The sequence below is a fragment of the Serinus canaria genome, chromosome 2 (genome assembly GCF_022539315.1).
Source record: "Serinus canaria isolate serCan28SL12 chromosome 2, serCan2020, whole genome shotgun sequence".
In the NCBI taxonomy this organism is placed as follows: domain Eukaryota; kingdom Metazoa; phylum Chordata; class Aves; order Passeriformes; family Fringillidae; genus Serinus; species Serinus canaria.
In genome coordinates, this window is record NC_066315.1 from 45668513 (window position 1) to 45790408 (window position 121896).

General features: G+C 38.1%; 1 protein-coding gene across 3 annotated transcripts; it reads left to right on the forward strand.

Moving 5' to 3' along the window:
- The first annotated feature begins 34513 nt into the window (after positions 1-34513).
- LARS2 (leucyl-tRNA synthetase 2, mitochondrial) lies at positions 34514-117984 on the forward strand. Of its 3 annotated transcripts, none has more exons than XM_050970811.1 (22): positions 34546-34630; positions 35757-35943; positions 37485-37735; positions 39561-39689; positions 49397-49488; positions 51313-51373; positions 58990-59079; positions 63142-63285; positions 74838-74945; positions 76477-76636; positions 79818-79922; positions 82601-82716; positions 83662-83945; positions 87061-87159; positions 89954-90091; positions 98216-98319; positions 99497-99679; positions 102327-102496; positions 103490-103567; positions 105615-105726; positions 112129-112256; positions 117613-117984. In XM_050970811.1, the coding sequence occupies exons 2-22, from the start codon at positions 35811-35813 to the stop codon at positions 117790-117792; spliced, it is 2865 nt and encodes a 954-aa protein (XP_050826768.1). In that variant the 5' UTR covers positions 34546-34630; positions 35757-35810; the 3' UTR covers positions 117793-117984. The 3 variants fall into 3 exon arrangements, with proteins under 3 accessions (XP_009084463.2, XP_050826768.1, XP_050826769.1); XM_050970812.1 differs by lacking the exon at positions 34546-34630 and adding an exon at positions 36601-36817 and having other exon boundaries at positions 35803-35943; XM_009086215.4 differs by lacking the exon at positions 35757-35943 and having other exon boundaries at positions 34514-34630.
- Positions 117985-121896: the final 3912 nt, after the last annotated feature.

Here is a 121896-nt window from a genome sequence, read left to right on the forward strand (position 1 = left end):
ATGCAGTACAGGGGATCACAAAGGTAGGGAAAGGCTGTGCAGCTCTGGAGATACCTGAGCCTTCAGCAGAGAAGGGGGAACACATTGCATGAGGACTGATTATTCTGGAGAAAAAAAATGAGATAGAAATAATGTTGTAAAGTGAAGATTGTCACAGATCTGTTTGCTTGAAAATTATTCTTACAGATGAGCTAAACAGAAATCTTTTTTGTTAGGTAACTCATCTGAAGTCTAGCTCCACTCACCTCACTTTTAGCTCCAGATTTACAGACAGCAGGGAACCTTTCTACTAATTGGAGTCTAGCATCAGTTGGGGCTAGCAGAATTTTTATACACAAGCTTTCAAGGGAAGAAAATCTTTTAAGGAAGGCCTGTGCCATTTTTACCAACCAGATTGTGTGTCACTCTAAAGTATATGAAAGGCAAACAGTGAGAGTAAACAGCAGGTATCATTTCTGATCAATTCACTTCCATTATTTAGACTTTGGCACTTGTAGAGCTGAAACTTCAAGTAAAGCTCATAAGGGGATGGAATCAAAGACATAAAAATGCCTGTAGGAATCTCAAGAAAGAAGTGCCTTTGTGAAGTGTATTTTTGGTCTTGGAATATGGGAAGAGTTTGTGAAACCTGACACAGTCTTTACTGAACTAATATTGATGTCCAGCCACCTAATGAATTCAGGCTCTCATTTCCATTCACTCACATATTTAGACTCTTTCCTAAACTTTACTCCCTTTCTTCAGAGAAGGAAACAAATTCCAATTCCTATCTACTGCTGGACACACCTGTTTATATCCCATCAGAACCAGACACAAAGAGATAATCTAATACTTTATTTAGATTTATGTAATCTAATGCCTGTATTTGTGCGTTTCTTGATGGACTTATCTAGATTTTCCTACATAGTGATTCTCCTGTGGTATATTTATATCAGATTATCCTGTTGTATATTTATATCACCCTGTAGAGTTTCCATTACAAACCAAACATTCAACCTTGAGCAGTTACAGTAACTGCACAGGACCTGGAAAGGAAGTCTCTCTATTTATAGTTTAGTCAATCAGAAACCTACATGGTAACACTTGTTGTAACTCAACAGTGGATTTTTCACAATGTAAACAGAAACCAGAGGAATCAAATTTAAAATAACATTGATTTTAGTTGAAGGGAAAATACATAAGGATGAGGAAATCAATGAAAACCTGTCTGTTCACTGTAGGTAGACTTTATTTTGAAAAAAAAAACCAAAACCCATATCAAAAATTGTATTACATTCTTTTTCTGAGTGGAGTATCATACTAATTATTATCCTTTTTTATTCAGTAGTAGTGATGTTAATGCAAGTTCTCTGGCTGTCTTCATAGTTCAGCAGCTTGCTTAGTAGATCACTAGAAATGTTCCAAGTTTTGCTCAGGGATGTTTTCCAAACAGGGTCATTACTCATGGGTATCAGGATGCTGTCAGCTGCACAGTGAGCTCCCAGTCTTCATCTTGTGCCCATATCTGCCCATGGCTCTGGGCAGTTGTTCTTTCTTGGTTCCAGCAGCGCTGCCTGAGGACAGCCTTGGTTCTGCTCATGGCTGTCTGGAGACTCAGAGCTGCCCAGCACTTGGAAATACCAGTTTGCCTGCCCCCTGCTCTTCTTTGTCAGCTCTCTTTAATCTGCCTGTGGCTGTTGGGTCATATTCATCCTTAAAAGCAAGCTGACCCCACCAGAAATTTTTTCTGAAGCAGGTGAAGGAACATTCACAAGCATTCCCTTACTCTGGCAGAGCTGAAGCAGTGGCAACCAATACAAATGGAGTGATAGGCAGCTGGAATGGTACAGCTGTTTGCAAAGTGAATTTCTGTGTGTATATATGTGCATATTAAGGTATGTACATTTTATGATCTGATCATTTCTCTGTCAGAAGAAGGATGGTTCACAGTCTGAAGGGAACGGACTCACCTCTGTTATCTACTAAAGGGGCTGTTTCACAGTCAGTAAAAAACAATGTCCCTTTCTTTAAAGAAGAGCTCTTTGAAGCCAGTCGACCACAACTTTGCAGAAGGTTAAGGAGCTTATTCTGTTTCTTTAACCCAAAACAAAGACTTCTCTGAATGAGTCACCCCACACCCTAATGTTATTCTTACGGGATATCTGAAGAATGAAAGAGGATTGAGTTTTTATTTTTAACATACCCATTTCCTTTGGCTGCTCTGTGAGTTGAGAAACCTTCATTTGTGATTTCAATGCTCTAGGGTAACCAGTTTCCTAAAATTCTCCAAAGGCAAGAGATTTGCAGTCATACCTTATTACATGTTTATAACTGTACTCCAGAAAACTGGCATGACCCAGAAATGTTTGCCAATATTTAGGGGATTTGCTGAACATCAAATGGATCTCTCTTACCATTTAATTGCTGGGGACTGGTTACATGACAAAGGTCATGTAGACATGCTCTGGATAGCTGAGAAGCAGAAAAGTACCAGACCCAGCTAATCTGAGGCCCCGTACCTGTGAAGACGCTGTGGCTTTGAGTATAGCTGTATTATCGTAACAAGATGCTGTAGCCGAGAGCAGAGCATGAGAAAAGAGAGATGTAACTTGTAAAGAATGAGGAAGAAAGAATAACCAATAGATTGCTTAACTTACAGAATATGCATGAGCTTATTATGTGTCGTGCTTAAATGTCTGATGCTCTAATCAATAAATGAAGCTTGCTGATTCTCATATTGAGATGACCCGAGTCTCCCTCACTGTGACATTTAATGATGATTTCTTTTCACTCCAGATACTGCTTTTTATCTTGCTTCTTGTAATAAGACATCTCTTCCCAAGTTCATCTCTTCTGTAGTATGCATAAACACAAACTTACTTACTTAGTATTACTGATTACTGAATGATTAAATTGCTAAGTTGGATGGATTCAGTAATAACCTGTTGTACCATCAGATAAAGTCCTGCTTTTCCTTTCATACTCCATTCTAAGAGTACATGGTATACTTATTTTTGGCAGTACACTGAAACCTAAGTCAGTGTTACTTAATTTATAGCCTATCCTTGATATATGCTGGTCTGTGAAACAAAGGAATGTGTTCATAACCTCTTCCAGAAGACAAATTATAGCACAATTTGAATGTCTGCATTTGAAAATTCCTTTGCTGTAGCCCACGTAGGACATTCAGTTCCTCTAATCACACTCCCATGAGAGATCTGGGTAGCTGTGCTGCAATGGTAAATCCTGTGCTTGCTTTATGGAATAAGCTCGATTTTTAACTTTGACAAATGAAAGGTGAAATTTTTTTTCCGGTGTTTACAATCCTTATCTTTGGCTTGCAAAAGGAGAAACAACCAAGAAATTATGAAAGCAGGAAAATCTACTGGATTCCAAAGGTATTACTGCCAAGAACCTAAATACATAAAACACAGACAATGAATAGCCAAGGATATCTTTTTGTAACTTACACAACTCCAAATTATTTCAAGTGTCTTTATTTTTCTATTATTAGGAGCTTGGCTTCTGTAAAATACTGTGAGATGAAAATATTGTTTCTACCAAATAACTATAGGACATATATAATTACCTAAAAAATCTTATTATTGTGATGAGAATGTGCAATAGCCATAACTACATATTGAGACGTGTAAGTTCTTATCATACATATAAAGAAACTTAACTTTTGCTAGGAGTTGGGGTATTTAATTCTATTTCCAATCCTTTCCCAACAAACAGACATTTTCTCATTCAGCGCAAGCATGTACAAACAGCATAATTTGGACTGATAGCTATTTGCATATTTGGTTAGAAAACCTGGGGGGGGGGGTGAGAAAAAAGAAAGCAGGGGTGAGGAAAAGCAGAGAACAAGAGCATAGAGTCCTGTCATTCCATAGAAAAGGGAAGTCAATTCTTTGAGGAGTGGAGAAAGCTGAAGAAGGAATAAGAAGAATCCCCAGACGTGGTAAAGAGAAGTTCTTACAAGACTAAAATCAAAATTTCAAATGTTAGCAATTACTTTCAGGGTGTTATCAGCCATCGCTGGTGTGTTGTCATGGGGAGAAAAAGGCGTTGCAGCATCAAAGGAAACAAGGAATCTAATGAAGAAAGAAATTAAAGGAGTAATTTGCATCTATTTGGTGGAACAATCTTCAGAGGCACTTTTGTTAATTAGAAGGTTTGAGCTGCACATATTAGAGTACTGAGAGGCTAGTGGAAGTCTCCAGACGTGTTTCAAAGCAGAAAGTTGTATGGTAACGGAACGTTTCTATAGCATCACAATTTATCAGTAAATTGAGTTATTTTTTCCTTCATCACTTGAAATTTGACAGCCAGAAGGGAAAATGACCAGCTGCTTACAGGAGCTTGTCTCTCTGAGCAAACATAACACTTAAAAGCTCATATTTTCTTCCAAAACATTTGTTACTCACTCTATCCACTGGGGTGTGACTATGAGTGTCCCTAGTCTTAATTGTGATCATTTGTTCTTCTTGTGTTGTGGGTTTTATTAATTTCTTATTATAGTTTTGTGGGGTTTTTAGAGGTCTACATGTCTGTTCTGAAAAAAGTAAATAAATAAAATATACATAAAGGGAGAAAGAGACTAAATCCCTGCTCCCCTAAAACTAATGAAGACAGAACAGCAATCAAATTTAGCATACTTTCTGGTAGAGTTCAAGGCTTCAGATGTTAATCAGGTGGGGGTTTTTTATCATTAACATCTAAAACTTAAAATTATGGAAGCTGAATTCTTAAATCCATATATATTTTAGGAATCTAGAAAAAGTCTTGATTTATCTAGACTTCTTTACATATAACAGATTTGAATAAAAACAAATTTGTTATTCTACAGACTTTTTTTAACCATAGACATAGAACTTTTCATCCTTTGTACAGGAACTCCCTCAGTCTGAATGCTTTTTCCTTCCTTTCTACCTCTTATTTCCTTCATCTGGGACTTTCTCTGGTCCCCACATTCTCTACTTCCTGTCTGTGTCTCCTGCTTCAGAATATACCATGTCCCTGCCCCTTTACTGTGCAGCCAGCTCTGTTCCTTTGGTAGATAATTGCCTGCAACCATTTCACCCAAAAACAATTGCTTCCCGCCCAGTCTCACATCCTCGCTGAAGTCAAATTGATTGAGAGCCTAAAATTATCCCTGAGGTCAACTCCACTGACATAAATACAGGGGATTTAACTCTATGTTTTCCTTTCCAACACAATTTTTTTAAATTCCAGTCTTATGTATGTTTTCAAAACATATTTTCATTGACAAGTATAAAAGCAAAAGCTCATTCATTCCCTTTGAGTAAATACCTATTCTTTGCATCCAGCAGCTGTTGCAAATATAAAAATCTTTTTCTGAAATCAAAACAAGCACACTGCTTTCACAGCTTACTTGCTTTTCCCCTCATTACCGATCTTTTGCTGTAACCATGGATCTATCTGTAATGACGTGTTTTGTGTGTACTAAACTTTGTATTGCTGAAAAAGCACTGACCAAACTTGCCTGGAAGTCTCAGATGAAGATTGCTTAAAGGATGTGGCTGAAACGAAAAGGTGTTTCTACCATTCCATGAATAAATCCTCCGAAGTGTAAACTGTGACCGCTCCTCTCTCCATCTGAACAATTCAGGTTTTTCAGAGAGATGCTTTTATGTAAGATTAGAGAGCTGTCTCCATGACATGATGCTCTGCTTCTCTTCACCATTAGTTGGGCGTTAGTTGTTCTGGCTGTAAATAGACAGGCACAGATGGTACCACGACTCTCCGAGCCTCCACACATCTTGCACTGCAAGGATTTTTGTTATTCTTGCTATGTCTCTAGCAGCTCCTACTCTTTCCTAACAGTTTGTTGAGAAGAAAAATGGAAGGCTAAAGAACAATCAGTCCCTTTTCTCTCTAGGATTGCTGATGTCTTTAGACAGGACAGCGACATTCATTTTTACTTTTTGTCTTTGCTAGGGGAACCGAGCCACGGGTTCATCAATGAGGCAAAATTTCTGCCATCTTCTTTAGGTGAAGTCAGTCATTCCCAAGACAGCTGAGATGCCTGAGACAGACTGGATGCCCCAAAAGCATTAAATTGTGAGACTCATGGGGTACATCCTCCCTCAGTTCCCTACAGCTCTGATCACCACAGTTAAAGCACCATGACAGATAAAAGAGAAGCTGGTATCTCGAAAGACTCCTTCAGTGTACAGGAATAGCTTTTGAAGGTAAACGAGCTGGAACAATTAGCAATGCTGAATCGGGAGAGAGCGTGGCTAAGAAGGATGTGACAGGTTCATATACCTCACTCCTCATGTCTACCATGGAGAAGGTAAAATGACCCTTTTTTAAAGGTCATAAAACAGAAGAACAAGATGTTAACTTAACAGAAGAACAAGATGTTAACCTAAAGGCAACAAATTTGAAATCTGATGAAAGGAAGTCAGTTTTATTGAAAGTACAGTTAACCTGATGCAAAAACTATTGAAACCAAGAACTTAGTGAAGCTATAATAAAGATTAAATGTTTCTATATATTAATAAAATATCAATTTAATATTTTCTCTGTCTCATCTCATGTAAGGTTTTAATCTTCTGTGTCTCTAGAGAACTCAATTTACTAACAAAAAGATAAGAAGTAGTCTTCCTTCCTATGAGCAGGCAAATCTACTATTTGTTTACTACTTGGTTTTTCATCATCTTCCTCTACAGTCTTGGGGAATGGAAGAGTCACTGATGTGGTAATGGGTGGACCTGCTCCTTAACAGCAGTTCCTGCATTTTCACCTATGAAGCTACTAACAAGAAGAAAACTGATAAAGGTTAGTCAGTGGGTTTGTGAATGGCTCATCTCACCCCTGAGTCTCATACTTTTTGTTTAAATCTGTGTAACATTTTTGGGTGGACTATGATTTTTCAGATGCACTAACGCCACTGGAGTAGACAGATGAATAACAGCTGTAGATGGAGAGCAAATTTCTCTTTTCCACCCCCCTTCCTCTAAAGACATTGAAATAGCAGCAATGCAGCTGTGAGCTTGGTATGGTGATATACAGGCCAAATCCACTGGGTTTCATGGCTAGGGGATGGTCTGCTCCCTCCTCATTCACCTCTTTGATATGACTGCAAACTCATCCATTCACCCACTCATCCACTCTTATCTTTAACCAGTCACTGTGGCAAGACAAAAAAGCCTTCCTTTCACAGGTAGGCACACCCATGTGCACTAGCCATGCTCTCTGGCTGGTCCCCAGAGACCTGTGGGCAAGCAGGAACAGTGTCAGAGCCTGGCCTGGACCACCACACACGGGGCTCCTCTTACCTGCTGCTCTGCCCTGTTCAGAGAAGTACATCTGTATTTATCACCCCATCAAAGCCCTATCTTAATCCAGATGACAATATCCTCCTACAGGCTTGCAGGAGAGGAGTGTGTGATGAAAATACTGAAAGAAGGAACATCATGGCTCACCTCTTTTTAATGATGGATTTTCTGAGAACAGTCCATCAAAAGGGCTAGACACCCAAGTGATAGATGAGTTTCCTAGAATTTCAGTGTTTCAACAAGAAAAGGAAAAAGCACCTTAATACTGAATAGAAACTGTGACTGTCATGTCGAAATAAATCTATGACAATCTGCAGAGGAAGCAGTTGAAGGCATGAAAAGCCTGATGAGATTATAAATAATATCATCTATTGCGTTACACCATGCTCACACAATTTGTGTTTCCTCAGCTACTCAGTATAGACTGCTATCAGTTCACCCCTAATCTGATGCAGACTTTTGCAATCTCTTGGCTCCCCCACAAATGAGACAATTTGGATACTGACATGTAGAAATAGGAGGTGTCTCGTAGCGGATGCCAATGTAAGTGGCAAATCTGGGTGAAATACTGACTGCGTGAATGGCTCAGGATATGCCAGCATGTGTTGGAAAAGGCAAGCAGAGTTGCAGTTCTTTGAAAATGTGAAGACAAATAAATATATAATTCACTTGATGGAGTCACCAAGTGATGATGACTTTGAAGTCTGTGGAACAGTTTTCCTGGTAGCTGGCTTGTTCAGGCTTTTCTGTGTTCTTTATCCTGGAGACAGTGCAGGCATTCCCAGGGAAGCTTGCAGACATCCTGCTGCAGAATGCAGGATATGGTCGATTCATCCGTGCTTGGTGCCTTCCTATTAAAACCATCTGCCTTCCTAGAACATGTGCACTAACTGGACATGTGCAATTAGGAACAATACAGAACTGCAAAGGGAAATTTATGGGAATCAGCATCAAGCGCCACCTTAAAGCAACGCTTGCAGATCTGTGAGACACTCGTGTGCTCTCTTGCTTGGCTGCCTGTCTCACCAGCATGCCCGAGCTTGCCGTTCAGAGTTGGACAAAAAGCCTGGCATCCACCAGGCAGCAGCACAACAGGGTGAGCCCCCAAGGAGGCTTGCTTTGGAAGGTGCTATGGGGGTCTTTAATAATATTCCCGATTTTTTTTCAGATTTCTGTCAACTGAACACTGTGTTCTGATGATGAATAGAGCAGTCAGAGCCAGGTCCACGTCTGCCACTTAAACCCTAATGCTTTGGCACTGAAGCGAGCTGCTTGCTGGAGTTGCTAGGTAACTGTAACCTGCTCACAGCTTATCTCAGCCAGTGAGATACTTCTGATGATGTCATGATTCCAATTTGTATTTCTTCTCTTAAAAGAGTTTTCTCTTTGTTTCTACAAGAACAGGTGAGTGGGGAAGCTCTTCAGTGAGGCACAACTACTCTGGCCCAGCATGCTTATGCAGCTTAATTTCATTCTTGCAAACACCATAATAAAGCAATATTGACCATGGCTTTTCAAAGTGTGATTTTAGGGGAGAACTTACAGCTTCAGACCTCTTGTATCTTCTAAACACCAATTCACTAGAAATACAGACATCTTCATCGGCTATTTCGCAGCCTGCATGTAAATAAAATGATGACTTGTTTTCTGCTATTAGTAATGTAGAACAGGAATTTCATGATTATGCTTTTCAAGATCAAAAAATCCAAGTATTACATGCCAGATATGGACTAAATCTGGGAGTTATGTGCCGCGGCTGCTGTGTCAAAAGCACTTCCCTCCCGTCCGAGCAGGGGGGGAAGGCGGCCGGGGCTAGCTCAGAGCACAGCAGCAGCTAGCAGCTAAGGGGGCACTACCCAGATCCGTCAGGGACCTCCGGGCTGCGCCTTCCTCGGCAGAACAGCAGCAACAGTATCGAAAAGAAGCGGCAAGGCGGAGAAGCCGAGAGAAAAGAGGGTCTTGACACGCCCGGTGTAGCCCAGTGGTTTTAACGTATCATTTCTCCACCGCGTCCAAGCGGGAAAAGACGCCACTGTGTCCAGGCGGGAAAAGAGGCCACTGTGTCCAGGCGGGAAAAGAGGCCACTGTGTCCAGGCGGGAAAAGACCAGACAAAAGCGGGAGAAGCAGTATATAAAGAGGTGTACAATAACCAATTGGGAGAAACTGAGGAGGGGAATTCAACATGACTGACAGGGGTGGCAACAAGTGGTACACGAACGAAGGAGGGGCTCAGGGCACCTGCCCAATCACCCCCTGTGGAAGGGAGAAGTTTCTGGAAGGATGGGGGGGTTTCAGGAGATGAACGGGGCTCTGGAGGAGGGGAAAGGGGCAGTTGCCAGGGGAACGGGGGTGGAGACAAGGGCTTGGCAGCGAGCCCAGACAGGGAGGACACCATTCAAGGGAAAGGGGGAACCAGGACTGAACCATCAAACTGGGTATAGGGGTGTAACTGGGGGAAAGCATCACAAAACAATACAAAACAGGGAAGATAACTCAATTGGGAACTGAACACACACCACAACAGTTATGGTCCTTCCAGTACTAACTACATGCCTTACTATAATGTTAATTACAAGGAGAGTCTAGTTATGGTAATAATGTCACATGACAAGTGTGTGTAGCACATCACTAACAAGGCAGATGGGAAAAGCTTCTACACCGTGATGCTTTGAACATGTTGTGGTGAGTATAGGATTGATGAACAGGAAACCCCAGAACCGTGGGAGATTTAACAAGCCAAGACTTGAGAGACTTCAGCCCTAAACCTAGGCTGAATAAAGACTACAAAGTGCATGTGCTTCCTCATTCCTAAACGAAGAGGGGATGCACTCCTACATCATAGGGAGTCTGAAAGCTTTTTAGTGGCTCTCTGCCCATATGGGAAGTCAGGATATGAAGACTGATCATGTGTGTGTGTGTTTGACACCCACTGGGGCTCTGCAGATGCATTTCTTATTTCTCCTGGTTTCTTCCCCCAGCCTATCAGTGAGAAACCTGTGTTTCTCCCTGAAATACATCCTCTGCTTAGAGATTCCCTTGGGTTGGAAAATGTTCTGTAATCTCTGAATAGGCCAGTTTGCCAGGAGAATCAAACTGAAGCAGTAGTTGGTGCAAACAAGGAGAAATCAAACCCTTTGTTTCCTGTTCTCCGCTTGTAACACTCATGCATCCTCTGTGAGCCACTCCCTTCATCCCTGACACTCCTAACTCTATTTATTGGCTTTTCTTTCCCTGTTTGCCTATCTGATTTGATCTTCTTTCTCTTTATTTCTGTCTCTTGATGTCATTCTCCCCATGTGTGCTGTGCTTCCCCATGTGTGTGAATCCCTAATCAGTGCAGAGCTCAGGTCCTAGGCATGTGCTGTGCCAGGCTGCTGCCACAATTAGCTAACATTTGGAGAGTGCTATGTCTCCAGAATGCTATTTTAAGATGTGCAGCCTTGATCACATTTACGGGCCTACCTGGCAGAAAAGGAACTGAGACAGAGCATACAGCTGACATTCCCTAGGCTCTGGATGTGTGCCAGTGTTAAATGTACTGTTTAGCAGAGGGAGGACCATTTTCTGCAGAGAGAGGTCTAGCAGGCACTCATTAGGACAGTCAGAGTCCAGTGGGAAGGACGATATATCTCACTGTCAGCAAGTGCCTTGGTATCTTCACCTACCCAGGGCGATCAGACAAGAACCCCCCCTCCCTCAGATGAACCACAGGAACCTATTCTTTGTGTCACTTCCACAGAAATCACTGGGATTATTTGCATAAATATGAGTCTTTCTCCACTGCCTCATGGTATGATACCTCTCCCAAAACATAACACATTTACTGTCATGGCAAAAGAGCAGAGCAGGAGGTGCCAGTCCTCCAGTAACCGTCTTGTTCTTCCACCTGCAATTTTTTAACTAGTTGAAAGCATTAAGTAAATGGGAACAACTAAAATTGCTGATCCCATTGGGAGACTTTTCATGTATATTTCACATACTGATACATTCTGCTAGATCTAATTTATGACCAAGAAGAATTAAGTGACTGAGATTCCTCATTCTTCGCATTTTCATTTTGTTTTCTGCTTGATGCCCTGTGTATTCTGATGTTCAAATTAACACACACTTCACAAAGCTTCCTGGTATTTTATAGAAAGTACCCAAGGTTTTTGTACAGCTGCCCAGCAATGGCAGAGCAGAGGACTCCAGGGCTTAACAGAAATGATCAAATATATAACTTGAGGCATGTCAGTTTGCATATCATTAAAACTTGGAACTAAAGATTTTATGATTTTCAGAAGTGAAGTAAATGAAGATGAATGTAAGAAGTGAGCCAAAGTGAGGATTAAAATACATCCTTCTCTTAATTACCCAACATAATCCTGTCATTAATAAATGGCTTAAGTACCAGGTTAAAAGATGTCAATTACCTAAAAAAGTGGTAATCATCTATTGAGTTGTCTAAAAAAACAGCACTTTCCAGTAACACAGGGTAATATTTATGAGTTATGACTAGTAGTGATACTTTCTCAAGGCAGATGGTCAGACTATGCATAAGATAAATTAGACAGCAGTACTTTTGGAAAATGTCATTAAAGACCACCTTTAAAATCTCACAACTTCCCAATACAATCATTTTAAGGAATGAAGTTTTTCAGTGCTTAGTTCCTTCCCAAAGATTATTCCTTTTAGATGTTCATAATCATTCTAGCTTCCTATCTACATTTGAAGAACACATTATATAAGCATACTGTTTTGAATGATTAACAGAGGTGTCTGCTGATGAAAAAGTATGGTGATACAGGATAAGGGGCAGATTTAAGGGGGTACGTATAACTCAACAAATGTTGTGGGCCAACAACAAATGCTTCACTGTATGAGTTGATGATGGCAACCTGAGACATCCACAGGGGGAAAACATTTTTTGCTGAAAACCATTTTTTATGCTATTTTGTTTTGAAGAATCTGATTTTTCTAAACAAAAGACATGTTAAGAAATGTTCACTAAAACACCACAGAAATTGTAAGCAGTGTTTGAGTACCCTTTCTTGGGATTAAGGTTTTGAAACATTTCTCCCACAGTTTGTATTCTGTTCTCATCTCATTGTTCAGAGACAGCTTGCAGAAACAGTTATAATTTATTATGCTCTAAAGAAAACAGCTTACCCAGATGAAGACATATTCGGATCAACTGGGCTTTAATAGTTCAATTTGTGTTTGCATTGTGAAAGTTAGTTACATTTTGGGTTTTTAGGAAAAACCATTGTTGCCATCAGGCATGATTTTCAGCATTTCTGTGGCAGTTGTCCCCCAGTGCTGAGGACTTGAGTGAGATCTCCTTAGGCATGGAGCAGTTCAGCCCTGTTCTGTTCACTTATAACCAGGAGACTGGAAGCATGATAAAAGGTGCTTCTGCCCAGCCTGCATGGATACTTAATACATCCAGAAAAATGATTCTGTGTGATTAAAACAAAAGTAGGTGCCCTTTATACCAGCTCCAAAGGTTGTTCATGGCTGTTCATTCAATAGCAAAGCTCTTCCAAGCAAAGCTTTTCCAAAGAGGTAGCTGTACCCCAACATAAATCCCTCCAGGGAGCTGAAAAGCAGTGGCAACTTGGAGACACCCCTGGAGATTCCTGCAGCCACTGCACAGGGCTGAGGCTTGCACTGCCAAGCACCCTCCATAAAGACAGGGTGGGCATGCCACGCTGCTGCCACTGCTCCTCCAGGCAAGTGCCGCTGCTGAAGTTGCCTACTGCCTCTGAGGAAACAATCATCAGTTGCATTTTATGCCCTTTACACTGATAAGGGAACAGCTGCCTCTAATCTCTCTTCTAAACCCTGAGCCTGGTATGGCAACCTCTTGGGCATCATGGATGCTATCTTGAAGTCGCTAGTGAGACACAAATGCCAGCTATTATCCTTATGGCAACTATGTGTGGCATCAGTTGTGGGTCTTTTTTTGCTGCCTGGCTGATTTTCTCAGTAGCAGTTGGGTCACAGGAGTCAGAGGAAAACTCTGCAGTCATTTCTCTTGCTAAAGGCAGAGATTCACTGACCTGCATGCAAAGAGTTGTTTGGAGCTGCTTTGGCATTAAAGGTTTCATTTCCAGAGATTGTCACACGATGATGCAAACTGCCAGGGAAATTTGAGTACAGATGATTACTAAGGTAACCCAAGGACTAGCTGAGCTGCTGTTCCTCCAGAAAGGCTGCCTTGCAATAAGACATTCAGATAAGAGCAGTGAGACACTCTGGTCTTGGAGGTGCCATGGTCTGAGTTCACCATGGCCATAAGAAATGTGAAGGGCGGCTTTCTCAGCAGGATAGGCAAAATGCAGTTTTCCCACTATGGGTGAGATTCAGCAAAGACAGCAGAGGTGAGGCTGTGAGAAGCTGTTCTGCTCTGTAGATCTGGTCCTGCAAAGAAAATAGTCTCCATACACATCACCCCCCCCTAGTATAGTCTCCCTTTTGGAAAGTAAAGAGGGGACCTGCATCTCAAGTGATTGTAAAAATGTAAAAACAGATTTATCATGTGGAAATTCTTCTTCTATATATTGGGGAAAAGCTAAACACAGGTAAAAGAAAAATTATTTCCATCTTCCCTGAGATTGGTAGGTAAGTATTAAAAGGCATTTTCTCTTCTTTGACTAATTTTTAGCAAAAGAGAGGAATTCAAAATCTTGCCCACCACATACTTTTTGTGTGGGTCAATGGAGACAATGGTGAGTAAACCTAAACTCTTTTGATTGAATCAATGCCTGGAAAAGCGATGGGGAAATGTATAGAGCAAGTGAGGTACAATAAACTGGGAAGAGATAATTTTCTCTTTTTGTCACAAAGAGGAATTTTATAAAGGGCTCTGCAGTTGGTGCTTGTAGCCAGATAAGATTTTATACATACTCTTTCTGATGGTGATGGATTGCATGGTCAGAAGAGATCCTTTTCCATATACACAATGCAGAAGTCTTGGAAGGAATATTTTGATTAAAATTCCTGGAGTAGTACTAAAGCTGCAAGCTGGCAGCATGTCTTCAGAGCTAGTGGTTTGTTGACTTAGTATTCCTTTTCCAGGAAAGCCTGCATGCTGAACAAAGACCAGGCATTCTTTGTATTCCTGGCTATGGACTGTGTTTGCTCAGATATGGAGGGGTCATTCTCATGAGTCCCTTTGCCCACCCTTCACCCCACAGAAGATACAGTAGGTTAAAATGTGAGATATCTAAGTGATAGCAAACATCAAGAAGAGAGATTCATGCTCAAAAAATAAATTCTTCTCCTGACGAAGATTCACCAGCCTTCTAGTCTGAGTCTACAGCCAGTTTACTGCTGGTGTTCAGCAGTTCATTTGAAGATGGTTCTTTTATATAAACAAATATGGGCACAGGTATATGCAGGGAGACATCTACAAACATGTGCAATTCACTGTAGTGACAGAGGATATAATTCAAATGGCATGAGGGATGTTGAAATTATTTTGCAGAGAAAAGTGCCATAACTTCAGCCTCATAAAATTCCAACATATTTCACATGGCCTCAGTTGTTGTTTAGCAACTCACAATATGAACCCTTTTAAGAAGTTGTAAAGAAGCTATTTATCTCCTTTATCAGAGTAGGTAACAGAAATTAAGGTAGCTTCCATCCCTGCATAAGCAGGGCACCAGTCCATTTCTGGCAGCATAACCCTGAGATTCCTAGTTTTCCTCAGGGCCATGCTCCAGTGATTCATCCACAGTGTTCAGTCCATCCTACCTCCCTTCTCTCCCAGAGTCATTAGCCATTCTGCTCTATTGTAGGCACAAAGGAGCTTTCCACCCACCTACACTAAACCTAAAAAAAGCTAACAGAGCCTTTGGGCCATGTATTTTCTGTGCTCAAGATACTGATTTGTATAAACATGTATTAGTTTTATCTCCTCTGCCAGCAGATTGTGCTGCTGAAAGTTTTCAATATTTATTGTGCTTGTACTGGGAGTGGTTCTGCTCACCTGTGGTATCCCAAACATATCTCCTCTGTATCCTTTCCCATTCTGGTCTTGCTTTCCAGAATGGGAAAGGATACAGAGGAGAGCAACTAAGGAATAAATTTCACAGGCACCTTCCACTAAATGAAGGTTGGATTAAAAGGGAAAATGCCCAACCTGCTGAAATGGAGACAGGAAAAGAAGTGAAGTTTTCCTTCCATCACCCTGTGCTTAGCTCTGTAAGGGAAAAGATCTCAGTGATTGCTGGCAGAATTCTGGGGCTTCTGTCTCATCTTGACCTTTCCTTTATTACAGTATGCAGATTGTTTTTCTTTAGAGTTAAACAGTGAGTAAAGGTGGGAAGGGTAAATGAAGAAGAAAAAAAGAAGAGGAGCAAAAAAAATTGAGTTTTATTATTCTTGCTCCTGGGCTTTGTCTAGTATTCTTGAATCACCTTGGAATTAAGTCTCTTTAGAGATATGAAGAATATCTTCCTCAGACATAATTTAATAATTTCCCCCTTTCTCTTATATTAGTAAATCCCCCCACATACCTTCCTCTGAAAAGCAGATCACTCTGAAATACATCACCTGGGCTAATACTTTATTTTTAACTCCACTGGTCATGGTCTTGGTTCCTACTCTTTACAAGTTTGTAGTTATTCAGGAATATTAGAACACAAATGCAAAAGCCTTTTAAATCAGCATTGTAGTCCTTATGTCTGAGGACAGTCAAAACCTCAGTTCTATTTACCTGCTTCTCTCTATTTTCCTCAACTTGTTTACACCATTCTTTTTCTACAATATACTTGCACAGCAAAGACTAATCTGAAATCAGACTTCTTCATCAAGTGTAGCCTTTCACTATAAGCATGTCCAGGTAGAGCTGTTCTGTCCTTCTGGCTGTTTGATTGCCCATCTCTAAAAGCTTGTAGCTACTTCACTCAGCTTCAAGAAGGGAAAAGTTGACAGGAGGCCCTTCAAGACCCTGTTCTGCTGGCTTGCAAGGTAGTTCTCAGCTGTTATTTCTTTAAGAAGCAAAAGCTTTTATTTTGTCTCATTATTACAGTCATTCAAGAAGGGAGAGAAACTGGAGGGCATCTATCTGTGCCAGCAAAGAAACATCTCTCTCATAAGTAAGCAACTCATTCATTAATTTCCATTTTGAAACAACGTTTTCATTTCCCAATTTTGCTTCTGCCAGCTACAACTAAGTAGAGAAAGACTGAGCTGTTTATATGCAACTTAAGATGGATGCCCAAGACATTGCTTTCTTAAACAATTTTTTCGTATTGCTGACTGATTTTCTACTGAACAGCCACAGTTATTCAAAGCTGTGATATTCACACTTTGTCTTCTTTTCTGTTCCAGGAAATTTGTCTCATGAGGGTTAGAGATGTTGCCATCTGCAATACAGACATTTCTATCAGAGGATATGGCCAGGAAAATGTACTGTTCATAAGTAATTTCTTTTAAAAATAAGTACCGTCTCTTAAAAGTAAAATGGGAGAGTGACATGTAGCTCTAAAACTAATCTTCTAGTTAGTAGCAGAAAATAACCCACATCAGTGACTGTCTGTAAGGCAAATAGCATGGGCATGAAGAGAGATGTTATTCCACTCCCAGCCCAAATGCAACTTTTGAACTTCTGTTCCACAACAGTGCTCAGACCACTGGCTGGGAGCATTGGCTGCCAATTCTCAAATACCCCCATGAGGGTCTCCAAAGGTTCCAGCTCCATTCACCTGTGGTGGAGGGTGAACCTCCCCTTTGTTCACATGGCAGAGAGAATGTGCAATTGCAAAGGGGCCAGGGAAGGGCACAGACAATCAATCTACTAAAATGGGAAGGGCAAGCCAGCATGGGTCAGATTAAACGTCAGGATCAGACAGTTTCCTTATCCCACAGAAACAGCCTGTGAGCAGGCACTGAAGCTTTCCTGTGTGACCCTGAATGAGGCACAGACCTTTTATGACTGCTAACCAAGGGCGTAAACCAGAGATTATAATCAGTAAAATAATGTATGACAGCTCTTCTTGCATCTCTCTTAGCACTAGTTTTTTTTTATGGCAGCAAGGGACAGAAAAACTGACATCAACTCCTTAATATACTTGCTCTAATGACAGGGCTTTTGTCACTCCTAGCTGCACCCTTGCTTTAGCTTCAGACAGAGTTGTTACCTTTGTAAATACTGCTTGGGCAGTATTGCATTAGGCACAAACAGGAACTACCAATTATCACCTTTTCCACAAACCCACAAAGGGAGGAGAATTTTGTCTCCTCTGTCAGAGACAGGACACAAAAAGAGAGGGCAAGAGCCCTGTGCCTAGGAGGCTGGGGGCAGAACTAGGGCAGCAACTTTTTATAAAGGCAATAAAAAGTTCAACTACTTATAGTTTGGGAAAATGGTAAGCCAATAGACCACTTAACCCCCTACTTCTACTGTTTTATTGAGTCATTAAGTCTCAGTGTGACAAATGAGTGAAAACCTTTATTTGCAGAAATGCCCAGTATCTGGCTGGTCTGAGGGAAACAACCAGAGAGGTCTTTTAAGGCTCGTGTTTGATTTTAAGGCAGGGGCAACCTTTTCACTAGAAATTATGGCTTTTTAATGGGGCACCACTTAACATTTGGCAATTTGTACTTCTAGATCAGAGAAATAATAAGTACTGGCACTGAAAACAGAGAAAACTTCTTCCCATGCCCATATGTCTCCCTGTCCCATTGGCAAAAGCTCAAGGACAGTCCATTGTCCACCCTCAGTCAGTGGTCAGAGTGACATTTCTGGAGTCCTGTGCTACACAAAGTCCATGTAAGAAAAACAATCCTCATGTCAATGCTAGTGGGAGAACACAATATAAAGCACTCCCCTTCTTTCTGAGAGCCGGACACACACGGGCTGGCTCAATTTCCATCTTCCAGATTGTCATTCTTACACATATACAGCTGCTAGAGCCAGTTTTCACACCAGGACTTGGAGCAAGCTCAGGGGAATCTGCTGAGCAGAGGCCACAGTGGAGCCATTCAAGGGGCACTGTCCTGCAGTGATATGAAATCAACAGGAACTTATCAGGAGAACATAATCTGGAGGGTACATGCATGATGCAGTACAGGAGAGAGTTAGGAGAAATTTGTGGGAAATTAGCAGAAGAAAACAATGATTGATTTTAAAAAATAATTTCTTTACAAAGAGATTATCTAATCAAAGAAAGTTGTTAGAAATACTGGTCTCTTGAACCCAGCAATCAGTCTGGGAGAGGAGAGAAACACTCTGCATTGGTTGAACCTGTTCTTCATCCGCCCAAAAAACAGAGCTCTGGGGCAGCTCTTTCATAAATATTTCACTGTACAGCTTGCTATGCAGTCTGCAGGTTCAGGCCAGTTGTGTGGCCATTCCTGTCCCTAATGGCCTGATTCACTACAGCCCATGTAAATAAGTAAGAAATATTCTCATGGAGAAAATGAGGTCTTGAAAAAGGCTCTGAATACAGAAGATAAATCAGCAGTAGTGTTGGCATTGCATAAAGGGCAGGGTGAATAATAATAGCAACAAAGAACTCCCAGCATCCTTAAAATATGGCAGGGGTCAGGCTTTGCCACCAAGACAGTTGTTCAGGAGAGATTTAAATATTTGGAAGGAAAGCTCAGTAGGGCAATCATGCAGGGAGCTACGAAAAGGCTCTGTTTCAACTGCAGCCTTGGGTGTTGGGCTCTGGGTGTTGGGCTCTGGCCCTGGGTGTTGGGCTCTGGAGATACAGGAGGATGGTGCCACAGAGCATGGCCTCTTCAGCACTTCATTCATCTCCAAGCATACAAATCCTATAGTCCAACATCCTATTGCATGTGGTTCAATCCATACTGGTGGATTGTGAAAATTGAAGCCTCCTCCTCAGCAGTTCGTAAAAGGCTGCCTCCAACAACCTGCACTCTGGCCAGCTCTTGCTCCCCTCTCTGACCAGCTCTTGCTCACCTTGGCTATTTTCAGCTCAGTGAGTGACTACTTTTCCTATGAAAATTCAAGCCTGGTACTGGAAGTTCCCACCATCCAACCTCACCCTCCGCACTCATGTTGCCAGAACTTCCTTTGCAGACCCACCCATGTTCCTACTGGACACTGTATTCCCAGAAAATTCTCCCTGTGTTCTCTCTGTATTCTCGCTGTGTCAGGGAAGCCAGAAGGGAATAGATTACCACAGCCATCTTCACTGTGCACTGGCCCTTTGGAGTCTGGACTGGTGGCAGTATTCTCAAACGTCCTTGAATTTTTTTAAAATTTCTTCAACAATTAATTCTTGGTCTGTATCCTGACTCCCTGAGTGCTGTACTTCTCTTAAGTCATCCATGCTAATGATCATCTCCTCTGGATTTTATAGCTAGTAGTGGTGAAAGATGAAAGCCCAATATTGCCTATAATACTGGGGCTACAGTCAGATATTGAAAGCAAAAAACCCCCTTCAAGATGACATCTGTTGTAGCCAAAGTTCATATATTCCTTCATGAAAATTCAACTACATAAAAAAAAAGACTTTGCAATAGATGAAGGATGATTCACACTTAAATATACAGCTGAAAGCCACTCAAAATTCTCTCTTTTCTCTACTTCCTGCTGTTTTGTGAGTCCAGTGAAAGAAGAACTATGTTCAGTGATAATAAATCTCCATTTTCTCACCTTGCCCTTCAGCATTTCATCAGAGATAACAGTAAAATCTGGTGCTCTTTTGACATCACACAAATAGCATTCTGTGGCTCTCTTCTCTCTCCAGCCTGCTTTATCTTTCACTGCTCAGCAAATCTTCACACAAAACTAATGTTTAGCTGCAAAAAAAGAAGGATATGGAGGATATGCATGAACCCAGAAAGCAGCAACACTGTTGCTGAATGGCCCTTTTTGGAGAAATTGGCCCCATTACAGTGGTTAGTGAACAGCTGCTTCCCAGCTGAGATTTATCAGCTAAAGACAAGGTGATAGAAAATTTAGCAAAATTTAGAGAGCTGTGAAAACTGGAGAGCTTCTTTCTGGCCGTACATTGGAAGTGCATGAAGCCTGAGCATTTACACCCCAGAAAAGGATGCCTTGGTGACTGTGAGTAGCAGTCCTGCTCCCTGCATCTCCCACTGGGAACAATCTCCGTGCCCTGAAGGGATGATGCTAGTGAGTGCCAACTAGAAGAAGAAAGCAAAGCAGAAGGCCTGAGGCAAGTGCCCAGATTGATGTCTAGCACAGTCTCCCGTATCACTGAGCTGCAGAAGTAGGTTAGAAACTTGAGAGAGAGAGACTGTAGCATTTCTATCTAAAATAGCAAGTGCTTCCTTGGACAATCCTTAACTAACAGCTGCTGTCTACCCATTTCTCTTGGTCACCTCTGTCCCATGGTTAGTTGGGCTAACATCCAAAGCCAATCTCTTTCTCCTGCTCCACCTATGCAAGGCCTCAGGCTGAGGTGGAAGCTGAAAAGATACTTGGATCACAGGACAGGGTTGGAGGTAGGACCATCCTTACATGGACTCATGTTTTCATTAGGTGTTTCTTGGAATTTGCTTTAATTCAGAATGAAGTAATTGCAGTTTTGTGGGGGAAGATTAGCCTTTTAAGACACCAACACACCTCCAAAGCAGCCATGACTGGACTGGGTGTGAGTGGGTGGCATATGACAGCAGGTTGTAGGAATGAGATGGGGAGTATCACATTCATGTAGCTATCCTATAGAAACCATGGAAAAGAAGAATTGGGGCTGGGACCCCACAGACAGAAGAGCCAATGGAGAGAAGAAGGAAGACATAAAAGACATTGCCCAGAATAATGTGGGACTAAGCTCTGTTTTGTGCAACACAAACGTTTTGCTTACATTGCCAGTTGAAATGGAAGGTTTTGTCTGCTGGCCAGAGGCACTACCAAATATATAGGGTTTTTTCTAATTATTATGCCATTCAGCTTTCATGTGCCCATGAGTTTAATATCAGAGTGTGATTCCCAGGGAGGATGTATGATGGGAGTCCTACAAGACTCCAGCCCAGAAATATGGTGGTGAGGGAAGCCATGCCAAATATATCAGACCAAGCTTGGGAAGCAGAATGCCAGCCAGGAACCAAGAAAACTACTTTGAAGTTAAGTCCAGGGGTTTTTTGTGCCTTTCTTTCATGTCACAGAATCTTCTGGCTTCTGAGGTTTTTCTGATTGTTCTGATAATGGAATGATTCTCGGTGGAAATAAAAATGTTATTTACAAAAATTCTTTCCAAAAAAGTGACAATTAACTGCCAGATTTTTTCTACATCATACACTGCTATCACAACTACCAGAGCACTGATTAAAACCAGAGGTCGCCCTTGCAGATACATGGGGAAAATCACTCCAGGTCACTCGCAAATTGCAATTTCACAAGCTGGCAACCCACCAAGCACCCCAGCTCAGGTCTGGCCAATGAAAGCACAGAAGCAGCTTTTTTATGTGTTTCTCTACTAAAGTTTGGTGTTAATGGAACAGAACATTCCAATAACCTTTTACAAAGTTGGAATAACTCAATTCTTTGGGTTGGAGAGAGTCAAGCTGCATTAATCTGGTTATTGGTCAATAATTATTAAGAGAAAGGAGTGACATAGAAGGGAGAGAGGTGGTGGTTTAAAGCGTTTTCATGTAGCAGTTGGTATAAAAAGACAGAAGAGCTGAAAGGTGGGAGGTTTAGCTTGCTGACAGGGGACAGACACCCACAAAGTTGTTGTCCCTCCCTTGCATGACCAGTCCCTGAGCCAGGCTGCACCTGCGCAGCTCCAGCACTATCATCCTGGGATGAGAGGGATATGTGGGGATGAATAATTCAGCTGCAAATCAGCTCTCCAACTGCACTGCATTTTTTCTCCTGGGTTGCTATTTTTAATTTAGATACTCCCACATGTGTGTTTGGTGGATTAGAGGCATATGAGAAATAGAAGGTGGCTGACGCAGGCAGGTAGCAGAGCCTGGGGGTGGCAGGGGTTGAACCCACACTGGCCTATAGCAGGTCCAATGTCACCTTCCTGCTGAGGGCAGGCTCCTCTGAGCCCTACTTTCTTTGGTGGGAGCTCAAAAAGCTCAGCACTGCTTGCTTGGATTTATATCCCTGCGTTGGCAGTCACAAAGAAACAATGCAGGTGCCTGTTCAGTTATACACACAGCTGTTTGTCAGGGTATCTGGGTTCAGGTTTGAGGTCTGCTACTTATCTCCTTTCCACAAACCTTGTAAATCCTCTCTATTCTAGTTCCAGATTTGTCACTGGAGAATTCTTACCACTGTTTTCTTTAGTCTGCCTCACTTTCGTCTGGAGGAGAAGCCATTGCTGCTTGTTTATAGCTACAGAAGATAACTCAGGTAGGAGCCTCTCCTGCTGTAAGGTGTCATCTTCCTATTGTATTTTTAATCACAAATATCAAAAGGAGAGAGTAATCAAAATGGTTTAAGAGGAAGTAGAAAGATTTTACCTGCAGCAGCTCAATGAGGAGATGAGGGACTGTAGGATACAATGGGGTAGAAATAGCTGCTTATTTGGGAAAAAAAAAACTATTGTTACATGCTCATCTTTGTAAGAATACAGATTTCTGGAAGAGATTGGCTGGAATTTTTGTTTGTTCATTAGTTCCTACAGATAATAAAAATGAAGAAAGATCCATAAAGAAAATCCTGTCATGTCCAAGAATCTTTCCTTTTCCCCTTTTTGTGCATACAGTGTCCAGTAGATTACTAATAATAACTGCTTTTACAAAATCTAGAATGCTTTGGCAAATCCCTGGCTGGTAAAGGCATTCATGTCTTCCTATGGACTCAGGGAAACTGATGTTTAGAATAGATCACTCCTTGCTATACAGGTTATACAGAGTCTCAACTCCTCAGCTGTAAATCACTGGATATGGGGAACTTCTTAAAAATGAGATAAGATGGAAGTATTTTAAAACCAAAAATTAATTAACTATTGTGAGATTATTCCAGAGATTACTGCCAGGGTTGTAGAAAGTACCCATCCTTTCAAGGCATGATGCACTGTGCTACCCCTTCTCAGTATCTAAATAAAGGTCTAATTTATAAAAAGCCCTTTACTTCTTAGTTGATTTTTGATCTCTGAGATCAAGAAAACCATAGACTATTGCTTAATTATTGAATTCTTTGTCAGTAAAATCAGATGCTGCACCCAGATTGTAGGGGGAGGAGGGGAGGATAGCAAAACAGAAAATGTAGTGATGCAGTAGTGATGAAGAATCTTTCACAACAGAAATTCCATGACTAATGGTTCACAAAGCCTGGTGGTCAGTTTTAACCATGTGATATCCAGGAGACTGGGACAAAAAGCATTCTCAGTTACACTCTGTTCAGAAAGTAGGTAATTAGCCAAACAGATGAATGTCTAATAAGTTCCATTTATCACGCACCTTTGGCCTCCTGACTTCTGGGAAAACAAGCACCAACAAGTACACACCACATGGTGGCTTCTCACACCACCATTTTACAAAGAGTATCTGCAATTTTAAAACACAAAACAGCATGCCAGACAAAGGTTTCTCTTTCTTTCCCAAAACATTAATTTAATCTCCAAAAACTACACTTGCCTGCAGCCTCCAAACAGCAAGTCTACATTGAAACAGAGCATTGAAACAGAATCTGGCTCGAGATTAAAACCCTTGGAGGCATTAAGGCAGGAATGAATTGCTTTATATCATTAGAAAGCCAAGACTATCTACTTTCCCAGGGAATATAAAGCATTCTATTTGCAATTGGTACTTCATAAGACACTGAGCCGAAGCACTACCCCAGTGAATTTTGCATATGCACTACAGACCATTTTAGACTTTATAAATTATTATCAAAAACTTGATTATTTTCTTTTCTCTAACGGCACATCTAAAGGCAGATTTTTACCTACCTAATTCCCCATCAAGATTTTTGGGAAATTGTTGGCATGTAAAATTTGCTTTCCAGTTGTTCTTCTCCAGTTTTGTTGAAGCCCAGATCAATAGAGAGACAGCCATTACCCAATTTCCAACCTGTGAATAAGCTGTAGTACAGTGCCTTGGTAGACTTCTATCAGGAGAGCATGTTGTCAGGCAGACCATGTCCTGCAGTGCTGAAACTGCTGCTGCGTGATTGTCCACAGCTCCTGTGGGAAGTGCCCTGTGTTGGATTAACACCTCAGCCTCCAACAGGCAAGTACAAGGTTGAGTTTAAACCCCTGGTTTAGGACAGAAATGAGAAGTACTTCAATAGAAGCCTGAAAGGAGTAATAAGTATTCCTCAATTCTTCTGTCACTCTTCATAAAAACTATGAACTGTTTTCAATCCAGATACAGCAAACCAGTCTTATAAGGAACAGGCACTAAATATCCTGGACAGGCCTTAAGAAATCTTAGCATGATGTTCATGTAAAAGCAGGGCTAATGTAGGCTCGTGATCCTAATTGTCAAGCTACCTTTAAATCTTAACTCCTTTTGTGGGCTTTTGCATGTTAAAGAGTAGAAAACAATAGTTAAATTAACATAAGGTTAACAGTGTAAGTATTTGGTTTGCAAAATATATGTAAAAACTGCAAACATTACACGCTCTGCTTAGACTTGGGAATGTTAAAAAGAAAAAAATACATCCAAAAAACCTTTAGAAATAAGAATCAAAAGTAGGAATCTGATTGTATGAGTAATAGACAGACTACCTAAATATTCTTTTGGTGTTTTGTTCGCTTCATGCAAAGTCTTTTTCACAAGTTCAAGCTGAACAAAAACAACAACAACAACAACAAAAAAGTGGAATGCAGCTACTGAAGCAACTCTGTACTTCTCATGAAGGACACAATGACAGGAAACACAAACAGGTGACCACAGCATCCCTCTGGGTCTGCATAACTAGAAGTGAAAATTTCCTTGCATTCCAGAATAAAACTTGGCACAGTTGAGTTTATTTATGGCAATGGAATCTTTAATGAGCCATACTCTCCAAAGACACACTCTCAACTGTTAAAAGAAAAGTTGCACTCATTTAAAAAGTCCTATATTGTTGAAATAGAACTGCTTAACATTTAAAATATATTTTCTAATTTTAGCCATATCATACAAATCTCAAACATCTTCTATTAAGAAGCAATATACTCTCCATTTTCTTATTCAGGTTTTGTGTCATCTTTTCTTATAATTTCAGCTACAAAGAGAAAATGAGTGACAGGTTTCATAATATCAAATCCTGAAAAGGAGGTGTTAATTGGCATTTAAGAATTGCAGTCCAGAGCATTCAAAAGTCCTATTTGTTATCTAATCATTTAGAAGCAAGAGGATTTCTATCTAGCACCAGTGGACTGGAATTGAATAGCATATGCATCATAGCTATCAACAAAGACCACTCTATATAATGGACATAATATCTGTGTAGTTTACATGGCATTAAATATATCTGTTGATAGTCACATACTAAATTAATAAAAAATATTTTAAAAAGAAAAAGGAGAAAGAAAAATGTTAAATCATAGTAGATGATGATTAGGAAAGATCACCAAACATCAAACAGCATCCACAATGCTTTACCAATCCTGTTTTATTTCCTTTCCCAAGGAAATTAAATTAAAAATTCCTTAAACTTCACTCCAAGATGCAAATAGTACTAATGAAGAACATAAGGTATCTGCAATTGCATTAGATAGCAGGGGACCATGATAACATCGTAACTCTCCCAGGTGTAATAATTGCAATATCCTAAAGCAGCAATACTCTGCTGGACTGTGAGCAAGCAGACCCCATGTGCATCATCCCTGACATAGTGGTTTGCTGGGTCCAGTATCTACTTACTCTTGTGCTGATCCTGCTTGGGTTCCTGCAGCTCAACAGCCTTCACCATTCCCAGATCAGCAGCCAGGTTGGGATAAAACATCACACTCAATGTTTCATGAAATTTCTCATGCTCACTTCTCATGCACTGTTGGCTTTTTTGCCTGACCATGCATCATGAGAAGCAGCAGATTGGTAAAGGAACATAAAACATAAAATTTTAAAGTGCCAGGATGTCCTGCAGCTTTCACATCTTCACAGCAGTCCATCATGGCCAGAGGGCACAAGTGAGTGAGGTTGACAAAAGCTACACTTGGGGGAGGCCAGCTCCCTTCTTGGTCTCTTTCTGTAGTCAATGGAAAGAGCAGGATCTGACTTAGCTACAGTGTTGCCACTGGATGAACTTTTTCCCTTTGTATAAAGCCCTCCTCAGCTAAAACAGGCTCTGATGAAAAATTCTCCAGCCTCATGCCCAGAGTGGGCTCCACAGGGCCCAGGGTGGGATTCCCACACATGGCTCCTCACTGGCTTGAGACAGAGACACACACAATTTGGCTACCTTAGGTATAAAAAGGACACAGTGTCCTAGCACAAGAAAACAGTTTATACCCTGAAGAACTACCTAGTTTATTAGCCTGACTGCAAAGAGATACCATGGCTTGATTGTAAAAAAGTGGTAATACAGAACAGCATTGAGTCACCACCCAAAACCATCATTCCCAGGCTTATCTCATTCTTGAGTAAACAAGTTATTTTCTTTCATCAATAAAGTATGAATCAAGGTATATCCTATGCTGAAATTGCATGTCCTTTGCTTGAATTTTCTTTTTGAACAGGAAGCATGGAACATCCCCTCCTGCATGTCTCTAGCAAGTAATTTCAATGGGAGTAAGAAACGCTGAGCGAGCTTATCCGGTACATCTGGTATGCCTGCAAGCCATGCTGGCAGTTTTGCTGAAAAATGTGCAGAAGAACCTTCCCCCTGTTGGAATGTAAATCTTCATTTTTATAAAAGCATAATGAGTTTTGAAGGGGTAGCAGAAAGTGATTTACAGAAATGTCAACTTTGTGTTACATATCTATGAGACATTCAGGATTCCCACTGTACTGCAGGATGGATAGCATGGCTGGACCTGCCTAACTTTGTGATTCCAAGCTAAATCCTAGCAAGCAAGGCTTCAGTTTAAATGTTATTTCCCAATGTAATTTACAATTTTTCCAGGGAAATAGGGACTTGGGTGACCAGTTATAGTATTTCCAGAGACAACCTGCATTACCAAATCTAGACCAGACCCTGGCTTTCCACAGAGATTGTGCTGTTAATGGGCTGAATTTTGTCCTAAAACTTGCTAGAGTTTTAGGACAAAACCTCAGCCTTTTAGGACAAAAACTTGAAGGGAAGAAGCTGTTTCCGGCTGTAGTCCTCTAGAAGGTTAGAGGACTTCTATGATCCAATAATGAGAACCTGCTCTTACTATCCAGCCTAATATGATTACTTGTGGGGTTTTTATTTTCTTTAAATAGGAAAAGGATGGTACTAGGCTAACCAATATATTCTTAGAAAGAATTCAGTATCTTATCATAACCTTTATTTTTTAAACTAAGTAGCACTTCATGCTATTTCTCATATGACATGCTTTATGGTACCTCTGCACTTGTTGCAGATTAATTAATCTTCTTCAGAGAAATGTGGCAGCAGCTGTGTTGCAGATGTGCATTCACCCATGCCTTCTACAATGGAGCTTTCACTTTCTGCTGGAAATATCTTGTCTGTTGTATGCTATGGCCACAAACACCCTCTTCATGGGTTCATCCCATCGTCAATTCACAGTCACAGTCACGCAATCCTCTCCACCTGAGTCATCTCTTGTCTCCCTTAGACAAATTCCTCATTAAGCCTGAAGTGCATACACTGAAATTCTGTTCTAATCAAACATCTCTTCCACTTATCTGTCACAGTCAGAAAGCTTTTAATAAATGATAAGTCTTACATGTTAGCTATGCCCCTTATCTTCAGATTTCAAGAGCCAGCCGACTTCACATGCTAATGCACTTCATGAAAATATTTCCAGCACTGGTCCTAAAATTGACCCTTGAGGAGCTCATTGTAACTTATTTCTTGACTCTCATTTCTTTCTCTTTCTCTGCCATTTCCCATTGGTCAGTTCTTTCCCACCTTTCATGTCATCTGTTAAATGCCATCTTTCTTTTGGTCAGTTAGTATTTTCCAATATAGAGGTGTTTCAACTACTTTGCTAAGGCACAAATGAGATTTGTCACATTTTTTATTTTGGAAAATTCATTATCTCGTTTAGGGGAAGCTATCAGGTTATTCTGGCACCACGTCCGCCTTATAAACCCAGCCTCCTTTCATTTTGTTTTACTCTTAACTAGAAAGAAATATTTAGTCATTCTTTCTCCATTGGTAATTTTACCATGTGTAGAAGTACAGAAAAAAGTTGAGAGAGATCACATACACTTCCATCTGGGGCATGTTGATAAGCTTATAGATAGAAAACACGAGTATATATATGTGTACGTGCTTATGAATGTTTGTGTTACATATACACATGGGCAACACATACACGTAAATATTTGTACACAACAACTTCCAAGCTGCACTGAATTTTTTAAGGAAATACTACCATTTTCCCTTCTCCATACAATAAGGATTAATTAATACTCATTAATTTTAAGAATTGCAGATATTTTCCTCCTTTTCCACTTCTCCTTCTGGAGCCAGCTGACAGCCACCAAGACAAGCCCAGTGTGCAGGATGGTTTTACCCAGCACTCAAACTGTTTCCTGCTGATATCATTACAAAGTTCAAGTGCAATCTAGTTGTTGGATAATTTCAATGATGAAGTTGGTCCATTAGTATAAAAAGCTGTTTTAACCGTCACAGTGAACAGAAAATGTCCGTTTGCCATCTATTTTAAATATGAGGGCCTGGTTCTTAATGAAAGAAAGGTGATGAATACATGACAAGTATTTAATTAATAAATGCCTGTCTTGTTATTCCTTCTTATCTGACAAGGTATCACACACTTATGTAATAGAAAAAAAGTTATTGTGAGAGGAGGTGGAGGAAGAGAGGTGCAGTGCCACTCTGTAAGGTGGCTGCCCAGATGGATGATCCTCTCCCCCACACGGAGGGGACGTACCAGCCTTCGCTAAGGGCTTTTAGCACCTGGAATCACCTGACTCTAGGCATACAACTGACTTACCATCTGACATGACACACTTCAAGAAAGACAGAAGAATGAAGAGCCAGGTTTCCAAAACTTGGATTCCTAGCTGTCATAAGGAGACATAATATTCCCAGATGCCCCTGAATTGTAGATAGTTTAATGACAATATGGTGTCACTGTGACCAGAGCCCATCAGCTCACAAGGATTGAGCTCTTACTCCCTGTAAATAACTGTAAATTCAAAGTTTAAAACAGTCTTACAAAAAATTCTTTTGAGATGAAAAGCAAGAAATGTGTGGCTTTGAAAGCTACACAGTAGCTTTTGCTTGCCACTGCACATAACTAGTTCCAACCGACAGCCAAACTGTGCATTAGGAGATGGCCAAGATGAAAATACAGTACCAATTACTTTGCTTGAAAACTGAGCTGTTGATGAAAGGCAAAAAAGGTGCATTGATTCTGATAACATGTCCCCAGCCACATGCACACACCTACTCACACACTTTCAGTCTGAAGCAGTAAGAAGGCGCTGACTGCCACTGGTCTAACGCCTTCAGGTGGAGCATGGAGGATGTGCATTTTGGGTTAAATGCACTCTTCTGTAAATAACACAATACACGTGCTGCATAAGACTCCCTCACAATAAGGCTCACCTAGGTCTAAAAAATTAGTCAGCCCCATGTCCCAGCTCCAGGCTCAGTGTACCAATATCAGCCTGCTAAAACAATGCTGGCAAATATGATTCCACTGAGTCTGGATCTTGCATGTTTTCAAAATTCTTCCATAACATTCAGTGTTTTTATGAGTGGCACTGGGACAGGCATAGATATTTTCCAAACAGACAGGAACATCCTGGTCACCAGGCACTGGATGGGACAGGCAGGTTTCTGACTTCTTACACAGCTGATCTCTTCTTCATTTGTGCTGGTTTGGATGACAAGAACCCACTCTGTCATCAAGGCCAGCCTTCAGCTAAAGTGGGCATCAAACAGTAATACCTATAATACAAGTAATACCTGCTATGAGTTACCAAAACTCACAATTTAAAGGTTAAGCTCCACCCCTCGTAATGTGACCAGTCTTGCCCAAATCCATTCATTTCTATCCCAAAAGTATAACTGCCTCTTCTACCTCTTTCAAGTGTTGATTCTTCTATTACCACAACACCAGAGTGCTTTTAAAATAAAATCCACTGCAAAAGTGAAGCTTCTCCTGATCTCTGATTCTTCTGGTCTCACTCAGAATTCTTTCCTTTGAGATATGGGCTCAGATACTAGATAGAGTTTGAAAGGATTTTTCTTAAATTTAGTGTATGAATTTCTTGCTTTTTCATATTCTCAAGTGATATTCTTCACACCCCTGCAATCCAATCACCTGCATTTTTTATCTGACATTGTGTTTTAAAGCAAAATGACTAAATATGCATATATGTAAACAACAGCAAAATGAAACTCAGTAGCAAAAGCCACATTCAAGGAGTTGGATGGAAAAAAATAACCAAACAAATTCTTTAAGTACATTAAATGGGACTGGGATTTGAAGTAGGTGATAAAAATCATTTTGTATTTGAAAGGCTGTGTTTTAATCCTCTTTTTGTAGGAGGCTGAAAGAAATACTAGTCATGTTGTTGAGGTAGGAGCAAGAAAACAATGCCAGGAAGCACAAACATCAATTCTGGTAACTATCAGCCAAAGCAAAATTATACTTGTACAGAAATCTGGGAACCATATCTATTTAAGTGACAGGCAACTGGGGCACTTCTGCACATTTCCCATACAGGAACTAATGAATTACCTATTTACCCAATCAGCTCCAGGCTTTATGTGGACTAACGAAAATGCTAATACATCAGTGCACAGTCTAAAAAAAGAAATCAGGGGACTGTCAGCCTAATGGAAAATACCTTATGATTATTAAAGTAAATACGAATATTTCTATATCAATTATTTCCCATAATGAAATGAGACTGAGAAAACAGACTAAGTTATGAAGCAAAACTCCAGGTGGGGAAGGTGGGGATCATGGGAGCGTGGGTTAGGTATCCTGTTTGGAAAAGTCTGAATCCTTTTAGGGCTTGCATCCCTGCTTGCTCCCCGCACTTGTATGGGTTTCAGCCCAAAAAAGAGAGACAAGTGAGCGGGTGGTGTCTCCAACCGTTGCCTGGGCTATCAAGGCATTGTTGGGTTTCACTTTCATTCACATGGTGTGCTGTGTAGCTCACAGCTCTGATTCATTATTGCTACATGATCCTGCTCAGGAACCTGAGAGGTTCCCACTTCCAAAGAGACAGGACCTGATGTGGAGCAGCTGGCCATCCTTGCTTGCAAATTTAAACCTCTTTACTTTGTGTATGTAGTACTCTTCCCCTCAACAGGGGAAAACACCACAGAGCTTGGAGTGAGAAAAATTAGCAAAATAAGGAGAGGATTATTTTGTGTTGTCTTGAAAAACTTTTTGAAATTCTAATTACTGCCTTGAATTTAGAATTACCATTTTTAAAATACATTTCAATCTCTGGATTGTTGAAGTAAACATTAAACACATTGACCTATATTTCCCACCCACTGCCATCAAGATTATAGTTGATTCAGTAGTTAGACCTTTGCCTTAGCTTTTTAATCCATTCATTTCACTAAAACATTGCTTTCTCATTCAGACAATCTACTTATGTATTTGATTTGCTTGAAGCTGAGGATCATCTGTTTAGATTATTACTAAATTAATCTTAAATGATTCCTAGAATGTTAGATGTATGCTGTACACCAAAGTAGACCTGCCATACCTGAGGAGCACTCACTTAGGTTTGGGCCCATGTGGAGCCTCTAGCTCTTCTCTGTTTACCATATTAACCAACAACCACTCAAATCTATCCTGGGATTCTGATGAAATGGCAAGTATTGTACCAAGTCTTGGCTACAGTGCCATTTTGCAAACACTATTTTAAAAAAAATTAACCCCGAGAAAAATAAAACCCCGAATCATATAATTTTTTTCTTCTGGAAGGACTTTACTGGTATTACTTTTATTGGCTGCTAACAAAAACAAGTCAAGCAGGTTTGCCACAGGTTTGAATTGGGTGTTACTTAGAACATGTAAAAGGTGACTTCTGTCAAGATACTACTGGAGACTTACTCTGAGAATATACTGAAATTTTAATTTGGGTCACTTTCTGTTGATTTTATTGGAGCTTATTGTGCAATCTGGATTCTAATAGTGAGAAAAGTGGCCAATATCAAACAAAGCTAGAAAAGGTGTAAGATTTTCTGTAAACAGAAACTGAAATTAGGTGAGAAAAACCAAGACCAACCAGAAACATTCTGAGAAGTAAAGAAATACAAAGGTATTCTTCAAGGTATGATAATCCATGAAGGCCAAAACCAATCCATACACTGTTATTTGGTATTTGGACTTTTTAATTGCCCTATTTATGGTAGGAGTTACTTATCTATTAAGCACTGACTCTTTGGCAGCACCATTTCAAAAACACTGTCAAGACCCCATGTCACCAGTACCTAGAAATGGCAATGAATAATTGTCCCAGGGTGTCAAGAAGACAACCAAAAGCACACAAAAGCTCCAAAATCTTATACTGGCTTTTTTTTCTGTGGTCTCACCCAGTCTGCTAACCTCTCTGAGATAATTTTCATCCATTCACTCAGACATGAATCAGGAGAATGCAGGGGTTAAGGGCAATGTGAGGGGAAATCATCCTGTAAGTTGAAAACATGTCCCAGCTGGTCATGAGCAGTCATTTATCCTGGGGAAGGGACTCAGCCAGGGACTGCACTGTCTGTCCCCACACACAACAAAATGTTTCATCCTCCCTCAGTCCAGGAGCTCACACAGCAGCTCAGGGAGAAATTTGGGACAGAAGGCCTATTAAAGCCAGATCACTTGCTGACAAGGAGATAACTGGAAAGCAAAATAAAATTATGCACAGAGTCATGGGGAAACTGTACTAGTTTATCAGCAGGGTAACCATCAGAGCTGCTCTCTGTTCATTTTTGTGGTGAAAAGGTTATAATTTAAGCACACTTGACAGGTACACACAACCAAGTGGAAAGCTTTTATTCAGTAAATACTTATTTTTTAGTCACATAAGAAGGTTGACTTTACAGTAGGCATTGCACTGCATAAACACAATGTGTCTGTTTAAACTATGTTGGAGACACAACAGTGAAGAAAAAGGTCTAAAAGTTAAAAGACTCAACAGCTGCCAGCAGCAAAAGTGCACAAACATGGGGAAATTAAAAAAAAACTTATTTCTCATTCCTTGGAGTCTACTACAAGTAACTTGCAGTGATTAAAACCAACTCTGAACTCCACAGTGTTGACAACAGGATGAGATGTTGCTTTCCAGGCAGAGGTAGAATGAATTATGCTGTGCTAGATTGCCTTTATTGGCTTGTGCCATGTTGTCTAGGATGACCCTGATGGAGCAGGGAGATTAGATGACAGCCAGGGGCACAATGCACCAGAGCTGAGCTTATTCAAACACATGGAATTTCAGGACAAGAAAGAGAACTGCAGTGCTTTTCTTGCTCCCAGGTACCCATTTTGTGATCCTGCACTTCTGTGACTTCTGCTTTTTACTCTGACTAGTCAAAAAGACATCACAAAAGAAATCCCCAAACCGTTGTCTTTATTTCAGAATCTGCCAAACCCCCCCCCCAAACAAACAAACAAAGAAACAAAAAACCCCGAAAGTTAAGTAAAATTAGTGAAATTACTGAAATCTAGCCCCAACCCATACAGTCACTTTACAGGGCATCTGTATATGCTGTGGAAGGGAGCAAAACTAACCATACAGAACAGGTCACGTTGGAGGGGACCATAGCTGGTCGTCTGGTCCAACCTCCCTGCTCAAGCAGCATCATCCTAGAGCACAAGGCACAGGATTGAGTCCAGACGGTTCTTGATTATCTCAAATGAGGGAGACTCCCCAACCTCTCTGGGCAATCTGTTCCAGGGCACGGCCACAGCACAGCAAAGAAGTTCTTCCTCGTGTTCAGCTGGAACTTCCTGTGCAGCAGTTTCTACCTACATCAGCTGTCTTATGACAACTTTTGTCACACTGCTTGGCACCACCGAGAAGAATCTGGAAACATCCTCTTGGCACCCCCGCTTTAGATATTTATAAACATTAATGAGGGCCCCCCTCTTCTCAAGGCTGAGCAGGCTCTGTGCATTTTCTACAGAGCTGGATCCCAGTTAATTAATTTTTAAAAATAATTATTTTTGTGAATTACTCTTGCTCTACCTTTCCACGTTACGGTCAGGCGAGGAGGAAACCCTTGCAGCTCCCTCCCTGCCCGGAGCTCCCGCCCCGTCGGGCGGTGCCGAGGGCGGAGGCGGCGCCTCGCTCCAACACCGACACGCCAAGATGGCGGCGCCCGCGGTCCGGCGGGGGAGCTGAGGGAGGGCGCGCACAGGTAACGGTCCCCCCGCCCGGCCCTGCCTCACGCCCCCCGCCCGCCGGAGCCGCGCTAATCCCGCTGCCCGAGGCTTCCCAAAGCCTGCTCCTTTGGGCTCCTTGCCTATGCCCAGCCGGCTCTCCCGGCAGTCCTCTGCCCACGGAGTTCCCCCCTCCTCCAGCCTCCCTCTGTCACCGCTCCCCCGTTCGCTCTGTCCCGCCCTGGAGCCGCCTGCTCCCCGTGCACGGTTCTCCGGCGGCGGGACCCCTACACTCCCCGGGGCTGAGTGGAATGTGCTGGGCCTCGTCAGGCAGTTCCCAGGACTTCAATTCAGTCTCCCGCTTACTTACTGCATCTTTCCAAACGTTTTCTGTGTCAGGGAGGTTTACATTGGGTATTAGGAAAAGGTTCTTGTCCCAGAAGGTGGTTGGGCGCTGAGCAGGCTCCCCAGGGAAGTGGTCACGGCCCCAAGCCTGACATAGTTCAGAAAGTGCTTGGACAATGCTTCTGAGCACATGGTGTGACTCTTGGAGTGTCCTCTCTGTAGGGCCAGGAGTTGGAGTCAGCTATCCTTGTGCATCCCTTGTAGCTCGGGACATTCTGTGATTTATTTCTCTATCAGACCAGCCCCTTCTTCCTTGCTTGGCACACCTGCCTGAATAAGTCAGTTTTAGGCTCATAACCTGCTCCTTGAAAGACTCCCACAGCACTGGGCTGGAGTGTCCTTAAGTGGGGCAGGGAGAGGCACTGTCCTTGACCTGTTTCCATGCACACTAGCCTGGAAAGGGAAAACAGCTTAGTGTCGTGTCTTTTGGATTTGATTATCCTCTGTGCCATGCATCCTGGCTTGCCCCAACAAATGGCTGGCTGACCATTGCATCTTGTGCATGATGGTACCTGGGAGCAGGAAGGACACTGCGGTTCTCTTTCTCATCCTGAAAGTCCTTGTGTTTGAATGAGCTTAGCACTAGTGCTGTGTGCCCTTGGCTGTGGCTGTTTTCTCACTGCCACCTACTGCTCTGACCCCTGCTGGGTGACCTGTAGGGCCTGAGGTCACCCAAATGTGCCCTCTCAGGCATGACATTGGCTGGTGGGCGTCCTTGAGCTGTGCGCAGGCATGGTGTCTGTTTTCTTTCTGTCTCAGAATCACAGAATCAATTAAGTTGGAAAAGACCTCTGAGATCATGGAGTCCAAGCCATGACCAAACACCACCCTGTCAACCAGACCTTGGCACTGAGTGTCGTGTCCAGTCTTTCCTTAAACACCTCCAGGGATGGTGACTCCACCACCTCCCTGGGCAGCCCATTCCAATATCTAATCACCTCTTCTGGTAAGAAATTCTTCCTAACAACCAGCATAAACCTCCCCATGTGCAGCTTGAGATTGTGTCTTCTCATCCACTAGTGTCCCTTTATGTGTAGCTCTTGGGCTTTAAAATACTTGCTTTGTAAATCAGCAGTGCTGAAATTGGCTCGCACAAGGAAGCGCTCCTTTCTGTTGTAAAATAAATCAATAGAAATAAGACATAAGTAATAAGGAAATAATTGGTAAAAATAAGCAAAAAACCTTTGAAGTACTGAAATGCTAATTTTGAGATGAGTGTGATGCTGTGGAGGGGGGGAAGTTGGAGTCTCCTGAATGACTCATGTGCACCTGCACTGGGAATCCGGAGTACAGTCCTAGATTTGTTTTTATTACAAAGAGAGGTTATGAAGGGTAGCAACAAGAAATGCAAAGCACTGATGTGACATAAGTGAAAAAGTGTTTATAAGACCCTGCTTGATAAGTAAGAGAGAAAAGGAACAATTCTATAGGTAGGTAATGAGACAGGCAGTGAGGGTTTGTTTGTACATGTATGGTGAATGTTAAAGGAAGCATAACTCCCACTAGCTTGCTGGGGATCTAATTTCGGTGCTATAGCAATTATTTCTACTGATAATGTTTCTACCTTATGGGGAATGCATAAGTAAAATCTTTTCTTTTACAGAGTTTCTCGACACTGAGATTTTACTGATGTAACTCTGCAAGGAAAATTCTGAACTGACTGAAACAGCTAGTTTGGTACAAGTATATTGGGCAAAATTAAAAAGAAGAAAACAACACCGAAGCACAAAAACCACCCACAGAGGATAGAAAATACAGATGTAAAAGTGCCATTCAAAAGAAAAAAAGGCAGTCAAGATGAGGAGGAAATCTGAGTAGAGGTTCTTTTAATGCCATATGTCCTACTGTAGGAAGTAAAATGAGCAAATGTCTTGTTGAGACTGATCCCAAATATGGGATCTGTTCAATCTTTCTCCCATCCGAGTAGCTTTAGAAGACTCTCTCTAAAGCATTTGAGGAGTTAACCAGATTTTTAGTTGAAAAAGAAAGCCTTAGCAAAATAGTTGGTTTAGAATATCTGGTTGAAATCTACTAATTATAGTCATCCTCCCCCATCTCTTTTCAGTGATGACAAATTCAGTATTTTTACAGTATAATTTCATCCAACTTCCTTTTCTCTCTGTTTCATTCTGAATTTTTACTAACAGCCTGTTAGCCATCTTCTATTCAGGCAATGGAGCTTCTGGAACCTTCAATTGACTGATTATGCCTTTATAGGAGACTGAATGCAAGAATTTTATTTTATTAGATAAGACATCTAACACAATGGTTTTGTTCTGTGTGAGGCCACAGTTAGTTCTCTTGACTAAAAAATACATACTTTTATAATTCAGACATGGAAATAAAATGCAAGTTCCACGAAAAGCAGCTGAGTAGTCTAAGTCAAGCTAAAATAATTTAATAGCTACTGCTTTGCAGTATAATCATGATAATCATTGAGTTCTTGTTATGTATTGTGGTATGAAATACATATTTTTGTCTTTTCAGGTACCATAACCTTGAGAATGCGGTCAGTTTTTCAAAGAGTTGGCCCGTGTTCCTCCTGTGTGAAGAGACAACTAAATGGCTTCCTGGGATTAATTAAATGGCAGAGAAGACTGGTTCCTGCTTGTGTGAGAACAATTTACAGTGAGACGGGAAAATGGGAAAAAAACTATGGGTTGGAGACAAGGAAACGAGTTGAAAATTGGTGGTTCCCAAGAGTAAAGGATCAGTTCTGCAGAATTTCAGAAACTGATGTAAGCATTATGTGAAATGTGGAGATAACATGTTTATATTTTTGTTTCTTAGAATGAAATTAATTGAAACTTGCTTAGTACGGATGGCTTATAATGATTAGATGTGCATTACATTTCGGGGGAAAATACTTTCATGTAGATTATTCAAAACCATTAATGAAATAAGTAAACAAAAATAATTTCAAAAAAATACAGTAATAGGCAAAGTATAAACTTGTACATTTTGGAAGGGTTTAAGTAATCAATTCTTTCTTTGCATATTATACGATATTTGGCACTTAGTTATTTAAAGTATTAAAAGAAACATCTAATCCTAACTTTTGTAAACAATTTTCTCAAGGTCCTGTTCCCCATGTTATGACAAATCTATTACACTACACCCTGTGACTCACTAAAATCTGTGTTAAGGGAAAAAGATTTTTTAATATTTTCTGGTTTACAATCTCATAGGAATAGTAAGTGACTTGAAGAAAAAAAAAAGTTTTCCCATGCAATAAAAGATCTTGAAAGCAGCTGTATTGCAGTCTCTGACTCTTTTTGCCTTCACAATTATTCTGTCACAATAGATAAAAAACACTTCTGTGTCTCTTGATTTTTTTTGTTCACCTCTAATATTTGCCTTTTCTCTGACAAAAAAAATAATTCTCTCAAAATGTTGAAGAGAGAAAAGAGCTTGCTTTTTCTGGGGAAGAAAACTGAGATGAAATGGTGTGCATGTATACCTGTAGCAGGGAAAGCATTTGTTTAGACTTGTGCCTTTTATATACATATGTACATAGGAGTCATATGTAGTATAACGTATGCCAAGTTCTAAATTGTATTTTTAATGATATTTTTGTTTTATCCTTACAGTTGAAGTAGATTTGATAACATATTAAGAGGCAAATAGTGTGTAGTGCTGCTGTGAAGTACTCAGATTATTTCTGATTTTGCTGTGATAGAACAAAAGTGATAAAGAAATATTATTTGACAAATGCTGATAGAGTTTTATTCAGAACAGTAAAAGCTGAAAGCTGCCTGTAATTTTTTATTATTAACAAGAAAAATAATATAAGAACTTAGCAAGTGTCAGTGGCACTTGATACTATCAATGTATCAGTGATGAATTCAGTGGTAATCAAGATGTATTAGGAATAATTGATGTGCTAAAGGATTTGTGATTTCTTTGTAACTTTTTTTCATTTTAATTAAACCTAAGTAAATCAAATTTTTCTTTTCATTATGGAAAATCTTACTTGTAAGATGTGTTTGGATCTGAGCATACATAATGAAACTGAACAATTTCCCTTTAGCAGATGTTCATGCAATTCCAAATGATGCAGTCACTCTTTGAGTTAATGCAGTTCAGATGATGAAAAACAACTGGCCAGGAGTGAGCTCTGTATTTGTTGTAGATACAAAGTAAAACTTTAATTATTTGAACTGTTATAAGAGTAATTTAATCTGCTATGTTTTCATGTTTTTGTTGGGGCAGACTAAGAGCACATCAATAATCAGTTGCAGATGCTACAGCGGCAGTGGTGCTTTGTTAAGCTTCAGTTCTGTCAGTATAGCTTTTTTTGAGTAAAAGTGAATTAATTTTCATAACACTTAATTGCCATAGAAATATCAGTAGAAATTGATGAGATGGTAGCAAAGTCTGGTAAAACACCTCCATTTATGGTCCCAAAGAATTTGATCCAATGAACTTTGTCAGTGCTCACTTGGATCAGTTCCAGCAGAACCGTGTTTATGGTGTTGTGTAGTAGTTTATAATGTGCACATGTATTTGTTCAAGTGAAATGCTAACTCGTGTAGTTACTAGTTTCTACAAATTTCTTTCTAGAAATCAAGACCAAAATTTTATGTGCTTTCTATGTTCCCATATCCTTCTGGGAAGCTTCACATGGGCCATGTTCGTGTCTACACCATCAGTGATGCAGTAGCTCGGTTCCAGAAAATGAGAGGGATGCAGGTAAGAATAGATCAGTGGTAGAACTGGGTTGGGGTTTTTTTCTATTTTAATATCATAACTGATCAAGAAATTAGTATTTTCCAAAATCCATGAAAGTGGAGTATGTGCTACATGTGTGTAGATAATAATCCATGAGGCTTTGAATATTGAAATTTGAGAGTTTTATTAAAGCCAGTGTTGCTGTATGAGGTGCCTGAATCTACTGACGTGTGGCATAGTGTCACTGAGACCTCTGGGCCACACAGTTTCTGTGAGAAGAGGCTGACAACCCTCCTGCCAGCTGGGTGGGACCAGAGGGGAGGAAAAGATGTGCCTGGCAAGAGAAAATAGATGCCACCAAAATCATCTGCTTTCACCTCTTCTGCTCCTGAGAGCCAGTTCATGTCTCTTGTCAGACACGGAGGGAGAGCCTCTGTGCCTGCTGGGATAGAAACCTCTCTCTCTCTTTTTTTTTTTTTTTTTTTTTTTTTTTGGTGAGTGCTGCAAGTCAGACGAAGAGAATCATGCCACATGTGTGTGTAGCTGAAAATTCCTGTTCTGTAGCATCTGACCCCTTGGCTTGCCCATTTCACCCTTGCTCATGTATATGAAATGTCTTCTGAAGGTGCAGGCCTATGAGGTAGGCTAAGTCTAACTTTCTTGCTGCATCTGCAAGGAGAAATCCCATTTTCCACGTTTCTCTGTTTCCCAGTCTCCCCCACACCTGCCATACTTTCTTCTCACTTCCTTCTGTCTCTCCATTAGGTTGAAGGGGTAGCTGAGAGCCTTGTCCCTGCAATCTGCAGTGGGATCGTGGCTGGCATTCTGCAGTAAAGGCTGTCAAGGTAAAATTTGAAGGCTGTTAGGAAGGTGTAGGAGAACTGTAGCCTGAGTGACAGCCATATTACTGAGGAAAGACATTTGGTAGAGGGAAAATGTGAAGAAGCTGGGAAAACAGTAGGAAGGAGGAATATGGAAAGAGAAGGGAACAAAAAGAGAGAACTAGTATAGGCAAGGATCTAGGATGACAGGAAGGAGTCTCTGTTGTACAAGAGAGAAGGAGCAGCTCAAGAATATAGCTATCAACCTCAAAAGAGTACAAAGAAGATGAAATTGAGAAAGAATTGTTAGTTGCTGGTTGTGGTACTAATTACAATTTCCTTGCTACAAGTGCTGAAGAAGTGTAGCATTTCCTGGATTTATCACCATCCCTGAGACTCTGATAGGTATTGTCACTGCATTATTCAGTGTGCTGCCTTTCCAAATACTATGTGTTTTTTGCCAGTGATGAACATACCATGCACTGAATACTTGCTGCTGCTTTACAGATATGCATTCTTAGACGTTCAAAATTGCAAGAAAAAGAAATAAATGCCTTAGACTTTAAATGAGAAGAAACCCCAATACCTGTTATAACACTTACCTTTCCTGATTCCTCTGAATAACCAGAACTTGGATCTCACTAGAAAAATTGAGTTAACAGAGCATTTGAAGGGATGCTTGATTTTTGCTTGATGTTAAGACTATTCATGAAATGTCGTTTCAGGGTGTAGCCATCTCTTATCAGTAGCAGGGAAGGTAGCCAGTAAATTGCTGTTCAGATAGATGAAAACTTCCTTCTTCTTGTACTTGTGAAAATAAAGTGAAAATAATTATCTACATCCAGTAGCATGCTCTAGTTGTAAATTTTTGAATAGAAGGTAAGTAAGCACCTTTAATAGAAACATTTGGAGAAAAGTAAAAAGATAATATAATTCCAATGAAATGCAAAAGCCACCATGCAAACAAGTTTTTATTTCCACATTTGCCTATATTTTTTCTAGAAAAAATTTTCCAGACTTTTCAAGTTTTTACATCTTGCATTTCATCATATTTTTATATTTCATGTAAAAATTACTTTGAAGAAGTGCCTGTAGAACATGCTGGATTTCTAAAAATACTTGTATCTTCTGTTATGTTAACCAGTTTGAACATCTATTTTTTACTAAAGGTGGGCAGCCAAAGAATTTAATTTCATTTACGATTAAGAGACATTAAAAATCTCTCAGATGATTTTCTGGGTATGTCAGATTAATAGACATTGTGTTATTGATGTGCATTAACTTGCTGGAACTTACATTTACCTTAAAGAACTTTTCCTTTATTACCCATGCTAATTTCTCCATCACTTAGAATTAGAGTCTGTATAATTGATTTTTTCTTTGCAATTAATTTATCAGCCTCTTAAACTTCTCTCTGCCTTTTTCATGGTTGTACAATCTGTCAAAGGTTATTACGATGTTTAAGATACTGTGATGATTGTAGGCTAAGACGTGGTTATATCATAAAACTTTATATAGTCCCTAGAAAAATAAATTTGTCCTTGTATTCAAGGAATTACTGGAACTCTTCAGTATATATAAAGAATGCTTTAGAAACACAACTTTTAGTATGCATGATTTTGAAGTTATTCCATTGATCTTCTATTTCATTCTCAAAATTCAGCTTTAATATTGCATGTTTGAAAGCCTAGGTACTGCTAATTTTTCTCCAATAAAAATTCTGAGTAGAAGTGAATCAATTTCAGGCATTCAGTGCAAGGTTAGGGTAAGATTTTTGAGCGGCAGTATTGTTTAAACTTTGCATCCATCATTTTCAAATTAAAAGAAAAGTGTAAGGCAATGAGAAATGATGGGCTGCTACAATGAAATTTACAGACAAAACCATTCAGATTTACAGTTCCCAGGGAAGGCTTCAGACTACAATGTATATTTGTTATTTAATAAACAGTGGGGAAACGCCTATCATGTGTATGTAGTTGACAAGAATATATGAGAGAGTAAGAGATTAATTTATATTGAACAAGGTGGAGGTATTTTTCATAAAGAATGCCTTAATGAGAAAGCAATAAATTAGTTATATATTGATTTAATCTGAGCAGGCAAGAATTGGCCTATATTTTGTAATATTTTAATGAGGATAGGCTGGAATACATTTACCAAGGGATTAGAAGTCCTTTAGACCTTCTTTTGAATGCAGTTGTATAATTTTTTCATATTGGAATTATTTTGAAATTTTAACTTGGAAAGTTTTTAATCATTTGGATTCTGCTGTGGTTTTGGTTTTTCTAAAATGTAACAGTATTCAATTTTTTTTTCTGCTCCATAAGTTCTGATTTTGTTTCAATTAAAATATTCTAGAGAGGTAATGCACACTACACACTCTACAGATATTTCCCAGAAACCTACAGGTGCAATACACTGCACCAGCACTTTAAGTGTGAAAAGAAATATCTATTGCTCTTTTCCCCATCTTGTTTCTGAAAGAAATACTGCTTCAATATAAAACTGTGGATGAAAGCATTGTAAAGCATTGTCCTGTTCCAGCACTCACTCCTCAAGGACCTGTAGGCAGTGCATGGGAAACAAGCTGTCATGTACTTGGATTGGGTTGCTGGATAAATGATTCGTAGAGTGCATGTGTTTTAAGATAACTTGTTTACATTTTGATTACTGAAGATGAAGTTTGAAGTCTCTGCCTGGGAAATATAAGCCGTATAGGTTGCTTAGCATGACTGCACTGAGCTGGTCTTTCCAGAGTGTGTTAAGGGTGACATGTTTCTTGAAGTGCAGTTAAAACAGTTTTTAAGTATGGAGAGTTCTACATCTTATTACAAACGTGTTTATTATAAAATGCTATGAAAAAGTAATGTATATATTTTAAATTACAAATTTATAGTTATTAATAAATCAATGCAGAATTACGATGTGTAGTTTCTGGTTGTGTTTACTCTGTGAATTTACATGCATGCTGTTAATGCAAATGTGGGAGTTTTATAAGAAGTGATTTCCTATTCATTATTTGTGATTGGTGTGTAGAAATGATAGAGATATTCATGGTGATTTTCACTATGGCAGATTTCCAGTGTTCTATTGCTCTGGGAAAAAGTATTTACCATTACTTTATCATGCTATCATTAATATGTCTTTGATAAATTCCACAGTGGATAATTTGTGCCTCTCAGAGGACTGAGAATAATCCCCTTAGTGATCAGTAAACAGAGTGATTCAGTTCAATAGTTCTTGTGATATCTTCGTAATGAAACTGGTACCAAAGCCAGGCAGTCACATGTGAGAGTTGTACACAACTGAGAATAGTCCTTTCTGTAATCAAATCAGGGTGAAATTCCTGCATGCTAGAATCACACTATACTAATTATTTCTTAATTTATACTTAAACTGGGATGGATGGGATTAGAATATAGTCAGTGATACTTCTGCAATACCCCTAAATGACTTGAAGAGCGTTTTCTTTTTATCCATAACATATCTTCTTTTTAATTGGATGTACTTTCATTAATTATTTTCCCTTTCAGCAATGAATCTTAATACTCTTGAAATTGCAAAAGTGAATGGTATTGAAGCCAGACAGGCAAGTTTAATTAAAACTCTATAATAAATCATCAGTAGGATGAATTATTTTGATACAGATCCGTTTTCTGATCACCACTAGATGCTATTCTCCACTCTTTTTTTGGGTGAGGCTTTTGTGTCCTTTTGTCAGGTTATTTCATGTGGTATAAATCAAGTAACAAATATTACAAGTATTGTGTGTGAATTGAATCTTATTTAATTTCAGTTTTCCCACAACCTGTACTGAAGGTGTTAATGAGCTCACTCTATTTCATTTTGAAAGAAAAAGAGAAAATGAGATATCAATTTAAATATAATTATGTTAGACAAGAATGTGTGAGATTAAGGAGGCAAAAGATAACTTTGTTCTCAAAATATGTGTGGTACTCTGTGGATGTTGAGTAATTTCTTGTATCTTATATTCTATGAGAATAAAAATAAATGGGCATTTTATGTTTTGATAGAAGTCTGTATGGTTTGATTATTAGAGAGTACCTTCTCTAATATGCAGCACGGTGTTGCAGAGAAGCATCGAAATAGTCCCTTTTAGAATGTACACACTGGTCAAAAATTCCTTATTTTTATCTTTTTTCAGGTATGCCTTATTTGCTTGGGGGAGTTGTCTGTTTGTTTGTTTGTTTGTTTGATGGTAATTTTTACCTGTTGTGCAATGATGTCTATTACCTTTAATGGTTAAAAGAGGATCTAGGCTTCACACAAGGGGAGGTCTTGTATTTAAAGTGTGCTGTAATGCACCAGTTGACATCAGATTTTCAACAAGTTCAGCCTACTCTTGGCAGGCAATGGAAGGAGCAGCCATCCTTTCCTTTCGCCTCTCTAACTGCAAGTCCTTGCTGTCTCGTGTCTGATTGCACAATTGCAAGATCCATGATGGAGCTAGGGGTGTTTTCAGGCAGCTGGAACTTGTAATCATAGATTGCCTGTTCTGCCAGCCTTTTTCAGTTAGTTCATGTCAAGTGTGTCTTGGGGCTGCAAGTAGGGATAGGAATGAAGACTTTGCTATATCAAATCAAACCACTAATTTGTCAGCAAGCCTCTTAATTTTCCTTTCTGGTCATCTTCTTTTATTACACTTTCTCTGAATTAAATATATTTATTTGCAGGCCTTTCTGACACTGAGTCTTTTCTTGAAATTTAGAGTGCATTGATCTGAGTGAAAGAACAGTATGTCAGCTCCTGTCACCGACATGTATTATGAAAAATCCTTTCCTTAGGATTTTTCCCTCCTGAGAAGCTGAGAGGCCTCAAGAACAAAATGCAAACACTTCTTATCTGCTGATGTGGAATGCAACAGGTGGATCTGTGATTAGTCTCATCTGGTTGTTTCTAATTAATGGCCAATCACAGTCCCCGTGTCCAGACTGTCTCGGTCAGAGACAAGTCTTTGTTATTCATTCCTTTTCTATTCTTAGCCAAGCCTTCTGATGAAATCCTTTCTTCTGCTCTTTTAATGTAGTTTTAATATAATATATATCATAAAATAATAAACCAAGCCTTCTGAACATGGAGTCAACTTTCTCGTCTCTTCCCTCATTCTAAGACCCCTGCGAACAATATCATCAAGCTCCCTGGTCATAGTTCTGAGGCATACTGGGTACATCAGGAGAGCAAACATGTTCTTCGTGTCTTTACAAAGACCGAGGAAAATTCACTGAATCACCAGCCCTGGTTATACTGATGGAGGCTTAGAGCTGAGTGTTATGAGATCATTGTCAGCTCTGTGTTATATAGTACACTGATCTCACCTACTGATGTCAGTGTGATGAGCTGATTGTTACAGCAGTGAACAGATGAGGATGCTCTGAGAGGAAGAGCTGAGATCTCAGCATTGAATCCAGGGAGTTTCTGTGTCTTCCTCCTCTTGGTCCCACAGTAAGATGAAGAGCTCTAGCCATTGCTAACAACAGATATTTGACCATGCTGTGGAATGATTCTTAAAAATCCTTCAAGCCAGAGTCTTTGGGGTCTAAAATGTTTCAAGACACAACTGGTTTTATTTTTAATAACTTGTTCTTTAAAAGCTCATTCAGAGTGGTAGTTAATGAGCACTTTGTTCCCCTCACACTATTTAATCACTTCCTTGTAATGTTTTATACCTGTGCAAACCGTGTTAAGTGGTAGAAAATACCAGTGATTCATAGTTGATCCTGCATGGTCATGTGAACCTCTGAGGATCTGAAGTTATGCCATGTGTGTTCAAGACTAACCTGGGAGTTTTCAGCATGAGGAGTTCACCTGTCCACTTCATTGTGAGGATAAACACACAGCTGCCTTTGGTGATAGCACTGCCTTCTGCCATTGTAAAATGGCTGAAACTACAGCCTGCCTTCTTTTAGCTGGTGTAGGTACCCTTAGGCTCATGCAGCCTGCTGTTTAACAAGATACAGTCATTATTTGTTTTTCTTTCTCCTTGAGGCTTAGAGAAAATATTCTATACCTAGAGAAGTGATGTTTGGAAGAGTGGGTCCCTCAGTTGCATAAGGTTTAGAGGTTGCTGTTGAAAGCAATCAAGTCAGCATTCAAGAAGGTGGATGACTTGTTTTTCTTTTGCTCATCTTGCTGCTAGAGAGAGTAGCCATGTTTGCTGCTAGTTAGACCAGTGACCAACCCATCAAAGAGCTACAAGGAATAACTCTTTGGTCTTCAAAACTGCTTTCTATTTTTTTCTTCATATTTTTAATTTGTTTTGAACAGTCGAACTGTTCCTTTTTCCTTTCTGCCAACTTTTGACATGTCAGTCGCATATTTTCTTCTCCTCTTCCATTTCTCTTCAGATTTTTATGTTGAATAACTAGAGTTAAGATGTAATGTCAAATGCTGCATGGAGACTGTGGCATTTTTGCTGCAGATTACAGCCAGAAGGAGCTGACCTGTTGTTTAGAAAAATGGATTTCACAAATCTTTCAAATCCATTCATGGTAGAGAACTAAAAGAGACAATAAACTTGAAATCATTTTCTAAACCACTGTGCATGTTACATTCATCTCTATAGCAACTACATAAATAGATCTATCCTAGAGGCTAATTTGAGGATATTTTTAATGTCTCTTTAAATTCAGTTTTCTGATTGAAACTTGAATTAGCATACTTCTTCAGACCTGTAGCTTGAGGCATGCTATTGGTCATTAAATTGAACTTTTGAATGTGAAGAGTGAATATTGTATTTTTGATAAATGCTAGAATTTGGAAGATCTGTGAGCACAAGTTGCTCCTTCCAGCGCTGATGGTAAAGTGTTAAAATGTCTGCACATGAACTGCCTGGAGCACCCATCAGCCCTTTTGGGGAGTCTGTAGCTGGTAGTGAAGTTGCTTTTCCCACATCCTTTTGCTCAGGAGCAAAATGAGAAATGAGATTGTGCCTTGCGTTTGGCTGCCTGTCTGTATCCAGGAGATCACTAGAAGCCAAATTTTACAAAAATTAACCAAGAGTTGTTCTTTCTAATCTCACTTGATGTGCATCAACTTGTAGTAAGACAAGGCATTTGTTAGAATGTAAAGGCAGGACATTAGTCTAGGGCATTAAAATAGAGAAAACGTATTATACATGGAAAAAAAAAATCTGCTTTTTTCCATCACATCTGTCCAAAAGTAGGTTGTCAGCAATATAAGTGGTCAAAAACAATGGAGCTGCATGAATTATTTGAAGATGTCCATTAAAAATTCTGTTGGTATTTATAGCTTATGCAAACCATTCCAATAGTTTTGATTGGTGGGTGGATGGTCAGGGAGAGGAAGGGCTGGGCAGAGGTGTGCTTCAGTGGTGTGTTAAGAAGTGCTTTAGGCTCCAGCTGACATTTTCCCCCTTCTATATGTGAGGAAATAGGCAATTAAGACTCAGAATTTCTGATCCCATGGTGTGAGGAGCAATAGTTTTTCTGATAGGGAGAGTTTGTAACATGGAATAGCATTCCAATTCTGTTAGATTTAGACACCAAAAATGTGCTATACATGGGCCCTTTTTGGGCTGGCTTGGATCATGGATGATCACAGGTTAATACCTTGGGTTTTGTTGCTGCACCAATAGAGTAATGATAGACAGCAGGTTTAGTTTTAGATCAGTACTGAAAATGAGAATGCTGAAGAGTCACATCTGTTAAATCCTGTTGCGTTTACACTGTGTTGGTGCCTAGGGCATCTTTATAAACACGTCCATAAAATATTTTTTATGAAATATTACATTAAGTCAGAAGATTGGAAAGCAGTAGCAAAGAAGAATAAAAATAATTCAAAGCAGTGACAAAAGTACCTCTTGTGCTTCAAAAATGAGGGGATTTTTCACATGGAGAAACATTATGAGATCAGTGTGGTTGGGATGGCTCTTTTATGGCCTGTTTGCTTACATGCTACTAAGAAACATGTTCTTTATATAAATAGATATTTTAAGGGGTAAAAATTTTGATTTCTTGCAACTTGTAAAATGTTAGTCATGTTTTGCTATTGTTAAGCTTGTGTAATTTTAATAATGATTATTGAATTTATAGCATATTTGTAGGTTAAGGAATAGAATTGGCTTTATCAGCTATCCAATATATATGTGTTTAATGACAGCATCTTAAGTACTGGCCTTTCTTTTTTTGGTTATTAAAGAGGCTTTTTGAATACTTACCATATTGCTAGATTATTTTTCTAAATTGCGTGCATGTTAACAAGGAGAATACATCTCCATTTCAACAGAAATTATCTATTATATGTTGTAGTAAACTTTTTTCCCACCTTTATTTATTTGTGGTCATGAAATAATAATTTGTCAGGCTGTAGTTTACATTTGCAAGAGATATTTCAGTAAAATTTGACTAAAACCGTTTTTCCTCATCTTCTTAATTTTATCTGGTAAATTTAAAGTTATCATAGGTTATTTTTCTTTTATTTTGTTTTTCAAAGCAAAGTAAAAAAATAGTAGGGCACACATCAGTCACAGTTATAAAACTGTTGTTTCAACTATTTTTACTTAACATCTTCTATTTTAGAATGAATATTTGGTTCTGTCCAGTGGCAGCATCAACTGCTGACTTGTACCGGCGCACAAACTTACAAAGAGTTGGGTTTTGTCAATGTAAAGCTGATACTGAAATAGTCATGAGAATTTATTGCATAATGCTTTGAACTCCCTCTAACATCTCATTGTAGGTAACAAGTGCACTTCATAGTCATCTTTTAAATCAAAGCTGGCCATAGTTGGCAGGTTTGGAAGAAGTCAGCTCAGACAAAGCAATTTCTGGAATGCCAACATCATTCATTATTCAGAGGCCTCTCAGTGTGTTGCTGGTGCCATTCCAGAAAGTTGCATAACATTCTGGTTTTTCTTTTTCCTGACAGGTGATAAATCCAATGGGATGGGATGCATTTGGTTTACCAGCAGAAAATGCTGCAGTTGAACACGGCCTTCACCCTGCAAGCTGGACACAAAGGTGAAATGAATTGAAATATGGCATTTTCACTGTGAATACCTGTACTGTGGCCCCCATGAATCAATAAAACAGAGCAAAACTAGCATAGAAAAAAGATGGTATGGGAAAAAACAGGGTTATCTGAGACCAGGGTTATGTGAAAACATTTTATGGGACTGTGCAGATGACTCTGCTTTGAAAGATAAATATATTGGGATGATTTTCAAGGTTTTAATCTCAATAACTTTTAAATTGTAAAATGCAAGAATATCAAAAGAGAAACATTTCCCAAACACCCAAACCAGTATAAATAAATCAAAAGTTCATCATGGTGAGGTAAACCTTAGTATAGAGCACACAGTGGAAAATTATGAGTTACGTGGTTAGATTTACTAGCAGATTTTGGTACCATGGGAGAGAGGAAGGAGATTGTTGGGGTTTTTTGAGACTGGATCTTGGAAAGTGCTCAGTAGACATTATTGCTGCTGATTTCTGTGAACATTTTTGGGTTTAGACCATAGAATGGGGTGTTATGTTCTCCTAATATTCTTTAAAATGAGCAAAATGTTATGTAAGTAAACAGTTTCTGAAAATTACTTGCAAACCAATCTTCCTAAGTAAAGTTGTTATTTGTATTCTGGATGCAGTGATCTATCTGTGGTATCTTTGTAGACCTTGATCCATTTCCTTCTTTGATAGTGCTGTTTCTTTAGGTTTTGTTCATGCTTCTGGTCCTATCTTAAAATTCTTGATACTTTTCCAACAAAAATATTATCATATTAAATACTTGGAGTACTCAATTATTCTGCACTGCAAGTTTTTTTCTAGACCAGAATTAAATGCTTGGTTTCATGACTGTCAACGTAGCCACTCTGGGAAGATAGATACTGCTTTATCTACAGAATGTCTTTTAGTAGAAAGGTCAAAATCCCTAAGAAATTTTAATCCATTTTACAGTGTTTGAATGAATTCCCACCAGGTCACTAATTAAAACTGTGTAATTGTGGGTATTTTGGTAAAGCATCTTTATTACATTTTCAAACTAAAGCTTCATTGTATATTCTGATGTATCTTACTTTACATTTGTAATACAATCCATTCAAGGTAGCATCTAACCTGACAGTGTCAGAGTTGATTATGTTTATCTATGGTAATGCTGCCCCCAGAAGTTTTGTAGTTCTTTGTCACCTCCCAGGATACAAGCTTTCACCACCTCCTAAGCACTGGCTCAGCTGGTTTTGTAGGCCATACTTTTTGTTTGATCAGCCTGTTGATCAGAGGGAAGAAAGAAATCTGGTGGGGTTTTTTTTTGAGAATTTTTGTAGGGCATATCTTCAACTGAATGGGTAGACTGATTCAGGTTATTCTACAGCCACACAATCACCAGAGCCACAGCAAAATAATAGCCAGGATAGTGTTGCCAGAATAGAGGAGGATTAAGCTCAAAGTGGAAGTGTCCCCTACTACATTGAGATTTAAGAGGGCCCTTTTACTCAACTGCAATAAAGATAATTAAAAATAGTGAGAAGTGGTGCTTACGTAATGCTTCCTTCAAACTACACTGCCATATTTACTTTTCAGTTGCATTCAAATCTAGAGGGGAAAAAAATATATTGCCTCATATACATAGCCATGGGAATTGGACCAGAATGTATTGGGGGCTTTTTAAAATTATTATTTGAGTATTCTGAAAATTCTGAGTTTTACTGCTAGTGACATCATAGTGTTTAGAGGTTAACTAGTGCTTTTGATTTCTCAGAACTCTATAAGCACCAGATTTTTTATATGAGCACGTTAGAAGTATCCTAAGCTAATAATTTTTCATTTATTATCATTATTTTGCAGTAACATTCAACACATGAGGAAACAGTTTGATGCACTAGGTCTGTCTTTTACATGGGAAAGGGTAAGATTTTCTTTTTAAAATGGATACTGCTTTATTTTATTGTATGATGGAGCATTGAGACCCATGGAATTTCACCATTTTATTTATGACAATACAGCTGTCTTTGGCAGTGACCAGTTTAAGTTGTTAAACTGTAAAATTGAGCTTTTTATCAGATTTTGCTAACTTTTGACATGCTGATATCATCTGATAGTATCAATGCGTAGGAGAATCTTTAAAGTAATTTTGATTTTGTATTTGCTTTTTATCTCTTTGGAGTATCAATTTTCTGTGTTAGAAATAAGGTAATGAACAGATATATATGAAACAGCAATGCCTTTTTGCTAAGGTGTGTGTTTTTTGAGGAGTGCTGTTTTCAATGCGTATGTCAAATGTTTAAAAATAGTAAATGAAAGTGGTGGCTCGGTTATGTTATTCCAAATTTCGAAGTATAAGCCTGCATTTTCATAGATGTTCATATCAGGATCATTTTGGAAACCACAAATTTTATTTAAAACACTAATGCTTGAGAATCAGGTGTTCACCTTAAAAAACTTGGCAAACACCATCAGACATAAGCTAATGTCATTTTCCAGATAAAAAAGAAATTAGTGTTTGAAGCGATTGTGAGGTTATTGCATTTACCAGTGAATCACTCACACTGCCTTTATATTCTCAGCAGAAGCTGTTGCTTATCACCTTAATGTGATTTTGAATAGAGTGATGGAGATGCTAATCTTGGATTTTTATAGCAGTATTGTAGATCTGAAAAGGAAAAGCATTAGCTTTCTGACAGTCTGAGACATGCCATCTGTTTTCTTTAATCATGAAGGTGAAGTTGTTTATTTGTATGTCTTGCATCTAAAAAAACCATTTTGTCGTGTCTCATACATGGAAGGATTTTTCAGTATAAGCCTTTTGAATAAGATTTAAATTTTCTTGGTAGCCAAAAAGTTGCTCTGAAAATAAAATATTTGTTGTGGAAGCTTCACTGCAGTCATTCTTGACATCTAATGTTTAAAGCTGTTGGTATCTCAGAGGTTGTCTGTATGTGTGGTGCAGCAGTACCTGAAAGCAGTGGAATCCTGTGTGTAGGCTGTGTTATGGAGTACACACGTGCACACACACACACACACACAAGTTCAATGATGCAGGTTGTATTTCAAGAAAATTGAGAAAATGAATGTCTCGTGTATAAGCTTCTGTTTGGTCCTTCTGTCCTGAAAAACAGATGGAAAAGTGGCAGTATTGAAAACCATGGCAAGAAGTATAAGTACCCAGGGAAAAATCATTTGTCAGCTCTGTGCCTATTCTTCAAGAGTTACCTTCACTTTACTAGTAAACTGTGTTTTAGTTAATGAACTTTCAGGAGTCTCTGAATACTTGAGGAAAAGGCTTTGATGCCCTATTACCAACTCCATTTGAACTGCCGTGTAGTTGAAAAGCTTTAGAATGCTCTAGGGACGCATAGTTGTGCTTTTAAAAAGTAAGATTTTAAAAAAGCTGAAAAATGTTCCTTGAAATGCAGCACATGTTAGAGTTTTCACTCCTTAGTTTATGAGTTAAGTTTTGTTTTACTTGGAAAGCCTGCCATACTAATTGGAGTAAAAGTTATCTGAATGGTAGCCATAGAAACAGATATGTTTATTAATTGCAAAAAATGCATGATGCCCAAAACAGCATGTAACCTCCAAATGCACAAATATTTGAGGTGGCCATGAAAGAAGCACCTGTGGAAACGGAAGGGCTAAGCTGTAGCAGGGTGTTTTACAGGCTGATAAAGCCTGCTTCTCTGTAGGGCTGGTTAGGCTGGGCAGAGCATCTTACTGCCTCAGCTGTGCTGCTCCTGGGCTAACTCAAGCGTCTTTGCACAGAAATGCACTGTGCTGTGCAAGTGCTTATCTTAAAAGTGAGCTATTTGAGGTAAGGAGTATTTTTTTACAGTATTCTATACTTGTATGGCTCTAAATCAGTGGCTCACAAAATACTGTGACACTGCAAAAAACCCACTAGTACTAGTGACTCCTATGAACAATCCAAGAAAAACAGATTTTATATGGGTTGGTCTAATTAAGCAAGATTATTACGCAACTGCAGGGGTCTGTTTTAATTTCATTGATGTAGCTTTAATCTTCCCCTTTATTATGCTACTGCATAGTCCTTACCAAATAATGCTGGAGGGAACCTATTTATCTTCATGTGTGGTGAATTGCTTTTTTGAAGTGTGGATTTATGTTAACTGTCTCTGTCCTCTGTGGCCAGCTTAGAGTAAATGATTAGATGATGGGAAGGAAACTTACATAAACTTTACCTTTTACATATGGTATGGGAAAAGAGAAATGGAAAAAAGAAAAAAAAATCCATTTTGAGAACTTAGTGCATATAGCTGTCCCAAAGAGTCTGCCTGCGTATAAAGTCACGTCTGCTTGTCAAGAAATTTGTGTCCAGAAATACAAAGACTAGTTAAATCTCATTGCTTGATAAAATCAGTATGAACAAATCCCAGTGCACTTGCAATACTAGAAATTTCCTTTTATTTTTCAATGGCTTTCTTTCATTGTTCTCTCTGTATCACAAATCAAAATGTGCAGGTATTTCTGTCTTGTAGCTGTCAGTGAACTTACCTATCTGGTGAGATATCATAAATAAGACATTTATTAAAAGTTAGATTAATTAGATTAGATTATTAGATTATTTCAGTCAGGTTACAACGACACTTTAAAATTGCTCTCCTAAACAGAAAATCTAAGCAAATTAAAAATGAAATGAAATTAATAAGTCTGTAAGTACTTTGCCTTAGAGGAGTTTTGAATACAAATGATTATCTGATTTTTTTTACCTGAAATATGGAGGTATTTTAAGTGCCTCACATTAGAAGTATTATATTTGTAAATCACTTTGAAAATGGTGAGATTCTGGGGAGAGATTTTTTTAAAAATAAGTAAGTGAGATAACATTTCTATTCTGAACATTTGTGTTTCTTGGAATGGAGAGTTGAAAAGCTGAAGTTTGAGCATGGAAGAAATGTCTCTAAGAGTCATTAAAAACACATGGAAAATTTAAAAAATCCCCAACATTATGTTTTGGGTTTAAGATAACTATAATCTGAGCTTTCCTGGTGATCAGATTTTTTGAAAATAGCACCCCAGACAGCATAACAAACTGCCCGTGACTTCTTTTGAACATGATTTTCTGGGGAATTAAGCAGTATAATTTTCAATGATTCATATCATCAGCAACAAAAGATGAAAAGCATATAATGTTTTTCCTTTATTTTGTTCAGGAGTGTCATCAGACCAAATGCATGTTCCCAGTAAGCCATCAGTTCACCACTGTTATTATCAATCTATAACTTTCTCCCAGGAAATAGCTCTTTCTATGAAGGTTTTTTAGTAATTTAAATTTCTGCATTCCAAGTGACATATTTTTTGCATGAGACTAATGTTCCCTGTCTGCTCTGTGCATTAAAAAAATTAAATCTTTGGTAGATTTTTTTTGTGCAGATAATTTTCTATTTGATTTTGAAGTTGTCATTTGTGTGTACTGCCTTAGCATGCATAAAACCAACAGTACATAGATTATTACCTATGAAATTTTCTTCTCATCCATGTACCATTGATAATCAGTGACCCAATTATAATTTAATTTTTAAGAAAAGAAACTGTTGATACAAGGCTGCTTTTTTTCCTCAGAAAATATATTCATGTTCCAAAATGTAGGCACTTTATGACATTTTTATTTGTAGCTAATAAAGCATAAAACTAAAGGCCTTTGAAATACAAATACTCAAATTAATTTAGAAATGTAGGTTGGTGTAGCTCCAGACCTCTGAAAATTAAATAATTATACTTCTAGATGAGGTAGTGCGTGCCCTTGAAAACCAAAATAGGCAGGTAATTGATTAAAGACTGTTTTATCTTCCCAAATAGATTTTTGAAAAAAATCCAATCCTGACTTTTACTTCTCATCTCCCTTTAAAGAGGTGCAACATGCCTGTCTTCAAGACAGCATAAGACTGTGCTAAAAATAAATTTATTATTAATAAACTAGGAAATTACATATCTCCAGTCTACTTACGTGTTATTCATAAAGCCTGGTGAATCTTAGGAAAAATAAATCTTTTCATGCAGCCTATAAATATTGCTTTTATTTTTTAAAATATAGCCACGGAAGTAGCTTAAAGTTGTAACCTTATTCTTAAAAATAGAAGCAAAAATGAATTATAAGGTCAGAGACTCATAATAGAAAATTGTAAGAAGGGAGCAGGTTTAGAACAAATAATGAATTTCAAAACAAAGCATTGGAAAATTACTTTTTCTTTTATTAAACACCAAAATATTTTATCTAGATTTAGTTGTTGGTTTTTGTTAGTTTTTTATGCAGGATTCTTTACTATGGGTTGCCCTTATTTTTATTGGTAGTTGAAAGGTACTCTTTAAATCAGATTTTATAATAGTGAATGGCTTTTTGACCTTTACATGGACCCATTGCTTCCCACATTACAGTGATATCAAATCCAGATTGTAATACTACCATTTAGTCTGTAACTGAGAATTTATTTGCAAAAATAAACAAGCTACCAACCCTTCTGGTATGTTATTTGTTTGGAACAAATTACTGTGCTGGAATAAATGGATTAAGCAAGGTAGTTTTTGGTAAGGATAGGGGTCTTTCCTATGCCTTGCCACTGTCTGCTCTTTTAAAAGCAAGCCACCTATATAAGTGGTTTATTTAAATTGTTGTAATGAATTCTATTAATGAATAGGAATAAAGAAGAGTAACAGTAACCAAAGACAAAGATGCGTTTTGGTGAGAGCGTCTGTTTAAAGCTGACGAAAGTAAAAGGCAAAATGAATGGGGGGAAGAGGGGGAGGCTTTCCCTGGCATTTCATAATACTTCTGAAGTGCTCAGGTGATGGGTGATCACTAAATCTCTCACAGAGCATTGAAGAGCACATGCAGTGGACAGCTGAGAAGCATCTTACATATTTTTAAAAGAGTTTGGATTTTTAGTAGGTATTTTATTTTTTGTAGAAAATATGGTAATATCCTGTTATATATATTCACTGTACTGCTTTATGATACAGGATTCTATATGTATGCTGTAATGCCAGTGCTCAGATCGCAAATGAGAATCAGAAATGTACAGTTTTTGGCAGGCTGGAATGGCTCCAGCATGCTAATTTTCAAACCCTTTTATAAACTCTTTTGTGTATTTCTGAGTTAAGATAGTTCTGTTAGTGTTCTGCAGATCTTTGTCGTGCTTATAGAGTATAAATAGAGATGTTAACATTACCTTAATTTAAGCATGATGACAGCCTAATGGAAACTTCTTACCAGACATCATTCATTTGATCAAGGTCAGTAACTGGAATACACAGAAAATTATTTATAACAGTAAATCTTACTGGGCTAAATGATAGGAAAAAAACCACCAAAACACATTTCAAGATTGGCAGGAGTTTGCTGTCTTGTCTTCAGCGCCTCATTTTACTTGTTAGTGATGTAATTTCTCTTTCTTCATTAACTTGAAATGTTAGTCCAAACCTTCATGGTTATAAAGTCAAATTCTGAGCTTGAGTGATCTTTTTGCATCTCAGTGACCCCACAGCAGATTTCTTTTTCAGTGATACAGTCCTGCATTTCTTTCAAAGAAATGTCTATTTATTCCTTGTGAGAGATCGTGTACATTGGATTCCGTTTGCAGCAATTAGCTTGTATCTTGTAGCTCAAGCTTGTGTGCCTTGTAACATGCTTGTTTAGATTGGGAAATGTGATCTTTTTGTTTCAGTTGACACATATCTGCGTTTCAGGGCCAAAAGGACCAATCTTCATCCACTTTTCTATTTTTATTTGGCAGCTCACTTTTGTCATCCTACCTATTGCTCACATAATCTTATAATGTACTGAAAGGGATTGCATTTCTTCTTTTGTGCATCTGATACTCCAGTGATGAAACTCTGTTGCCTGTAGTGGCATCACACTGGCACAAGAACTGTTGTCACTGTGTGAAGAAGCGGGGGGGGGAAAACTATTAAGTGTGCTTAGTTGAAGAGATGGAAATCAGATTTTTATCAAGTGGGGTTTTTTTTCAGTGCAGAGCAAAGGGTTTTAATCAAGCAACTGTTTTTCATTACTAGGTCTTCACATGCTGAGCTGAAAACTTGCCATTAAATGTCTCTTTTTGATCTTGAAAGCCTCTTATACACACTTTTGAGGCACATTTATTCAAAGGTCATATTAATTGTTAAAAGCTATGTTTCAGCGCTGGAATCTAAAGTTCAAAGGAACTAGAATATAAAGTTATAGAAAAAGAATAAACATTTTCTGCTACAGCATTTCAGATGTCATTTAAGTAGCAGATGATATTGCAGGAGCTGTGTGTAGTAGGAAGCTAGGATGATGTGAAAGCCCACGTGAAAGACATCTCACATTTAGAGCTATTTCTGATGCTTGATAAATACTCCAAATTGAATAAATTGTATCAGTGTCTTACTTTTTGTCAGTAACTTTAAAATCAAGAGCTTCATATTAATTTGAAGTTCGGTGTAGAAGCCATCTTCCACATCAAGCAGGTATGTGGGTTTCCATTGCATCTCTGAAACCTGTGTTTGTGTTGAGAAAACAGTCAGGGAGTTTGTAATGATGGAATCCATTCATTGTCTTTGCATATTAATGCTTATTTTAAGTTAGAGTTTTTTAAGAACAAACATTTAAAATATGGAACAGCTGGTAAGCATCTTGTTTTTTAATTATCAGAGTTCAATAAAAACTTAGCAAATGTTTTTGAGTTTTAAAAAAGCTATCCCTTATATTGTAGCTTGCTGGTTTTTTAACTCCCATTCCTCCTGCTTATGTTGTCTTTTATTTTTATCTGTCTTTATTTCCTTCATAACCCTCCTCCTAATTTGTGACTTTTATGACTCATTTTTTCCATATTTTAACCAAGAGCATCCTCTTAACTTGAGCTCCTTTGCCTTTGGAACAGTTGCTTATTTGACCTTTGAATGTGAGCTCCCCTTCCCGAGTCTTTAATCTTGAAGTTCAGAATCTTAGCCTGTATTCCATCCTGTCTGCCCCACATGGTCTGTGTGCCAGCAGCTCCTCAGCACTGTTCTCTCTTCTCCTGCACCCACAGTTTCAGCTGTAAGCTCCTCGCTCTGCCTGCTTCACATCAGCCAGCTCCCTGCTGCCTGTGAGCATCCACAGCCTCTGCTTCTACTTCCCATTGCTGAGCAACAGTGGAAAAGGCAGCCTGGCTAGGAGGGTTCTTCGAGAGAAGTCTGCATTTTTTTTCTAGTTTTACTGTTTCCTTGGTCAGGCAGCTGTGATCACTTCCATTCATCTTCTGTTCTTATATCTATCAGCTTTAATCTTACAGAGTTTTATATCCTGTGTTAACAAGGAAACTTTTCCTTCTGCGTTAAACCCACACAAAGCCCATGTTCTCTGGTTTTGTGTACAGGTGAATATCACTCATTGTAAGCACTATACAAATAAATAGGTTTGTACATAAATACATGCATAAATGTTTACTCTGTAGAATATATTATACACTCCTGGGTTAATTGTGAAAATTAAAACAATGTAGGAAAATACTGAGAATCGTTTCAGAAATGTTTGTTTCTTTTCTACAGGAGGTAACCACTTGCTTACCAGAGTACTACAAGTGGACACAATATCTCTTTCTTAAGCTTTTTGAAGCTGGGATAGTGTATCAAAAAGAGGTAGGTACAAACTTTGACCTTCAACACTTTGCTGCTACACTAATTTAGACCACTCATGTCAGTGGCACATTTCTGCATAGTCCATTCACAGTCATAAAGTGATTGTGCTCTGTTAGTTTTAAATCACTCTAAAATAGAATTAATTTTATATATAACAGAATTTTCTATGTAGCAGTTTATGATTTTTCTATGTAGCTAACTAACATGCATGGCCATTGTAGCAAGTTGAGTCAGAAGTGTTTATTGTCAGAGATTTGCACTGACGTGCAGGATCAGAATATAGCTTTTAGTTTTTTATTTCCTGGCTTTAATATTTTTCAGATTTTGTTGTCCCTCATGGAAAGACATGGCATGTTGGTCATTAGGAGTCTCTTCAGCAGTGAGATTATTTACCTGTCTAACATTACTGTAATACTGTCTCAGAATGTTTGATTTTGGATTGGATAATCAGAGATCAGGTGCATAACCATCCTATTCCAGAACTCTATTTCTGATCTTCAAAATATTAAAGAAGTATTAGGTGTCATAAGGCTATCACAGCTGTTCATCAGTTACCAGTACATTAAGAAATTATAATATTTCGTACATAACATGTGTCAGGCTGTATCTGAAAAGTGAGGGTTTCAGTTATTTCTTAAACACAAGATGAAACAAAGATGTTGAATGAGCAGTCCAGAGAACTCTCTGTATAGCCTAGGCAATGCAGTTCCAAAATACCTGAGCAGCTGCACTTTAACAAAGCAGCAATTTAGTGAATGTTTCTAACTTAAAATGGAAGCTAAGATTTCTTAAATATGCTTTGATATTTCATTTGTATTCTGTAGAAACCAGGAAACCCCATAGGATATAATTAAGGACGTACTCCAATTATTCTGTGAACCTGGAAAAAGAGATTGATGGTGAAAGGTAGCATTTAGGATAGCAGGGTGTTACTGAGCTATTTCTCCTATTTGCATTTGTATTCAGAGATCTTAAATGACAACCAGCAAAACCCTCAATGGTTAATATATACCAGCATGCTGGATTGGGGGTTGGGTTTTTTTTTCTCTCTGTAATTATTTTTTCTTGTATTAAAAAAAATTAACCCCCCAGCTTTGTAATAACAAACCTATTTTTATCTGTGAATTTGTTTGTTTGACAAGTGAACTCAGATGAATCTGAAAAGTAAAAGTTTGCTGCTTCATTTAAAGCAGGGATGATATACAAAATAAATTTTGCATTCTGACTCCGAGTACTGTGGGATCCTGGAGGTGTTTGGATACCAGTGATTGAATCTACTTCTAACTTCCATCTGCTTTCAAGTCAAGGATCAGTTTGAGGACTTAAATCAGCATCTGTCAAGCTGTAGGGGATGTAATCTCTGGTGGATATGAACCAGTTGCTTTTTGGCAGGAAACAGATGGCACAGAGAGCCCATGACCCTGGGTCTCTTTGAACAGTCATATATACTTAAAGCATATATTTGTCTCATGTTGTCAGTGTGTCTACAATATGTATTAAACACAGCTTGAAGTCTCCTGTATTACAGTTTCATTTTGGCTACAAGAGATAATTCACAGCCTTACTGTGACAATAAGGCAAGGAGAGTGTTAGCCTAGTTAATGGTCTGTTCCAGCAGTGTGCATGTCTGACCAGAAATTACCCTGGCAGGGAGACACAGGCTCAGTATGTCCAGGAGCTGCAATTATGGAGGATTAACAATGTCTGTCTGAGTGCTGCAGCATCCAGAGAGGGCACCTTTATTCATTGCAGCAAAATTGTCCCTTTTTCCTGCAGTACTCACCTAGTCAGTGTACTGTGGAGGTTATTGACCTGGCCAGATGTGAGTGCCTCACTGAGGTTAATACCTGCCCTGACTCTCTTACTTTGATCAGATACCTGTAATCCATAGTGGACCCAGAGACAGCAAGCCTGGAGACAGATACTTACATGTTGGAGACCTGAAGTTAGACAAGATGAATCCTGTCTTAAAAGCATATGGTCTGCATTGGTCTAGTGAGGAGAGGAGATAATTGGTGTGCTCTGAACACTCCTGCTCTGTGCTTTCTTTGTGTAGATGACTTTGAGCAGCTTCCTGGGGTCATAGTTGCAGAGGCTGTCATTGTCAAGAAGTTGTCTTTGTGAGGTACAAGCAGGAACTAAAGATTTCATTTATTAGCCAGGTTCTAGATACTGTCGAAATTCTGTGTGAGATGGAAGGAATGGAACTTAAAAAATACGAAGACCTTTCCACTAACTATTTCTTAAATGCACATTTGCTTTATGTTTTGCAGGATTTATTTGGATATAGCCTCATGAGTTGTAACAGGAGGATTTGTTATGCTAAATAGTTATGTAATAATTTCAGTTATCTTCCAAAATTTTCACCATAAATTTGGTATGTTATCATCAAAATAGAAATGGTATTTTTTCTCAACTTAGAGTCACAGCCAGTTTAATACAAGCTTATGCTAATACCACTTTATGCAACTGGAATTTTATTCCCAATATTGCCTGGTTTATCTCTCTTTAGCTGTAATGTTAACTTTGTGTGGCTTTTTTTCAGAACTTTATAAATTAAAGATCATTAGAGTCATATTCATAATGCCTCATATTATTTCTGAAGAAGCTGTATTTTCTGGAATTCTGGAAAATACATTTGTAATAGTGAAATATGTTGATTTTTTTTTTTTCCCCAATGAATTTTCATAAGCCTGTTATAAAATCTGGTATGGTATTATTGTTTGGTAACAGATAAAAGGTAGGGGAAAAGTAAAAAGTTTAAATTCAAGTCTGAATTCACAGAAGATTCATTTGAAGGCAAGTTTCAATTTATCAATGAATAACATTCATTCATTTAAGGACAATAATTTTTTCTATAAATAAATAAATGTAGCCAGTCTTTTTTCTCATACAATTGTGAGCAGTATTTCTAAGCAAGGTGGGATCCCTGCATCTTTCTTTTAGCTCTCCTCATTGTAAGATTTGTAAAGTGGTTGTGGTATTTACTCTTGGTAAGAATATGTAGCATATTTAAAATTAAGCAATATTGAGTGTTTGGAAACTGGTCAGAAGGTGATCAGTACTAGATAAAATATAATATACATTGTGAGTGCAGTTTCTAATTTTTGATTGAGATACAAGACCTCCCCATACCTAAAGAAGTCATTTGAAAATGTTTTTTTAAATGTTTAATGTATTAGATCTCTATGGAACTATTGCTACTGTTTTTCAGTCAGACTGATTTAGCTTAAATGCTAAATAACATTCAATATAATAGATTACTGTGTTGCTCTTGTTATATTTTTTTTCCTTTCTGTTCATTTTTGCAAGTCAGTGTAGAGCATTTTATGCCACTTTTGGATAGGATTCTTTTGTGATCTTACATCCTTTTTGATAAGTGACCAGTTAAATTGTTCAGTACTAGGGGAGGCTGAGTTTGATTTTTGCTCCTTTCCCTGTATGTTGTGTCTTGTATTTCAGTTGACTCAAAAGCTCAAAATATGAGGTTTATGGAGTTGAACACCAATATTAATTTCACTTTACAGATTTCCACTTAATGCATTTGTATTGATAAGGAAAGAATTCCAAAAGTAATTCACCCTGTTGACATACAGGAATATCAACTCTTTCATTTAAAATATAGTTAACCACTGTAATACTTTCTTGTGATTCTGTCCTCTTGAGTTGGACATCCTTGTCTACTCATCCCCCTCAGTCTGACTCAACACTTTTGGATTAGTAGTGAAGAACTTTTAAGCATCAGACTATTTTATTTGCAGTATAGTCAACTGGAACACTTATTATATAGTACAGCCAAGCAGTCAGGTGTCTGCCTATCCTGCTAGCATGATCAGTCTTGACAAACCTTGCCAACTGCATTTTTGGGTCTCTTGAGTTCTGAGAAGATGAATGTTCAAAACCTTTACAGCTGAGTACATGTTGCTGATTCAGATGGATGTTTTAAAAACTCAGGTAAACATTCGAGGTGTGCTTTGGGATAATTCATTTGGCATCTGTAAAGTAAAACTGGTTTCTAACCAGCCACTGAAAGTATTTTTTCTTCCTGCAACTTTTTTTTAGGCCTTGGTTAACTGGGATCCAGTGGATCAGACTGTTCTAGCTAATGAGCAGGTGGATGGTAATGGTTGCTCTTGGCGTTCAGGAGCAAAAGTGGAGCAGAAATACCTCAAACAGTGGTTTATCAAGACGACTGCTTATGCAAAGGTATGAGAATACAGTTTTTGGAAATATGGTAGCACTCTGAAGAGGAGACTTTTTGTTCAGAAATATTAAGCTGAATGTGGTCCTTTATAAATACATGTTTGAATAATATATAATTACATAATAATATCCCTGTGTATGTGTTTATATTAAAATTATTAACCCTGAAGTTCTTCTGTTCACCTCTTTAGGAATTGTAGGTAACTGGTGCGGGATTAAGTTTTGAAGAAATCAAAAGGCATAAATTAGAAGTGAATTACTGAGTTCTGCATTTGCCCATTAGCATCCTGTATTCACCATCAAGTGCTTTTCTGCATATTTTGAGTGTAGAGCTGTGCAAAAGTTGTTTGCTGACTTGCAGGCATTTTATAAGCCGTGGAGTACAGCCCATCACCTAGCATTCAGTTCTACCTGTGTCTGCCCCATGGTTCTTTATGTTTAACTGTTTTTTATTGAAGATTCATCTCAACCTTCTGCTTCACTTCATACTCTACTCTATTTGATAATATTTTATTTTTAAAATGTTTTCAAGTTATTTGAACATCCTTTTTTTCTTATAAGCTCCAGTTTTGATTGTGCTGGGACAATGTAGATTCCATACTTCAGAATTCAGAACAAAAGTTTTGGCTTTATGCTCTCTGAGATGAAAGTATCAGCTTCCTGTCGTGCCAAGGTGAAGTTTTTATTCCCTCTGAGTGTTCTGTGTATTGAGACTTCAAGTACAGATTAAGAAAGTTACTCCCAAGAAAATATTAAAAATTTGTCTTTGATCCTTTTACCAAGTCTCAGACTCAAGAAACCGAATTTCCACAATCATCCACAGAAGAAGTCTGTGTCTCTCTCTAGATCTGTTCATAACAAAGAGAAAAGCTTTAGATATCTTGCCTGATGCTTTGATTCTTCATACACAGAGAGGTGCTTGAGATACATGTTTTTTGATTGTGCTGCCTGTTCTGGCAGTAAGGAGGGAACATTTGCAATAGCTGAAGGAAAAATGGAGCATGTCTGCAGCATCACAAAGTAAACACAATGTTCTGAGGTTGGTTTTTTTTTCCCAGTTCCTTTGTTACCAGATTTCATTATGACCATTGTGATATTTAAGGGTCTGCCCCAACTCACTGATTCCCCCCATTTGAGGCTGGAGCTCCATTAGAGTTTCTGTCTCTACTGATATGTCTTTTGTCTATTGTCTCTGTACAGGTTGTAGGAAGCAATGACTGGTATTTCTGGCCTGTATCCATGCTGGTACCCAATTACTTACATCCCTTTAAAAAGGGTGAATCAGCCATAAATTTTTACTCATCGAGACCAAAAGACGTGACTGAGGAGTTTTTCAGTAACCTTGAAAACACCCTTGGTTTATGGGATTATTACCTCTTGCTCAATATCCACCCTCTGCTAGGAAGGATTTATCTTTTTTACTTAGTCTCTTACCTGAGAAGTGCTGTTACAGGAAATGCATGATCTCTTGGGCAGAGCATGTCTCCATCATGTCATTCCCCAGTAAGAAGGCTTATCTTATGATGAGAAGGAACTTTTGCCTCCACAACATCCCCTCATCTTCCCCCCAAAAGATGTCACCTCAGGACACTGCCGTATTCCCTAACTACGCGAAGGGCAAATGTGCAGGTGACCTTTTGTTCTTGAACATCTTAATGACATGAATAAGAGCTGCTTCTGCTTTTCATTTTGGGTAGACAATTTGTATAAACTCCTACAAAACTTTAAAACATTGCTGCAAAGGACAGTTGAGTACAGATTTCTGTGAAGGTTTCCCAAAATTTTGTTCTGTTTGTGATTGATATTCATAGGGTCTGAGCTAGCTGATACAACCAGATCAGTGAATGATGCCATACTGCTTCCAGCTGAAGTGCTTTGGCAAGCAGTACCTTCATGTTCTTCCACTTCTTGTACAGTGACAGATGCTACCAAGAATCAGCAGGTGGTTTGGATTTTCCTTTTTACTCACCCTCCACTCTCTCCTATTTTTGTTGCTGTGGTTCTTTTTAAACAGTCTCACTCTGCTTCTTTTGGCAAGGCTTTTAAACATTTGGTTGTAGAGGGGAAAAATAACTTCCCCCCCACCCTGGAATAGGAATAGCAGATTACCAGGCTCTGCTCTATAAAGTCCAGTATCTGATAGGCGATGGATGTCGTGCTTGGAAGATTAAGACAAATTAAGTCCCTTTCTTTGGCAATTTTTTTTCTTTCAAGTTGCAAGAGACTGGATAGCATAGCACGTTGTGTTTTATTTTCTGAAGAAGACTCTTTTGGCCATACAACTCCGAACAGCCCATGAACTGCAAGCCACAACTGAAGACAGTCCACTGGAGGGAGGCTGGATCTGAGCTAATAGTGGCCAACTATTTCAGTCTCTGAGAAACTCTGTGCTCACACTGACATAATCAGGAAGCTTCACATTAGCATTTTGACAGGAGCCAAATTACAGATCTGAAATGTTACAACTTTGGCTTCTCTTTCTGAATAATTTGACTAGTTATCCTCAAAACATCCTTGCACACATTTCTTCATTCCTTATTACCAAGTCATGCCAGTGCTTCTCCAGGAGTGGTAAGAGCCATGAATCCTTCCTTCTGTTTCTTTTGTCCCCTTTTTCTTTGGACTCAAGCTGTTGACAGTTCATCTGAATCCATATTGTCCTGCATTGTTGAACACCCTGGTTACCGTAATCACCCTGGTTGCAGTAATCACTCTTCCTATCCTATTCCTCAAACTTTCTTCCCCACCTCTTTTCAAAAGTTCTTGCCAGGAGAATGGGCTTTATTGAGAGGGAGACCTTCATTTGCCTCATCATTTACAGAGCCTTTCCTTTTGGAGTGGAGGGTCCAAATTTCATGGAGATAGTCCTTATAGGTGTGGAGGATAAAGACATATCTTTAAGAAGCTAAAGATCTTTAATTGCTTATATGATTTCAGGATGATAACATTGGTGGTGATGATACCTTCACTTTGGCAAGGGGGATTATTTAATGTCTTCTGATTTTGAACATACTTATTTCCATAAAGAGATTTTCCTGACTAACATAACAGACTAGAAACACTACCAGTACAGTTTTGTTTTCCTGAAATTCTTTTCAGTTCAGAGACTTCATATCTTTGTGCCTCTAATGATAAATTGTACAGCAATTTGGTTCTTTATGGATCTCACTTCCCTTTTTTGTCAGTTGTTTGATAATTCATATACCAGACTCCTGTAAAAGGGAAATCTGAGGGGGCATTATAAAATGGGGAATTTCAAATACATGGTCAACTTGTTTTGCATTAGACACTTACAGAAATAGGAACTTGCCCTTCCAGAACTTGTCTGGTCCTGAGTCTTTTATTCCCCATTTCTGAGTCAGTTGCCTGTTGAACATCTTCTGTCCAATTCTTTTTTTTTTTTAATGTGTCGAGGAGGTTAAGACAAGATTATGTCAGGTTAGCGTGGTCACAATCATTGGGATCTGAAGATCTGTGTTTTCTGTCAGTATAGAGCAGCATTTAGGTCTTTGGGCTCTACTGCCAGAGTTTGTATCCCAGCACACATGGCCCTTTATTTCCTCACAGCTTGGACAAGTTCACAGGCACGGAGCAGATTTAATCTGTCTTTGTGCAAGATGTTTATCCTGGGTTTGGAAAAAGGTAGAAAGCTGAGTGGATCAGGCTTTCAGTGAGCTGTGTGACTAGATTTCTTCTAGCCACTGAAGTTCCACTCCTTCTTATTTTGGAATCTAAAAATTGGAAGGCACTAAGAGTAACTTAATCCTTGCACCTTTTGGGGAAGACTTGTATTTTTTTTCCAACTTGGGCTACTTTCAGACTTTAAGGGTTAGAATTCTATGAGTGTCTCACTCACCTTTGTACAGTAAGGCCTTTATCTGGTTTTGGTGTATCATAGGGAAAGCCATTTGATTCTGGTCACTTTTTTCTTGTGCCTTCAATGGTGACTAATATTTCTTCTGAAAAGTTTGCAGAAATTCAAGATCAAATGTCACAAGTATCACCTTCCTTGCCCTTTTTCTGAGAAATGGCTATCTGCAAATCGGTTTCCTAATCCTTCCCCAAAGTTATACTTGAGTTTTCTATAAATTGATATAGTGGGAAAGTATGAAAAAAAAGCTTTATTTCTGTTAACTTGCTCCATTCCTGCGTGACTTAGAGGAAAATGTAAGTCTTTCCATAACCTTGTTTCATAGAAAAAGTTCCATTTAAAATAAATTAAATTCATCTTCTAGCCTTTAATTCTTCATGCAAATTGCCAGCTAGCAATAATGGCTCAATATGTATGGTATTTTCTGCTTGTAGCATCCACAAATTATTTTGTTGTAACTTTCAGCCTATTTATAGTGTATACTGCTGATCTATTCTAGTCATCTGTGTTCCTCTCTTTTGCCCATTTATCATTTTATGTTTTCCTTAGTATCTCACAACCTTAATGGAAGTAAAAACTAATCAGAGTAATCTTCATCTGCAGTGCCTACATTACTGGTTAAATGGCAGCCAGGAGTTACATGATTAGTAGTGGTCTGTGAAGCTGGGTATTACAGGAATCAGTGCTTCATTCCTACACACACTGTTTTTCAGATTTCTGTTGTGTCCAGAGGAATCATCTCCTGTGGACTTGCTTTGATTTTTTTTTTTTTTTTTTAGTTGCTGCACCAGCTCATATTCCTTTCTTTCAATAAAAATTGTAAACAAAGCAGTGTTGGCTCATATGGCAATTTACCATTGGTAATGAGTTTTGTTCAAAGGGCAAAAATATTGACCATGCTTTTTAATGCTTAGCAGAAAGCATTTTGCTTATGTAAAGTAATAAAGTAATTGTGACCCATTTTTTAAACTGTAAAGTACATGTGAAAGGGTCTAGCAGCTTTTTTTGATTTTTAGAGAACATTTTAATTGTTATTTTTCTTTTGACGCATTTCTTTGATAAAAGTATAATGCCTTAACTGATGGCATTATTATTCATATTGTTTTCTGTGCATTTAAGATGTTTAGGCTAAAACATTTAGTTGCTATGGTTACCCTGCTGAATTGGTAGGCAGATTCACTGGAAAAATCTGTCTGTAAATATTAGTATTTTCTCTGTGTACCTGTAAATTGCTTTTATGGAGGTTTTTATATGTGGTCAACTGAGTCCTCTTAACAGAATTGGCAGGGTTAGTCTTTTTATAGAAGCTGTTCTTCCTAAATTTATTTTATACAATTCTTTTCCATATTTTACTGTACAAAAATTCATTCAAATAGCTGGAAAATAATCTTTTCTTTAATAAAATGAAACAGAAGCAACTTTAAAACTTCAAGTTTTGCCTTAAATCATTTCCCTTTTTTTGCACAGCAGTAGGGTGGTGTGTTTAATTCAAATAATGGGCAACATAACCAACAAAATTCTACTGATGTAATTTATAGTTGCCATACAGATAAGTAGCACCCTTTCTTTGTTAAGTTTTTTTTGGTAAAGACATTTAGAGATAAACCCTTCTCATTTTCTGTGGGTTTCAGGAACACAGATGTTGGGCATGGTGCTGACTCTGTGGAGGGAAAACAGCAAGTGAACTACAACTCTTCTCCAGGTTTTCTCTGGCTTTGCACTGCATCTGACAGCCCTTTTTGTCTCATCTGAATAGATTTGGAATTATTTCATGTATTGTGTGTTGCTTGATTTTTTTATTTTGTATTTTATTTCTGAGATCTTAATCAGAATAGTAATGAAATGTAATGAAATTGAGGTACTGAATTTCAGGATGTTAGGAGTCTTGGTAGCACTTGGGATTTCATAGCAGGAGGTAATGCCTCATCACTGAGAACTGAAATGCTGGCTCTTTTTCATTCTTTATGTGTGATTTGTTTTGATTTCCACACTTGGAGTCTAGCTCATAGTTGTCTTCTCCCAACAGAGCAGGCCTGATAAAGCTCAATTTGAAACTCTTCTTCTTGAGCCAGGCTGAGAGCTGTCTCCTGGACAAGGACCAAGAGCAGTGCTCCCTCAGCTAGCTGAGCTCTTCATTCCTAAGAAATGGCCTCTGTTGTTAGTTTGGCAAGACAGAAATCTGTTTGTGGATATCCAGACCAGGCTGGTCTTTCACCTTATTTTAAACACAGCATCCCATTTCATGGTACAGCACTGTACATTTAGGTTCCTCTTGGTATGAGGTTAATCAAAACAGTGCATACTTAATACTATTAAAAATGATAACAAATGTTTTGAAGAGCTTTTCTGTTTATGGATTCAGTTACTCGTCACAAATATATGCTTCAGTATTTCAGAAAGGGAGTATCTTCTCTTCAGAAATTTAAGCAAGGAACAGCTCTGAAGAGCAAATCTAGAGAATAATTCTGGATTTACTTTTTGCTTTTAAGGAAACATTTATTTGCCTCAGCTCTGTGTAATCACACCAGAGGTGTTTGTTGACCATAAATTGTAGGTAAGGAAATGGGAAAACTGCTGACAGTTCAGACATTTATGAGAAAGAATTTTCAGTATACGCAGTGTCTGTGTTATTGCTCCTCTTTAATGTATGTTTTCAGTATTCTTCACACATGGGAAATAAAAGTCAAGAGTGACCTGCAATGGTACAGACAGGAACTACTGAAAGAAGAAGAAATAGTAAAACAAGAAGATATTAAATGCCAGCAGAAGCTATACCATATAATCACAGTTGGAACAGTGCAATAGAGTGCAAAATAAAACAGTGAATAGCCTAGCTTTAATTTCTTGTACTTTAATATATGATAATATATTAAGTTGTAATAAATGATTTTGTGTAATGTTTAGTTTACATTGGTTGCTCTTTGGGGAGTTTGATCAAATGAAGTGAAGAATTTCATTTTAATCCAAACAGAGATTGGATATTTATTTGACTCTTCCTCAGAAGCAAAGCTTTTAAATTTTATTGTAATTTAGTAGAATGCAATTTTATTTTGCTAATTGAATTCTTCCGAAATGCAACCTTTTGCTGAATTTTTTAATCTGATCTTCATGTTACCTTGCAGATCTGTCAGACTTCATTGAAGTGTCTTCATTAAAAAAGAGTATACATTTGATTATATAGCTTATATTTAGATTTTCCACTTTATTTCATGTACTATCATAGAGGAGTTAAATTACTCTCACTAAATATGAAATTAGTAGCAGGTATTGATCTACTAAAACTTTTAGTTCATGAAGTCAGAGACTGAATTTCTTAGAGGTTTGGCAGAATCTGTCTTTGAACTATAGCAGGAGGACTTTTGGAGTTGAGATGCTCTTGGGAAATTGTAAAGCACTTATGTTCTTGGATTTTCTGGATCTTTTTTGCCTGAAAATTGTTTAACTGAAGTTCTGTTTCTGTCATAATCCTCAGCAGACTAAACAGCTAGAAATGTGAAACCAGTTTTTTACATCCAATGTGTTACTTCTAGTTTTAGGCTTGGTCATCATTGTCTTAGATGAATTTTCATCAGACTCATCTTGATTTAGGTGCTCTCTGATCATCTCGGGTAGTTGACTTTCATCTTCTGGCTGTGCCAGGATTTTCTGCGTGTTCTGAAAGAGTAAAAAAGTCTGTGAAACGTTGGTTTATCCTCAGTCTCCAACTTCTTCAGGTGTAAGAGCCTTTAAATTATTCTCATCCCTGAAGACAACTTTGATTTCTTGAGCTTTTCCTGAGTCTGTCTATCTTTAGATCTGAAAGACTGCCAAAATGTATTTATGCTATTCCTTGACTTATGTTTAATTAAGATGGGAGTCATTTCTCTTGTAATTAGATGTTTGCATTTGAAATTTTCTTGTCTCTTTCCGAGTAATGAAAAATGAAAGCAGAAATATTCTGCTACCTAATGTTTCCAAATTTCTCACTATTAAGTTATCATTAGAAATTTGAAAATTGAGTTTATTTGATAATCTTATCACTCTCTGCTTACTGGACTGAAATGCTGCTGTTGTTCTTTGTCCCTAGCTGACTCCAACATGGTTTTACTTCTGTTTATTTCCCTGTGTGCTGGGAGTCTTCTTGCTGATTGTCTTCTCTGTGTTAACAAATCAAGTTAACAAATTTTTGGCAGAAATAACGAGAAGTTATATACACATTTTTAGGGATCAGCTTTTTTTTTTTTTTAATGGTAATTATCAGTAATTACAGAATCATAGAATGTTAAGGTGTTGGAATGAATCTTTAAGATCATCCAGTCTCAATCCCCTTTGCCATGGGCAGGGACACCTCCCACTGGACCAGGTTGCTCAAGGCCCAATCCAGCCTGGCCTTGAATACTGCCAGGGTTGGCAATTTGCAAATTAAAATTTGGAGCAGAATTCATGGGACTACTCTAATGATTAAGAAAATGTTCTACTTAAAATGGCAGTGATTTTTTAAAAATAGCCTGGAAGCAAAAATCATGGGAGTTAATATTTTACTTCCCAAATAGTAACTTAAAATATTCAGGATTTTCTATGCTAGCATTGGTTAAGAGTTTTGTATACCCAAATAGTATACATGTAATTTTTTTATATTAATAACAGTTTTAGCATATATTTGTGGGCATGTATTTTGTAGGGTTTACGGCAATTGGATTTGAAAATGAAAAGCATTTTTAAAGGGTTTTCCTTGAGCTATCTTTTAAAAGGTCCTAGTTTGCACATATGAATTTTGAATGTACAGGTGCATTCATGTGTGTAAGAATTGATGTTTCTCTGCTTTCCTGCTAGTGAGTACCCTAGATAATTTACCATTCAGAAACACTTACTAACATGCTAGCAGTGTGCATATTGTATATTATTTGCCTTTGTAACACCAGGTAAATTGTTTATGGTTTGCATGTTCATTTTCTGCTTCACCTGCTGTTCATAGCCTTGACAAGAAACCTAAGGAGTTTGTTGAGTACAAAGAACTGGGAATCATAATTCCATTTTGAACCTTTTTGAAGTTTTTTTATTTGCTTGGGGTTTTTTGTTTCCTATCATGCTAAACTGTTTATGTATAAATTAAGTTATAAAGGGTTTATGTTTGCAAACTCTGCTAGGCTTCATCATCATGCAGAGTAAGCTTAGTTATCTTCATTCACATGAAGTAAAGTTGGCTCTTCCTGTATTTAGTTGCATGAAGTAATTGCATTATCAAGAGAAGAACTGGGTTAAGTCATACTGAAACTTCTAATAAGGCCAATGAATTACAATAAAATCATTATTGCGCTGGTATTGACAATCTTGGTGTATGAATACTGCCGTGAACAAACATCTAGGAAGCTTTGCTGGCAAGCAGTTACAGACTGTACAGTTTCAGTAGAACACATGCACAATTAGCTGCTTCTGGCAGCAAAATGTGATGTAGACTAGAATGGATATCTAATGTGAACAGCCAGTTCTGCATGTACTGACACAATTTCATTCTTTCTAAAATGCATAAAGTTCTTACAAAGAATGTATCTAGGTATTGCATGTATGTATAGAGATACACATACATAGTATAGAGATATATATATATATCTCCAATTATTTATTTTTCTTTTATAATTATATAAGTACATAGATTGATCATGGTAGATAAAGCTTAGTTGTTTCTGGGACAGTGCAATTAATGAGAATACTCCAAACTTTGAATTCTCTGTGATATAGCATGCTTACAATTGTTAAAATTGATTAAAGATAGAGCGTAGTAAAAACCTCTCCAAAAGCCTGACATTCTTTTATTTATAAATCATCAATAAAAGTTGTAGAAAGGAATAAAAATCCCAGGTGGTGATGTAATATTATGGTTTACAAAGAACCTTGCTTTTGTTATATTTTGAATGACAGATATACAACAGAGCAGTAACTGAAAAAATAATTCTTATGGTAACTTTTATGCATCTCACTTTGAAATTAGTTAAGTATGTCATTAAAACAGAGCTTAAAATTCATTCTTGGAGAAGAATTAAGTGTGCATTCACTAATTATCCACCTACCATCTGTTTGGTTTGAACAGCACCTAGTAGCTACTGTCCATCTTTGCAGGTTGTTAATAATTACTGAGATAATAAAGAGCTTGCACATTTGATGTTGAGAGTCACAGCTGAAGGAGAAATTATTCAACGTGTTGCCTTATTCTTAGGTTTTAACTGTAATTGTTCAGCATACTCACCATCTGTCCAAATGACTCATGCCTCTGGCTGTACTTCTGCCAAAGTAAAGATTTTGGACAGTCACAGTATTCATAACAAAAATGTGAAGTGTTACGAATTGAAAAATGAGACAAACTTTATCTGTCTTCTTTACATTGTTATAGATGCCATTTATTAAAATCATGCAGTTCAAACTTTGTAGACAAATACTAGTTGACTTGGAATAGACTTTTATGCTCCCATTCCACACATCTCAAAGCAGATAAATATATAGATTTATCTCTTGTTGAGTGCAAATATACATAGAAGTTACAAACTGGCTGTTGGACATTATGGCTAGTAGGAGGCAACACTGAATTTCTTCATTGCTGCATAATATAAAACCATTTAGGTTGGAAAAAACCCTTGAGATCCTCAAGTCCAGCAATTGAGCTAGCACTGTCAAGTCCATCAGTAATTCCTGTCCCTAAGCAACACATCTGTGGGTCTTCTAAATACCTCCAGAGATGATGACTCAAGCACTTCCCTGGACAGTCTGTTCCAGTGTTTGATGGCCCTTTCCATGGTGAATTTTTTCCTAGTATCCTCCCCTGGTGCAACTTGAGACCATTTCCTCTGGTCCCATCATTTGTTATCTGAGGGAAGAGACTGACCCCCACTTCACTACAGCCTCCTTTTGGGCAGTTGTGGAATGATAAGGTCCTCCCTGAGCCTCCTTTTATCCAGGCGAAACATCTCTAGGTGCATCAGCCACTCCTCATAAGACTTGCTCTAGACCCTTGACCCCTCTTGACCCAGCTTCATTGTTGGTTGCTTATAAGAATTTTATTATTATAATATTATTTTTTTTTTATTTTAATACAGACCTTTGTTACTATGATTAGTGTTGTTTTTGCAAGATGATACGACCTAAAGATCCCAATCAATTTTGCAGCTTGTTGTGCTTGGTAAAATATCAATACAAAATGTGAAAAAAAAGATAGCTAGAAACTATCATGCTATTTTAAGCCAGAGCTTGAAAATTTTAGGACATGTTAACACCTTTTGTCTGACTGCAATCTCTAGGCTATTGTTTAAAACAACTAATACAAATGTAGGCTTCATATCTGCCAGCACATCTATTAAGTCTTGTTCAGCTCAGTAGGTCACCTACACTTCCCAGAAGTTACAGCCACTGGGAATATTTTCTGTGTTTGTTTTCATCTGAGTTTTTTCTTCCTGTATCTTAAGGTCTAGTCCATTCAAAAGAGGCCACTTTTAATAACAACAGGGTCTCTGTTGGTAGTTACATACCTCTGGCTTGTACCATGTGAGTTCTATTCTCAGAGAGATTAATTTGAGGTAGGAGCAATATAAAACCACCTTTTCCAATGTTTTTACCAGCACCTTGCCATTTTGCTGTTAGTTATAATCAAACCCATAGTACTAATTCATGTGCTTACAAAAGTTCAATGTCCTAATTCTTTCTTTTGTTGCTGAAGGCCATGTTTGATGCTTTATCTGATCTCCCTGAGTGGTATGGTATTAAAGAAATGCAAGCCAATTGGATAGGTGACTGCATTGGGTGTTCTCTTGACTTCTTGCTAAAGGTAAGTCAGAAATTTCACTTGCTACTCTCTTGGTTGGGCTAACTGCAATCCCTGAAATGTGTGATGGGAATGGATTCCCAGATCTTAAAAGCTTGAAACCAACTAAAAAAAATTATTATTATATTCATGCACAGACCAGCACAGATTCCTGGAGAACAGCATTTGAGGGTTGAAGAGATGCTCCCTGCTTATCCTCCTTAGGAAAGGGTTTGTGTGTTCAAGTGGATGCAAATTGGCTGTATATATTTATGCCAAAATACGTGCCAGTTAATAAGCTTCCCTAAAAGCCACAACATTTGTGCCAGGTGCACTATCAAGTGGCACTGCACATGTCAGCTAGGGTCTAGCTCTGCATGGCACCTTCTCTGCCAGACCCAGGCTGACCTCAGACAAACTGCTTTGCTTACATTTGTCCATTTTTTCACATACTATTTCCCATAATTAAAATAATAGAAACCACAACATTAGGTAGTGATGGAGCTGCAGAGAAGTCTAGATAGAAAGAAAGGAGAGGAAGGAAAAGGAAACCTGAAAAATAAATTATCATTACCTACAGAAGGGCTTCAGATTTCCTCTTTTTTGTCAAGAGACGGGCAAGGCTCCATGAATATGGTAGTGACAGAAGACATTTTCAGAGACTCTGATCAAATTTCAGTCCTTGTACTTCAAAGCTTTATTGTAATTATTTACTCTAGTCTAACATTCTAAAAGTGACTTCTTATTTTAAAGTACTAAATTTTTTGGAACTTCAAATTGAGACTAATTAAACCTTTTAAATACCTTTGATGTGCACCCTGCTGAAAGATTCAGTACTTGTATTTGTATAAATAAACTTTGTATTAAAGTTGTTTTTATCAGTTGTTTCTGAAATTTTATATCAATATTTATTACAGAAAAATCTCCCTTCAAGACCCCCATATACTCCACAGTCAGTTGATCTAGGATATAAACCTTGTTGATAGTTCCAGCTGATAGTTCCAGGTGGTAAAGTCTGGAAGTATCTTTAAAAGTCTTTGAAGTTTACTATTTACATTTTATGTCCAATTGTTTGTTGTGCCACCTTTTATTATTTTATTTCTGTACATAATTTGCAGCATTTACTTCATCAGAGAAGTATGGTGTAAAGTCATATTGTAGCTGAGAAAATCCTAAATTCTGGCAACATGTCCCCCCAGTTTCTTGGAAACAAGGCATGCATATTAAAAGTGAATAGAAGGATTCTGGGTGGCTTAGCCAGGGATTGAGTCTATCTCAGTAGCACAGTGCAATATTACATATGGGATTAGAAATATATTTTTATAGATATATTTGGATAGACTAAGGCAAGACTGTAAAGCAACTTTCTCAAGGCCTAAAAGTAAGTTTGTCAAGGTTTGATTCTGGAAAATATCTATGGTGGGAATGTGTCTGGCTTTGCTGTTTGGATCTGTGTATTTCTGTAGGGTGATGTAGACTCATTAGCTGTATGAACAGGAAGGGAAATCTGTAAGCACCATACTGCCAGTGGGAATTTTTTTCTGCTCTTTTTCAGGTTAATGGCCAAGTAACAGAAGAGAAGCTAGCAGCTTACACCTATACACCTGAAGCCATTTATGGAGCTTCCCATTTATATATCTTACCAACTCACAGACTGCTGCATGGGAATAGCAGTCTCAAGGAAGTCTTTCAGAGGGAGTTCACCCCAGGGAAAGGTGGTATTTTTCTCATACTGCAATTTGTTGTAGAAGAGCAACAATTATAGAGAATGATCTTTAGAGAATGTGCATCAAGCTGAGCAGGAGCTGTTCCTGTTGAGAGCAAGAAGGCCTTTGATTTGAGCTCTGTCACACAGTGTGACATCAGCCTGTCCTGGCTTCAGATGTGGCAAGAGCAGCTATGCTAGAATTCTTCTTTTTATTATAGTTGTTACACTTCATGGTATATAAAAACAGTGGAACAGATTCTTGTTTCCTCATCCAGAAATGAGTAGTCCAAATTTAATTGTGTCAGCCCATTGAAAAATCTCATGTGTGTAAGGTATGTTGGCATTAGCACAAAGGCAGCAGAACTAATTCTTGCACCAGTAATGATTTCTTCCTGTCATGAGGACTCTAAAGAGGTCAATATATCACTAATTTTTAAGTTTATTAAAAAAAATTTTTTTAAATGAAAACAAATTATCAGGTTTTATCACTAATACATAGCAAAGTGGATCACTGTTAGATAGTAAAATAATACTCTGCTATGCAGATTCTTTGTTAACACAGGACTCTAATGGAGTAAATTCAGAGTTATCCCTGTGACAGTTCATGACTTGCAGTCAACTGATAATGCTTTAATTGTTGTTAACTGCTTTCCTGAAGTCTCCAGTCATCAAATCTGCCTGTATTTAGCATCCATGGTCTAGTATTTTTTTATTGTTTGGAAAACCTGAACATGACAAGAGTAAATATAATATGTTTTGTTTCTACTTCAGGCTGGTGTTCAATATTTTCTTTTTCCCTTACTGGTAAAGATAAGATTGTCTGGATAACATCTGATATTAACAGCATCTTGTGGTAAATTGTGTTGGTTGAACAGAACCAGCATTTTTAAGTAATTATTTTCTACCTTAAAAAAGTTTGCTTGCTAGTAGAAAGAAACACGGAGTCTGATTGTATTGAGTACATAAAGCACTTGTCTAAGAAGTGAGAAAAGCTTGGAGAGTTTTGGAGAACAAATTTGCAGTTCTTGCAGTTGAGCCAAATCAAAGCACTAACTGCACAAACACACATTCATGCATGTGCCTGTACCTTTGTTGGATCTTGTGCTTTAAGCCAAACCACAAAAGTGCAAAATTTGCTTTTAATAAGGACAATGGTATATTTTTATTTTATTTTTTAAGTGGAAATAGTTGCAAAAGCTTTTTTGTGTGTCTGTTAACAATAAGCTTAAAGCTTTTGGCTGAGTTAAATTAAGAAACTCTGAATTGAAATAATGACAGCCAAAATTTTTCAAAAAAGAGGTGCAATTTCACATATCTCTGCTGTTGTATACTCCTGCTACTTGTGAATATACTTACAGACATTCTTCAGTTGAAATTAGCTGAGATTGGCATTTTACATTTGAAAGGCCAAAAATGGCATTTAAATAAAAAGAAATTTTGGATGGCCTTATAAAGACCTATTTTCACATTAACCAAGACTTTTATTTAAAAAAAATCCTCAGTAACACTGAAATTTTAATTTAATTAAATGTAATTGTTTTCTTTTCAATGGGCATAGTCTTGCAATTCTCTCTCTTCACTGTGTTCTCATTTAAATAATTAGGAGGGTATGTTTTTATGTTTTCTAGGAGAGAAAAAAGAGCAATTGTATAGCCAAGTAACTGAAAGCTGTAAAACCTTTAGTCTTGAAGTACATGTCTGTATTTTAGGCTACTATTATTTAAATAAATAGAACAACCAGTTGTCAAACAATCAATTTAATTGTTTGGGGGTTTTTTACCTGGAAAAATGTATGTTAATTTAGAATCTGATAAGTCTAATGGTTTGGGCAGCAGGAGGGGCCTGAGATAAAGATTTGACTGCTACATTGTTCATGATCTCATTATAATACTCTGCATACATTATCTTACACTTGTGCCTGTACCACTTTCTCTTTTTGGTTATGATGATAATGATGTGAGCAAATGAGCACAGGAAAGAGCACCTTCATAAACTGCAGTTATTATTTTGGGTTCCAGCATAAAATGAAAATTATTGCTGGGTGGAAGAGAAAAGTTATTTTTAAAAGCAGTGTCCTGCCCACTCAGCTTCCTGCTCATGACACTTCTTGGTTAGTTGCTTTTAAAAAACGAAATTGAATTGTCCCTTTTGTACTTTTTTTAAACAGAGGAAAGCTGTGTGCAGTGGTTTGAGTGTGGAAATTTTCTTTTTAATATGAGTACCTCAGACACCTAAAATTTGGAAAAGTAGTGATCAAGAATAAATAAATGTATAATTTGTGTTAAGAAGCGTGATGAGATACAACAGCCCTGTTCTCAAAATTGCTGTTACTTTACTTCAAGCAGATTTTATGCATTACAGTACAAGCCTTCATAGCCTCAGTTTAGCTATGAAGAAAGGTGAAAGGAAGCTCTTAGCAGCCCATATTTTAATGATTGTAATTATCATCAACTTCAAGGCACTGAAAAAGTTAGAAATAGGCCCAAATTGAGATCCAGGGTTCAAATCCTCAAAATTTGGAATATTCAGATTTGGTTTTCTTCTTGCTGAGCCACCCAATCTGCACATTGTATATCAATTTCAGTTTATTAGTTCTCACCCTTAATTCTCTCCCCTCCTATTTGCCCTTGCTTGGACATTGGGTTCCTCATCTGTAACATGAATATGAATATCCTGTTTGGAAATCAGTAGGTTACTTAGGTGGCTTTTTAAGACAGGTTAGAAAAAAAGATGTCACGTGCTTTGTAGTTCTTCTGTAAGAAATTAAATCATAAGGATATATGCTCCCCTGCCGTTTTATCTGATTTTTGGTTGGATTTTGTAGCATTGTATGCTGGGACATAATCAGGGCTTACTAAAACCAATTTGTACAACTTTGCAGCAGCCTGTATTTTGATCAAAGACTCAATTTTTTTGTTATAATCCAAATCTTACTCTGTTTTTAGAGAGGTGCTTGTTATAAGTATGTTTTCTAATCATGATAATTTATCAGTCTGACTTATTGACCATTTTAATACATCTGAGCGTTTTTGAAATGTGAATAGGTTTGTCACTTCCTTTCTTTTTTAAAGAAAACTGTTATTTAAAATGCATGTAAGTTTAAGATAAACTGCATTGTAATGGTAAGTGATGTTCTTAGCATGTCTTCTGTTATATTTTACTTACCATGTCATTACATTTGTTTTCAGACTCGCTTACTTCAGTGACAGCTGTGAATTTGCTTACCAATCAGGAGATTCCTGTAGTCATCTCAGCAAAAACCAATTTTGATAATTATCTTGATACTAAAATAGGTATGTGCCATTAGATATTTAAGTGGAATAGTGTGCTTTTCAGTTGCTGTATTGGAGCACAAGATACTGATGTAGTAAATATCTGAACACAGAGGCTCTCTCTCCTGGATTTTGGATTTCTGTTCTCCATTAGTGAAGAAGGAAGGGAAAAGGAGCTATGTGGAATCTGTGTGGGTAAAGAGATTTACAGGATGATAATTTTAAATGGAAATAATATAAAATTAGTGCATTTAATGTGCTAAGTTTGAGGATCTGCATATCTTGAGAAAATTATTTACCTCCAACATATGTGTTTGGCTGTCTTTCACCATTCTTAATTAAAACAGAAATACCATTTTTTGGGCAAACAACCCCAACTTTTGGCCTTTTTTGTGTGTCTAAAATTTACATAAATTATGTACATGCTTATAGAGAAATGCTTCAGTTGGTAAATGTACAAAACTTCCAACTTTGATTTTTATCTAGTAATATTTGTTTTGAGGCCAGTAAAATAGTTCAGGATAGGTAATAATTGTTTTCAGGTAGTCTTGGAGTTGTCTTAGATCCTTTATCTCTCAAGGTAGCATTTAAGGCACCTGATTTAAAGTTGAGGATCAATAAGTGGAGGTGGGGGTGTTGCTAGAGGATGCTGAATCACCTGCTTCTGTTCTCAAAGTTGTTCTATGAATCTGCCTGTCTTACTCCTTTCCTGGACATGGAGCCTGGTCTCAAAACTGGGTAGCTAAGTACATCCTCTTAGATAATATGATTGTCCTAACAAGTCAAAGTAGAAATGGTACTAAGTTTAAAAAACCATATCCATTTTAATCTGCACCCACTGAGCTCTTTGTTTACTCTTGTGCTTTGCCATGGTCTCAGCAGCATTGAGAAGGCAATGTTCTATGCCAGTCCTAAAAGGAAATAATTATGTCTTCTTCCCTTTTTCCAGTGCATTCCTTATCCCTTAACTCCTCTAGTTGCCTCCCTATTGCTGATACTTCTTTCCTGTCCTGGAGCTGTTGCTTTCACTGCTGCCAATATTGGCTATTTTTGCACAACTGGACTGAATTACACCAGCTGACTGTGCAAAAATGTCTTGGATGACCCTCACAGGGCTGATGGAAATTACCCATTTGGGCTGTATACCGTGCTTATAACATGCCCACATCTTACACTTTAGATTTTAATCTGGTTTTGACAAACAAAGGTTTTCCTCATATAGGAGAAGCCAAATGATTGAGATACCTAATCTTAATTTTCCTTAAAATCTTCCAGCTTGCTGGCACATACCTTGGCCTTATGTCTGCTGGAACAGCCCAGCTCTTCATGGGAAGCTGTGGGTGCCAGCTGTTGAGCTTTGCCAGTGTACATTAATAGCATCATCTTTCCAAAAGGAAGCAGATCAAAAAGTGGGAGCAGCTTTTTTCCATTTGTAGAGCATATTGTGAAGTCACCTGTTGCAGACTGCAGGGCTCTCTGACAAATTAAGATACAAACATTGTTCTTGAAATGGCAAGAGTGTACATCTGCTGGGAAGATAAAATAGCAATTTTGTGTTTTTCTAGTTAAGGAGGTGCTTGTCACAGGGGAATTTTGTTTGATTTTCTTTAGTCATCTGCTTCCAAACTTCCACATATTGGCAGAATTAAAGTATAGCTGGCATTTCACTGCCTGAACTAAGACAATTGCTAAGCTGGTTTAGTTAATAATTCCAATGTGCTCAGCAAATATTTTGAGAACTTTTGTGTGTAGTTTTTACCAACTTAATGCTGGCATTGTCTTGTTGGAATAAGTTTCTTTGCCCTTTAAAGATGACAGTAATTGCAGGATGGTTCAAAGTATTAATTAAATTATCATTGAAGGGGAAAAATATGCAGAAATATGTATCTCTGTGTAAATAATAAATCTGTTAGTATCTTAATATTATTTCAGAATACATGTGATAATAAAACAAGCTAAGAAATTTCTTAGCTCACTGTGAAACCCTCCAGAGCAGAATTAAAATGCATGACTGTCCCAAATAATAAAATGCAGAGGGAAAGAGAGCTTTGGGAGCCTTAAATAGTGTGAGTTGTGTAACTCATCTGAATAGCTATGGGAAATGTTCTCACTAGTTATAGTCTGAATAGCAAACTGATGTTATTTTAATAGTTTCCCTGAGTTTATAAACAAATCATGTCTTTCATAGTAAGTTAAAGGGATAGTAATGTTTGAGACTGTTGCATTATGGTGAAATTAGATGACTTCTAATTCTAATAATATTCTATTATTTCATAATTCTGTGAAATTAGAGATAAATTAATATTGAAACAGGAAGACTGCTTTTTGTTGAGTCTTTGATTATCATATTAGCAAATAGAATTAAAATTTGTATTGTTTAAATATATTATATTTAGATAATATGGTTATAATGAAAATTCTGTAATTCTATCCAAATTTTATGGCTTTATTTTTAGTTTTTTCAGAACCATCAATTTTTCAACCTTTTCTCAAAGAAGGACAGGGTATTGCTGAACGTTTGAATTACAGAGGAACTGAGAAATTACTGAGTTGTAATTATTGCTATTTGAATTTCACTGCCTAAAGAATGCAAAAACATTTTTACTGTTCTTAAACAGTTTTCTTTAACTCTTTTGGGAAAATGTAAGTCATTATAAAGAGAGTGCCATAGAACTGAAATGGTATTTCATCCCTTCTAGGAATTCCTAGTACTAGTGCAGAAGATGCTACAGTAGCTAAGAATCTGGGCATTTCTTTCACTGAAGTCATTGAGGCATTGCCAGATGGTTTGGAGAAGGTCATTAATTCTGCAGAGGTGGGTATACACGTATGGATTTCTTTCCAGCTCACAGTAACAATGCAGACTAAATCTGTTTTCTCAAGAGTGCCAAATACTTTGTATGATTAAAGGGATGTTTTTGTTTGGTTGGTTTTTAAATCAAGCCAAGCTTATGCTACTAAATTTCTGGGAATAATTTAATGTTGAAATATGTTGGCCCTGCTGTAGCAATAAAATAAGTTTTTTCCTTTTGTACAGGAGAGGAAGGTTGAACTTTCCTCTGTATTGGTTTCAGTTCTATAATGGAAACTGAATAATTTAACCTATGTTAAAAGTTGATTCTTATTTCATAACCTTGATAGAATGTTAACCTAAACATGAGCATACTAATCCTTCTTCCACAAATTCATTGAAATGTGGCTTCAGTCTTTGTGGTATCATGGATGCCTCAAGAGACACAGGAATCTTATCTTTAGATCTAGCTCTTGAAGATACATAGTTTTAATAGCAGACACATTACTTCCCAGGTAGGGTCTAAGTGGTTAAAATGGATGTGAAAGCAAGAATAGAAAAACCTGAAATGAGCAGAGGACAGGAAAGCAATTTGCATTTTCATTTCCTCTACCTTATGTTTGTGATAGAATTCTGAAAGTTTTGGCATACAGCAGCTGGTAAAGATATCAGCAGTTAATGCAAATATCTGCCAATAATGGCTGAAGGGGTCTTCATGACTCTTTCTCAGCCTTCTTCTATTCAGATCATCAAGAACATAATCTTTAAGCAAGAAGGTTCAAATGAGCAGTTGGTATGGGAATAGTCTCTTGAATGGCAGGGTGTTAACCAGTGGTAAGAGGAAAATTATTATTTTGTTTGACTCTCAGAAAACTGACTGGTTTTGTTTGTTCTTGCACTTTCACTGACAGCACCTACAAATTTTTCTTTCTTTTTCCACGTCTCATTTTTTGTTTCCTTTTCAATCAGATCACTGGCATGACTCGGCAGGAGGCTTTAAAAGCTATTACTGAGCAGGCCAAAAAGAAAAGAATAGGTGGAGACCTAACAAGTGACAAATTGAGAGACTGGTTAATATCCCGGCAGCGCTACTGGGGAACGCCCATTCCAATCATTCACTGCCAGGCATGCGGCGCTGTCCCCGTGCCTTACGAGGACTTACCTGTGGTGCTGCCCAATGTGGCCACCTTCACAGGGAAGGGAGCCTCACCTTTGGAGAGCGCCCCAGAATGGGTGAATTGTTCCTGTCCAAGGTAAGTCAGTGCTGTATTTGCTCGGAGAGATCACTTTGCACCTGCCTGTTTCTTGTGCACTTTCCCAAAGTGCTGGCAAGTGACTGCTCTGAGACGGGATACTACTCCAAAATAATGTTTAGTTTGTCCCAGCACAGGGATTTTTTTCTTATACACTCTCTAAAACACCTTATTTTGCAACACTCAATGCCTACTGCTGTTTTTTCATAAACAAGTTAAAACAAAACTGACTGGTTTTAAGTTATAGAAGAGAAAAAAAGGAAAAACAGAATAATTTTCTCAACAGTATTTCTTAACAGTATTTATCACTTCATTTATTACAGTTACTTTAATTGTCTTTCATCAGTGTTCATATAAAGCTTATAATGATTACTGAATTAGTCCTCTTGTTAAGGAGACTAACATTGTCTTTATTTTCTTGTAATAGTCAACAATAAAGTGTTCCCTCATCTATATAAATCTGTATCATGAGGATATACCTTACAGATAACATGTAATTCAGATTTGAAAGTAAATGCATCCTGTCATTGCTGTAATCCTTATTGTTTGTAGTCCATCTGTTCAAGAAAAAAGAAAAAAGTCTAATTGATGTAGTGAGAGATATGTTGTCAAAATCAGTTGTGTAATCTTGAGGACTGCATAGATACTCTGTACACTGAAGTTTGCCTCTAGGTTCTGTGGGAGGAACTGGCAGAACATAAAGTATCCCAAAGAAAGATAGCAATTTTCATCAGCATTGCAATGTATTGTTGCTCCTAGCAGCTTGACCAGACTAATGGGAAGCATGTTGTCAGGCTGCCAGGTAGGGAAATCAGACATATAAATGGCAATAGTGCTCTCACTGATAATTCAGCAGATTCATAACATCTAAATTTATTTTAATATCAGCAGTTCCGCTGTTCTCTGGAAACATGTATTTTAAACTTTGTTGATAACATGTAATTTTTTGTAAAACAGACCTTTACTCCTGTGTTTCTGCATAGAAAATTTCCTCTCAGATTTGCCTATTGAAATTGCACATAGTAGTGTATTTTAAAGTGTGACCTTTGCAGTGGCCTTACTGACTAAGATCCGCAGGTTTAGTAAAACCCCCAGAAATGCCTTGGTCTACAATTCCTAATTTCAACTGAAAAATTTTCTTGTTGTGACTGAAAGTCACTGTGTGCACTCGTGGCTTCCCCCACAACCTTAGTTTAAAGTTATTTTGTTGTTTACCAGACAGTAACACACTTTTGATGTATATCAAATCCTTACGGTTTCTTGATAGTTATTGTGGCTGCTCTGCATAGAAGTTAATCAAAGGCATTTGTTTAGTCAGAAATAAAGTCACACAGGATTAGTTTCTTAGCCTAAAATGTAGTAGCTTGCTGAAATTAATTTTTTAATTCTCATCTTTATTTGTCTTCCTAATTTTCACCTTTTTGACAGCTATCATCAGTATTGCTCATCCATGTCTGCTACAGTTTCAAATCATTTGAGCTATTACTTCTGTGTGCAGTCATCCTTGCTTTTCCTTGCTCCAAGAAGTGACATCATCCCTTCCTTTAGTTCTTCTCTCCAGTAATAGGCTTTTTTATTAGTTTCATTTAGTATCTAGAATTAATAAAGAAAGCCAGATGGAAAGATACAAAAGTCTGAGTATTTGGGTGCCAGTAATGCTAACAATCATAAATAGGAGATGTCCAAGTTATTCTTTGTTATACAAGTCCAGTAATTGTGTTAGTCGTCTGAAGATTGTCTAATGAGATTACAGTATTGTGCCTGTAATCACAATATTGATATAAATTGTATAAACTCTGAAAGATGCCCATGCTGTCTCTGTGTTAGTGAGCCTTGTCCATTTAGAGCACAGAGGCATGAAGCAGATGTAATTACAGTTCAATGACTGTAAAGTATTGTTACTTTTGACAGAAAAGCCATTCTTTTACACTGGCCGTGTCTTTGTTTATGTGTACAATTAAAAAAAAAAATTCTACACTAAAAAGCAGATAGAAGTGAAACTCCTTTATTACATTATTCTCATTGGAAGAAAAACTTGCATGTAGAGGAGGACCAGGTACAGAGACAAAATGAAGGAAAATGTTAAGTGGTGATGCTCTTGTAAACTTGTCTTGGCAAGCCAAGCTGAAGTATCAGGCAGACAAGCAGAGATGCATGTTGCAGCTCACTCATCAAGACTGATCAAAGACTAAATATGCATTTAGTAAATATGACATAGCCATCCTCATTCATTACGTATACTTATCTACTACTATATACAGGCATTTAAACTTAAATACAATTATTAACTGTGTACATTTCTTACATATAATCAGTGTCATTTATGTACAAGTGTCACAGATTGCAAAGTTTCATTGACTTTAGAATAATCCCATTGTTTTAATAGTAAGAGTTTTAAGAGGGATCATTTGCAACAAATGGAAGTTTATTAAATGTGATTATTGACTCCTACAAACAACGAATATTAAAGGAGAAATTAACAGAAAGTAACCTGAGCTCCTAAAATCTATTTTGAAACTGTTCCTTAGGGCTGCCAATATAATTACAAGCAAAAATCAATTTGCTGTAATCACAAATTAAAATTGTGCTACAAGGTCTAGAAGAGAGTTGATCTCAGTGAAAGCTGAAATTCAACTAAGTTAATTTTTTCTAGAGATAATAAATGGAATCTGCAAAGACCATTTTGTACAGACAATCAGTGAGAGGCAACCACCTGACCTTTCTGCTAAATCTGCTGGTACCTAACAAGAGTGATCTATATTCAGTACCCATTAACTTTATGGCTAAGTATGCTTGTCTGTGCTTTGTAGCTTTTAAAATGGCATTTCTAAAAAATTCCAAGGTTGAGAGGGCTGTCCAGTGCAGTGCCATCTTCTGCTGTTGATGGATATGATGGCTGCTCAGGCTTCTTTTTAGCTTGCTTTTGCTATATTTGGGGAGGGAGGGGGAAGAAATCAGTCCTGTTACTGTTGTTGGACTTGTTCTGAACATGTCACTCTTCAGACTGCTCAGTTTTCAATCTAAATGTCTTTATGGCCACTCTGTGCATGTTTGTTTGGGGTGTTTTCCAAGCTTGTCACTTATCTAAAAAAAGCTTTTCTCCTCACTTGCTCAGGTGCAAGGCAGCAGCAAGGCGAGAAGTCGATACCATGGATACATTTGTTGATTCTGCTTGGTACTACCTGAGGTACACTGACCCTCACAACACCAACAGGTGAGGGCTGCAGGCACAGGGCCACTGGGGCAAGCCTGCTACACAGAATACAAGGGAACAAAGAGACCACACACTCAAGTGCTTCCAGCTTCGAGCTGCAGTCTACTGGCAGGGTAAATGCCTGCACTGCCCTCATTATTTGCCTGCCCTTTGGGCCTGAGCACAGCTCAGGGGTGGTGGTGTGGTTTAACCCCAGCTGGCATTTAAGTACTACACACACCCTATGGGCTAGGGAGGACAGTTAGGAGGAGGAAAAAAAAGTAAAAATCATGGCTTGGATAAGAACAGTTTAATAAGTGAAACAAAGTATAATAATAATTATAATAAAAAAGAGAGGGAGAAAGAGAGAGAGAAAACCCAGGAAAAGTAAGTGATGCTCTATATAATTGCTCACCATCTGCTGACTGCTGCCCAGCCCATCCCTTAGCAGCAATTGGCATCTCCCAGCCAACTCCCCCAGTTTATCCACTGGGCATGACAGTCCATGGTATGGAATATCCCTTTGGCCAGTCTGGGTCAGCATCTGGCCATGCTTCCTCCCAGCTTCTTTGTACACATGCTCTCTGCAGAGCAAGAGAGACCAAGAAGTCCTTGGCTTACAGTACACACTGCTCAGCAACAACCAGAACATCTGTGTGTTATCAGCATTATTCTCCAACTGAATTGAAAGCACAGCACTGTACCAGTTATTCAGAAGAAAAAGAACTCTATCGCAGCTAAAACCAGGACAATATATGGAGCTGGTCTAAAAATGTGGTATTTGATTGCTCCTATGTCAGGAGATCTAGAAGAGCAGGATGTGTAAACACAACTGTGTAAGCACAGGAACTACAGGGCAAGAAGCAGAAATTTGCTTCTTGCAGAAATATGGGGCAAGGCTCAGAGAAAATGTTCAGCTGAGGAGCTGAAGTCCTTAGTGGGCAATGCCATCAGGAATGACAGCCTGCCATGACTCTGAGACTGGTAAATTGCATGGAGTGTACCCTCCCTGGCAATGCACTGAGTAGTTCAGTGTGTGGACAGGCAGTGCTGTTCCACTGGTAAGAAAAGGAATAGTCCAGTGCAGCTGCCAAGCTTGGAACCTTCCCGTCTCTCCTTGTAAATGCTGGTGACTATTGCCATTTCCTTTGTGCAGACCTCAAGTGAAAAGGCATCACAGCAATGTCCCGCTGTGTCAGCACTTCCACTACATCCATAATTAATGAAAGGAGATTTTTTTATGTGCTATGGACTAGTGTCTGCAGCATGGAGAGTGTGGGAAGACAGATGTAGTTATTTAAGTGTTTTTCTGCTTCATAGTCTGGCTGTATAGCACTGCTTGATAGCACTTTTTTTTTTCCCAAAGAGGAATTAGTGCAACATCCCTACTATGTAGTCTGAGGAGGACAGGAAGAATCACATTTTAAAACATTGATACCACATGATGGGCTGTTTGGGCATGTATTTGTTGATTGTGCAGAGCAGTGTCTGGAAACATACTGCATATATTCAGTGACTTAGTATTGCTGGGCCGCTTTTCTTTTTCTATTGGCAGCACTAGTTTGGTTAAACTAGAGAAAAATCTTCTGTGAACTCTTTTATTTTATGCCAGTTTTAATTATTTTCTAGTGATAGCATGAATATATTACAGCTATTACTGAGTTAGGCAAATTGCTTCCTCTCCATTTCAGTTTAAAGTATTTTTTATGTGTGGGCAAGAGGGACTTTTCCAGAAGTTGAAGAATAAATAGTCAGATGTAACATCGAACTGTCAAAGTAACAGCTTAGTGTAGTCTAATCTGTTTTACACTGAAATGAGAACATTTATATGGACTTCGGCACTAAATTGCTGCCTGCATTTGATTTATTTAGTTAGTTCTTTTAACTAAGCTATGCATATGTAAACCCTTCATTTCCATAAACCATATTTCACTGGTCTACCATTCAGGAGAATTTCTCTGTTGATTCTGGAACCCTATGAACAAGTTAGATTTGACTTTTTCCACCAAAGACATGAATCCCAGATCCATTATTTGCTTCTGGGCTCATCTGTGAGGAAGGAAGTGTTGCTGTAACAAAAATTACAGATGGAATAATCAGACAGACAACAAATAAATTTATTGGAGTGGGGGCTTGAAGCCTACATTAGAGAAAAACTTCTGTACAAATTGTATTCTGTGGGCCCACTACAGGAGACATGGAAATAGGTAATAAAGCAGTAAGCAATGCTGGGAAATCATGCAGATGACCTCCAATGATATGTAAATATGCTGTAAATGGCAAATTTACTGTTATTTCATTGAGCATCCTTCACTTGGAGTGCTGTGACCCATCTCACTCTACAGAGGGTTCTGCAGCCTTAAACTGCATCATTGCCCCCTAATGGCAACAGTGCAAACCATCAATTTAAAAAACTGGGTTTAAGTGCTCATGTCTTTTGTCTTTCATTCTAATATATTTGTATATAAAGCTTGATAAATACTAAAAAATTTAAAGCCAGCCACAGGGTATTTACAAAAAAAATAATTTAAAGAGCAGTCAAGCGTTTTCATTGCTTTCTCAGGTAATTGCTCACCTGAAAAACAGGAAAATAATCTTTTTGTGGTTCTACATCTCAACGGAAACTAAATGTTTGTCTGTAATAAGAATTTTACTTCTTAAAAAAATTAAAAGATCTGATAGTGAAATGAAAGATTTATTATATGTGTATTGCTCTCAGTAAACAGTGTTGTCCAGTTAAGGATGATGAACTACTTTAGTAGCGCTGATCATTCTTTTCAACACTGGATTTTTTCCTATAATTGTGTTTTTTCAGGCCCTTTAACAGTGACTTAGCAGACTACTGGATGCCTGTGGATTTGTACATCGGAGGAAAGGAGCATGCAGTTATGCACCTATTCTATGCAAGGTTCTTCAGCCATTTTTGCCATGATCTAAAGATGACTAAACACAAGTAAGCCTTATATATTTCTATTAAATCTTTCATATTTCATTTGACTCATAGGAGTATTAGTGGACATTTCTGGGACAGTGGAACATTACATTGAGTAATTTTCCTGCCTTGTCAGTACTTGGTTTCTCACAGTGAGTTGCACTTCCTGTATATATTCATCCAAAGATTTTTATTGCATGAGTATTAACTGGCTCAGAGTAAGTGATAAAGTGCTGCTGTAGATTTCCAGCCTGCAAAAGCATGCACAAATGAGTAACTTCAGGCATTCTGTGTAGTGCTATTATTCCAAATTAGGTAACTTCCTACCAGTAATAGCATTAATTTTAGTGGAACCATGCATATGTAAAAAACAAAGCACCCTTATAAGTCACTGTATAATTGGAGCTGAGCAGTACAAAACTTCTTGACAGGCAAAAGCAATATATTTATCTCATGTCAATTTATTTTTTATTGAATTATTTTTATATAATTACTTTTAATTATTCTTGTTGATGCTGCTGCTATAGCCTAATTCACTGTTCTCTGTTTTGGTTAGAGGTAAAGTTTGATGGAAGAAGGTGAGTCATCTGTTGTTCTGTTCTTTGTCCTATTAGATAGGTTCTGAGCTTGACATCCCCATTTCCACTGAAATTCAGTTTTTTTGTACCCTACAATGCCATCCTCAGCTTGGAGAGTACTAGTGGCAGAACAATGAAACTCTGGCCCATGCTCTGTTCTGTTCTCCCATCAGCAGAGATGACTGAATAGATTGAGTCAAAAGGAGGGGGCCCATGAGATAAACTGCTCAGTGATTTCTCAGCCACAACTCATATTAATAAATTAATTATTTACAAGTATCCCCTCTAAAAACTTGACATTAAAGAGAAGCCTCAATATATATATATATCACTACAAAACTAGAATTTAAGTACTTGTGAGCCAGAAAAAGATGGACAAGTTACTGTAGCTTGCAGAATGTTTCCCAAAGGTATTTCCTAATTTTGATGAAAATAGGCAATGTGTTTTCATAACTCGTTCTTGGCTGTGCAATAGTTTGTAGTGAAAGCTGTGTTTGAAATACTGGATGTAGATGATTTGTGTACCTGTTTCAGTCTGTTGTCTGCAGCTTGTATAGCTGCAGCAAGAAGGCTGTGTCTTCTCTCTGAGTGGACCTTTCAAAGCAGACTCTTCCTCTCAGAGGTCCTATGCCTTCAAGCAGAGAATTTTAAAGCTTTCCCTTGCAAGAAATTTTAGGCTTATTAATTCTACAAAAGGTTTTACAATCCTAATCCACCAGCCTTCTAGTGGAGCTGTAACACACAGTAGAAAAATGTTATTTTGCTAGTCAAATTCTTCAGCCTTCCAAAATGACATTAACCACATTAGTGGCTGAAGTATTGTCAATATAAAGTGAGATCACAGGGCAGGGAAATTTTCTTGTAAAGTAAGTGGTTTGCTTTGGTGTGCTAGAAAAAAGGCATGGAAAGAGGCCAGCTGAACTAAAAAGGGACATCCTGTGTGACCTTAAGAAGACCAAAATAAGTGCAAGGAATTTGGATGTAAGGATTGGCTACCCCTGGAGGAATGTAGAAGCCTTTACTGGGTAGGCAGTGTGGACTATGGAAAGGTCATAACTCATCAGATATTGAAACTGGTGAAGAATTTGAAGGTAGTAAGAAGAGCTTCTGGACATACATTGAGAAGAACAGCAAGGAAGACGTTGGCCTGATGCAAAATCCAGCAAAGAGCCTAAGTGGAAAGGAAGGTCTTTGCCTTGGCCTTTGCTGTCAAGGTCTGTGTTTAGTAGGAAAGTTGGAAGGCAAGAGATACTATTGTAGAGTAGGATTGAGTTAGAGCTCCCTTAAGTAAACCAGAACATGCAAGTTCCAGGCACGAAAGGCTAGGTGACTCGAGCAGCCGCCATGGATTTACCAAGAAGAAATTATGCCCAACTTAATCTGCATTCCTTCTGTGGTGAGGTGATTCCTTCTGCTGATTAGGAGAGAGCTGTGAATGTCTTTTACCATGACTTCAACAGAACATCTGGGGCTGTGTCATCTACATGGGGAGGATTACAACAGAGAAGGGCTTTGGGATCCTGATGAACAGCAAGTTGGAGGTGGGTCAGCAGCTGGCATGACAGTATACTCCACTAGCAAAACCATGCCCAGCTTTGGTTATCTCTGCTCCTCATTCAGGAACAACTGAAATACTGTGTCTAGTTTCGAGGCCCTCACTGGGGTGAGGGCCTCGAAACTAGACACAGTATTTCAGTTGTTCCTGAATGTACACTGTCAAACTAAAGAGGGTCTGAAGGAGTAGCACCACCATAGTCAGGGTTGGAGCATAGGACATGCAAGAAGAGGCTAAGGGAGTTGAGTGTGGTTCCCATGGAGAAGAGAAAGCTAAGGAGGGAGTGTAATTGCTATCTACTGCTACCTAAAGGAGGTTTATGGAGAAGACAGAGCCAGACTCTTCTCAGAGATGTATGGAGAAAGGAAAGGAGTAACAGTCACAGATCGCAGCAAGGTTCAGCTGGACAAAAGGAATATAGTTTTGGCAGGGCAGGTGATAAGACTGGAACCATTTGACTTGAGACATTGTGGCATCTCCATCATTGCATATTTTCAGAATGCAGCTGGACAGGGCCCTGAACAACCTGAAGTTAGGTCTGATATGAGAAAAGAGTTGCACCAAATGACTTTCAAAATTCCCTTCCAACCTGCATTAGTCTAAGGACTCTGTGATTCTGTAGCTGCATTACATTGGAATGTGTTTTGTTCCCACTCTGGTGTGACAGAGCAGTAGCACAAAAAGTGTAGTGTAGCCTGGTCTAAATGTGATAAATTGCAGAAGAAAACTCTACCTTCAGTGAAGAAAACTCCTTAAGAAGCACTGACTACATCTAGTGACAATGGCAGAAGAAAATAGAAGTTGCTTTCTGTAGAAGCAGTTTGCAAGACAGTGGAGAATTCCTTTGGCACCTTAAACAATGTCAAGAACTGTTGCACGTGTGAAGATGTGTTACAGCATTGCCCCGAGGGCTGGGTGGATGAACTGCGTGGGTGTGTGCTTAGATGTGTGCTCAGACTGCAAGATGACTCTAACAAATTCATCATCATGCACAAAATTGTTCACTTGCTTTAGCTTTATGCAAATAAAGCATTAGGTGTTTTGAAGCTGTTAAGTCAAATTAGGATTTTGGTTTAATATGGAAATCATAACTCCTTTAGAAATACTACCATGTATTTTAAATGTTTTAGTGTTAATCAGAAGCCACTTTTGCTCAGTCTTCTGTTTGAACTGCTCAGGCGCTGGTCTGAAAGATCTGCGAAGTGTAATTAGAAACAGCAGGCTTATTGCCAGGAAGCTCAAAGTCATGATGTCAAAACCCACAGCTCTGAGGGAAAATACTAAAATGTTAAAAAACACTGCCCTCTTGTGTATTTTCAATCTCTCTCTAGTAGCTTAGGTCTTTTTCACTGATTAAATAAATAGAATTGTTATATCTCAGTTAATAAGAACTGCTACCATTAAAAGTGTCATCTAGCATCCTTAACAATTTTTATGATTCCCCTACTATCTGTAGTAGTTTTTCTTTGATATGTTTTCTTGATGGAAATTTTCATTGTTTAGCTCCTATCCTGTGATGTTCATATCCATTGAAATACTTCTGGGTAGTCTTTAATTATGGGTAGTCTTTAATGGCTATTTATATAGTAATGTGGTTGAAAAGAGAAATCAAAATTCCTGTCATTTGGATTTTCAAAGCAATCTTTCCAAATTTGGGGTAATGATTATTACAGAAATGTTACAAGCAACATGTATGAAGACACACATACCCTCATTGAAAATGCTGTATTTGTAGACATTTAGAATTAGAATTTAGAATTGTAAAGGTGTCAGTGTAGCTTAAATATCCCCTAAAGATGAGGCATGGTCTTTTATTTTTTAATGCCTTGGACTGGAGACGATGGGAAAGAAATGCTGCTCAATTTCTTAGTAATGACAAGGCAGAATGAGTGGTACCCTTTGGGTATTCATACATGTGATATCAGATTAAGCCCAAATTGATGTCAATTTGTTCTAGCAGTCTGGTCTGTAAAATGCATTGGTTCTATAAATAATTCACAAGGCAGCAAGCTCTCCCAGCTGTGACCACTGCTGGGAGAGGGGCCAGGTAGGCAGCTGGGGCCAGAGAACTCCTCCTCTGTTCCAGCTTAATCCACCATGGCAGGCATGTGCTGACACTCTCTGTTGCACCTGCTCATCTGTGCAAGTAACACAGAATTTGGTTCTGCCCTAGACTTCAGCAATCACTTCTGTCTGATGAATAATTGGAAATGGAATCTAGCAAATTCTCCCTGAAGAGTTATAAAGCAATAAAAAAATTTTATTGTTGCCATTAAGTCAGCAGATTTGACTCTGATAGAGGGCAAATCTGCTGAGTAAGAAGGCACTATTTTTCACATAGCTGAGTTACAGAATAAAAGAAGATCTGTGTGTGACAGAAATAGCTTATTCTGTGAAGGAGCAATGCTACAGCTTCTCTGCATTCATTTAAGACCTTATTTCTAGTGCTGATTTTAAGGAAAAGCTCTCAGTTGTTAACTGTGTGGAATCTTGAACTTCAGTATTGTTTTGTGGTTTTTTTGGGGGTTTTTTTTGGTTTTTTTTTTTTTTTTTTGGGGGGGGGGAGGTTTGCTTGTTTTGTTTTCTTGCCTAAAATTATTGGTTTCCACGTCCTTCAGTCACCTGAGTCACCTGTATCTAACAGCAAGTTTCACAACCCCCTGGACTCAGCCAATAGTGAGTGACCTAGTCTTGTCTTCACTCCAGGGCACAGCACTCGGGCTCTCACAGCCTTTCTAAAGGTGCAGGGTGCAAATACATGCAGTGAGCTCCTTTGCTAGGGCTATCCCTTCTTCTGAATTCACTGTTTTATCACTGTGGCAGGCTCCACAGAGTTCTTCCAGCCAGGTCATATGTACTAGGATTGAAAGTCCTGCTGAACAAAGCAAAGAGCATGAGGACATGGCACTGAGCAGGAATTCCTGATCTGTCTGTCATGCTTGCCTTACAATTCATTGCATGGTCCTACATAGAGAGATGGGTCTCTCATAGAGATGTACCTGTATATGAACATCAGAGAAAGGAAAAGATGAAGGAAAGGATTACAGACTTCATGGCTAGCACAGCTGATCCTTCTCAGAGGTGTCAGGCACATTTTGCAGGTGGGATGTACAACATGATCAAAAGCTGTAATATGGGCAAGGTCTCAGTGCAGTACTCCAGCATGAGCACAAACAAACTTCACAGGCAGGTGAAAGCCTATCCCATTCCATTATACCTACGGTCTGAAACATGATCAAGCATTCAGAGGAGCTCCAAACTCCTCTTCTGTGCCAGAAATGTCTGTGTGTCTGAAAGCGGCTTAAATTCATTTTTCTTTTGGAAAATGTGTTTTGGATCAGGAGGTATTTATGATGCCATGACCAGGTGCTGCAGTATTGACAGGTCAGAATTGCATCATCCCTGCCTTGCTGCAGCCCCTTGGCAGTTCCCTTACACAGCCAAGAAGTGCATCCCTGCCTTTGAAGGGGATTGTTTGAAGTGTGCAGTTTTATTAACATGAATTCAGGTGTAACTCTGCATGTGAGCATGAGAGGGAGCCACCACAACACTGCCAAAATCACTTAACACAGTGCAGGGCTCAGTTTGGTTTAGAGCCCTGTGTTTAGCAGATGGGCTCTGGCTTTCTCCTACTGGGCATGTCTCCATACTCCTGCGGTCTCCCACTAGGGACACATGGTTGGGGTTTTTTTCCCCATACTTGGTAATGTATTTTGTATTGCATTTTTGTAGCCTGTGTCAGCATAAACAAAAATAAGAAATGCATGTTCCTGCATTCAGTTTTTAATAACTTGGCATATGATCTGAACTAACTCTTTGTCATTAAAAATAAGTGTTCCTTGAAAAATCACTTCCAGTGGAGAGCCCTATCTGATTTGGATGATCTGGCTACCTCATTAGCTTTACTTCAGATAGCAGGAAGTGTAGCTATTTTAATAACTGTTTGAGATCTTAAACAGACTGAAGTACTGAATGATAGGGAGGGAATTTTTTTTTCCTGTGGCATTATGTCTCTAGTTTTTTGAGACAGAAGAAATGTGTCATAAACTGTTTTATCCTGAAGCATTTTCCCACCATTGTTGTTGATAGGGTTACAAAGTTTTTGTTCCAGATTTTTACCTTCTAATTCACTTGTATAATTTATAATAATTTTTTGTCATTTCTGATTATTTTTGCATCCTATTTTTGAAATCATTTTTCTTCATTTTACTGTCTAAATTTGACTTCATTTCTCATTCCCTTAAGTTCCTTTACTTCTAAACAAGATTTTTCATCAGCCTCTGAAGTATCATCTACAAAATATTTATAGATGCTTGAGTTGCTCTTAGTTAACATTGTTGCTAAAACCGGGTGGCATGGCAGAGACTCATACTTCTTTGTGACTGAGTGATACATCAATATGTGCCCGTACTTGCACAATATTTATAAGTATAAAAAATATGCAAGGAAGGAAGCTCATGTTCAAAATTGAGCATGTTGAAGATAAAATATGAAGCCTGTCACTTTCTCTCCCAGTTTATAGTTTTGTTTTCAAATGTCTTCTTACTTCAGAGTGATCAAAAGTACTTGGAATATACCTGCTTTAATATGATAGAAACATGCCTAATTGTTCTGTAATTTAATAATACTTTAATTGTTTTATTAAATTACTTCATTTTATATTGTGAGATAAATTGTGATGTAATTTATATATCTTAATAATTTAAAATACTATATTAATTCCTTAACAGTGAATCATGTTTTTGATTATGACTTTTTTGTACATATAATAAATAAAATGTGGAAGTCTGGTTTTGCTACTTCTTTTTTAGATGGGTATACTCTGGCTTTAAAAAAAAAAGTTTATAGAAATAATGCGTCCTTTTTAAATAAGTTGTTTTGTACATATTTGAGGTTTCATTTTTCAGTAGAAAACTCTGATTGTTTAATGTTGCACACACATGTCAGCATTAGGAGGTGCAAGTCAGTATTAACCAGTGCTGATGATCATGTCCTCCAAAATGATGGTCGCTGATGTCCCTGTGTTGGAGGGTCCCATGAGAAGGCTTCCAGCCTATATGTGCTTTCTGGGACTGGCTCCATTCCTCCTTCCCTGGCCCCTCATGTTCTTAAAGCTATGTTAGAACTGCCTTACTTTCCTGTTCTACTGAGTGGGAACCAAGAGCTTTAGAGTTTCATTTTGTTGCCTTTTTTTTCAGTGAAAACAGTGACAGAACTGTGACTGAATGCATTAGAAATGCAGGATCATTAAAGGAGGGGCCACAACAGTGTGTCAACCAGAGCAGTGTTTACTTAGAGTTTATTTCTTGCTGAGTGCACTGCTGCCTTTCAGGGCTCTTTTTAGCCCTGTTTTATACTCACTTCATGGGAGTTTACTATCCCTGATGTAAATTTTGCTAGAAAAAGTAAGGTGCTAAAAAATTGGGGCACTGAGATACCAACTTTTCAGCATTGCCCTTTTTCTAGTACACTTTTTCATACAGCCAGGCCTTCTTGGCTAGTTCTACAAAGGGCCAAGGCATGTGGGTGCTTATGTTAGAGAAACTGTCTTATCTGTTTATGGAAACAAATATGCAACAGCATTTTGATTTGTTCAAAATCCTGTGCTCCTCAGAGAGAAGCTAGAACTAAATATTTGTAAGACAAGGCCAGGTACTTGAATGGTTTCACGCAAGAGATTTAGCTTGAAGTTAGAGAAATTGTACTGTTGTACAAAAAGCTTCTATGTGTTATCCATATGCTAATTTGAAAAGTGATGTTAGAATAACTTAGTACTAAATTAGGGTACAAGAATGTGAGCGGAATTCAAATAAATACTTAGAATTGCCAACCACCATTAATCAGTGCACAAAGTACTCTTTCTAAGGTGACAACTATTTCTGTATAGTCAACTTGAAATTCTTGTTTCATTAAAAAATTGTGCCTGATTGGCTCAACACCTGAGGCTTATCATAAAGTATGTTTTTGACAGCTCTTTTCAACAAAGAAATTTCTTTTTCCTTCCGTCCTTAGGGAACCTTTCCATAAGCTCTTGGTTCAAGGTCTTATCAAGAATCAGACATTCAGACTAACAACAACAGGCCAGTGTTTGAAGAGAGAGGAGGTTGATCTCACTGGTAAGAGAAACTGCATGGATTAAATCAGCATAGGTGCCAGGAACTGCTTCAGTGCTGGGAAAATTTGGAAGAGAAAATGAATCTAATATTTAAACTGGAGAGCAACTTCTGTGAGTTTTGGATTTACACATACTGCTGAGTACACAGATATCCTGCTAATACAGCGACTTATAATTGCATCCAAACATAGAAACACTGCTGTGGTATTATTTTGGCTCCTGTGTAGTCCAAAAGATCAAAAGTCAGTTTAGTTAAGACAGTGCTCAGCAGCCTGCTGAATGGAGCCACTTAGTCCCAGCAAACAGACAACCTACAAAAACATTTCAGCAAAACTAACACAGGTGCAGGTGTATTCAGTAGATATTAGGAATGTAAAACTTTTAGGCAACAGTGCTCATTCTCAAGTTCTTTGCAGAGCCTTCAGTGCATAAGCTGGACCAGTCATTGCTATGGCACCTGTAGCAACAAAAATGGTTTGGTCCTATTTGCCTCACTTTAGTATTCCTCTCACAAATCTTTGTTTTCACTGGATACAAACCCTGTAAGACAGTTAAAAATCAACCCACCAGTCCACCTTCTTAAGTTTTGCCACTTAGCACTCTCTAGAGTAGCACTTTCTGCTACCCTATTTTCTTCTAGAAAAGATTGGGCTTTTTTAGCAGAGGGTTATACTCAGTTGCACCTTTTTCAGTGTAAATGCCCCACTCTGTCTCTAAATTCATTCAAGAGAAAACACACTCTTTTCAGGATAACTTACTACAATTGGAACCTATAACTGGTATTTGCAAAAGCTAAGTGCAGGTCAGAATTGTATCAAATCAGTAAATCTATCTAAGAAGTTTTAAATGTCATGGTTATAAAAAGTTTAAATATCAGGAGCTGTCAAGGCAGCACTTAGGATGCATGCCAGATACAGCTTCCAAGTGGTAGTAGACTTTTTATCATCATATGATGGAAGCTTTAGGATATTACTGGTGTTAAAAAACATTAACACAAAGAAAATTTGGGAAGGAGTGTTTGGAATGGGCTGTATTCTTCTTTAAGCTATTTTGGGAAAAAAAACCAAACCAAAATGCTAGCAACAGTTGTTTCTTTCTCATGCTTAAGGAACAAAATTAATTGCTGCTACAAGTGAGCAAAATATGTTTCAGTAGTTTTTCCATGTCTTAATATTTAGGAAATGAACCAGTTCACCTAAAAACTGGTGAGAAGCTCCAAGTTGCTTGGGAAAAAATGAGCAAATCTAAGTACAATGGAATAGACCCTGAGGAAATAGTGAAAGAGTATGGCATCGACACCCTGCGCCTTTACATTCTGTTTGCAGCTCCTCCAGAGCAAGACATTTTGTGGGATGCTAAAAGTAAGATTATTTTTATAGTTTGTTTTCTTGTGGATTTGTTTCTTTTTTCTCAAGTAGTATATTTTAAAGACAAAATTAATACAATTCTTGATGCCCAAGTTTTGGAAAAAATGAATCAAAAAAGTATCTTAAACAGGTTTTATTGTTTGTTTCTTTTAAAGGAGGGAGGGTCACAAAGCTGTCACTAAGAGGCAAACTTACAAGATTATTACAGGCAGCTTACCTCTTATAAGCCAAAAGCACATACAAAAACTACTTCTTAAGTAGTATTTTCTTCTGAAAACTTGGACCTCATTATCTTTTTTTAAATTAGCAATAATTGATTAACTGAAAATTACTTTTCTTTATAATCTGTTTTTTTGTAATCATATCAAATCAGAGATGCAACTTTACAATATTTTGCTATTTCTGTTTATTAACACACATGTAATAGCTTTTGTAAGCTGAACTGTGAAATAATTCTCAGAAAGACTCTCATTAGAAGATAATCAGAGTTCCTAGTAATTAATATTTCTAGATATGACATTTTTATGAGCTTACTTCTTGAATAAGTTAAGAATTACCTTCTTGTGCACTTATTTATTCCTGTCATGCAATTCCTTATTCTGACAGGTCTTAATTTCTTTTATCGACTGTGGTTCATACATTTTAATGTAGCATTATATTCATTTACATTTCAACTTCCTTTTAATAAAGCATAAGGCTTTAATAAAACACTCCATTCCTGGTTTCAAAAAGTGTAGTTCTTCATTCTTTCACATGTTAAGTTCTTGCCACTTAGTTCAGCCTGCACTAAACTTTATTTCAGTTGTGTCTGTTGTGTTTTATATTACTTTGTGTTCCTTTATATATTATTGCACTATTTTATACTGGAGGAGTGGGCTTTATGAGTTCTCAGCTGGCTTTGTGTCACCACCTAATCACAACAGTAGAGGCATTTGAAAAGGTCTCTTAAAAAAATTAATCACTTAGAATTGGGCCTTAACAGCTGCATCCCAAACCCTACACAGGTACACAATTCCCTCTGAGGCAGCTGATTTGGTGATGCACAATCTTTTTGCTGTATTTTCTGATCTTGAAAATAGAATAATTGAATTACTGTGAGGATAGTGTGTACCAAATCTTAGTTGCAAGTGTATGAGAGCTTGGTGATTAAACATTTTTGTAGGAAAACTAGAATAGTTATATATAGTTCATATATCATTATAATGCTAGCAAAAATGTATTTAGCCATTCAAGCCAATCTGCTTACAACTTGAGATGTACAAAGGAAGATTTTGGCATCATCTCATGTCACAAGTATTGGGAAATGTGAGCAAAAGGAGGTTTTAGCTGCCTAAAGATATTTGCTGGGGAGAAGAAAATAGAAAGTTAGGTGCAAAGCATCTCTTAAATATCTTTACGCTTTGTTCTGAATTTATTATGATAACAACATTATGAGTGTTTAAATTAAAGAAATTAAGCAGGTTGTGTTGGATTTGACCTTGGGCTGGATGTCAGGTGCCCACCAAGCTGCTCTGTCACTCTTTGCTCTGTCACTCCTTGCTTTTCAGTTGGATAGGGGGAGAAAAGTACAACAAAAGTCTCGTGGGTTGAAGTAAGGGCAAGGAGATCACTCAGCATTTGCCATCATGGACAAAACAGACTCGACTGAGAAATTAATTTAATGTAATACCAATTAAAATTAGAGTAATGAGAAGTAAAACCAAATTTACACCTTCCCTTCATCCCTCCCTTTTTCCTGGGCTCAACTGGCTCTGTCAGACATGGAGGAAGCTCCTAGAAGCTTCCCAGAGAAGTCATCCTTGTAGCCCCTCCCTACCAAAACTTTGCCATGCAAAGCCATCACAGGAAATTTTTTCATTCAGAGAGTGTTAAATAGTGGTTCTCAGTTGTCATGATCCTTCTCTCCTCTGGATGGGATAGCCTTTGGATGATTGGCACTCAGACTAGATTCCTTGTCCTCTCAGTGGTGAACATTAAGGCAGGGCTCTCATAATTCTCTTCTGTGGTGTGAGCAGCCATGGATGCTTCAGGGTCAAGGTCAACAGCTTCATAGTCTCCCCATGCCAAACTAAGCTGAGTCGAAGAAGGTACCAAGAGTCAGAGCCTATGCTCATTAGCACAGTAGCAGCTCTGGCAACAAAAGTATATATACTTGCTAAAATCAAATTTGAAAAGAAACTTTTCTATTTGAATATATGTGTGTATGCATACTTGTGTATATGTTTGTATTCTGCCAGGAGTTCAAAAAATGAGAGCACGTACAACTCCTTTGTGGAGTCATTAAAACAGATGAGCATTCTAGCACTGACATAATATTGGGTTATTTTACAGATTTCAGTAAATATTCTATGCTGTATTGTTGCCATATATATCTGTTTCAAAGTCATTGCAGACTTGAAAAGAAATTAAGCAGGAAATTAAGCAGAAATTAACCCCCACTACTTAGTGGGTTTTTTTTTCCATTAAAGCAACTCAGCTTTATTTGTAAAGACATTTTTAGTTGCATTGATGTTTTCATTTAAAATAGAGAGTTTTTTTAAAAAAATGTTTATCTTCAGTGTTCTGTTCCTGTTTTTCTTTAAAGTTTTGAATTCTTTACTTGTAACTGACATTTGTTTCTGAAATCTTTCATTAATCTCAGCTGATGCCATGCCCGGCGTTCAGAGATGGCAGGTGCGCCTCTGGGCACTTGTAACCAAACTTATTGAAGCAAGAACTTCAGGAACCATGCCAAATCCTGAGCTTCTGAATAAGAAAGAGAAGGCTGAAGCCAGAAAGATCTGGGAGCAGAAGAATCTGGTGATTTCTGAGGTTAAAAGAAACACTTACATAGTTTCTAAATTACTAAATAAGTGGCTTCTTATGCTAAACCCATATGTTTGACTTACAGAGCCAAAAGCTTTTTCCCCAGATGAGTAGCTAATTTTTTGAAGTGAATTATTTTCTATGTAAATAGTTTTGTCTACCTCCAAATTTTGTGGGGCAGAATTTACCTAAAGGATGTATGCCTCATTTAAGGAATGAAATGTTATGACATTAAAGTTCTATCAATCTGGGATTCAAGTAACTCCATTTCAAGTAACAAAACCGTAGGTGAGTTCTGTAGGTTACCCTAACAAAAGCTTTGTTCTGTTTGCGTTATATCTCATTATCATGCCTGCTGTTTCATATAGAATTAAAAAAGCCACTGGTGAAAATATATTAGCATAGCCTTAAAAAAAATACTGAAGTGGTTGTTCATCTCTCTTTTATGTGTAGTCTCCTGCTGTGATTGGTATCAATTCAGTTATCCAAGACTCAGAAGAAAACATAAATGCCTGCAAAATTAACTTCAAGTGATTTTCTGTGGATAAAAACTTTTGCCAGTTTAAACCCTGCTGTGAGGGATATTCCAAATCATTTAACAGACTTTATAATTCTAATCTTGTAATCTATGAACAAGTTTTCACCAGTATAAATAGATTTACAAGAGAGAAGGCCTCTTGAAGGGGCAAAGGGAAGATATTTTATTAAAGGAAATAAAGGGTGACTAATGCACATTTTTCATTGATTGAAACATTTTAAATCCTGAAACAGAAGGGAAGCTAATCAGTTGAATTTTTATATGATTGTTATTTTCCCCTCCACACCTGTGATTGCACATTTGATGCCTTTGCATACCAAAGTGATTTTCATATAAGAGGTAAGATGCACATATTTCACAAATTGAAATTGATTACCAGTAATTGTTTTCCATTTAAAAACCCAGTTTTCTGAGTTTGAGAATTTTAATAATTAATGACAGATTTTTTCTTCTAATACAAGGTAACCGAGTACTTCACAAAGGATCATTTGTTCAATGCAGCTATTTCCCGATTGATGAGCCTCACAAATGTACTCCATGTAAGTATGTGATAGTAATGAAGGTATTTTTCTCTCAGACACTGCTCTTGCCAGTCTTTCTACCAAGCAGGAGCTGCTTGAACTATGGGTCCAGCTTTCTGTAAGTCATTAACTTCATAAAGAGTATTACTAAGTCAAGAGCCTTGTTGAGTTATGCTCAGTTCAAAAGTATGTTCTGGTTTCACTGTAACCCTGAAATATAAACAGTTTTGCAGGAGGAGCTTGATAGTATTAGATCCACCAGATTCTGATGTTTATGTCTACATCCTGTAATTTGAAGAGGATACATTTTGTTTAGTTCTGTTCTTTGTTCTCTTGATTTTAGCCAAGTTGCATAGGTAGCTAGGTATAGTAGTACATTATAGAATTACCAGACATTCTGATTTTAAAAGGGTTGTTCTTTGCAAGGAAAATCACACATAGTTAGTCCTCAAAGACAGCTTACCCTGCTGAACTTAAGTTTTAAGATTTTTAATTTAGATTATGTTGTTTATCAGTCAGTGGTGATAGATGAAATATAATAAACTATTATCATTATTTTCGTTGCTACTCTTAGATCTGGTTGAGCAATCCTTCAGGCATATAATGGTAGCCTGATAAAGACCAATTAAATATAATTTTCAAAGCTTTAGCTTCTTTATTGAAATACCATTTTATACATTATAGATTCCAAGGTGCTTATTAGCAAAATCCAGGAACTTAACAAAAAGTTAAGTACATTGTGCACAGGTGCTGAACTGAGACAACTCAAGTCTGGCATCCTGTATGGTGTTGGGAAGGTAACACACAGGTCTTTATCTCCAACTCAATGACTTGTAGTCATCTGGGGCTAATGGATGGTGGAATGAATGTTAAAAGAATAAAATTCAGGGTCCTACAGACAGCAGATACTTGAACACTGATTTCTTGAGCAAAGAAGACAATACAGTATCTTCAAAGAATAAATTTCCACATAGCATGCTGACACTTCCTCTTTTGCTCCCAGTTAAAAGGAGGAAGTGGAGAGAGGTGGGCAAGGATTAAACATTGAAAGTGGGTAGTAGTTGATAAAACTTACTCAAATACAGTTTGCACTCTAAGTGATAAGATGCCCTCTGACAACAATTGCAGTCAAGCAAATCACTGGTTTTGGACAATTTTCTAGTTGATGAGAATGAGTTTTCATCACATCAAATAATTCCTGTAAGTTGACATGTATTGACATTTTTTGTGCTGTTTCATTAGAGAGATAGATTACAAAATAAATGCATCAGCTGAATTTGCCATGGGGTGTAATCTCTTAGACAGGCAAAGAAAAAGTTCATCTGATTACTTTTAGTGCTTTATCTTTTCTTTTAAGTTTTCTGTAAGTTAAGTTAAATGGGGAAATGAAGTTCAAATTTTGTCAGTCAAGTTACCTTTTGCCTGAAATTTCTAGATGTTGTAGCATAGAATTGTTCTGTAGCACATTTTCTATACTAAAGAAGGCAGACACTTTACTAAAATAATGAGAACATAAAACTATAAAAGACTTTGCTGTGCCTTTCATTCCCAAAACTTCCTTCAGCTCTAAAACCTCACTTTGTCACTAAATTCAGCTTTACTGAAGCCACTCTATGATCCTGTAGAATGGAACCTTGTCCTAACAAAATCTATGTTGCATTCAGCACAGTTTGACTGTCATATACAAGTGGTTCACCTCTTCTCAGATAGCTCTAGTTTTGCCTATGATTGCACTTCTAGAAAAGGCAGCACTAAAAATGGTTTTGTGGGTCACTCTTGTCCACATGAGTGTGTGTTCAGAGTTCTGGGCTAGAGCAGATCTCCAATGGTCTTCACCAGCCATTTCAGGATTAACTTCTAAGTGTTAGAGAGCACTCTATAACCAAGAATTGTGATTTTAATTCTCCATTTTCATAAGTTTCCAATTTATTGTGAAATTGCACTCTCCTGAGCATAGACATTGATTTTAGGTTTTATTACTGCATTTTCTCCTTAATTAAACTACTTTCCTCCCCACCTCAGAATCTTAATAGTTTGTTTCTTTTTCCTTGCTTTTTTCACTCAGCAAGCTCCTCGGCCTCTTGTCCTTCACAGCACAGAATTTGAAGATGCTTTGGCTTCACTCTGCATTATGGTTGCACCTATGGCTCCCCACATTGCATCAGAGATGTGGAAAGGTATTTATAAACTTCAGACAGGTGTTCTAGGAAAAAGGACAAGAAATTTGCAAAAATGTCTGTAACTCAGCACATGTGTCATCTCTGAATTGTTTATCCAGCTTGTCACCTTCTGTCGTAATTGTTAAACAAACTTGAACTTTGTGTCATTCCCACATCTGTCCTTTCTGCCTTTGGTTTCTTTTTCCTTCCATACAGAGGTGGATTTCTTGAAACTAGGTGGAGAAAAGGAGCTAGAAGAACAATTCAAGACAGGACTTGCATGAGGAATTTACATGTCAGCTGCTAACTGCTCCTGAATATGGATGGCATTATTAAGAGCTGAACACCAGGGCAGAAACAGCTCTTTTTTAAATAACTGTGTCAGAGCCTTTGGACTACAAATATTTTCTTTCAGGAATTCAGGCAAAGCAAACCATATCAGAGGGCTGGATACTAAAAAGACTAAAGGAATGTTCAATAAAAATCCTACCCTTTTAGGATGCTCCAGAGACTTAGGGACACTATGCTGTATATTAACCTGGCATGGAGAATGGGAGTTGTAGATAGGGTATCTTTTCTAAGACCTGTCACAGTTGTAGAGGTCTGAATACCAAATGAGCTAAGTTGGATGGTGCTGATACAGTTAAAGCCTGTGAAATAAGGGATGTGCATGCCAGAGTTTAGCAACTGATTGTAAGGTTTATTGTGAAAAGTCCCAAGATGCATGTGGGAAGATAGGAATATATTCTGCATTGTGGCTGGCCACAAACTGCTGTGTGGTTTTGGACCTAATTTAGCTTTTGGATGCTGTTTTAATGGTTTTATTTTCAATAGTTGTCCCAAAACCCATTGTGCATTCAAGTGTTTGCAGAGCAGTGCTACTAAACTGATGGTATTTCAGTGTTGGGCATGGCCTGCAATGTTAATTGCCAAGGAAAGACCTCTCTTGTTCAAAGCAGTAACAAAGAAGCAGAGCCTGTGGAAACATCAAGATATGGTAGGGAGAGTGGGTTGGGTTTTTTGCATGTGTTTTCATTTCAAGTAATTTAAAAATGTCTTACTAGGAGCTTAAGTCTAGAATAAAGAGTGGCAGCAGACATGATCCATCTGGTCATATACAATGACATGCCATCTAATTAAAATAATGCTAAATAAAAGCAATTAGCATGACTGTTTTCTACAGTGGTTGAGATGGAGACAGAAGAGATTCAGGATAATTACTTATACATACAGTGCCTTCTAAACTTGGAATTCTAATACATGTTAGGGAATTCAGAATTATCAGGTATGGTTGATAAAATAACGAAGAGCACTAGGGTATCTTAATTAACAACTTGTCAAACACAAAGCTTAATCCTGTAGTGGTTTGAATGTTAGATAAGGAAGTGTTTTCTTGCTACTAAAATCACTGGAGAATGAAAATGATAAACATTTTCTGTATCTCCCTCTGATGTAAGAATCAAAAGGAAGCATATAAAAATTGGAAGTGTATTGTCCTCAGCCTCTGTCTGCATTTAAGGATAAAATTTTACTTGTGTGGTCCAAAGACATGTGCACTGTAATTCAGTGCAGCAATCATAAAAAAACATTGTGTCTTGATTACTGCCTGAAAAATGTTAGTACTAAGTTTGAAAATGACAGTATCTTTTAGCAAGGTAATCATTGCATTATACTGAAGTTATTAAACAATTTTATCGGGAGAATGTGACGTATGTTTAACTGCTGCATTGTGGTAAGAATACTGTATTATTTTGAAATAGCCAGCATCTATCAGTTCTGTCCTGGGATTGAGATTTCATATTAAAAATTCCCCAAGTTTTGAATTGCACTCTGGTTCCACCAAGTCCTGTTGCTGTTTTAATGTAACCAATTTCTCAAACTTTGTTGTGTATAAGCGATGATGCTTTACTGTTTTAAATAATTTCAATATGAAAATTAAGGCTTCTAAATACTCTGTTTAGTTTTCTCCATGCTTTAGTTCTCCATACTCAGAGAAAATAAATCTCTCCTTTTGTACCTTGGCTTTGCATCTAAATGTCAGGATAATGCTGCTTCCTCTTTCGTAAATTGGTCAGGAAAAGGAGTTTGTATATTGTTAGTTCTATAAATTGCACCTATAGCAGTGGACCCCCAGTCTTTGATGGAAGCTGCTTGAGTGCTGTTCTCTAAGTGCCTCACCTTTCAGCAGCTCAACAACAGCAAGCCATGATACTTTGTGTGTGAAAATCTTTTCCCCCCTTAGAGGACGAGCAGCTTTTGGTGTTCTGGTGTGGCAGCCTGATGGTGTTAATCGTGCAGAGAATGCTCTGGTTTATCGCTCAATAACATAAAAAGCAGCCATAGCCCCTCAGTGAGGGAAGAGTTCATCCGGCTGATATCTTGGCAGTTTATGAACACTAACAGGATGAGGAAATCTGTTTCCTTCCTGAAACCTTGTATCTAAGGAATATACAGACACCATTTGAGACTTTTTTTTTAGTTTGTGTGTAGTAGTACAGTGTTTTGCTGTTCAGACAAGGATATGAAGCTGCTTATTGTGAGTTGCTAAATTTTTATTAGAGATGGCTCATGAAAGATATGTACACCTTTGATAAATACATCTTAGGAAATACTGAAATTAAACATAATTTTTTGAATTTTTAATGGTATCGTTCTCATAGCAATATTTTAACTGTCACTACAATAGCTCTGTTGCAAGAATTTTTCTGAATTCAGCCCTTATTCAAAAAAGCTTCTGAAAAAAATGGAGTTGAGTAAAAGCTAATTGATGTTGCAGATTTTAATTGAAAATCTGAATGTAGAAATCCCCCTTCACAAATCCAATAAGAAACATGATTTGGAGATTAATTTTTTTTTTCTCCAAGAGTAATAGCATAGAAGGAAGGAAAGTCTTTCAAATGGAGGAAGACAGATTGTTTTAAGAAAGTTAAAAGGATTTGTTTGGAGTTTTCTGGATTGCAAGTTCATCCTAGAGTTAGCTTACAGTAACCCAGGCTTTTCACATCCTAGTTCTATACTACTATACCAGTGGTATATACTACAGCTTCTCTCAGAGTTGCCTGGAAACAGTTGTTGCCATTTCTTTGAGATTGCAGATTGTTTCACATATGACTGACAGACATATTCTTCCTGAGCTGCAGAAAGAAATTTCAGATATGTAACTTGCCCAAATCTGTCAAATAGGGAGATTCATTAAATAGTAAAGAGAATATCAAGAACAAAGTAACATGGCAGCAAATGCCAGAAAGAGGTTTCACAGGCAAGTAGATACTCACCCAAAATGTCTCTCCACTTGCCCTTACATGCTCCTGATCTGAGCTTTTTAATTAAATTAGCAGTATTTGGGTATTCACCCTCAGAGTCATCTTGTACTTCCCCCTCTGATTTTCTTACATTTTCTGTTCAAAAATCCCTAGTCCTAAACTCTGATACTGCCATTGTTTCAGATGCTTTCATTAGCTTCCTTTTATCACCCATTAAGGCTTCCATCTTCATTTCCTTCTCTGATTTTACCTCTCTAGGGCTTGTCACAAGCCAGCTCTTTCTCAATTTACTTCATAATCACCACTTTTCCTCTGGCCTGCAAAATTTTAAGTCTAAGTAGCTGCACAATTACTGGAATTTTTCAGATAATTTTTTTCCAGTGCTTTTTTTCTGTAAGACTAGAATTACCTTTCTGTTCCAACACCTTGCTGATACACGATTGCTCCCAAGTCTTCCTTTTTAAATCTCTTTAAAATGAGAATCTGCTCTGCCCTGTCAAATAGCACCTTAGGGGAAGTATTATGCTTATGAAATACTCCTGTAATGTTAGTAAAACATTGCCCTGAGCTAAAAAGTTGTTAGACTGGTCCTGTCCCCTCATTTCTCTCAACTCAGTAATTTACAGTACTATAGGACTTGTTTAACTTGGTGTTTTAAAATGGGTTCCAATGCTGGGAGTTACTGGTTAGAGAAACCATGCTCTAATATTTGCTTGCTAGTCAGTAGAAGTCCATTGAAGCAGATCCAATAGCAAGATCAGGACTTCAGACTGAGCACAAGTATTGTCTTTGATCTGTCCTGTACAGATGGATACATATAAGTAAAAAGCTTACTGTAAGTAAAAAATTTACTGTTAGCTTTCTGTCATGCATCTGCAAGAGAATCTACAGCCATAAAAGCAAAATGCATCAAAAAAATATGATGCAAAATGCACACCACTTCTTAAAATGCACTTCACTAGGCGCTTTCCTGTACAGTAAGACAACAAAAGATGTTTTTCATGTTTTCACAATCAAAGTTTCAGAAATGGTCCATTTTTAATTCATCAATCACCATTCTGGATCAGGGTGATGAAGCTTCTGGTTTAGTGTGTTGAATTTTGAAAATACAAACAAAATCATTATGTTTTCTGTGTTCTGCAGCTTACAAAATGTGAATTAAGGCAGGAAGCCAAACAGCAACATAACTAAAACCTTCATTTTGGTTTCCTGTCAAACTGTTTTCTCAAACTAGGTCTGTTGACTTTTCTACTCTCTTTTTCTATGGATGAGCTCACAGCTCATTTTGTAGCAAGAAAATGAATCAAAAGATTGACACTGAGATTACTCACACTTTGCTTCAGAATAAATTTTAATTATTTTTTTATTGGTCGATTTATTAGGACTGACAGCCTCCACAGGAATTAAAAGGGACCCTGGTTTTGCTTTTGTAGATAGAAACTCATATATGAGAAAGTGGATTTTAAATAGTCTGAAGAATTCTCTTCAACAGTAAAATAAGGAATTGCCAGCGTGCATGCTTCTGCCACAAGGCATGTGATCAGTTGGAAAGAAGTGAAGTCATCTGGATGTTCAAAAGCCAAAAAGGAAAGAGTCTAACAGCTGTTTTCTTTACAGTCAATGTGATAATGAATCATCAATATGAAGATTTTTTTTCTGCTTGAGTTCCTTTCTTTTGCTCTCTCAGTTTCGGAGCTACTGCTGCAAAAGGAAAAAAAATATACAAAATGAGTGCCACTGAACTGTTTTAATACATTATTTACCTAACAAATAGTTGTTGTCATTAGGAAATGTGCATGTTCTTGCTTGCCATTAGAAATAGCTCCCATGGGTCCTCCCCACTGTCCCTCTCTGAGTCATTCAGCAAATAGCACAGCTGTGTGTCATTTTACCGAAGCACTTTGTCCGAAAAAGCACTGACAAAAATGTGGTGGATTTTTCTGGAGGAAGCTGCATGCTCTTTATGTCCCTGTTTGCTGTTACTCACCGTATTAGTCTAAACAATCCAGCGAGCTGAATTGATGTATGCTCTGTGCATGGGTTGGGTGAGTGCCTGTGGCTGCTGTTGTGCTGTTTTGAACAGCTTCAGTGCCTCAGTCTCACCAGTGAGTCTTGTGTGGATGGGTTTTCTTTATGCTTTTGATAGAGTTTCCCTAAACCAGAAGAAATTTCACATACAGAAGAAATCTCATTTTGCAGTCCTGAATGAAGCACGTGCTTACAAAAAGTTTTAGTCTGTGTTTTTATTCATATGCAGAGAATGCTTTTAATTTAAAAATATCCTGACTCTGTGAGAATCACAAGAGTCATCATCATCAACATTAATTATATTTGACAGCATCTTGTTAAATGAAATCTTTGTATTTTGTCATATAGCTGCAGTAAACAGCAACATAAATCCCACTCAGGAGCTTCTATTCAATTCCAGAGTGCAGCTTCAGAATGACTTGCATGCTATTCTCCTATTACTTAAACAAATCAGGAATTAATTATCTTGAGAAGACCAGTTTAATGAAAGAAGGTCACTTATAGCCATTTTAAAATTTAAAAAAATAAAATTGAAGGATAAAATGTTTCAGAATGTAAAAATCATAAGGAGAGCCAGCTCTGCAAGGCATTCCTTTGTATAACCTTTAGTTTGTGAGAAAATATACTTCACAAAATAGAGAAAATCTTGCAAGTAGCTTGACTTGCAAGTTTAGAAACTACCCAGCATATTACAGCTGGTAAAATGAGGCATAATCATTTATCATTCTCAGTTGTTAGTAAAATTCTAATCAAACTGGTGGCATTACTGAAAATAAATGCACTACTATGGTTGACTTTTAGAAGCAGAGGTCAGCTTGTGTTGCAGGATTACAATTTAAAATAATAAGCAGCAGTCTTCTGTGCTCTTGGCAAAGTTATAGAGTGTTAATTTAAATCTAAAGTGTGCCTACATTGTTGATATCCTTACTCGCGGTATAAAACAAATGCTTCAAAGATGTAAATCTTTCTGTTTATAATGTGTTGTATGCTAATCTAAACAATGTTATTTCCTCCTATGGCACTTGCTTTTAAAGTCAGCTTTATCCTGATCTAATTTGTCAAACTGATTCCAGAGACCAAATATTCTGGTTACCATACAGATGAATGTTTTACTGTTTTCATTTTCCAGGTTTGGCACATATGCAGAATAAACTTTGTACTCATCATCACTGGGATGTTGATGTTCTGCATCAGTCCTGGCCCAAAGTAGACCCAGATTACCTTCAGCCAGCAGATGTTGTGGAGATGTCTGTACTGGTAAGAGCATTTTGATTTATTTTCAGTAGTGGCCAAGTTATGAGCCCAGAGGATGATGGAATTTCTTCTCTTGTGGAAGGCAGTTCCCATAGTAGATGGCTCAGTGGAAGTTCAAAATAGATATTACAGTTGTGCTGAGTAATTCAAATGGCTTCCTAAACAAAAAGATATAGTGAGTGTGGAGGAGATATGCCCTAACTATAAATCTTTCAGAGTGACTGCATATAGTAGCTGTGGAGATTTGACCAATGAACAGCCATGGACAAGGATAATGCAGTTGAAACTAGGATCACAATAGAGGCCCAGATTTTTTGCCTGACAGTTATTAACTCAGCCCTGTACACAAATGTATAATTAGGTAATATTTCTTGTGGTACCAATAGTGCTATGGCTCCCTTACAGACCAGTCATAAGCTCAGTTAAGTTGTGATTTTTGCCAAATGATGTTTTCCATCTGCCTTGGCCTGAATTTCTGACACATGTCAGGAGAGTCCATTTGCAGGAATAGGGTTGAGAAAACCAGCTATCTTTGGAAATGTTATAACTTCCAATTTCTCTTTGGGCTCAAGCCCCATTGTGGCCCAGGGAAAGAGCTGGCTGTTCAGTGGAAGAGTGCACATGTAGCTGCCTTTAGGTAGCCTCCAGTTTCCCAGAGTGTGCACACTGTAGTTTACTATCTTCTTTCCCAGGGCTCTAGTTAACTAGCATGTGTTCAGGATGCTCCCAGGCACCATAAAGCTTGGTCATTAGACAGGGCACAGAGGGAACGGATGCCTGGAGTCAAAGGGGTGGGATCCCTGAGCAGGGACTCAGCTCTTCCACTGGCTGACTCCTGCTCCACCTGCCTTCAAGTTCCTCATGCTCAGGCACTGTGGTAGTCAGTAATTAATATAGTTGCACACTACCAGATCTGAGGACTCCGGCCTTTTGCACTGTTCCCCAAAGGATAATCTAATGCTAGCATTAATGCTAGCATTCTAAATGTTAATGTTCTAAATTAAAGTTAACGCTTCAACTTAAACACTTTCCGTGCTTCTGGACATTCAATGAAAATGGAGCCTATAGAAGAAATGTCATTTGGTCACGTAGAACTGTATGTTTTGTGTGTGTGGAAGAAACAGAAGCAATGCATTTTAGTTCTGTTTTTTTCTGTTCACCCCTCTGAGGGAGGGAGCAAAGCAGTTGGGTTGTTTTTGTTGAGCTGAGTTTTTTCAGGAGGGAAGAGATTGCTTGAATTTAGGGGAAGCCATTTTGCTGTAGATTTTCTTAATCAAAGTATCTTTGCAAATAATTTCATATCTTGCCTGATCTCTGAGTCAGTTTATTTGAACAGAATGACAAATAATGTTAAAGCACTAGTTTTTCCAACATTAAACATAGACACTTAACAAAAACCAAGGAGTATGTCTTTTTGAAGGAAATTTTCAGTTGTCATCTTTCCAAACCAAGGAGGACTCAATTGCCAGCTGGGGTTAATAGAAGACTTAGCCTAATAGTCACTGTGGGTGAATTGCTTTTTTCCTCTTTCTTGCCCTCTCTTTCTTTCTTTAAGTGATAAGCATTTAGTTCTAACAGTAAAAATCTACACTGAGGTATGATCACTTCTCTCAAGCCCAAAATAAGCCTTCACATCCAAGCACAGCTCGCAAACATCTTGAATTCCAGTGTTCAGTTTATAAGGAAGTCATGAATGAGAAATTGTGTAATTATAGAAACGTCTCCCAGTTGTGGTTAAAGCAAACACGTTATTAAATATATCTTTGAAATAACAACTTCAGCAACAGAGAGAAAACTCTGGACACAATGTTTTTAAGACTACGCAACCAAACATGAAAATACCTAAATATTTCGCTGATATTTTTCTGCTGACACGAAAATTTCCTTCTCGTGAAATGGAACAAGGAAAAAAATTAATTTAATTAATTTACTTTATTAAAATTATTTTTGTTTCTTTTCCTGGTTGACTTTGTCAAAGCCATAGCCTTGTGTAAGTCTTGTTGTAATAAAAGAAAAAACAACCCCTGGGTTCTCAGTCATATATTCATGGAATTATATGATGTATGTAAACACCTTCCTTCTGAGAAAGCAAGTGACTGGAAGACCAGAGAGACAAGTTGCTTTTTGAACTGGGAATAATTCTTAGCAATAGTGCCTGTAGAGTGTGCCTGGCTTTCTACTGTAAGAGTAAAGCAAAAGGGAAATATGGGAGAGCAGGGAGTGTGAATGTGCACGGAATGTGGGAAGTCTTGTGGACACTGAAGGTTTTTGTATGGCTGCAAAAATAAATTGCCCTCATTAAACCAAGAAACACTTGCCATACAGAGGAATTGGTTTTGCAAAGAGTCAGTGTCTCTTCACAAGGCTGTACAGTCAAACCAAGTCTTTGGGCCACAACCCTATTCTTCTCCAGCCATCAAACTGCCTCAGGCTGCCAGGGATTTGTCTGCTGAGACATTCTGGGTTTATTTCTCTTCACACAAAATAGTTCATTATTTCCTGTCTCTACTGGAGTTATGTCTTTCCATATTTAACCCAAAGCAACAAAAGCAACTAGCTCACTGTATCCTTGGCTGAAACAATATCAATTGCCTACAAGAAAGACATTTAAATTCACTGGGTATGCACAGTACCTGTTCCTCTAAATATTATTGCAAAGTTGCATATTTTTAATAATACTGTATATTATTATTGCTCTGAAAATCTGACCTGAATGTAGTGTGCCTTTCATCCTATAAATACTTCTGACTAGCATTCCTCACATTTTCTAGGTGGTGCAGAACTGTTAGCAGATGTGGTCTTATAACTGATGTTTTTATGAATAAAAAAAAAATTGGTGTCATTTTTCTTGCTTTGGCATATGAGGGAGGCCTAACAGTGCACAGATATTTATTTTCTTTCTAACTTCTCAGAAGGATTATGCATCAATGGTAAAAAAATATTTGAGTTGAATTAAAAATTCCTCTCTGCAGCCTCAAGGTGCTTATTTTTCAGTCTTTGGTGATTTCATTTCAAGTTTTATAACTTCTGTAGCTACCACTGGCTCCCTGTAGATCTGGAATAGTGTAGAATGTCAAATGTTAAAAAGAAAAAAAAAAGGAATGAGGGAAAAGACGAGAAGAAAAAAAGCAACAGCTTCCTTCCTCGGGGGAAGAAAGGACCCAGGACTTGTGTATTTCTCTTCTTGCAGTTTGCTATGGTTTTTCAGAGAAACAAGACTGCCAGCACTCAGTTTTCTTGTGTGGCACTTTTACCTGGAAATGCCAAGGGTTATGCTGGTCTAGTGAGATACAGAGAGAGAGATGGAGGAATAGCAGAAGGCATTTCTCCTGCTGAGAACCTAAGCTCTGGACTAAAAGGATATCTGAGTAGGATGCTTGTTACACACAGCATGTGATGAAATCTGCCACTGCCTGTTTTAAGAGTGGGTTAGAATGCTTCATGATACCTATGATATAATGAAAACCATGCTCAAACACGTGGTGAAACCATAACCAATCTGCTGTTTGATAAAAGTTATGCTCCCAGCTCAGAGCACAGTGTGGGAAGATCAGGAGACATGCTGTGAGAAGGTGGAGATGTGCTGTGGGAAGGTACACAGTGCCAGGTCGCCCAGGCTTCTCGACCTTTCTAGGAAAACACAACCACTAACAGTCATTTATTTACCAAGTTGATTTAGACTGCTTGGCTTTTCTGTTGAGAACAGCACCAAATAGGCTAGTTGTGGAAAATTTCCCCCTGCCAACATCCATCCACTGGGACATATTAATTTGCATGATGCAGGACAGTGAATGACATTTTAACTAGGAAGGCATAGCTTTGAACTGCAGGCTGCGTGTCCTAGCAGCAAGCTGAGAGGCTTGCTTTATATTCCCACTAAAACTGTATCTGTTTGGATTTTACTGTGGAATGCATTTCTTCTCTGAAGTGTCCTGTCAAAAAGAACTGTTTGTATTTATTTTTCACAAAAGCTTTAAAAATTAACTCCTATGTGTTTTTCAAGGATTTTTACTTTACACTCGATGCTAAAGACACAGCCAGCCTTTTATGATGCCACGTTATGGATGCATGTAGGAGTAATTAAAAGCCTACTGACATTATCACTGCAAATTATTGTCAAGACTAGTCAAAAAACAGAAGTGGCTCATCCTTGCTGCATTTGAGATTCTATCTTGTTCCTTAAAAATCTGTCCCAACTTCCTCTCTCAGAGAATTGCACAAATTATCTTATTTTCATTAAAATAAAATACAAACAAAATACAAACTAGGTAAGTGAACTAGGAATTTCTCATTTGGCGTATGTTGCATACAGATGTTCTGAATAAAATCCAGGTGAAAACCAAGTCATGAACTTTTTTATGTCCAAACCGCATGAAGCAATGTGTGTTTCTTTTAGAAGATTGACATCTCCTTGAAATAATGCCTAGGGGTCAGAAATCTGCAGTACCTACACAGATTCTTATGCAAGTAATGCAATTAACTGCATTAAAAAATTTCAATTGTTTCATTTTCTAAAATGTGTGATTGACCTTCTTCTCATTAAGCCACTGAAAATAGTCCATATAAATCTGAAAGTCTTTGTAATGATTAATTTTATGCCAGCTTCAGAAAGGTACTCAGTCAGGCTCTGTAGTCTTTCTCCATTATCTGCCCTTACTGGATGACACAAAGGATGTAAAAAACCATTTTATAAACTAAGGTGATTCCCACCAAAGGGCTTACTCAGTTTTATTTACATGATTCTTCCCTGCTGAACCAAAACCAGGGTGGAAGCTGCACTGAAAACCAGCCACACACAGGAAGATGTTACTAAGTGAGCAGCTGATGTCTTTGTGGTCAGTGTTGGATTAATGAGCCATGAGTTGAGTGCAACATATAACAATGAGTGCAACATACACTAAGTTAAAACCTATTTTTCTAAAAATAATAAATCTTCCATTTGAATCTCTGCAAGACATTGCTTAGCTGTAAAGAATCCAAGTTGCTGCCCAGAAGTATGTACAAACCAAGACTCCCACCAGACATTTTATGCAGCTTATGTGACTGTCACATTTTTAAAATTAAAAGATCACTGCATTGCACAGTCACGTGCTGCTTGCTGTCTTCAAAACTGAGACTTCCTGTGGCCACTTCTCCAATTTTTTTTGAGTATCATGAATCAGAGTTTTATCTTACGGTGGACAGGAGATAGGAAGAATTTTATCTTCTGCTTAGCAAGTGGGGGTTTGGAGAAAAGAGAGTTTATTCCACTTTCCCCCTTTCCTTTTGTAAAAAGATGGGATTGATACAGGAAATTAAATTGTAGGAAACAGTCTAGTTAAACTTCTTTTTTTTTCTTGTTTTTGTGTCTCTTTTTCAGATCAATAACAAAGCTTGTGGCAAAGTTTTTGTGCCTCAGCAAGCAGCCCGCAATTTTGAAGAAGTCCACGAGCTCGTTCTTCAGAGTGAGCTTGGAGTCAAGCATCTCCAGGGACGAGCCATTAAAAAGGCCTTTCTGTCTCCCAGAACTGCCCTTATCAACTTCTTAGTGCAAGAATAGTAAAGGCTCTGCTGGGCTGCAGAAGGGATCTGGAATCTTTTGAGATGGAAACCAATGCAAAAAGAGCAGTTATGGTTTTTTCATTTCATGTAAAGGTGGGAAAGAAATCTTATTAAAATCAGGTTGCTGCTAAATCTTCCTCTCAATGTGAAGAAATATGCAGAATTAAAAGTTCTTATTAAGTCACAATAAGATGTTGCTTGTCCATATTCTTTGGGAGAAGAAAGTGCAGAGAACTAAACAATTGTAACTGAAGAAAGCACACAGGGCTTAGTGTCATCCTCAGGAATATATCCTGTTGGAAAATTGGTTTGGCTAATTGCAGATACATAAATGTTATTTCAGGACTAAACAACTGTCCTGAGTATGTGCTACCCCAAATGTTAGGTGTGCTTTGCTTCCTGGATCTCATGTTTGGGTACCCTACCATTAACTAACTAATTTAAAGTTTTAAGGAAACACTACAAAACACTGCAGAGCGTTAATTTAAAAAATAATTTCTTTGTGCTGACCAATGGCCTTGGGCACAGCGGGTAGCCAGAATGGGGTGGTTTGATACATTTCACATGAATTGCAGACCCAAGCCAAGAAAAAGGTCAGATTATTTAGCCAAGCCCTGCCTTAACCAGGTTCTCTTTCCTAGCTGATGTGTTTGTGTTGGCACATGCATGAGAGGTGCAACTTCAGCAAAGTATTGATGGTTGTATCTGTGTGGAACAGGATGGAAGTTACTTCCTATGCATGAGCCATCTCAGAGACTTTCAGGGCACTCGAGAGGAATCAGTCAGCTGCTAGAAATGCAGCAGTGGGAAAGGCTCTTGTAATGCCTAGATAGTGAAACTTTAATTAAGATTTTTTTTTTTCTGAGGGGTTCATTAAGTGAAAATAGCCATCATGTTTCTAAAAATCAATCAGACATTCCTAAAACATAAAGCCATTCTCATGCCTGATTCCAGGTTATTTGTACACTGCATTGCTGATATATCCACATGGAAATATTTATTGTGTTCAGCAAATGCTTGAAAAAGAGTTTCCAAGGAAACAATTGCAGGGTTCATTGTGAAAGAATGTTTTTTTCTTTAACAGTCATCCAACTAACTAGTCCAATAAGCCAGCCATTTGTGAGCCATTCTGACAGTTAAGAAATCAGCAATAACAACCAGCAAGGCAAATAGAGAGGTCTGCAGTAATCTTCCAGCTCAGCAGGCATCCAGACTCTGTACTGAATTGAAAGGAAACCAAGAAAAATATCCCACATAACAGTAAGTCTCATAGATCCTCAGCAACCAGGCCCAAGACAGATCACATTGCCATGTGGGCACTAGCCAAGCAATGCCAATATTCTGTTGAGGTTTATGCATTTTTGGAACCAAATATATCCAGATGCATAACAGAGATGCAAGGCTTAGCAAGCATGTTTGGTTCTACACATCCCCACCTCTGCAACAAAACTCTTCTGATTCCTGCTTTCTCCTGGACCATACTTGTGCAGATTTTCTCTCCCGCAGTCCTTTGACACCAGAATGACTAAGAAATTGAATATTTACAATTAAGATATGGTCTTTGCAGTTTTAAGACTCCAGAAATCTGAGCCACAAAGGAATGCATTCAGACATTCGAACACAGGCCTTTAGTTGGAGTTAAAATAATTTGAATTCCAGTGTCTGCCTGACATATATGTTGTTATAAATTCATAAAACTCCTGTTCAGAAGCCCCTAAAAGGACTGTGAAAGAGATCCTTTGAAGTAAAATCTGTGGCACAGCCCAGTCCTGCTTTTTTTCTTTTTTTCTTTCTTTTCTTTTTTCTTTTTTTCTTCTTTTTTTTTAATTTATGTAAAAGTTTTAACACACCCTGTGGAACCATTTTTACAGAGTTTTTCTTTGGGGGAAAGGTGATGTGTTTGATGTAAATAAAAACTTTATAAATTTACAAGGATGAAGGAAGATGTTGTAAGCCCAGCAACCCTGTGGTGTCTTTAAACAAAAGCTGCAGTCACTGCAGGGCCAGGCAGCCCCCACAGTGTTTATTGCTGTTAGCACTTGAGGGTATTTGCTCTTGCCTGAGGAAGTGAATTGTAGGTGTCACTTGGTGATTCAGGCAAAAATCAAAATAGGGAATGGATTTCTACAGGCTAAAAAAGGAAAGGTAGTGAGCAGCAGACTCTCAAAAAGTGTAAAGTCAGAAGTCCCGCCAGTGTGTTTACAGTAAGTTGTAATTCAGTGTGGTCTAGAGGATACAAAAAAGGTGGTGAAAGAGTGAGTGAGAGAGATGAAGCAGACAGTGTGACAGAGCCTAATCCCCTGCTAAGTGTATGTTTGAAGGATGGCAGAGGTGCCAGCTGCGGAGCTTTGCTGTTGTGCTGGCAGCCGCTGACATTTGTTACAAGGGTGACCTGCTCTGAAGCACAATTACCGTTTGTGTTACAGTAATTGTGACTCACAGGTTCGGTCTGTGCCTAGATGGGTCTGATGATGATATACAGGCTGCAGCCTGTTACCAAGCCTTTGTAAAATAACTCAGCACAGAAGTCTTATTTATTTGGCAGTTGTTATTTGTGCCACAGTAGAGAGGCATCTTTATGCTGAAGGTGGTATATATAGATTGTGTCCCCTTGGAGAGCTCAGCGGGTAAATGGTGCTGGAGGTTTAAATCTGGGCAGGGGACACTTGAGAAGTGAGACGGAAGGGTGCTGGCAGGTGATCAGTCAAATTGCACTGCATTCACACATGGTAAAAATGACGTGGTGCCACTGTCCTTATTCCATGCAGTGAGATCCAAAGATAATGTAGGAGGTTTGCTAAACCCAGTGTGACAGACCCAGGACAAGCTGCTCCAAGAAACAGATCCTTGACACAGAAGGGGCATTTGCAGCATCCTATCCGTCTAAGGGATAGAGGATTGGTGGTTGCACTGATCCAATCTATATTGAATTTCTATTTTAGGTAATGTTAGATTTAAAAAATAATTACTGCCACACTTTCTACCCCAAAATTGTTCATGTGACTAAATGTCAAAAAAATCCAGCCCTCAAACATTGCTTCAGGAAAAGTCCTGAAAGGTCACCAAATACTTTTCCTATGCCATTGATTTCATGAGAAAGGATCTCAGATGCTGGGGTGATGGGGGCACTGAAATGTGCTGGAAGACACCACTGTGTAGAAAAATGTGTTATTTGGTGTGGGTGAGAACTGAGGTGACATGGACACACCCATGCTGCTTGGCAGCAAGGCAAGAGGGCTTTTTCTATCACGTTAAAGGACACTGTTACAGGTTAAGTCACTAGCTAAGACAGATCTCTATCCAGCTTTTTCCATCTCTGCTTTAAAAAAAACCCTGTAAAGGAGCATTTTTGGACAAGCATTTATATTTCCATGACCATTAGCAGAACCCAAACATGGAGATTTGGTGCAAAATAAAATCTGTGTGCTCTCTTACCACACTAAAAAAAATCAGGTTAATAATGGCATTTTGGTTAGTTTTGGGGTTTTTTTCATGGAAATGGGGTTTATGTCTCAAAGAAGGAGGATGAAGCTGATCACAGTAGATCAGAGGGAGTATTAAGCATCTCCCAGCCCTAGCAGAAGAACTGAGCTGAAGCATTATCTCCGTGCGGGAGGGAATAGGGTCAGAGCTCTCATCTGCAGTCCAGATGATAAAAGAGATCTTGCCTGACGTGGAGGAAAGGTGGGAATTTTTTTCCCTTTCCTGAATAATGCGGCTTTCCGGTATCACAAAGCAGTCTTCAGTGCACTAACCCTGTCTGTCCCAGGAATCACACACCACCTTTGTGACTCGTGGCACTTCTCTCAGGTAAAGCCTTGGGTTGAAAAACTTCAGGTTTGGTTTGAAGCCCTGGGGAGTTGCCATCCAGCACCATCTTCCATAGAAAGTTATCCAGGACATTTCCTTGCGTGCTCATCTGCCTGGGCCACACCTATTTGCTCACTCTTCTGAGCTGCTGAGTTTCTCGCTAAGCAAAGGAATGTGTAAATGGGACAGGCTTAAGTACAGTGAGTTGAATATTCACACTCTGCTTGCACTAGTGGTGCTCGGCCCGGGCATAAGAAATTCTTTTATTTGAGGAGCCTGGTCTTCTTCACTA

Excerpts from the sequence above, each read along its gene's own strand:
- LARS2 (XM_050970811.1), top strand. The coding sequence starts at position 35,811 with ATGACCAAACACCACCCTGTCAACCAGACCTTGGCACTGAGTGTCGTG. Across the intron at positions 37,736-39,560 it reads GCAGAATTTCAGAAACTGAT|AAATCAAGACCAAAATTTTA; the intron begins GTAAGCATTATG and ends ATTTCTTTCTAG. Across the intron at positions 82,717-83,661 it reads AGGTCATTAATTCTGCAGAG|ATCACTGGCATGACTCGGCA; the intron begins GTGGGTATACAC and ends CTTTTCAATCAG.